The sequence below is a fragment of the Cryptomeria japonica genome, chromosome 3, assembly GCF_030272615.1.
Source record: "Cryptomeria japonica chromosome 3, Sugi_1.0, whole genome shotgun sequence".
Taxonomy (NCBI): Eukaryota; Viridiplantae; Streptophyta; class Pinopsida; order Cupressales; family Cupressaceae; genus Cryptomeria; species Cryptomeria japonica.
Window position 1 is genome coordinate 335,299,266 of NC_081407.1, and position 144,179 is coordinate 335,443,444.

The 144,179-nt window shown below is 35.9% G+C and overlaps 2 protein-coding genes across 3 annotated transcripts; both read left to right on the forward strand.

Moving 5' to 3' along the window:
* Window positions 1-49,198: 49,198 nt before the first annotated feature.
* Window positions 49,199-101,983, forward strand: LOC131067211 (uncharacterized). The gene is made up of 3 exons (XM_058002159.2): window positions 49,199-49,407; window positions 49,493-49,630; window positions 101,440-101,983. Exons 1-3 carry the CDS (start codon window positions 49,285-49,287, stop codon window positions 101,629-101,631), a joined length of 453 nt encoding a protein of 150 aa, XP_057858142.2. The 5' UTR covers window positions 49,199-49,284; the 3' UTR covers window positions 101,632-101,983.
* A 36,189-nt stretch (window positions 101,984-138,172) lies between these two features.
* On the forward strand, window positions 138,173-143,467 carry LOC131067210 (B3 domain-containing transcription factor ABI3). 2 transcript variants are annotated; one of them, XM_058002157.2, is made up of 7 exons: window positions 138,173-139,015; window positions 139,154-140,790; window positions 140,922-141,026; window positions 141,141-141,241; window positions 141,368-141,414; window positions 142,475-142,551; window positions 142,696-143,467. In XM_058002157.2, exons 2-7 carry the CDS (start codon window positions 139,159-139,161, stop codon window positions 143,161-143,163), a joined length of 2,430 nt encoding a protein of 809 aa, XP_057858140.2. In that variant the 5' UTR covers window positions 138,173-139,015; window positions 139,154-139,158; the 3' UTR covers window positions 143,164-143,467. The 2 variants fall into 2 exon arrangements, with proteins under 2 accessions (XP_057858140.2, XP_057858141.2); XM_058002158.2 differs by having other exon boundaries at window positions 138,178-139,015; window positions 140,934-141,026.
* Window positions 143,468-144,179: the final 712 nt, after the last annotated feature.

The following is a 144,179-nucleotide window of genomic DNA, read 5'->3' on the forward strand; positions in this document are numbered from 1 at the left end:
CCAAGAAGAAGAAAGAGGATCCATCTAAAACATGAAATGGAGCAAATACAAAAGAACAACTGGAGCACTAGTGAAACTAAATCCTCACAATCCAACATAAGCATCCCATGGTCTAACATGAATATTAGGTACTCTAAAAGGCATAAACAACCAGATATGACTCCCACAAAAGTACTCCAAGCAAAAACAACATGAACTGCACACTAGTGAACATAAGGGACGAGTGTCATCACATAGCTTGGTATGGTTACCCTGGCATGCCTCCATAGGTCCCGGCCCCATCCACTAGGTTACCCTGGCAACCTCTCCTGAACCTTCGGTCCCATCCAAGTCTCATGTGGACCCAACACATCCTTTTGTGAGGACAAGGTTGTTGGTTTGTCATTCCAGTCCTTCTCACTGCATCCTGAGTCTGTACTAGCACTCACCCCATGTGTGAGGCACAATTATCTTACTTAGTGTTTTCATCTACTAAACTCCCTAATAATCTATTAAGTTATCACTTATTTAGACACACTTTCGATGGGTTACCCTACTACCACTTTGGGCACAGCCCCCACTCGAAAACCACACTCCTGTATGACACTTAACCACAATCAAACAAACTCCCAAAACCAAGGTATACACAAGGACTAGTATATGGAGTTCAAGCAATAGAAAACCACTTGGACAAACAAGCCCTTGCACACAGATAACCAATTGATGATTTTCTGACTAGAGACATGACCAATTACGAATCAACCACATGACAACAACAAGTATTCAAGATCAATGACATGACTAGTTACAAATCAGCCACATGACAACAACAAGTACTCAAGATCAATGACATGACTAGTTACAAATCAGCCACATGACAATATCCAACACTCGCAATCAAGGACTTGCCATTTTTGAAATCAAATGCGAATACAGAAAATTAAAAACACATTAACATTAATCTATATTGACAATCATTTTTCCATATCGTTAAAAATACAAATCGATCAAAGTTTTCTAATTGATCTAAATTGATTACAATTTGTCCACCTCGTTAAGATACATGTCGCCCACGGTTTTTAATTCAACTATAGTTCAACTTACACCATAAAATAAATATAAATACTTCACAATGAATTTCAACCCAAAATCTCATTAATACAATTATATGTATATACAATACATATAAAAATATAATTTAATTTATATATTAATTAACTAAAATCAATATTCATTTTTCAAAATAAAATAATCCATTTCCATTTTTTTTTAACATAACTTATCTATTCTAATTTATCCAAATCACATATATTTTCGAATATATGAAAATATAATGTCGTGGGGAAGCCTTGGCTCCCTAGTCATGGGGTTGTGGGGTCCATGGCTCCCCAAATACATTTTAATATTTTATTTTATTTTAATTTCTTAAAACAATTCCTCCAAATTCTTGTGTGGGGAATTTTCTAGAAAATACAATGATATATATATATATATTAAATAATGAAAAAAACACCCCAACCAAACAAGATAAACTCAAAATTGACAGAGAAATTGAAGGAGCATGCAAATTTGGATTTTGAAAATAACTAGTGTGCCCCAAATACACAAATTGGCAAAATTTTCCCAGCATAACCCCCATGTTGGGCAAAATTGAACAAATTTTTAAACTCTAAACTCTTAAAAACAAACTAATTTATCAATTTAAAACCCAAATTTGAAGGCATCCACATGAAATTTTTAACAAAAATCCTCTGAGCCTAGCCACACCCATTTTCAATTTTGAAATCAATTTGAGCAAACCAGAAATTGATTTGGAAATGGGAAATGAAATCGAGGGATAAATTTGAAATCTCGTTGCTACTCTTCCTTATTACACAAATCTAAAAAGATTTTTCAAACAAAACAAACATAGATTTCTTCCAAAACAAATCAATAAATTTCTTTTAAAAAAAGGAAATTAACAAGAATCCTACCTCCATATGCAATCTTGGAAGTAACTTGAAGAAGAGCCCCCCTACAACTAAAGAATTTCTTCCCCAAAACCAAAATGCCCCAAAATTTCTCCATGCCCAGTAAACAACTCCCCCAAAAATTATGAAGAAAATAGGTTAAAACAATTTTTGACCTAAAATCCATTTTTAGGGTAAAATTATTTTTAACCAATTAAAATTCATTTCTAATTAAAATAAAAAAATGCTTCTCTCCCTCATTTAATTTCTCAATTAAATTAGAAACTAACATTTCTATTTCAAAATGTCAAATGAGGGTAATAGATTTTAATTTTTTCAAATTTCTAATTAACCTTTTTACAAAAATGCATATACATAGCTAATTTTCACAATTTCTATTAAAAAATGCATATACTTATTTAATTCACAATTTAAAAATGCAATAAATCAAATTTGATAGTAAAACGAATTAAACAGTTGATTTATTGATTAATCACATAAAGGGGGGCCTATTTAATTTAATCTATTTTATTTGTGAATGTGTAATAAACATATTTAACTAATTAAACACTTTTATATTTAATAATCACTTTTGCCAAATGCATGACACGCAATTCAAGGAAACCAAATAACTCATGACCCGCATACCAAATTAAAAAAAAAAAAAGGAATTTAACTGACGGACAAGTGACAATGCTCACTTGAGCATGACAAGGGTAAAATGTAGGGTCTTATGACCATCTCAACCACTTCCATCGGGCCAATAAGGCACGCTCAGACCTGTAAAGCTAGGTGGAGATGATACCCCATACCTACACGGTACTTGTACCTGCAATTTCTTGCAACAACAAACCACACATGCATATATATACAAGCACAATAGACACACCGGTGAAGGAGAATCGTGATGTTCCCTATCTCACCAAAATGAGTGAAGGAAAACCATCTCCTCACACCCCATACACTCACAAACATGAAACATGTATATAACGCAATCGCACACACAAAATAAATGTGTCAGTCCATGTCAGTATTCCAATATAATAACATTTAACCATCATAAGGAAGTAATGCGTAACAACATACATTGAAGCATAACACATCATAAAGTATTGTCTAAATAGAATATTCCAATATAATGTACCCACTAACATCCATTGGAATAGTCAACTAAAGTCAAACTAGGTTTAAAAGAGTTTGATCAGGGCAGGGGTACTACATCCTCCCCCCCAGGTACTGACTTACTCTGAGAAGTCGTAAAGCTAGGATGGAAAACATGTAGCACACATTAGCCCTGAAACTTATTTAACAAATATCAAATTGTACATATACATCTTTTCTCAGATAAATGAAATATTATTACTAATTCCTTTACGAATGCAATTATCCATTGGTAAGATACATCCAAATTTTCACATTAATTGAGGTAAACAACAAATTATAGCATTCATCTACTAACTATTACTAGAAAAACATGCCATCATGTTCAATTTATTTTACTGTTCCATCCTTTTCCTAATATGTTATCGCATAGAAATAGCTTCAAAATTCAAATTCTATAACCATGTTAACATTCATGAAATAAGAGAAACATATATAACACAATTTGCTTACACTTGCCAGGCATATTAAAACCTTTCTAATGTCTATGCCCCATAACATAGTGATAATTTACACATTTGACTTCATGTTTAACACATAAATATCCATCCACCTTACTGGAAAGTACAATTTACAAGGCCACATGTGAGCATGTCTAATTCTCAGTCATAGATAACATGCACAATCAGCATCTCTATGCTTGATCTCAGAACAAAATACATAATCATATATATCCAAGATCTCCATATCTCACATCTCACTCAAGGGCTTGATGGTGCTAGGGCACGCACATAGCAGTGATACCTTTCATACAAGACCCTCGTGACCATCCCTTGTTGAATGAGGTGGTTAGCCTCCAAGAGATAGTCACCACACATAAGTAGGCAATGGACTCTAGTTGCATCACAACCTCACATACCCCCATCCTCAAGGTTCCCTATGTCTACTTCCTCGTATACACTCAACCAAGACCGTATCATACGTCCTTGGAGAGGAATTCACATTACAACACAAGACCAACATACGAAAACAATAAAGATAAACCAGTTTAGCCACCTAGATACGAATGAAAAAAGATAATAAATCACCAATTCCAATAGTAAGGCAAGAAATATCCGAAATTGCAACACTAAATCAAGTATGCAAAAGATCAGAAGATCGTGGCTAAACCTTCAAAGTCAAAATAGAATAAATTGTTGGTCTACATATGAAATTAAATAAGAATATCATAATTGCACATAACATCACTATGTGACTAGAATCTAGCCACCAACGAGGAAGGAGAGAACAATCATCTAGCTATTGCAATAGCTCATCATGTGGTGCGGCCTAGTCATAAATCCACATGGCATGGCTGTGTGCACCTCGGCATCACCCCGCATCACATCGTCACGTGGCATGGCCCTACCCTAACAAAACCTGTAGGTTGCATGGCAATGTCTACTACATCTTGCATCATGTCTCAGTACGGCATGGCCATACTCCAAGCGGAGAAGGCATGCAATGGACGTATCATGCATGGTAGTGTACCTCGCCAAAAAAGAATGCGCAAGTCACACCCCGCATAGCAACGTACCTCTCAAGATACTCTTCGCAAGCCAGAGGTATACATGGCTAGGGTCCATCCACATGTCTACCAATGCCTGCCAACTAGAAACTCATATGGAAATAACATACCTTTCATGAAGACAAGGCAAAAGATCCTCCAAGATATACCATCACTATGCTCAAGAACTATCATCAATATGCTCAGGAATAGTGGGGATAAGGTTGGCACAAATATAAACCATATAAGTTGGTTCATCAAAAGGAAAAGTATTGAGTACACCTTAATATAGTTTCGTTATATATCTATATTTTTCCTCAAATCAGAGAAGCTAAAGTCACTTCACGCCGCCAATATTCGTACGTCGATCATTCTATTCGAGGAATGGTGACTTCTGATACTACCCCTTCACATACTGAATTATCAACAACTTGTGGGTTGGCACTCAATAGGGTAACAAATATGCAACAACTCATAAACAGTATGGTATCCCCATACCCATAAATAAACATACCCTCCATGGTTGATTTCTTCTCTATACCATGGGAACACAAAACAAGCACTAGTTTCTCACAATACACAACATAAGCACTAGTACTGGTTTATTCAGATTTATAGGCAGTACTTTACAGCAACTCTATCATCTACTCAAGGAAAGTCTCCATTACGTTTCCCACATGAATAACTGAATAGAATTTATTTCTAGAAACAAGTACTCCAATACTTTATAATTCCCATAACACTAATCAACCATTCTCAGAAGTATTTCAGCAATATCCAAGGAATTTCCATCAAATAATAACATAGCATACATTTATTCTCTGTACTAGATCTCTCAAATTAGCACATTCTTACAATTCAAATAAATTAAGGAAGTAGCATCATTTCTATATCTTTTACTAATTTCACTCAGCATTCATATTCACATTACTAACCATGCAAATTGTATTCACGAAGCTTAAGACTTCCATCTTTTAACATGAAGCCAAAATAAAATTTCTTCATATGCCTTATACACATTCTATTTAAATCAATGCATTCTTTAGTAGCATTTCTAAGAATATTATAACTAGGTAGAGAGTGAAGAGAGAAGAGTTTGATAGTCAACCCATTTCATACACATACACATAAATCAACAAGATCACACAAGAATGCTTAAATTTTGCTCTATATGCCTATCATGTTTATTGTACAGTTTTCATTTCACTGTCATTTTTAAAAGAATGCCAATCGACCTATCATCACATTTTCAAATACCATGGATGCAACTGAATGTCCTAATTTTCAACAATGGAATCAAGATAGACAATCTTTTCTTTTATGCAAGACCTCTTGCGACACACTCACTACTCCTAATTAATACAAAATACATCATTATCTACATCCTTTTTTCTTTTTTTTGAAACTCAAAGTATGGAAAGAAGGTGGAAGAGGAGCTATCAACTAAATAATACATAGTTATGCATGCACATCAAACATGGTTTTCATTTGCACCTTCTACTCATACTAAGTCAATTATATAAATCCAAAAGCAAGTGCAAAATTGCATTGTTCAAATAGGTCATCATTTGAGTCGGTTTTACGAAACACATAATGAAATCTTTATTGAAAACACATCAATACACTCCTAGCCACTATAACATGATCCCATTTACACGTCTTATTACAAACAAGTCAGTTTCATATATCAATTGCTCGTACATTATCGTACAGTGCCTAAGATAGAAATTAATTATGTCACTCCTACAATACACATGGTGAATTCCTTTATGAAAACCTTACAATTTCCTCCCAATATCCATCATGATCATTATAACCCATAGCCTTCTTATTGTCTAAATGCACAGTAGAATCATTAGGCTCACACAAGGATTCATGAAGTCACAACCATTCATTCGCAATCAGAAACATACATAAGTGATAAATACACATATAACAAATACTTTAATTTCTAGAGAGAAAGAGGAGGAAGGATGATATACATTCAATTCACTACATCATATGTGCTCAACATCTACCATCCAAGGCATTCCAGATCACAACACTAAGCCATATCATAATCATAATATAAGCATATTTCATACTTTTAGATTCAAGACACGTACTATCTAACCCAATGGATTATGCTAAGGAATACAACAATCAATTAGGGAGGTACATACGAATCTCTCTATAATAAGAGTAATCATAGACCAAGATATCTAATAAGCAATCAAAGCACATATAATCACTCAAACCTCAAGAAGGTGAAAGCAAGGTGTGAACTCACATGTTACACACCATTAAGGTTTTCAAAAAGAGTAAGCAAAGAGAACAAAGCACGAGTCCTCCAGATCTTCAAGATCCTATGCCTCAATCATATGCATACGATAGGAGGACCAACATACAACGTGAATGTTGGAAATTGACACTTTATTGGTTGGTTTCACTATGTTGTCATTGATGGCAACATAATTTTGTGTTTTGGCTTCATGTTTTGATTCTATGGTGTACCGGCAAGCACTTCACAGATACTACACTGGCACCAGCACCGACAAGGCAAATGGATTTCTTTGATCACGGGCAATGCAGACCGACATGGTATAGTAAAGGTTATTGGTATTGGAGGCCGACATATCTTAGATCTAGCATCAGCAATTGATTTTAATGTTTATGCATTTTTGTTATCTGGCCGAGATGTAGTTTGATATTATATATATCTTTGTAAGCTGACATAAGGCATAAAAGTTGTATAGGGTATACAGGTCAGTTTGATAGATCATTTTTGTATGTGAGAATAAGAGACATATATGGATATGTGAATGTAATTTGATGCGAGATTTATTAGAGAGATCATGTATGTGAGGAAATTATTGTAAGGGTTATTTCGGTAAAGGGTTTAGACTAGAACAAACAGAGCTTAAACTGGAACTGTATTCTGGCATAGAAGATGCTATCTTAGCAGTTCACACTTCTCTGGATTGTTGTCTGGAATTTTATGTAGTCAGTGAGACTTCTATTGTGTTTGAGTAGTGTGCTCTAGGCTGTAAGCCTTCCTACAAGTGTAGGCCCTTCATATTTTGTAATATTTCTTCATATGACCAATGGATTGATATTGTGGGTCACAAATCCCACCATGGTTTTTCCTCTTTGAGGTTTTCCATGTATAAATTTGTGTGGTATGATTCTCATTTATGTGATTGGCTTATTGGTTTCTTTACTTCTTTCAATTTTGTTTATACCTGTTGGTGTATGCATGTTTTGTTAAAGCTTCTAGTATAACATTGATTCACCCCCCCTCCCCCCCCCCCTCAGTGTTACTGGTTTCCAATAGTGAAGACTATACGCCTCACACCAACTAAGGGCACAAGGTACACCAAGGATCCCAGTGTTTGCAAACCTGGCTCTAATAACAAATGTAATGCCCCACCAGGAAACCCTGAAGGGATTAAACTAAAACACAAGAATAGAGTGTAAATATTTATTTTTAAAAATTAAAATAGTGTAATGATACATTAAGTTAACATTAAGTTCAGATTACACAACGGAAGACTTAACTAACACCTAAAGGGTTTCCCAATGTGGTTACTTGGTTTACCACTAACTCAACTTAAGTTAATTAATCCAATTAAGTTGATTAAACTTAATAACATAATCATACTTAATCAATGGTTAAATTTATTCAATAGACAACATGTTTAAGTTCATTCATGCAATTTAACCATACATTACATCCAATCTTAAATTAAAACATATGTCATACATTTAATTTCCATACATACTTTGTTTGCATTATAAGATGATAAATACATTGCATTTCACTAAACCTACGTTCATCATGATCCATATTACTGCATTTAATAACTTCATGCATGCATTTAAGATTAATATCATCTAATCTACATTATACATTTTAACCATAATGTCATTCATACAACCAAATAAAAAGAAAAGCAAATGAACACATACACCACACAACACCAAATTGATATCAGAGTTCACCCTTAATGGGCTACATCTTCAGGTTTTCTTCAACTGCAAGACCCCTCTAATAAATAATAGGGTGAAGAATAAATAAGGTTCACATCAATTGCATTCTGCCATCAAGGTATAGAGAAACAAATATTGCATATGACCACATTGGTCCAAGAGATACAAGAATGATCCAAGAAGAAGAAAGAGGATCCATCTAAAACATGAAATGGAGCAAATACAAAAGAACAGCTAGAGCACCATCGAAACTAAATCCTCACAATCCAACATAAGCATCTCATGGTCTAACATGAATATCAGGTACTCTCAAAGGCATAAACAACCAGATATGACTACCACAAAAGTACTCCAAGTGACAACAACATGAACTACACACTAGTGTCAGGGATGGTGCTATGGTTTAGGATTCTTGAGTTTAGACTTTTTTTGTCATTTAAAATATGTTATATACTTTCAATCATTTGTTTTATATTTTTTTTTTTATAATTTTATTTCCATCATAATAGTTGTTTACTTTCAGCATTGGGAATAATAGACATTGCTCAAGACTAGTATCAACTTATTTACTAACAAGTGCAAGAAGACAACCCATACGCTCGGCATTTCCATTGCATGTGCTGGTAGAGAGACTCAAGAGGAAGGTTTCTTCCCTCCACACTAGATGGAGAGGAGATTTTGGCTTCAAGTAGGGACTTAGTAAACTCACTAGAACCAACTCAAGGAGCAAAAGATCCACTCAGTGCACCTATAAATCCAACATCTTCTGATGACATACAACCATAAGAAGAACCTACTCAAGAGCATGCATAAGAAGTACTAGTAGAAATTGTTAAAGCATAAGTAGAAAATCCTAAAGTGCCTATTACCTTTGAATTTCCTATAACTAACCAAGAAAGACCAATACCATTAAATAATATACCTCCATTTGCTCTCTTAGTTAAATATATGGTTTAATCAATAAAGATCCTGATACATTTTTGTTTGAATGTACTATGCAAAAGTTATGTTTATGCTGCTAATGCTTATAGAATTAATCTGTTTCTAGCAACTTTGAAGGATTCTACACTAAGGTAGTTTATGGGTTTAGGTAGAAACGCAATCACTAGCTAGGCTCCAATGAAAGAGAATTTCTTGCAAAAGTATCAGAACTATCGTAGAGGTGGAGATATTAGGAAGGAGTACATCTTTACTAGGATGTCCCAGAGAGAATACGAACCTCTTGAAGACTACATGGAAATGTTCCAGTTCTGTCTAGAAATAAATCCTGGTAAAATGGACTTCCTTTGGAGTCCCTCAAGTTGGTCTTCCTAAGGGGAATTAATGAAGACTGCATAGATGCATTGAACCTAATGGAAGGAGGTGAAATTACCCAGGCAACCTTTAATGACATTTTTGAACTTCTTGGGAATTACTTTAGGTCTACTTTGAGAAAGAACAAAAGTCTTACGCTACTTCCCACCACTAAGGTCCATCTACTGGTGTCTCGAGAATGGAATTGAGAAACCTTCTTTTTGACATAAAGGAAGATATGATTAGTCACTTGGCTACCCAACTAGACAATGTTCACATAAAAAAGAAACAAGAAGAGGTAGAAGCTACTCTCGCATAGTACTTTCCTCATTATAGACATAAGAGGTCAAAATGTAAATGCAAAAAGATTGTTGCTCTAAAGAGAAACCAATTTGTATAGAGTTACATACACTAGAGGATGAAGATAGACAAGTCTTTTGCATTTCTCAAAGCATCCCATGGAATAAAACACAAGGTATTCCACCAAACCCCATTGTCATATAATCCTTCATTTCTTAGAGTTACTTAAAATGTTGCAAATTAGAATTAACAACATTGAAATGCTATGTCAAACCAATAATGGCAATAATGAATGAAAATGGATGCCACAACAAGGATCGTGGTCACCTCAATCAATATTCAAGCTATAATTAGTGGAAAAATCCTTACAACCCATGGTCTCAACCATAACATGGAAACCAAAAATGGCAACAGTCCAATGCTTTCTATCGGCAACAACAACAACCTTTATAGCCAACTATTATTGCAACGTTTATGGCTAATGCACTTCCTTAATATCCAACTATTATTCCCAATCAAAAGACATTTGCCTCTACCTAACCATGAGCACCATAATTTCCTGCTCAACCTGCACAAAATCCTAACAATAAGCCTATCCAACAAGCTTATTCTAACGAGGCAACACAATATTCAACCTATACAGTTGAAATCAGTGATGTCCATCTCCATTCAAGTAAGACTCTTACTTGTCCTACATCTTTCCAGATCACAAAATTATCTAATAATCAGCCAATAGTAGATTTCACTAGCAATGAAGCATTTGAACAATTTCCACCAATTGTTGAAATTTTAAACAAGGAACTACAATTTCCAAAGAGATTATTTACACAAAAATATCACCCAAAGCCCAAGTTTGACCGTTTAGGTCAACTAAAGAATGTGTGTGTGATGATATCTCTCATTCAAGTCATCAAGGATGTTCTTATTTACACCAAGATTATCAGAGAACAATGTCTCAAACACCTTAGAAGAAAGAGAAAGGACCCCTAAATTGTCCATGTCACTGGACAACTTGTTGATATCAAATGGGAACCTTAGTAGTTCCCAAATATTTAGACCTAGGTAGTCTTGTGGTGGATGTCAACATCAATAGGACTCTTATTAAAAACACGTTCATAGAACTCGATGCAATAATCAATGTCATGACAAAGGAGACAATGGTTGAACTATAGCTAGTTAACAACAGGATAACATTGATAGTGCTTCAGTTGCCAAATAGACCCACTATAAAAACATAAGGAGTAATTGAATATTTGGTGATAACTATAGACACATGGGAGTACCTTGCTAATTTTATAGTCAAGGACGGTTTGGGAGACTATTGATTGATCCTTGGAAGGACATGGCTGGTAAATATTGACACTTTCATTAGCTACAGGTCAGGAAATATGATGATCTCTAATGGAGATCTAACAAATAAATTGGTACTCTATCCTCTAGCTTAGCCTCATTCTGATTTAGAACAATCCATTTGGCCTAACCTAGAGGAAGTTGAACAATACCCCTTCTAGACTATGATGATAATAGAAAGAACCCTTTTGATGGAAGTATGGGATGAGGACGTTGTTCTTGCTCACATCATGCATAACTCCTATGGTATGGACCCACAACAAGAGGATTTTGTATCCTATTTAACTTGTCCACTTCATAGTCTAAAAGCTAGAGAAGATCCATCCACCTCACATATGTTTTATGATGTTCTACCTCATGATTGCAGTCTTAATATTTTTGAAGTAGATATTGCCTCAATCATGACAAGTAGTAGTCCCATAGAAGTATCTCTAGGTAAGACACTTAAATATCAACAACAAATTGACAATGACACAACATGCTAACTTGGTGTAGATGGTGCAAGCCCATACTTTACGATTTGCATGGAATTATTATGATATGAAGGGAATTGATTAAAGCTTATTCATGCATAGAATATATCAATGAGGGCTATAGACCAGTGATCCAGCCACACAAATGAATGAATCTAACACTTAAAGATATAGTGAAGTCTGAACTACAAAATCTTCTTGATGCATGATTTATATACCCTATATCATATAATAAAATGATGTCACCCTCGTGATTGTGCCAAAGAAATGAGGTGAGTGGATGAGTGTGTGTAGACTATGGAGAACTAAATGTAGCCACAAGGAAATACCACTTTTCATTGCCTTTTATTGATCAAGTTAGCTGACAAAAGGTATTTCTCCTTTCCAGACAGGCTTAGTGGATACAACCAGATCAAAATAGTCCTTGAAGACCAAGACAAGACCACCTTCACATGTCCATGGGGTTCATATGCCTATTTAGTGCTTCCCTTTGGATTATTCAATGCACCAACTACATTTCATAGAGATGTCTTGAGCATCTTCTTAGACTTTGTTCATGATACCATGGAGATCTATATGGTTAATTTTATAACCTATGGTGATAATTATGAGGAAGAATTAGAAAATCTAGAAAAGGTGCTTCAAATATGTCAAGACAACAACCTCTCTCTCAATCATGAGAAGTACTTTATGATGATGGAAGAGGGAGTTGTTCTTGGGAATTTTGTCTCACACAATGGAATCCAAGTAATCTAGAAAAATTACAATCATCTCAGAACTTCCAGTGCCACAAAAATAAAGAGATGTTAGAAGCTTTCTTAGACATGTTGGATATTATAGATCCTTCATTAAGAATTTCAATAAAATTGTTGCACCTCTATTCACATTGCTTACAAAAGAGGTAGAATTTGATTGGACTGTAAGTTGCCAACAAGCCTTTAAAAGAATCAAGTTTGTCCTCATAGAAGCACTGGTACTCAAAGAACCTAAGTGGACTTTGCCTTTTCACATACACATTGATGCCTTTGACTTTGCAATTAGAGTAATGCTAGGTCTAAAGGAATAATCTTGAATATGCAATTTACAATATTAGCAAAAATTTGCAAGGTGTTGAGGTAAATGATACAATTATAGAGAAAGAGACGCTTGTTGTTATTTATGCCATAAATAAATTCAAACACTATATCACCGGATACCTTGTTTTCATTCACATTGATCATGCAACAATACACCTTTTCATGAATAAACCAATGGTAAGTGGATGACGTCATATGGATTTTCTTGTTACAAGAGTTTGACATCACTATTATTGATAGTTATGGAAAGGCTAATGTGGTAGTAGATTTTCTTTCTAGATTAACAGCCTCAAAAAATTACTCAATGGTGGATAACTCTTCTCCATATGAACATCTCTTTTCCTTGTCAGTATATACCCCATGGTATATTGATATTGCTATCTGCCTAGTTGCAAGTCAAACACCTCTACATTTTTCACTTAGAGATGATGAGATATTGGTGTATCACAACTCTTCCCATTCTTGGATAGTTGGGTACCTATTTTATACAAGGCCTAGCAATGTTATGTGTAAATGCCTTATAGATGATGAGATATTTTATGTCCTCAAAGCACGCCATGAAAAACCATGTGGAGGCTATTTTGCAGCTAAGAGGATAATTATCAAAATACTCAGTGCAATCCATTATTGTCTTAACAATGCATAGAGATGTTGTCCAACACACAACGATATGTGATTGCTATTAAAGAATGGGTAGACCTACAATAAGTGATAAAATACCACTCCAACCCCATTTAGTACTTGCACCATTTGACAAGTGGGGGATAGATTTTTTGCACCAATTGAACCTACATTTGATAACAAAGTTTACATCCAAGTCTACACTGATTACCTAACTAAATGGGTGGAAGTCAAGGCCTTGAGGACTCCCAAAGATACAAAAGTTGCTCAATTTTTATATAATGAGATATATACCAAGTATGGCATCCTTCATTAAATAGTAATTGATCAATATCCATAGTTTACTTCTAATTTGATAGCACAATTGGTCAAACAATTTGAAATTAGACATAAGAGATCCACCCCCTATCATCCATAATCAAATGCCCAGGTAGAAGTTACCAATAGATAATTGGAGGGAATTCTAACTAAAATTGTTCAAGTACATGGTAAATATTGGGTTTTCATACTACCTAAAAATAGTTTGGGCATATAGAACTACATGAAAGACAACCATAGGGTTCATACCCAAGAGCTTATCTATGGGAAGAAGGTAGTCCTCCCAATTGAGTTTGAATATGACATTGAGAACAACAATGGGGTTGTTGGCAATTTGGAGGAATTGATTATGTGTTGCATTGATGTTTGTCATTGATGCCAACACTAGCTTTTTTGGTTGTCTATCGGGTTCCGGTAGAGCGGCTGGACTATGATGATGATCATGAGATTTGTCTCTAGTATGTTCCGATTGGTGGAATTGGTTTGGTTCGGTCATTCATGTTATTCAGATACATGTCACATTCAGTTGGTTCGGGATTTGGTGATCTGGAAGCTATCATATGTTCTAGTAAGCCTTTTGGTTACCAGTAAGGGTTCTATCGGCAAAGCTTCATTGAAGATCTTTTGATGGATTCGATAAGTGGTGTTGGTGCGGCTTCTAGAAGATTTTCGGGATGCTGAAGGTTATCATGTTCGTGTTCCATTTGATCGGTGGTGTTGCATTTGGTTTATGGTGACCTGGTTTGGGTCCAGACTTAATGCTATTATGTTAGGTTATCGACTAGTTTATGTAACATGCTGGTGGATGCTCCCGATGCGTTATTGGCTAGATTTAATGTTTTTTCGGTCTTAGGCCGACTTGGATTATCATTGGTTTGCGGGTTTATGTAATGAATTTATTGTATTATCTTTTAGGTGGCTGACCTAATTGTTTAGGTCCTGGGTTGGTATAAATATGATGTAAGATCTTTTTGTAGATCATGGCGTGTGGTCATGGTTATGGGATTATCTGTGTGCGAATAAAGTTGTAATCATATGCAGAGGTTTTGGTTGATCATAAGTGATCGTTGGGTTTGTTTAAGAGGTTTAAGACCTCTAGCATTGAGCTTAACCAGAAATGTACTCAAGCATAGGAGATGTTATTCTTGCAGTTCATTCTTATTTCCTGATTGTAGTCTAAATATCTTTTGTAGTCAGTGAGGCTCCTTTGTGATGAGCAATGCACTCTAGGTTGTTGGCCTTCCTGCATGTGCAGGCCCCTTATTGTAATCACATACTTATTGCAAAAGTATCATCTGACTGTGGGTAGGCTTCCCACCATGGTTTTTCCCTTTACTAGGTTTTCCACATACAAATCTTGGTGTTATATATTGTGGATGCATGGTATTTGGTTTATGATTTATGTTTGTGCTTAATTGATATATCTATTATTCTGGTATTTGTTTTATGCATTCCAGTAAAAGGTTTTGCATGCTTAAAGTTTTATAATTTGTTAACAACTGATTCACCCCCCCTCTCAGTTGTTCATCGATTATCCTAACATGGGTTAGATTTGAATCTTGGCCAAGCTCAAAAGGATCAGTTGCATTAATTCAGTGCACTTGCTGAGATGCAAATGGAAGCTATGCAACATACTAAGATTATCCAGAAGCATTTATTTTTAAGAGTAAATGGCATGATTAATACACTAAGACAAAAGAGTTTAAGGAGGGGGGATGGGCATTGTTATATGACTCTTAGTACACAGAACACAAGAGAAAACTTAAAAAACATTGGTTGAGGCCTTGTGAAATTCAACAAGTGTTTCTTAATGAAGTTGTTTAGCTCACCACCATTGACCTAGTATGTTTCAAGTTGATGGTCAATAGATACGAACTAAAATTATAGAAAAAGCCTCTCAATAAAGATGAGTTTTTACTCTATCTATACCACCAATTCACACCACCATATTTATCTACTCCACCCACCTCTCCATTGCATCACACTCCATCTACCTCATCTGATACAATCATTCCATAATCACCAATAACATAAGAGTATCATATAGTGACTACAAATGAGCCATCTTGTTCACCTGCAATGATTACATCTAAATAAGTTGTCAACTCAAATCACATGCTCAGACTACACATATATTTCTTTCAATTCTTTTTCTTTTATTTAGTAACATTCCAAGCCATATTGTCGGGATTTGAATATTAGTATGCATGCAATCACTCCAACTTTTTATGTAGTTTACATTCTTCTCTAGTTACACACAGCTATACCAACCATCATCCTGCATGCAATCATTATCTCATTTGCATACGTACGACGATGCTTTATCTTTCAATTTACATACGTTAGTCCTCTGCCACCAAATTCAAATTCTTCCACATGGTACCATCACGTTCTTTTTCTTTAAATCATCATTCTGATTGTCGACATATCTGTCTTTTCAATCACATCAATCAAATCAACCGCATTTCACTTGCCTTGTATATCTTCCACGCTGCTTTTCGCCAACTCACCACGTATGTTTTCAATCATTTGAAGGACATTATACATGTATGATTCACATTACATTTCATGTATGACAACATTGATTTTATAATCAAATTGACAATTCACACGTGTGTATTTATATTTAAATGTCATTGTATACTACTAAATCTCAGTTCCTATCGACTATACCATGTTTCCCTTGACTTTAGATTGGGGACAAATTAATATCTTATGTTGGGCCTGGGATGTCATCATGATTATTATTTTTGTTTGGGTATCGTCTTGATTATTTTTGTTTGGGTAGTTGACATGATTGTTTCTCCTTGTAATTTATCAAAATAATTTTTGTGATTATTTTGTGAAGTCTGGTAGTACTCGAAAGTCTATACCTTGTTCTATTAGAGTAAATTTGTTTTCATCTTATTGTCATAAAAATTACCCATACAATATTGAATCGGAGAAATTTGAGTTGATTAGAGCATTTGAAGTTGATAGAAGAGATTATAGAACCAGGTGACTTGAGGATTTAAAGAGGAAATTGACCTAAAAGGAGTGGAAAATAGCAATTTAAGTATGTCAAAAAAAAGAAAAGGAATAGCTCAATTATAGTAGCAACCTGATGAAAAACAAAGCAAGGATTGAGTGAAAAGGTAGAATGGATGGTGACCCTGTCAAGAGAGAGTCCACATAGCATACCATGTTTCTCACAAATGCAAATTCTTTGTTGTTATTTAAAAGGGAAGGTTGGGTACATTATTGCTTGTGGTTGATAGAGTATAATGATGAGATGACAAAATAATTTGGAGCAAACTTTCGTAAGAATGAAGCCATTATCAAGGGACTAAGGGTTGATGAATCAAAGGTCACCATTTTAGAAGTGATTGGTCTTCCATGGACCACAGAAGAATTCCAACTTCTCCAAATGCAATGTCAATGAGAGAAAAATTTGCCTACCCTCTTGAAACTTTCAATTAAACTTCTCAAGGCACTCAAAAATTTTATTTGCCTCCACCTTAAAGAGAGGTTGCATCTCAAATTATTAGGTAATTTACTTGCAATGGTAGACACTCTTTGATCTATACTGCACATTTTAAGTTAATGAGTCATCATCATTACAATATGTTAGTCAATGTGCCAAATAATTTTCATCACATGTTGACAACAATGGCTATTGAGTATAGATAGAAGATGAAACCCTCTTCCTTGTCCCATCATTGTCTAATTGTTCTTCTAGTAAAAAGGAGTTTTTCTTCACAATTTCCAAATGTTAGCTAACAAGAATTTAAAGAATGGGACAATATTTATACTAGGCTTTTAAGAAATGTTCTAGGAAATGTAAATGATAAGGATGAAGGGTCTAGTAGAATTGAGGGAGAAGAAGAACAAATAAGAAGTACAAGAAAACCGAAACCCTTGTAGGAGAAACATTAGGAGTTGATGATGGTAGTAAAACATCTCCTACCTTACCTATCTAGAGCCCTAGGGAATATGAGGAGAAAGAATTGGAACATGGAAGTGATAATGATAGTGAACCAGTAGCTTCACCTCTAGCATCAATAAAGACACGTGCAGACTTTGTTACATCCTCAAAACAAAGCTCTAAATCCTCTACTTCACTTGTGAAGAGAAAAATGAAACAATCTGCCTCCTCTTCAAAAAAAAAATTCAAGAAATAAATGATTGAAGTAAAAAATTGAAAAGCATGTGTCAAAGAGGAAAAGGTCTAAAGAATAATCTAGGAGGGCATCACAAAGAGGGTTAGAAAAAGGAAAACCTAAAGAAAAACTTGAAACCCCAAAGGCTAAGAAATAATCCCAACATAAAAAGCCCAAATAAAAGGGGATTCATGAGCCATAGAGACTAGAGAGACATTCTAATTGTCTCTTAAAAAAGGGGACTTCATTTAAACAAGAACCTCCCAATCAAGATATTGTATATATTGATATTGATTTAGAGAGAGAATACTTGTTTAGGTATCATGGGACTGCCAAAGAGGATGAAGGGATACCAAAAAAGGAAACCATTAGGGAGAAGGTATAGGGGAGGCAAGAACATTATGATTTTGATCATGAACCTGATGATGATGACCCCTACAATGCAAATAAAAAGTCCACTTAAACAACATGAGATAATATCCCCAATGGAGGACTGTAGTGGCAATAATCAGATTGATGCAGGGCCTAGTATTTTCATTGGTCCAAAACATACCCTAGAAGGAAGGGAAAATTATGAGCTGCAAGCAACTCTTAAAAGGATAAGGGATTTGGAACAACTATTGGTAGAGTGTGTGTGTGTGTGTGTGTGTGTATATATATATATATATATATATATATATATATATATATATATATATATAGAGAGAGAGAGAGAGAGAGAGAGAGAGAGAGAGAGAGAGAGAGAGAGAGAGAGAGAGAGAGAGAGAGAGAGAGAGAGAGAGAGAGAGAGTTAAAAGGCAGAGTGAAAGAGCAAGAGACATGACTGACACTCTAATTTAGCAAGAAGGGGTAGAGTTGGATAAGTTAGCCAATTTGGCTATTGTGGAATTGTAGAAGAAACTTGGGTCCCTTGTTATTAAGGAGAAGGATACACCAACACCACTCACTACACTCACCCTTGGCATTTCTTTATGGAGGGTATTTGAAATTTGAGTGGCATAGAGATCAATGGGAAAAGGAAAGTAGACAATCAAGGATAGTTACAAGGTAGAATTTGAAGCAAAGGAAATAGAGATTAAAATATTGATTTTTAATTTGAAGAAGATGATTGATTTAGCTGATCAATTACGAAGTTTCTAACCCCTTGCTAAAGTGTATGCATTGTACTTATAAGAATTGTTTTTGTGTTTCCAAATTAGCCAATTACTCAACAATGCGCTTATTTATTATTTCACCAATGTCATTTCTCACTACATACTCTAGCGCAACCCTAACATACAAGATCAAATGTGTGAATTCTGCCTCCACAATTTGGCAGTTCCCTACAACACCACTTGGAATCCCTTACTTTATGTGGGGGGGTGTGCAGTTAAAGGCCTTGACATCCTATTTGAGGAATGAGCAAGAACGTGAGGAACTACTTCATCTCTATCAACAAAGAGAAAAGTCACATCCACTAATGATTAGAGCTAAGTGGGATGAGCCAAATAAGATTGTAGTTGAATGGTTCAGGATGACCAATAGGCCAGAGGTTGTAATGAAAATTCATGTATTCAAGGAACAAGATTATTGAAGGTTTCTAACTTTTATGAATGAAACCGCTAAGGAAAAGAACTTGGTACATTTCCAACATAGGTGGGTATATTTATCCCCATAACTCAAATGAAGGGAACCACATTCCCTTTATCATTTTATTGCCTTGGAATTGAGAGCATGTAGGTACATTCAAGCCTCAGAGGATACATTAGAATCTTGGATTCCACTAAGATCCCATCCTCCTCTCCTTCTCTACCCAATACCACATTAGATAGGAAAATAGGTGCTTGATGTGATAAGAGAAAGGGAATGTTGGGAGCAGATCATAAAAGACAAAGGATTTTTGTAATGTCCTACCCTCTCTAGGACACTAAATATTTAAACAATATAGGAAGAACACCTGCTTATTCTTTGATTAGATTAACAATACTATATGTCTTTTGAACCAGAACTAGACAAAAGTTGTAGAAGGTGTGTTTTTTGTTTTGAAGAGTCCCACTTAGTTATGGTTTTGCAACATAAATAGAACAAATAACCAACTGAAATCAAATTGTATACAAGTAACTGAACTACTGATTTTTTTGATTCTTGAAAGATTTACAACATATAGGCACTGTTGAAAAGGATGGCCAACTTGTAGTCTGAGCCTTATAAGAATTCAATTAAGCATACCCAATTTTTTAGAATCATTATAGGTTGTGGGTGAAGGTGTCCAAGAGCTTGTTGATGACCACAGGGGCTTCACTTAGTGAACCTGGGTTATAGCACATGTGTTCATGGCATACTAAAGAATCCTCATATTTTCAAAAAATATTGCCCTAAACTCCTTTTTTCTCACCCCCTCCCAATACACATCCCGAATTAAAAGACCTCCTATTTTCACCAAATATTGTATTTTTTCATAGACAGAATTAAAAACCCCCCTATTTTCACCGATAGGCAATATATTGCACCCTCATTTTTGATATTAAACCCCCCAATATGAATGCACGTGATATAATATTGCCTAGCTAGTGCAACCCCCTTGTTGATGACCAACTTGGAACTGAGTTAGAAGCCAACCAAGTCACTCAAAAAATGATTTGCAATAGCTCCTTCGATGATGACTTCCTACTCTTTTGATGTTCCCTTGTTTTGTTACGAGTATTTCACTAGTTCACACTAAATAAAATATGTGTTTTCCCTCTTACTATTTTGAAATTACTCTCAAATGGTAAGACCAGCCAAGAAATTGGTTACTCAAAAAATTGATAATAAATCATTTGAAACTCCAAAACCCTAACACTAAAAGCTCTTAAAACTTTCTTCTTGGACAACTTATTCTTTTCCAACTTGAGCATTGCAGATTTGACCTCTTAAACCCTTCAAAATGCTTAGGTAGGGGTTAGCTAAGAAAGAATGCAGGTCACTCAAAAATTCATCCAAACACCTTCAAAAAATTTGAGTTTTTTGTTGTTGCATACTACAGACCCTCTTCTTTGCAACTCTAACACACCATGTGCAGATTGGAACTCTTTGGATTCTTAGTTTGTCAAGAAAGGGAGCAGATGGTAGCAATCACCTCACTCGTATTTTCTATAACAACAACAAAAACTATCCAAAGATGATTCCAAATTAATATAAACTTACTCAAATCTGTTGTTCATGATTTGAATTGATGACCCAATCTTGAATATGCAAGACTCATTCTCTCCTACTCTCTAAAAAAGCTAAAGTATAGGTCGACCTCTCAAGCAAGCAACTCCTTCAAGTTGCAACCAGCAAAAAGTCTTCTCAAACTGATTTCTTTATAGCCCAACTGAGATCCCTGAAGTAGAATCTCCTTTCACACTCTTAGTTAGTCTCTCATAGTTGCAAGTGTGTTTGCTAATGGAGGTTTTCATCTCCACAAGTAGCTCTAACCCTTAGGGTAAAGCCATGCTCCTCTTAGGAGACAAGAAAGAAAAATAATCCAAAATAATAACTTAGCTTGCAAGTTTACCTTTTTATTAATCTCCAACGCTATGCCCTAATTAGGTTTGAAACCCTACCACGTCAATTAGATTTAATGATTTAAATATTGATTACTTATTCTACATAGTAATTCTTACCAAATTTTACTACAACTAAGTTTGGTGGCCTATTGCAGGCCTTATACATTGTAGAGGAAGAAAGGTACACAATTTTTTTTTATAAAATCTTCATTTTTGCACATTGTTATATCAAGATTCAATTTTATTTCATTCATGCAAATACTTTCCAAGAAACAACAACAGAAGATTGCATAGAAATAGCTTTTTATTTACAAAAAATGTATAAGGTATCCCACACAAGTCATGGGAATAGCTGACAAAGCTATAGACATACATTCTCACACTGTTACACAGCTAAACTATATAAACAAATGAAAGAATGAGAATGACAATAGGGTGACCCGTCATTGCCTGGAATGATGAGCATGAGCTTGAAGGAGTGGTTTTATCTTCATCTACTTGTCCATCTTTGGTTTCTTCCACTCCCATCCCATCAGTACTTGCAAGAGATTTGAAAAAATATGCTAGAGCAATGAGGATAACCGTACTTTCACACTCAAACTCATAAGAATACATAGTCTACTTGCATAAAAATATCAAAATATATGTATACAACTGTCAGGATATCAGATTCGGAAGCAAAGGAATCAACATAGAGAAGGTGCCATGAGATAACAACAAGTATCATGTTTTATCTAACTTGTTTGTTCACTATTCAGGTATAGGACAAATTTCCATCTCATAATATCAAGTATGTGGAGAAAAATAGGCTCCCACAAGGGTTGAGCTCAGCATACAAGTCATCACTCACAGGGTAAAACTAATCAGCTTCCAGACATGGGGTACAATCACATCCATAGTCCCATATATTGTCACCAATGATAGTAACAAGTCCCATCCAGTAGCAGTACATAAAACAATCAACGTGATGGTATCCAATGAAAAACAACAAATTAGAGCCATCGCATGAATGATGATCTATCAGGAGCGTGTATAATTTACAAAGATAATTGATCACAATACCAATCACATACTTAGTGCCAACATAGATTAAATCCTAATCAACGGTATAGTCAGAACAGTGAGGTCAATGCAACAACAATGCAGTCAAACGATGTATCATCACAGTAAAAGGAGGTCACCTAGTGTCATTGAACAAAGCACAAGGATATCTTATACGGTTATGGAGCATTCAAAGATCACCAATCATGAAAACTATCCCAGTTATGAAGGGTATAAACCATAGTTAAGATTCATTAGTAATAGCCCACAAGCCTCACAGTTACAATCAAAAGACCTGTAGTACAAGTTTCAAGCCTTATTGCAGCTAATTATAAATCTAGGGCAGTCCAAGCAAGGATAAGTGGCTAAAAGACAGTAAATGTTGGAATAATAGTGAAAGACAAGGGTTAAAGAGTAACCAAATAACAGTCATTATGCCTCAAGTCTGAGACAAATGAGCTATGAGGATATCAGAACACCCTTATGATAGTCAATGTCCTTATAAGCTTAGAAAATAGTAAAACTTTATGAATATTCAAAATCTAGGATAAAAAAACTTATAGGTGCAGTCACAACATCTCTTTGTTGATCAAAGACCAAAAGGATCTCATATCCACTATACTGTTAAGTTAAATAGGTCGATGATTGCAATCATTCCATGAAACATTGAATGGAGGGTATGACTGAGAAAAGACAGTCATAAGTATGAACAAATACAAAGCATTTACTTAATTCAAAAGGTTGCTCACCCATGAGAGAGAGGATAAGTTAAATGGTCCTTGTGTTAGAAGAAAGGAAAATGTCAAAATAGTGATATATCACAGTCATCACACAACTTGAAGACCTAATGCAATCTTTCCAAGTGACAGTGAATGAGCACAAAACAGTCCTTATGATCCTTCACACTATCAACATGCAGAACTTACTCCTCTTCAAAGCTAGAATTCAATAAATATACATTCATGGGAGTAGTGATTTTCATTAAGGACAGGCCAATAAGAAAGACAACAAATGCTACATGAAAATTTTATTGATCAAACATTTAGCATAGAAAAAACACTTTAGACATTAGCATATAAAGACCTTGATTCAACCATGGCTAAATACAAAGCTTGATTGCTATATCACCAAGCAACAGGGGTAAGTCTCGAGAGAAATGATAATATATCATGATCTACATTTATGATGCCCAAGAACATAGTATAATGACCAAAAGATACAAAACAAAGATATCCATGAGAATGGTATATACTTTTAGCAGATCTGGGACCAAAAGGAATAATAAAATCTTCTAATAGTTCACAATGTGGACAATACACCGTCAACAATCTTAAAGTTCTCAGAAATAACAATAATCCTTCACGAGAATGCATCATAGTTGAGTAATAATTCATGACATCAAGTCATGAACAACATTCTTTCTTAAGAATACATAATCATATTAGTAGAAATAAACCCAAAGACCATAAAGAAAGTATGAAGATTGTAGTGGCAATATAACATAGAGTCTACCATAACACCATATGCAATCATAGTCTCCATATACTAGGCTAATGGCATAATTTTTGAAATAACGATCTATCTAGGACAGTGAGAGCAATATTTGTAGCTACAAAGATCCATGGTTAAGTCATAGCAGATCATGGTAATGAACAACAATTCATGAATCAATGGGGACTTCACCAACTAAACAATGATAGTGCAACTCAATACACGTAGCAGCCATGGTTAAGACAACAAGATACAAGTTATGAATTTGATAGTGATCTTATACCACAAGACTAGAGCCTATCTTTCAAGGGTTGAAGATCACAATTATCTTGAAATGAATATAGCATCCCATTAATGGTATAGTGACCAACTCCAGCCTTGGAATCACAGGTAATTAATCATGGAAGATCATTAGCAACCAAGAAAAAGTGGTATGAGGATATATTTTTGGATCTCCTATCAAGCCAGAGACATATTGAAAATAGTCATAGCTAATGATGATCATCAAATAACCAATAGTGCAGCACACAGTGAATTATTGCAGCAGAGACTCTTCATGTACTCACTGAGTCAGCGGTCACCAATGAGAGACCAATGATGCATGAACATAAATAGTGAATGTTAGTGCACGGGTTAATAAAATAGAAAATCCAATCATATATCACATAGATGTAGTGATTGAATAACCAAATCAGGCTTATAGCAATATAGAAATAATTGTCACAGTCTCAAAGCATTCTAAACACAACAAGAAATCCATGTAGCAAAGGAACCGTTCACAATCTTTTCTATCGAAAAATCACAGTGAGGTCAGTCTTTAATAACAACACAATATCTAAAGAACATGTCAATGATAACAGGGTAGTCATTCATAATCAATCAGTAGAACAAATGCAGTTTCAAAGTCAAAGACAGTTATGGCATCCACCAAAGATTGGGTATAAGGGCAAAAAAAAAAAAGCCATTGTTATCTTTCCACAACCTACAATATAAGCCCATACAGCTAGGAATGTATCATGGTAGACTTTGTTGTATGAAACCATGGGTTTGTGATAGCATATAAATGAAAGGGAAATATTTCAGTCTGAAGTCTTCACTGAAAGTTCAGAAATCTAATTGAAAAGATCAGTACAGAAGTGACAGGAGCATCAAAGTGAAAGGATAGTTCTAAACTATCATACACATTATCGGGCAAGGGACAGGTTCAATGAATTGTAATAATAGCAATGATCTTACTTTCACATAGAACTTCATGTTAAAACAATGGCCAATATCCAAATACAAATAATCGGGTTACAATTAAAATAAAGAGCTGACAACCTAGTAGATACAATGACTTATTATTATGGACAAGTAATTTTTCATAGATTACAATGAGTCTCCACAAAAGCATGGAGCCAAGGCAATATAGAAAAGCATGAGAAAGGAAAAAAGTATCTTAATGACAATCATAGGAATCTCTAAGGTCTTCTAAAAATCATTAGATAGACATATCACAGTAAGGAGAAGAAATTTTCCTCATGAGTAAAAGGCTTGAAAATAGGGAGCTTCAATCAAACAAAACCTAAAGAGTCAAGTGTGTAAGACAGGGGTATGGAAGTTTTGAACCAAAAATGGTTTTAAGTTAACCATAGCAATGAATGTTTGCCAAGAAAAAAATAGTCTAAAGAGAGAAAAAGCAATTGGGTTCATGAGAACAAAGAATACGTTAATGGAGATATAGTCTTTTAGTCAACAAATAAAGTATTCTACATCACAGTCAGGATATAACACAGTGAATGAGCTTTATTACTTTCAGAATAAGAGATAGTGACAAGTCAAAAAGAGCAATATATCATGAGAGAAGTAGAGAAATAAAAGACTGCAAAGTCCAAAAGACGTATGAACCCTACTCATGGCCATGATTTTTGAAGCCATCAATTAAGATCCTTTGTACAATAAACCACATATATAGTTAAAATGTAGCCCGAGCTCATGCAAGTAAGAGGGCACATGTATAAAGATTTCAAGGAAGAATAACCCTTGAATAATACAGATATCATGCATCTACAGTCACAGAAAGTGCATGTATGGAGGATTTTGAATGAAAACCCTAAAATACATGCATGTAAAAAGCAGATATTCTACAATATTTTCTCATCCAAAGGGATAAACGACACAATAGAAGGAAGATGAAGGCACATACCACACAAATGCAAGGGCTCAGTCAAAATCTCACTAAAAAGGTTGAGAGTCCTAGTTTCAAGCTTAAGATAACCCAACATAAATGCTTGCATGGCAGTCGTAGAAGCTTCACAGTGAAGCCAAAAATGATGGAATGGGAAGATTTTAGGGTTTGATATCCTTTTACCTCGGTTACCCTATTTTTCATTTTGGGTAATTTATTTATTTATTTTTACAAAGTGTTGCATTTAAAATGATGCTCAAGGGTCATGACTTGTTTGTCATAAGACCTAGGTAAATATGCATTGTAGGCCCATAATGTATTAGGGCAACGAGCCTTTCAAGCTCCCCATTTTTCAAAAGGATTATAATTAATATATTCTAATTAAAAGTTTATTATCTAAAACTTTAATTAGAATATATTGTTATAATATTAAAAGGTATTTGTAATTTATTATAGTTTTACTAAAAGATTTATAAAACTATATTAAATTATAAAAAGTAATAAAAAAGAAAAAAATTATCTTGACATTTAAATAAAAGAAATTGTTTTATTTAAATATTAAAATAAAATTATTTCAAAGTAAAGGGAGCAGGACATGCAGAATTTTTCAGGCAGAAGTAGTGCTTTTTCGAATGGTTATTTTTAGCAAAGGTGACAGTTCGATTTTCAACAGAGGATATGTTTTTAATGCAGTTTCAGCTGAGGGCCTATTATTCAACATCAGGAGCTATTTTTGGCAGAGTTACACATGAGTTTTGCACACTTTTTTGGGCAAAACCTCCCAAGACTTTTTCTCATGCAAATTTTTATACTAGGGTTTATTGAAGGAAAGTTTTTATATGCCATGTTTAGCTCACTATATTTAGAAGCTGGATATCTATATATTAATTTCTCCTCCTTCGTTTTTCCCTTTGGTTCTTTCTTTTTTGCTTACATATAGCAAAAAAGCATTGTAGCTCGACATTTTATCAATTTTTTATTTTGTAATAGAGTGTTTTTTAGTGTGCAATATAGAGTTTTAGTTTCCTTGTCAATTATTCTTGTTTTCTTCATTATCAAGTGAATGGTTTGACAAAGTTATTATGATTCTTCAGAATCCTTTGCTCCATCTCATTTATGCTTTGCAGAAATAGGAAGATTTCATTGTAAATTCAGGTTGTGGGTTGTGTTCATCTAGTTTTCAATTCTTGCATGTTGTGAAAAAAACATTTTTCTTTCATGCATAATTGGATAACTTTGAGCCTTCACATGAAATATTTATGCATTTCATGATCTTATTTGATTTATGAGATAAATTAGTTCTTTATTGCAACTAGTTATATTTTTTGGACAACAAGTAGAACTGCATCATTATTTGGTGTATCACCTCCATTAGGGTAAGTTTTCATTACATGCAAGATCTTTATCCCTTTTCCCACACAAAAAAAAAATTGTAGGAGATTCATCAGAAGGGAAGCAGACGTATGATCTAGAGATTCATATTCACTTTGAGCAACCCACAAGCTCGAAGGTGTTTCCATGTTTCACAAGATTATTGGGTTTTATACTTAGCATCACAGGTGCAATCCTTCATGAAAACAGTTTTTGGCATGCCCAGTGGGACACGTTTGAGCTGTTACAGCTCAAAAAAGTTCTATTTTTGTTGTTTTGGTATTGACAATAGTATTACAGTCTTTTGAGGTTTTATTTTTAGTACCTGGCGACTCTATTTTATGGTTTTTATGTGTAGAATAGGTCTTCACAACTTATGAGAAAAATATAGACAAGGCAAAGTGTGGACCCGATTAAGCATACTAAGTTACCACCATCACAAAGGAAGCCTAGAACAACAAATAAGGCAACGAATTCATTAGTTGGAATTCTACCCAACCTTCTAAATTCCCATCCTCTGTCTAATTCTCCTAATTCTCAACCTAATTTTGCAATCCGTACAAACCCTCTATTTGCAATATTTGCACCTGAAATACCCATTATCCATAATCCACCAATAAATCCTCCATTCAATCCACTGGTTAATCCTCCAATAAACCCACCAGTAAATCCAATGGTTGTAAGAGCACATGCTTTTGTATCATTTGATGGGGGCAACCCATTAAATTTGACCCAGCATAATGATATACCAGTAGTAGCTCTAAAAATTTTGCTTATCTTCAATGGTGAGGATCAGACCATGCCTATTGAACACATTAGGGATGTTGCATCTCTCTATGTTGTTCACCATATAACACGAGAACATGGCAATAAGGCTTTTAGCGACATCATTCAAAGGAAAAGTGCTTCAATGGTTCAGAGGTCTACAGGTCAATTCTGTCAAATCATGGGATGATCTAGGAGAGAAATTGACCAAATAGCTTTCAGAAAAGTCAAATTATCTTTCTTTGGTTGAACAGATAGCGACCATTAAAAGATCTCCACAAGAGCAAATGACTGATTTCAATTACCGTTTTCAGAGAACCTGGAGCATAATACCAACAATGGTATGACCTTCTGTTGATCATGCATTTTTTATATTATCTAAGAGCTTTAAACAATGATATTGTTGTTATGATTCAGTCTATGGGGGAGTAACTTTACCTGCAACATATGATATTGTCATTTCAACAAAAAATGACCTTATACAAGTTAGTAAAATTGCTCCTAGGCCTCATATGCATATTTTCCCTGATATTCGGCCATTAATGCCTTAACAAGCACCCCCTATAGTTGCATTACCCATTATACCAGCATTAGGATTTTAAACTTTTTCTCATTACAATGTTGTTACAGCAAATTTAGAACTGTAAGAGCTAAAGGGTACCCAAGAAAAGATGGAAAAATTATTGTAGACTATCAACAAATATTTAGTGAGCCTTAAGAATCAACAAGGTCAAAATTACAGACCTTACCAAGCCCAATATCAACCTAATAAACCTAATTACCAAGTTGATCCTCAAAATCAGAGGAGGAATTATAACAATAGGCCAAACAAGCAGTATAATCAAAACACTACCAACAATTCAAAAGAAATTGTGCCTATTCAGACCAACTTGGCACAAGATTGGTGTTTTTCGTGCCAACAACCCATAATCAAGCATCCTGCTTGAATGCAATGCATGCGCAATCACAAGCTTTTATGGTATAGAATAACTCTAAGTCTTTTCAGGATGCAGGTTTTATTCAGGAACCGGAAGGTCCCGAAGTTGCTCTAATGAATTGGTAGGGTAAAGAATATTGTGCAGTTAATCAACCATAAGTGCATAATCGACCTTATACACCTATTGCTACAAATACAAGGCCAAAAAAGCATGCTATTGACATAGGATAACAAGTTACAAATCATCTACAACAAGCTGGAAATGATCAATAACAAGCTGGTAAATGTCAACAGCAAGGCGATAAGTCAAAACAACAAGCTTCTACAAGCCAACAACCTAGTAGGGTACCTCTACTTGTCCAAAATGTGCAGATTTTGCCAAGAGGACAACCTGCAACAGAAAGCACACTTTCAGCCTAAACCAGCACAAGCAGAGCCTATTGTTCCAAAAGTATAGCAAAAGGTTAGTGATCCAACTTTTAATATTTTTCAATCTATGAAGAAGACCATTGTTTCTATGTCTATGCTAGATGCTTTGCGCATTCCTGGTCAAAAAAAATTGTTGCAAGAAGCCCTGGCTAACATTTCCTTGACCAACGAGCCTCAGAAAGATCATCCTAAAGTTGTACTAACCAATGATACTCAGGATAGGAGTAATTAGTCAGCCCAAACAAAGAAGCCTCCTCCTTTTTCTGTGACCTTAATAGTTGGCCAACACCTAGTCCATAATTGCATAATAGATTCAGGAGCCAGCAGTTCAGTAATGCCTAAACAGCTAGCTGACAAGCTTGGTTTGACATATGAACCCATTTCTAGGGGAGTTGTCTAGGTAGATGGAACAGGTGTAAAATCAATTGAAGTTATTAAAGACCTTGGTGTGACCTTTCATTCCTATCCCAACTTCGTAATCCCACAGAATATCTACATAATTGATCTACCACCATATTTTGCTATCTACTTATCTAGGGATTTTACAACTAAGTTGGGAGGTTACCTTTCCTATGATTGGTCTCACATGTTCTTTAGAACCAGACATGACACTAAGGTGATCGTAAAATCAAAGCCTTTGGCCAATGACCATCTAGAAAAATTCACACCAAGCCCCATAAATGCATATCTTCTTGCTTGAAATCATGAAGAAGTACCTGTTGTCCAAGATCCAGACACACCTATTGAGGGCATACCTGATGTGATCTTAGATGAGTGGGAATCACAAAATAATGAAGAAGATCCTTTCAACAATATGGATGAGGTGGGACTTGGTGTTTACATGATTCATGAGGAAGGTATTGTTGTTCCTAACCTTGAAAAGGATGACAACCAGGAGGACCAGTAGTTTAAAGAACAGAAAAAACAGGTTTGGCAACTCTATTCCGATGGTTCAAGAGGTAAACTAGGTTCAAAAGGTGGTGTTATGCTTGTTTCACCTGAAGGTATGAAATATTACACTTCTTTCAGGTTTTATTTTAGCTATGCAAATAATACAACAAAGTATGAATCACTAGCACATGGTTTAGAATGGGCTAGAAAGAAAAATATTAAGTGCTTGCAAGTTTTTGGTGATAGTGAGTTAGTGATGAACCAAGTTAGAAACATCCATGTCACCAAAAATGATATTTTAAATATGTATAAGCATTGAATCTGGGATTTCATAGAAGATTTTGATGCTTTTAACTTGATGTCCATACCTAGAAATCAGAACAAGGAAGCAGATAGACTAGTTGCCTTGGGTGCTCAATTTGATATTCCAAAAGAGCTAGAAAATATTGATAGAAAATAGTATATTAAGGTTGTTGTAAGGCCCTCAGTTTCAAATAACAGTGTTAATTGGCAAGTTTTTGAATCTAATGGACAAATTGCCAACTTTCTAATTGAGGAAGTTGGATTTTCTGTCGAAAATTAGCGTAAATTCAATGAATAGTATGAAAAACATATTCTTCAATTGAAAACTAACAATCTTCCCAAGGGTTTGGTAACCCTTGCATCAATTTTAAATACAGATGATCGGGTCAGAAAGGACAAAAACAACATGTTCATGAAGGAAGAATATTATGAGCCTATTGAAATCTTCAAAGACCTGCTAAAAATAGGCAAGGTATATACCCCTGAAGAACAACATGTTTTGTATTACTTTGTCAAGAATTCAATGATATTTTTGCATGAAAGTATGAAGACTTAAAAGGATTTGATTCTCATTTAGCACAACATACTATAGAATTGTTTGACAATGCAAAACCAGTGAGGCAGAAACAAAGGCCTTTGAATCCTAAACTTGAACATCTTATGAAGACTGAATTAAACAAATTGATCCAAGGAAACATAATATTTCCCATAAAACACACATCTTGGGTGTCCAATCTAGTTCCTATTAGGAAGAAGAATGGTGAACTCGGGTTATGTGTTGATTTTAGAGACCTTAACAGAGCTTCCTTAAAGGATCATTATCCGTTGCCCTCAATGCAACAAATTTTGTAGGTTATTTCAGGTTCAAAAAGGTTTTCACTGCTTGATGGCTATTTAGGATATAACCAAATTCTGGTCAAAGAGAAAGATCAGTACAAAATAACATTTACCACCAAGTGGGGTACAATGGCTTACAATAAAATGTCCTTTGGATTATCTAATGCAGGGGTAGCATTCCAGAGGGCAATGGACATGGCCTTTCAAGGCTTTATTAACAAGTTTGTTTTGGTTTATTTAGATGATGTCACTATATTCTCTAAGAAAGCTAATGAACATCTTGATCATCTCAAGCAGATATTTGAGAGATGCGGGGAGTATGGAGTACCATTGAATCCAAAAAAGAGTTTTTTTGTAATCCATAAAGGGAATTTGTTGGGTTACATTGTTTCAAAACATGGGATTACAATAGACCCAGAAAGGATCACAACCAAACTTTCTTTGCCATTACCTGCACACAAGAAGGGTCTTCATAGTTTCATAGGTAGGATTAACTTCATCAGAAGGTTTATTCCTAATATTGTAGCATTAATGCAGCCACTTACAAACATGCTCAAGAAGAACATACCTTTTCAGTGGATGGTAAAAATAACTTTGAAGAGATAAAAACAAGCACTTTCAGCAGCCCCTACTCTCATTAATCCTAATTTTTAGAATGATTTCATTTTGTATGCTTTTGGGATGAGGATACCATTTCTACTATGTTGTGCCAACAAAAATGATGAAGGCTTAGAACAACCTATTGCATTCTTTTGTCAGATTTTGCATGACTATGAAACTAGATATTCATTTATAGAGAAGCATGTGTTGGCTGTGATAAGAAGCCTTAAAAAATTTAGGCATATGCTCTATAACAATAAAATCCAATTGATGGTTTCCCATCCAATAGTGAAAGACTTCTTGCTCAACAGAGATATAAATGATAAAAGAGTAGGTTGGATCATCAAAGTAATGAAGTATGACATCTCCATAAAAGTTACAAAGATGGTTAGAGGCAAAGGTTTGTGCGAATAGCTAGCTGGAAGTGTAGAAAACAACAAGGAAGAGGAACAACAAGTTGAAACAATGCTAAATAATGATGAAGAACCTATTGTCCTAGTCATACCAACAACTTGGAATCAACAAATTGCTCATTATTTACAAATAGGTGATTGTTTAGAAGGATTGGACAGGTCAAAAAGAAGGTATTCCAGTCTACAAGTCATTTCTTATGTATTAATTGATGGCATTTTATTCAAAAAATATTATAATAATGTTTTACTAAGGTACATAGAACCACAACAAATTGATAGAGTTCTGCAAGAATTTCATGAAGGACCTTCAAGAGGTCACTTTGCAACTAGAACAATAGCTCTGAAAAATTATGAGAGCTAGTTATTAGTGTTAAGATTTGTTTAATTATTCTCACTCATGGGTGAGAAAGTGTGAAAAGTGTTTATTGTTTGCAGGCAAACAAAGGCTTGCAACCTTGCCTTTGCAACCAATTTAGGTTGAACAACCTTTTGCAAAGTGGGGTCTTGATTTTATTGGACCTATTAATCCACCTTCTAGTACAGGTCATAAGTGGATTCTTACATCAACTGATTATTTCACAAAGTGGACAGAAGCAGTACCATTGAGAGAAGCAAATGGAACTTTTATCTCGAACTTCTATCAAGACTTAATATCTAGGTTTGTTACTCCAGACTCAATCATTTCCGATTATGCTTTATCTTTCATTGGTCTAAGAGTTTCAGATTGGTCAATAAAACATAATATATATTTGAATACTTCATCCAATTATTACCTTTAGGGCAATGGACAGGCTAAATCAACTAATAAGAATTTGATCAACATCATTAAAAAGACCATTGTTGAGAACCAAAGAAATTGGCATGAAAAGCTCAAGTTAGCCTTTGGGTTGACAAAATTACACCAAAAACATCAACAGGTAACTCACCTTATGTTTTAACTTATGACAAAGAGGCCAATCTACCTATCTCAGTTGAATTGCCAACTCTAAACTATATTAAGGAGCTAGAGTTACTTGAGGAGTAGTCAATGCAGATTAGGCTTCCACAACTCATAGAGTTAGAAGAAACACGAAAAGAAGCATTTAAAAAGTTGGAAATTTACCATGCTCGGATGAAAAGGACATTTGACAAAAAAAACACTCTCGGGAGTATTCAATGAAGGTGATCTTATTTTTAAGTGGGATGAATTAAAAAATAGACTTGGTAGACATACCAAATTTGATGCTATGTGGAATGGCCCACATATTATCACATAATGCAAGCAGAATAATGCATTCCAACTTTCAAAGTTGGATGGAGAGGTGTTGCCAACCCCTGTCAATGGGATTCACCTCAAGTTGTGCTATTAGGTACTAAATGTTTGCATATGTACATATTAGAATAGTTGTGTTCAATTTTGCTTTCAGTTTCTTTTAAGTCTTCAATAAGTGCTCCTGGCAGTTTGTTGTTTTTAGTTTCCAGATTTCAGTTTTCTAGTTTAGATTCAAGTTTTCAGTTCAGTTTCAGTTTTCCAATAAGTGCTTTCCACACAATGCAAATTTAGATTTCAGTTTCCTATTTTTAGTTTTATGGGTGTTTGGTTTTTAGAATTTAGCAAGTTTCAGTTCCATAAGTGCCTTTGGCACATTGTTGTTTTTAGTTTTTCAGTCTTGTTTCAGTTTTCAAATAAGTGTTGATGCACAGTTTGCAGGCCCGATTGTAGGCAGATCCAAAGTAGCTCAGTTTTTAGTTTTGTTTTGTTTGTTTTTCAAATGCTACTTAGTTGCAGTTTTCAGAAGTAATAAAGAGGGTAGATTTGACTCAATGCCCAATGGATATGCTAGGCTACTGGTTTTTATTTGTTTAGCAGGCAAACACCCCTGAGAGGTTGCCAAAAATGTTACCAAATTTTACTACAGCTAAATTTGGTGGCCTATTGCAGGCCTTATACATTGCAGAGGAAGAAAGGTACACAATTGGCTTTTACAAAATCTTCATTCTTGCACATTGTTATATTAGGATTGAAGTTTATTTCATTCATGCAAATACTTTCCAAGAAACAACAACAAAAGATTGCATAGAAATACATTTTTATTTACAAAAAATGTATAAGGTATCCCACACAAGCCATGGGAATAGTTGACTAAGCTATAGACATACATTCTCATGCAGTTACACAACTAAACTATATAAACAAATGAAAGAATAAGAATGACCATAGGGTGACCCAACATTGCCTGGAATGATGAGCCTGAGCTTGAAGGAGTGGTTGGATCTTCATCTACTTGTCCATCTTTGGTTTCTCTTGCTCCCATCCCATCAGTACATACAAAATATTTGGAAAAATATGTTAGATCAATACGATAACTGTACTTTCACACTCAAACTCATTAGATTACATAGTCTACCTGCAATAAGAATATCAAAATATATGTCTACAACTGTCAGGATATCAGATTCAGAAGCAAAGGAATCAACGTAGAGAAGGTGCCATGAGATAACAACAAGTATCATGTTTTATCTAACTTGTTTATTCATTGTACATGTATAGGACATATTTTGATCTCATAATATCAAGTATGTGGAGAAAAATAGGCTCCCACAAGGGCTGATTTCAGCATACAAATCATCACTCACAAGGTGACACTAATCAATTGCCAAACATGGGGTACAATCACATCCATAGTTCCAAATATTGTCACTCATGACAATAACAACGACCATCCAGTAACAGTACATACAACAATAAATGTGATGGTATCCAATGAAAAATAACAAATTAGAGCCAACACATGAATGTTGATCTATCAAGAACATGTATAATAAAGAGACAATTGATCACAATACTAATCACATACTTAGTGCCAACACATATTATAGCCTAATCAACGGTATAGTCAGAATAGTGAGGTCAATACAACAACAATGCAGTCAAATGACGTATCATCACAGTAAAAGGAGGTCACATGGTGTCATTGAACAAAGCACAAGGATATCTTATAGGGTTATGGAACATTCAAAGATCACCAATCATGAAGACTATCCTTGTTATGAATGGTATAAACCATAGTTAAAATTCATTAGTAATAGCCCTCAAGCCTCACAGTTACATTCAAAAGGCATGCAGTACAAGTTTCAAGCCTTGTTGCAACTAATCATAAATATAGGGCAGTCCAAGCAAGGATAGGTGGTTAAAAGACAATAAATGTTGCAATAATAGTGAAAGACATGGGTTAAAGAGTAACCAAATAACAGTCATTATGCCTCAGGTTTAAGACAAATGAGACATGATGATATCAGAACACCCTTATGATAGTCAATGCCCTTATAAGCTTAGAAAATAGTAAAACTTTCTGAATATTCAAAATCTAGGATAAAAAAACTTATAGGTGCAGTCACAACATCTCTTTGTTGATGAAGGACCAAAAGGATCTCATATCCACTGTACTACTAACTTAAATAGGTCGATGATTGCACTCATTCCATGAAACATTGAATGGAGGGTATGACTGAGAAAAGATGGTCATAAGTATGAATAAATACAAAGCATTTACTCAATTCAAAAGGTTGCTCACCCATGAGAGAGAGGATAAGTTGAATGGTCCTTGTGTTAGAAGAAAGGAAAAGTTCAAAATAGTGATATATCACAGTCATCACACAACTTGAAGACCCAATGTAATCTTGCTAAGTTACAGTGAATGAGCACAAAACAGTCCTTGCGATCCTTCACACTGTCAAAATGCAACACTTACTTCAAAGCCAAAATTCAATTAATATACATTCAAGGGAGCGGTGATTTTCATTAAGGACATACCAATAAGAAAGACAGTAAATGCTACATAAACAATTTATCGATCTAACAGTGAGCATAGAAAAAACACTTTATACAACAACACATAAATACCTTGATATAACCATGACTAAATACAAAGCTTGACTGTTATATCACCAAGCAACATGTGTAAGTCTCAAGAGAAATGACAATATATCATGATCTACATTTATGATGCCCAAGAACATAGTATAATGACCAAAGGATACAAAACAAAGATATGCATGAGAATGGTATATACTTTTAGTAGATCTGAGACCAAAAGGAATAAGAAAATCTTCTAACAATTCACAATGTGGACAATACACAGTCAATAGTCTTAAAGTTCTCAAAAGTAAAAGTAATCATCCACGAGAATGCATCATAGTTGAGTAAGAATTCATGAAATCAAGTCATTAACAACATTCTTTCTTAAGAATTCATAATCATATCAGTAGCAAAAAACTCAAAGACCATAAAGAAAGTATGATTATTGTAGTGGCAACATAACATAGAGTCCACCATAACACCATATGCAATCACAGTCTCCATATACTAGGCTAATAGCATAGTTTTTGTAGTCAAGGTCTATCTAGGACAGTGAGAGCAATATTTGTAGGTACATAGATCCATGGTTAATTCATAGTATATCATGGTAATGAATATCAATTCATGAATCAATGGGGACTTCACCAACTAAACGGTGATAGTGTAGCTCAATACACATATCAGCCATGGTTAAGACAATAAGATACAAGATATGAATTTGACAGTGATCTTATACCATGAGATAAGAGCCTATCTTTCAAGGGTTGAAGATCACAGTTATCTTGAAATGAATATAGTAGCTCATTATTGGTGTAGTGACCAACTCCAACCTTGGAATCACAAGTAATTAATCATGGAAGATCATTAGCAGCCAATAAAAAGTGGTATGAGGATACAATTTTGGATCTCCTATCAAGCCAAAGGCATATTGAAAATAGTCACAGCTAATGATGATCATCAAATAAGCAATAGTGCAACACACAGTGAAATATTGCAACATAGACTCTTCATGTACTCACTGAGTCAACAGTCACCAATGAGAGACCAATGATGCATGAACATAAACAATGAATGCTAGTGCACAGGTTGATAAAAGAGAAAATCCAATCATATATCACACAGATGTAGTGATTAAATAACCAAAATCAGACTTACAATAGTATAGAAATGACTGTCACAGTCTCAAAGCATTCTAAACACAATGAGCAATCCATGTAGCAAAGGAACCATTCACAACCTTTTATATCAAAAAAATCACAGTGATATCAGTCTTTAATAACAACACAATATCTAAAGAACAGGTCAATGATAACAGGGTAGTAATTCATAATCAACCAGTAGAACAAATGCAGTTTCAGAGTCAAAGACAGTCATGGCATCCACCAAAGATTGGGTATAAGAGAAAAAGAAATAAGCCATTATTATCTTTCCACAACCTACAATATAAGCCCATACAGTTAGGAATATATCATGATAGACTTTGTTGTATGAAACCATAGGTTTGTGAAAGCATATAAATGAAAGGGAAATATTTCAGTTTGAAGTATTCACTGTTAAAGGGCATTCACTGAAAGTTCAGAAACCTGATTGAAAAGACCAGTACAAAAGTGACATGAGCATCAAAGTGAAAGGATAGTTCTAAAATATCATACACATTACCAGGCAAGGGACAGGTTTAATGAATAGCAATAATAGCAGTGATCTTACTTTCACATAGAACTTCTTGTTAAAATAGTGACCAATATCCAAATATAGACAATAGGGTTACAGTTAAAACATAGAGCTGACAACCCAGTAGATACGATGACTTATGTGTTAGGGTTTCAAGTAGATCCGAAGCAAATATGAACTAACAATTATATGCATATTTAAATACAAAAGATAAAGAAATAAAACGGGACATAGATAACACAGAGATTTAACGTGGTTCACCCAGAATGGGTTATGTCCACCATACACAGTCGTCCAATCTTTCTTATTATCCAACAAAAACAGTTGATCAACCTTACAATGCCTTAAGCATTCCAGCCGCTTATAACATGCATTTTTATTTTACATTCTTCTTTTCCTTTCGTTTTCGTTCCAATAAAAGAAAATTTGGATAAATTTTGACAAAGTAAGTTTTCTTTTATTGGCCAGAATGCAACAAATCTATGGATCTATTTATATAGTTAGTGGACCCCGGCAAGGATACGTGCTAAGTGTACAGTACTTTGCTGATCAGTTGCCACATTTCAACAATCTCCCACTTGGAGACTGATCAGGCTCCACACCGAACAATCTCCCACTTGGAGACTGATACTACATGACACCACTGTACATGCAACATCCGCTAGATAAAACACTAGGACTTGATTGGTATAAATTCCATAATTATCAATCAAGAAGACCAACAGAAATTGACGAAGAAATCAACTTCTCCTGTGGAACTGCTTTCGTGAACATATCGGTAGGATTCTCACTTGTGTGAATCTTCTCAAGCCGTAACTGACCCTCCTCCAAAACAGTCCGGATGAAGTGGTACCTGAGCTGAATGTGCTTTGTCCTTGAATGAAAAGCACAATTCTTCGCAAGATGAATGGCACTCTGGCTATCAGTATACAATGGGTGATCCTCCTGTGTCTGACCCAATTTCTCCAGAAAACATTGTAACCAAATCATCTCCTTGCTGGCTTCTGTAGCAGCAACATACTCAGCTTTAGTAACAACCTTTTGCAGCCTAGAAATCCAACTAACTACAGTTCCCCCTATAGTAAAAACATACCCTATAGTGCTCCTTCGTGAATCAATATCACCTGCCAGATCAGAGTCAACAAATCCACTCAAAGCAGCATTAGATCCTTTGAAACATAATGCCTTCGTAGTGGTTCCTTTCAAATACCTAAGGATCCATTTCACAACATTCCAATGTTCCATACCTGGATTACTCATAAACCTGCTCACAACTCCCACTGCATGTGCAATATCTGGCCTTGTGCATACCATTGCATACATCAGACTGCCAACAGCTGATGAATATGGGATGTTAGACATTTTCTTTACTTCTTCTTGTGCCTTTGGGCACATCTCCTTAGTCAATTTGAAATGAATAGCTAAAGGTGTACTAACTGCTTTTGCATCATGCATGTTAAATCTTTTCAACACCTTCTTTATATATTCACTTTGGGACAAATTCAAGGTTCTATTTTTTCTGTCCCGTGTAATCCTCATACCCAGAATTTGCTTAGCTGCACCCAAATCCTTCATAGAAAATGACCTGGCTAATTTCTGTTTAAGATCATTTATGTGTTCCATGTTAGAACCAACAACAAGCATGTCATCAACATAAAGCAACAGGATAATATAATTGTCATTATCCAATCTCTTAAAATATACACAATGATCAGAATGACATCTATGATAACCGTGTTCAACCATGAAATTATCAAATTTTAAATACCATTGTCGGGGTGCTTGCTTTAGGCCATACAAACTTTTCTTCAACCTGCACACCAAGTTCTCCTTACCTTTAACGTCATATCCCTGTGGTTGCAACATGTAAATTTCCTCCTCCAAATCTCCATGGAGAAAAACTGTTTTCACATCTAATTGTTCAAGATGTAAATCATCTGTAGCCATAAGACTAAGTACAGTTCTAATTGAAGTCATTTTTACAACTGGAGAAAATATTTCATCATAATCTATACCCTTTTTCTGTGCAAAACCTTTTACCACAAGTCTGGCCTTATATCTTTTCTGACCTCCTTCCTCCTCCTTTAGTCGATAAACCCATTTGTTAGGAAAGGCTATTTTTTCTGCAGGTAAAGGGACTAAGTCCCAAGTCTTATTTTTCATCAAGGTGTCCATCTCCTCTTTCATGCCTAGTTCCCACTGTTGTTTGGCATCCACCTGCATTGCTTCTTCATGTTCTTCTGGTTTACCAGAATCCATTAATAATATAGAATACAAAGAAGGAGAAAATCTTTCAGAGGGTCTACTTGACCTCGTAGAATGTCTAACACTTGCAGGAGTTTGTGAGACATTCTGTCGTTGCTGAGCATCAGGTACCTGTGGCATTTCATTTTCAGGAATCTCATCCAACACCACATATTCTTGCTTGTCCTGTTCATGCTTCTTTTCCTGCATATGTTCTTTATACATAACCTTCTCATTGAATATAACATCTCTACTTCTAGTTATTTTCTTATTTTCAAAATCCCATAACCGATAGCCATATTCATCTATCCCATATCCAATGAAGGTACATTTCTGAGATTTAGCATCAAGCTTGGTTCTGTTTTCTTTATCAACATGGACAAAAGCTTCACAACCAAAGGTTTTCAGAAAAGAATAATTTACCTTTTTACCAGTCCATGCCTCCTCTGGAATACCACCATCCAAAGGGGTTTAAGGTCCTCTATTTATCAAATAGACAACAGTATGTATAACATTTGCCCAAAAATGTAAGGGCAATCCAGCATGCAATCTCATCTCCTCTCGCATTCCATGATAGTCCTATTCATTCTCTCTGACACACCATTTTCCTGTGGAGTTCTTGGAACTGTCTTCTGCTTTCTAATCCCATTTAAGGAGTAGTAATCTTCAAATACTTTGCTGCATTACTCACCTCCATTATCCGATCTGAGACACTTCAACTTTTTTCCTATCTCATTCTCAACCAAAGCTTTCCATTTCTTAAAAGTTTCAAAAACATCTGATTTTTGTTTTAGGAAATATACCCATGTTTTTCTGGTTGAGTCATCAATAAAAATAACATAATAACAAGAGCCACCAAGAGATGATACCTGAGTCGGTCCACATACATCTGAATGCACAAGCTCTAACTTCTCACTCTTCTTCTCTTTCCCAACCTTGAGAAATCTGACTCTTTTCTGTTTACCATAAACACAGTTTTCACAGAACTCTAAATCAATCTTTTTTAGTCCTGGCAATAGATTTTTGGAGTGAAGGATTTTCATCCCTTTCTCACTCATGTGCCCAAGCCTATGGTGCCACATTATCAAATCTGTTCTTGCAACATCTATTGTTGTTGTCCCTGTAGTAACTTTATTTGTAGCAGCTAGGGTAGAGTAAGTGTTACCAGTACACAGATATAATGTGCCTACCTTCGCACCTTTAGCTACTACTAATGATCCTTTAGTGACCTTCCACATACTATCTGAGAAGGTAACTCTGCAACCTTCACTACCTAGTTGCCCTGCAGAAATTAAATTTCTTCTTAAATTAGGAACATGTCTTACCTCCTGCAGAAACTAGTCATTTCCATTTTGCAACTTGATCTTTATCTTTCCTTTTCCAACAATTTGACAGGGCTCATCATCACCCAAAAATACCTGTCCAAAATCACCTTGAACATAATCTAGAAAATATTTTCTATGGGGTGTAGCATGAAATGAAGCCCCAGAATCTATTACCCAGGAATCATTAACATTATCCAAACATAAGATTAAAGCATCTTGTAAAGTATTACTTGCAATATTAGCTTCCTTACTGTCATTTTTATTTTTGTCTCCTTCTTTGTTTTTCCCAGACCAACAGTCTTTCTTTAGATGACCAGGCTTTCCGTAGTACCAGCAATCATTCTTTCCTCTAGATTGAGAGTGTCATTTCTTTGACTTCCCTCGTGACTTCTCATTCCCAGGGCCTTTTCCTCTTTCCTTTTATCTTCCTCTGTTCTCCACATTCAAAACACTACCCGATGATGTTGGAGTCTTGCCTGTGCTTTTCCTTCATATTTCCTCGCTTAGGATAACACCAACAATATCATCAAATACCAAAGTATTTTTACCAGAGACAGAGTTACTTACAGCCATAACCAAGCTATTCCAGCTTTCTGGCAAAAAACATAAAATCAAGAGAGCCCTAACCTCTTCTGCAAAGGTAATTTTTACCAAAGACAATTGACTGGTAATTGTATTAAATTCATTTAAGTGCTCCGTTATAGATCCTCCCTCACTCATTTTCAAATTAAACAAACGCTTCATAAGAAATACTTTATTCGAAGCCGAGGGTTTCTCATACAACTTAGCCAATGTTGCCATCAAATCTACAACCATTTTTGCTTCTGTTATATTGAATGCTACAAACGGCGCAAGGCACAATCGAATGGATCCCAGTGCCTTTCTATCTAAAATGTCCCACTCTTCATCTGACATTGTGGTCACTTTCTTTGCCTTTCCTTCCAATCGCCGCCACAAATCCTTTTGATACAGGTAATCCTCCATCTGCATTTTTCATAACTGATAATTCTGGCCGTTAAAATTTTCGACCTTAAATTTGGAATCCTCCATTGCTCCCACTCAAATCTGAGAGTCTTGCCAATTTACAGAATACCTCGCTCTGATACCAATTGTTAGGGTTTCAAGCAGATCCGAAGCAAATATGAACTAACAATTATATGCAGATTTAAATACAAAAGATAAAGAAATAAAACAGGACACAGATAACACAGAGATTTAACGTGGTTCACCCAAAATGGGTTACGTCCACCATACACAGTCGTCCAATCTTTCTTATTATCCAACAAAAATAGTACATCAACCTTTCAATGCCTTAAGCATCCCAGCCGCTTATAACATGCATTTTTAGGGCAAAAACAAAGTTGGCCTTTTTAGGGGTTTATTACAATGTTGGTTTTCATTAAAAAAATACCCGAAATTTTTTTTCTCGGGGGCTCCCGCCCCTGGACCTCGGCAAGGATACATGCCGAGTGTACAGTACTTTGTTGATCAATCACCACATTTCAACATTATGATTATGTACAAGTAATCTTTCATAGACTACAATGAGTGTCCACAAAAGCATGGAGCCAAGGAAATACAAAAAAGAATGAGAAAGGAATAGAGTATTCCTAATGACAGTGATAGGAATCTCTAAGGTCTTCTAAAAATTGTTAGACAAACATATCACAATAAGGAGAAGACATTTTCCTCATGAGTAAAAGGCTTGAAAATAGGGAGCTTCCATCAAACAAAACATAAAGAGTCAAGTGTGTAAGACAGGGGTATGAAAGTTTTGAACCAAAAATGGTGTTTTAAGTTTAACATAGCAACGATTTTTTGCCAAGAAAACAACAGTCTAAAGAGAGAAAAAGCTCTTGGGTTCATGAGAAAAAAGAATACGTTAATGAACATATAGTCTTTCAGTCAACAAATAAAGTACTCTACATCACAGTTAGGATATAACACAGTGAATGGGCATTATTCCTGTCAGAATAAGAGATAGTGACAAGTGAAAAAGAACAGTATATCATGAGAGAAGTAGAGAAATCAAAGACTACAAAGTCCAAAAGACGTATGAACCCTACTCATGGCCATGATTTTTGAAGCCACAATACGCAATTAAGATCCTCTGTACAGTAAACCACATATATAGTAAAAATATAGTCCGAGCTCATGCAAGTAAGAGGGAACATGTATAAAGATTTCAAGGAAGAATAACCCTTGAATAATACAGATATCACGCATCTACAGTCACAAAAAGTGCATTTATGGAGGATTTCAAATGTAAACCCTAGAATATATGTATGTAAAAAGCAGATATTCTAAAATATTTTCTCTTCCAAAGGGATAAATGACACAATAGAAAGAAGATGAAGGCACATACCACACAAATGCAAGGGCACAGTCAAAATCTTAGTAAAAAGGTTGAGAGTCCTAGTTTCAAGCCCCAAATAACCCAATAGAAATGCTTGCTTGTCGGTCGTAGAAGATTCATAGTGTAGCCAAAAATGATGGAATGAGAAGATTTTAGGGTTTGATATCCTTTTACCTCACTTACCCTGTTTTTCATTTTGGGTAATTCATTTATTTATTTTGACAAAGTGGTTCATGTAAAATGATGCCCAAGGGTCATGACTTGTATGTCATAAGACCTAGGTAAATATGCATTGTATGCCCATAATGTATTAGGGCAATGAGCCTTTCGAGCTCCCCTTTTTTGGAAAGGATTATAATCAATATATTCTAATGAAGAGTTTATTATCTAAAAATTTAATTAGAATAAAGATATTTGTAATTTATTATAGTTTTATTACAAGATTTATAAAACTATATTAAATTATAAAAAATAATAATTTTATCTTGAATATTAAAATAAAATTATTTGAAAGTAAAGGGAGCAGGTCATGCAAAATTTTTCAAGTAGAAGTAGTGCTTTTTTAGATGGCTATTTTTAGCAGAGGTGACAGTTTTATTTTCAACAGAGGGTATCTTTTTCATGTAGTTTCATTTAAGGGCCTATTTTTAGCATCGGGAGCTATTTTTGGTAGAGTTACACATACATTTTGCACACTTTTTTGGGCAAATCTGCCCTAGGCTTTTTCTCATGCAAATTTTCATACTAGGGTTTATTGAAGGAGAATTTTTACATGCTATGTTTAGCTCACTATGTTTAGGAGCTGGATATCTATATGTTCTTTTCTCCTGCTTCATTTTTCTCTCTGGTTCTTTCTTTTTTGTTTACACATACCAAAAAAAAGCATTGTAGCTCAACATTTTATCAGTTTTTCAGTTTGTAATAGAGATTATTTTTCAGTGTGCAATATAGAGTTTCAGTTTCCTTGTCAATTATTATTGTTTTCTTCATTGTCAGGTGAATGATTTGACAAAGTTATCTCAATTCTTCATAATCCTTTGCTAAAATAGGAAGATTTCATTGTAAATTCAGGTTGTGGGTTGTGTTCATTTGGTTTTTAATTCTTGCATGTTGTGAAAAAATCACTTTTATTTCATGTAGAATTGGATAACTTTGAGCCTTCACATGAAATGTTTATGAATTTCATGATCTTATTTGATTTGTGAGATAAATTAGTTCTTTTATTGCAGCTAGTTATATTTTTTGGACAACAAGTAGAACTACATCATTATTTGGTGTATCACCTCCATTAGGATAGGTTTTCATTACATGCAAGCTCTTTATCCCTTTTCCCACAAAAAGCAAATCAAGTAGGAGATTCATCAGAAAGGAAGCCAACCTATAATCCAGAGATTCACCTTCACTTTGAGCAACCCACAAGCTCAAAGGTGTTTCTATGTTTCACAGGATTGCTGGGTTTTATACTTAGCATCACAGGTGCAATCCTTTGTGACAATAGTAATATCCCATTCAGGAGCTCTCACTTTGGGTTATATGCCTTTTCACTTAAACCAACTTTTTGTCTCTCTCTTCCCATTTCACTCTTTCTCTAGAAATAAGAACTTAGGAAAGGTGAAAACTAAAATATAAATGTGTTTTAAGTGTCACAAAGGGAAAATTATGAAGTTCTATGCATCAACTTTAATATCTCTTTTAATTTGATCTTTTCTCTCTGCTCATGGATACTTGGCAAGGAAGCACCTCACTCTCTCTAGACGCATGTATGCCTTTGAAGGAGACATTCTAGGGTTTAATGTAGTTTTAAACTGGCAACTTGGAGAAAATAATATTGTCGACTAAATCCATCATTGTTTAATCTAAAGTGCCCTATGAAATAGGAGAAAATCGCAAGTCCAATGTCCTTTGTCCATCCTTACCAGCCTACGAGGACTTTGTCAATAGACTGATCCTAATTTGTTGATGTTGGCTAAGAAGGGGAAATTAAACTTTTATTTTAAATAACTCTCAAGATTCATTGAGTCTATAGATTATAGGCTAGATGTCTTAGGATTTAATCTTAGGATCTAGTTTGCTTTAGGACAAGTAAAGGGCAAAGTTGGGGGGTGTGATTAGTCTTGGGATTGTCCTAATTCTACTTATTTCTTGCTACTTTTATTAGACTTGTTGTATGTTTTAACTATCTCCTAAATCACATTATCATATAGGTTATGGTATATACATGATATGTTAATATACAAATATGCTATGTGTTTTTATAATTGATATTTTGCCAATATGTTGTAGATGATGATTTCTGTGGATTAATGCTTGTTGAAGGGACTAACATGCATCTTGAAGGGACTACAAACAACTTTTAGCTTGAGAATATCACTGTTCACCTGCACCCAAAGGAGGTTCACCTTGCTTCGGTTTGTGTGGAAGCTATCAAAGGATTATAAGGAGAAGTGTGATCATGTTGATTTTGTGTTGACGTTGTCTACCTGACAAACATGGAGATAATTTATAACATTATGGAGAATGATGTGGTTGTGCCTCATCAACTCATTTTAATGTACCTATGCACGTTCCTATTTTTGTGTTACTATTGAATAAAAGAGTTTGTCCCATGTACTAGGACTCTTGTTAGATATAGTCAGTTATAGCTTCCTTATTGAATACGTCAACCTCAAAAGTAGGGAGGAACAACATCTATTCTAGAGTTAGATCGAAGAAGTTAATACTCCACTCTCTCAAATTGTTTAAAAATGAGAGTTATGTTCAAATTACTTCTTCCTTTTCTTTGCCATATATACTATTATCTGAATTATTTAATAGTTAATCATTATGAATGTTGTAGACTAGATTCTCTGAATATCCACATGAAGATCTTTGTCATTTTCATGAACATATGAATATGAATGAGTAGTGCTTGTTATCTTCCGAGTTAGTATACTATTTTATGAAGATTGCATTTTTCAAGTAAGGGCCACTTGAGATAGTGTAACTCTCCCTTTCCTTCTTTCTTTCTGTTAGATTAGTTTCATTTATGTATGAATTAGATAGATTATTGTTATTCTCTTAATTATCATTCGTATGAGTTCTATTAATATAATCATTTAGTTAAAATACTAGTTGCAACTGAGTTAGAACAATGTTACCCATAGCTAATGCCAAGTCACTCTTCAAGTAACTTGCAACAATTGATGTGTGATATGATTTCCATTTCTAGCATTGTTATGCTTTTCTTAGTTAGTATTTCCTTCATGCAATGATACAAGGCTTAAGAACCCTTTGTTGCACATATAGTGCTAGCATCATCCTAGAAGTTACGTCCCTGGTTGATAATTAAATGAGCCTCTACTTAGGGCTTTAGGTTACCTTGTTGGGCACTCTGATAGGGTTGAGTGCATGACATATTGTGCCAACCTTATGTATATAACGGAGACTAGTCACAAATCTCAAAAAATCATGTAGGTTCGATAAATGACACATAAAGGGGCATTAGTATGAGCCCAAATGAGCCTCTCAAAGTTCTAAAAATTGAGATTAACAACACATTCTCTGAGTAATAGAAAATAGGAAGAAATCCATACAACATTCTACAAAATAAACTATACTATTAGAGAGCACAAAAAATATGCATATGTGAAAAAAAATCACTCGAAAAAGCCTCTGCATGACTAGGAAACAACCTCTCGAAGTTGAGGTCAAAACTAAAGTAGCTTAACAAAGAAGGGGTGCAAATTTGGGGAAAAATGATGATGTCGGCAGGTTGACTGGGCATTGCTGATTTGGGTAGGCACTTATGTTGCATGTTGATTGGGAAAGGAAGGAATATTCCTACAATCGAAGGTACACGATGCAAACAAGCATAGGGATGACATCATCCCTACGTAGGAGTACTTGCACAAAAAGCTAAAAAACAAGTTTTTTTTTTTAAACTGCAAACATATTTTTTGTTTTTTTCTCCCACACAAGTTGAGGTGTAGGTATAGATGCCATGCACTTGTATGGATCCGTACGACCCCTCCATGGATGCCCCCAAAAACACCAAAAAATGCCTATCACCAAAACACAAAGTGTTATATATATAAATTCACATGTGAACCCTCCTGAGCTCAATTGTAACGTTCATTTTGCTCCAGGACACACCATTTGACGCCTTATGCTCATGACCCTCACAAAATCAAAAGCAAAAGGGAGGGATTTTGCAAGTTTGCTCTGATATCATGTTGGAAACAACCAAGATCACTTGCAAAACTAAAAACTCTCTACAAACAAGCAATATACCAAATGAGAAAATATCATAAACAATTGTCATAGGATGTACAAAAGGTGCCTTGTATACAAAGGCAACCAAGAAGAGGTGAGAAGGTATGAGTGAAACTCTCACTACCCCTCCAAATATGCAATAAGTGTAGGACATTATGAACAAGTGTTGAGACACTTGGTGAATCTACATGAGGTGAGACAAAAGTCTAGCTAACCTCTAAGTGAGTTTAAGCATAGTGTGAATAGGACTCAAATAAGTAGGCTAAAAACAAACTAGTTAGATAAGACCACTTTTCGCTCAATCAAGAACTCACTCTCATTAATTTTAGTATGAAACAAGAAGGCGGAGAATGCTAAAAAAAGAATGAAAATAAAGGATTTGAATTTTTTGCACCACTAAGACATGAAATCAGAAAAAACACTTCATTTTAGAGTCTGATGTCTTCATTTTAGAATGTGATGTCTTCATAAATATTAGGAACAAACATATAGTCTATTAAATAAGAAGATTGTTGAAAAGTTGAAAGAGCTCGTCCTCATGTTGAATAGAAAAATAATTGAAATGAAAAAAAAAAAATTGTCCCATAAACTATTTTTAATTTCTTGAAAATTAAATGTTTTTTCCGTTCTATATTTTCAAATAAACTCTCCGTCAAAATTAAACCCTAGCTTGCATGTTAGTTTTCAACTCACAGTGGACAGGAAGAAAGTAAGGACAGGGAACACACAAAATGAGTTATTCCCCAGAAGAGAGGTTTCTCGCCGAAAGAGTAAAGAGATCAGTTGATCAAGTACAGAAAGCAGTCGAACAGCAACTCTCAGGAGTCCAGGATCATGTCAACTTCAATCTTCAGGTACACCCATTTCATTTAATTTATTTATTCATTCAAATTCAGAGTCATGTCATCCTCTCTTTCTTGAATACTTTTATAAATGCAGAAAGCCTACTTCAAGTGCGCTTATGACTGCTTCGACAGGCAGAGAAATCAACAGGAAATAAGTAACTGTGTAGAATACTGCAGTGTCCCAGTTGTTCAGGCCAATAATGCCATTGAAGAGGAGATGTCAAGGTTTCAGGTAAGCCAAACACAACCTTCGTAATTTCTTTTTTCATTCTTTTTAACATGTAAATGAGGTTTAGCTAGTTAATATTTTTCATGGGCACGAGATTTAGCGTGTGAGAAAATGGGAGTGTCGTAAGGTTGGCAGTGGCAGTCATAGGGCACTATAAAAAATTACCATATCGAATATGTAGTAGAACATGTTAAACTGTATATCTATCTTGGTTAATTGCTTTTCATTATCCTAAGACAAAGACCAAACTGTACATCTATCTTGGCTAGTTGCTCTTCATTCTCCTAAGACAAAGACCAATTGGGCCGGACAAACCCTCTTATTGGGCACTCAGAAGTGAGACAATTGGGCTTTTGATGACCCCTTGTGCGGTCACTGGGACAATCCAGGTGGGAAAGTGGTTCACATTCCCCATTGGATATCTTTTGCAGAATCCTAGTTTCCAACTTAGGTGGCTAATAAATTCATGTTTGAATTTGATCCTTGAACCCCACCAGCTCATAATTAAAATTACGAGCTACAGGCATATTTTAATTTGTTTAGAAATAACATGGATAATTGTGACTTTGGACTTATTGAGTGGTGACTCACCGGAATTTGTGGAGTCATATGGGTTTTTGATCATTCGACGGACACGAGGGTGTTAGCGTCTTCAATTTTTATTATCTTTATTTCTTCATGTTTTATAATTTTATTTTGGGCATTCTACGAATTTTATGATTTTGTAGGTTTGAAGCAACCAAATTGAGGTTTATGGATAGCTTGCACCTCATTTTTATTTTTCTACACTTGTGCCATTTAACTTAGTGTTCTTGTGCTGATAGGCAATTTAGGATAATGAGAACAAGACATGAATCTTTTAAGCGACAAGCAGTAAATAAATATGTAATTAATGTGCTACGGATGTGACAATTCTACTGGGTGGCGTCTACCATTCATCTCCCCCTTAATAACAATAGAGCACACAATCCTCACTCATGTCTACCTTAACTCCTCCATCTGCGAGTTAATCTCCTGATAATGGCTTCCCAAGGACAATTGTTTAATGTTTGTTATCTTTGGGGGTGCTTATGCGGGGTTTTCAATTGCTTTGTTCCTGAACATCTCCTTGTATAAGGAGAATGAGCAACAAGGAGTGCATTGCTGTTGGGAAAGGAAAATTTGCCAATTTCATCCTCTGTTTTCCGTGCATGTGTGCTAAAAATTCAGTAATATAATACCTTCCTTCCTAATAAGATTGGAAGATCTTTCTTTCTCTACACTAGCAATTTGTTGATTCATTGGCTTCACAAATGATTGAGGTTTAACAAACATGTGTTCACAAGAAAGACTACTTAGACTCTGCTTCCATTGTGGCCAACATTCAGCCTCTTCTTCAAGAGTTGTTTTTACAAATTCTCATCCCTTATTCACTAATGTGGAGGAGGAGTTGTGGTTTTCTGTAGCTTCCTTTAAGACCAGTATCCATATGACAAGTGTTATGAACCCACACCGCCTTTTGTTTGTAGGTAAGATTTATTAGTTGCAAGCCCCTTTGCATTAGCATTCAATTTTTTTTATGGCATGTAAAAGGGTTTGCAGCAGTATTACCACTTCCTACCCTACATCCTCCAACGACACCACTCTTGCTCCTTGCTTCATTTGTTTGTATGCTTAGTGTTTTGGTTCACTGTTGATTTTCAAAGTGCTACTGTGCATCTTGATTTGAGGTTTTGTTTTAAACTGTTTACTTATACTGTGCAGTGAAAACTAAACAAAGGCGATGGGAGTCAGTGGATGGACTTGAAGGGAAATGATTTAATGAATAGAAACGAATCTTGCATCAAACACTCTGGCAGCATGTCAAATAAATTTCCTAGAACTGAAATAAGGTTGTTGTCCATTCTTCTATCTTAATTTCTGCTTAAAATTCCTGATGCCCCATGTTTTTCTTGATCTTTTCTCCATTGGTGGCTGCGTTGAGGAATCTGCTCACAATGAGAAATTAAAGGGTTTCAATTTTAAGCTCTATTCGTGGGAGGCATTGTGGAATTTGACATATTTTTTTCTCAACTATAAATATTTATTTCTGGCGAGTACAGGGGACACTTTACAGGATCCGATCTCCATGGGGGTTGTTTGGTTGTCCCTCCATTGAAACCTCATAGGAGGCATTGCATGATGTCCCTGCCCGTGTGGGGTCACCCCAGGGACATCCTTCTAGTGTTCTACATGTTTTAGGGATGGCCTGGCATATCCCTACCTTGTCCTCCAATCTTAGGAAGGGGGGGGAATGTTGGGGGTGGGGGGATATCTATTCTTCCGATAGGGTATGCATGCGCAAGTTACACAGATCTAATATAGTCCATATTTTATTAATATTTTCAGTCTCCAAGCATCTTACATTCCACACATCCTAAATTGGGTTCTATTATAATGTATCAATACCATGAGTAGTTTGAGGTCTGCTTGGGATGGTCCAGTAGTGTTTCTTGTATCTCTTCATTGCCAGTCAGTATATGATCAGCCAGTCTCTCTACTTTTGTCTTGAAATATTTGCTGTAGTTATGCAATTTTTTTTTTGATCGGTTCTATTTATGCATATTTTAGTTTAAAACAAAAGTGAGCAATTTGGAGATGCCTTATCCTCTGATGCTATTACTTTCTTATAATTTATTAGTGGCATCCTTTGATATTATTACATGGCTGTACTTTGGTAGTCCCATTCTTTGATATTATTAAATTCCTGTACTTTATTAGTCTCAATGTTCTTTTCATCATTTGTGGATGTTGATGTAATGTTTTTGTTTCCTTTTTCTTTTTCCCTTTCCTTGAAGCATTTTTAATTGGTATTATGGCTTTCTACTCTTTGTTGTATCTCTTCATTTGTTGTTGTGGACCAAACCATTGCTATTTTCACTATCATTGAATCTTTTCACTACCCTCTAGTAATATCATATCTTAAACCTTCACATTCCCTCTCTGTTTTGGTTTGTTTTTCACTTTTATAACTTGCTGCTGGATTTTTGCCCTCGGGCTCACTTATGCCTTGCACTTTTGTTTGATTGCACAAGCTATAAGCAGGCTAACATTCTTTGCGTGTTTTTAAGAATGCGAAAGTTGTACTATAGGCAAAATGATAAGCAGTTGTACTATAGTTGCATCTTTTTTAACTTCTTTAAGCATTCATATTTTTATGTTAGCTTCAGTCATATTCTTGACTATTTATTATACCTTGGAGTGTAACTCTGCTTTCAAAGAATATTAGTAGGTGATCTCTTTTTAGAGTTAGAGTTTTAGATCTTATAAAATTGTAGTCAAAACTCATTATTAAATTTAACTCATTTTAATTAAAATGATTTGATTCAACATTTTATCAACTGTTTACCAAATTGTTTCCAAGTTTGTTTGTTTTCATAGCTGAATTGTTCCTGAGTGAGTCTAAGTAACCTTTTCTATTTCCTCTTTATTCTTGCAGAAACTACTATCATGTTTTGTTCATTACTACCTTCCGTCTTCATCGACATTTCACTTATCTTCTTAACGTCCTTGCAAAACGAATTCTTTCAAACTATTTTCTCATTCTCTTTTGACATCATTTTTTTCAAGTATGGGATTGCCACATCTTTTAATCAAATCACACATCTTTATAGGATTATTTCCTCCTATCACATTACACAAAATCATGAGTTGTTGAAAGCTTGTTATCTTAGCAAGAATGGTTGGGCACTAAAAGAGGTATGGGAAAAATAATGGTGATGGATGGTTACGTGAAAGTAGTTTTTTGTTCACATTTTATAAGTGTACACTTTGTTGGTTCTCAAAAATGCTTCATGCGTTTATAGAGAAGACACTCTGAGATTTAAACGTAGGGAACAAGTTGGTCTAGGCAATTAAGCGAGTTTCATGATCAAACTATTGATGGATGAGGTCATTTGACAAGAGCAGAATACTCTTCTACACTTCTGGTTTTGCTAGCCAAGGAGGGTGTTTCTTTGATATATTGCAAGACAATTAAAGAGAAATGAAAATAATATTGTCACACAGCTTAGCCATACCTTGCATATAAGTATACCCCAAAGATTGTCACTAAATATGCATTACCTTGGCTTACTGATCCTTTCCATTATGGACATCTGAACAACAAAGTAAAACCAGGTTGGTATGCAACTACTGATGCAAAACCAAATTGATATTCCCAAATGTAATGTCATTTTTTTCTACTGTTAGACAGTTCAGATAACCGGAAGACAACTGAGAAGGGAGGGGGGGTGAATCAGTTGTCATAGATTACAAGAACATTCAACAATTAAAACTTTAATACCAGAACCCAAAACATTAATACCAGAATAGCAGTTAATCAATTAAGCATAAACAGTAATCACAGAATAAAAGCCATCGACATAACACCAAGATTTATACGTGGAAAACCCAATAAAGGGAAAAACCACGGTGGGAAGCCTTCCCACAGTCAAATAATACTTCTGCAGTAAGTATGTGAATTACAATGAAGGGGCCTACACTTGCAGGAAGGCCAACAGCCTAGAGCGCACTGGCTCATCACAAAAGTAGTCTCACTGACTACACATAAATCTAGACTACAATCCGAAGAAGTGTTGAACTACAAAAGATAGCATCTCCTATGGCTGAGTACAGTTTCGATTAAGCTCAATACAGGAGGACTAAATCCTCTTACATAAACCCAATTCGATCTTCAATGATAGACCAGCTCCTCTGCCTGAATGATATTACATTATTCGCACATTACATTCCTTGACCATGACCTATTACATTAACCATGATGATCTACAATGAGATCTTACATCTATTTATACAGACCCTAGACCATAAACAATCAGGTCGGCCACCAGACAATAAAGCAATTATATAATTACAAACCATGTCGGCCTTAGACCAAACAAATAATATCAACACATAAGATATCCCAGAAATACATCAATAGGTTCTATCCACACGTTTCATCAAAGCCGGTCCATAACCTAGATCAACCGGGACCAAGTATAGGTCCATACGCCACAACAATGATCTCCAACCGCCAAGTCTTGAACCATGATCACCAACAACATCCTGAAACTCCACCAGAAGGTGCACTAACACCATTTATGCAATTCATCAAAGATCTCCATCAAAAGCTCTGCCAGTGAAACCCTCGCTGGAACCAGAAACCAAGCTTCTAAGCAAGCAGGATAGCATCCGATCTCCAGACCAAAACCAACTGACCAAATATGAGTACAAGTATCATGAACAAGCCAATTCCATCACTAGACTATACCGGAGTCTACCGGATCATGCCGGATCCAAGTTACCCAGAAACTGCTCAACTTACCGGGACCAGAAGGGTGCCAGTAAAGCATCCAAACAGCTAGTGTTGACATCAATGACAAAACATCAATGCAACACGTAATCAATTCCACCAAATGGCCAACATCTACTTCATGTGTAACCTGTGAAAACCCAAAACATGCATAAAGCTTGCTCAAATATTTGGTAGAGGTGAATGTTTTTGAACTCATGCAGATTGATAGAGACATAACTTATAATAATTTACAAAGTATAGAGGATATATTTGTCATAAAGCACAATCAGCTGGCAAAAGAGGATTGACGTCTTAATCAATTTGGTGCTGGAGTCAAGACCTAAAGAAATGGACAAGCACATCTTTGTAAATCCAAGTGTAAGAACCAAATATTAATTTATTCATAATAGATAATCAAATCTGCACTTAAGTTCCCATCAATCTATTTACATTTTCACTTAAAATGCAATTCATCACATGACAAATTATCCTTAATGATCCATAGGTGACTAAACAATTCTGTATTGCTATACATGTTTTTTTAACATCTACTCCAACAAAAAACTAATTAGAAATAATTGCAAAACAACAAATGTGGTCCCAAAGATGAATCTCTCATCTCCTAAAATTTCTTATTAGATATGGAGACTTTTACACCATGGAGATGATAACCACTTGCAAACACCTTCTACAGATTTACAAACTGAATCACATTAGACTTTATGTTTGAGCAACAGAGTTTGATACTGGAGAAGACGAAGATGAAAGGACACATACACAAATTAAGATGCCTTATCCAAGAGGAAAAATAAAATGCATACCAAATAATTTTTCCCAAATTGGCCACACAGATGACCCATGTTCACATCTCTACCACCACACGTTCTATACCAACAAGAATAAAATCTGTTACTCGCAGGCTGTTCTACTCATTTCAGAATGACATAAATATTGTTTGCATTTGGGCTCCAAAAGAAAAATACAAACTTTTATTTTCCCTCAAAAACATATCCAGCAACCAAAATGGATAAGTAAACTGTAATTTGCATGGGCAAATATTAGGCTCCAATGTTTACTTTTGACATTTATAAAATATGTTTAATTTGGGCAATAAATATTCAATTTAGTCCTCTGAGTCTTGGACCTATAAGCTGTCTTTAAGCAAACCGATGTCTTTGGAGCTGCCACATAATAAAATACACTATCACAAACAACACGTTAGGCACCCATGGATACTTCTTAACGAATAAGGATACTTTTATCTAGGTCCCCAACAGCATTTGAATAATATTTAAGAGCCACATAAGTCGTATGTTCCCAAAAGAATTTTTGATGGTTGCTTGACAAAGCATTACTCTCCTTACACTTATGTGAGCTCTTCTTAATTTAGAATTAAATACCTACATGGACCCACCACTCTTCTGACCTTACTCCAAGTAGCACTTGAAACAAATCAATGGCCCAGATGAACTTAGGAAGATCTGAAGGTTAGGCAGAGGCAACTAAAATAATCCATAAATTTATAGAATTGAGTCATTTTGGACCATGCAGACACAGAAGGATAGAAGGTTATAATTTCCCTTATGGACAAATGTCATCACCATGGATTGCCACATTTCATGGAACCATCAATAGCCATTTTAATATTATTTTCTATCCTCATCCATGAAACATGAACCTTCATGTAGATTTCAGGGAAATGTTTCTGGTAGCAGAATATCTGTCTGATGTTGACAAAGAGGACCTAGCATTTAAAATGGAACCGAGATAAATATTAGATGAGACAGTTCCTTTTAGTGTACCTAAGCTCATTGGAAATATGAAAAATGAGCTAAATTCCAATTATCTGCATTTTCAATTAATTTGGGACATTACAGTTACGATGTCCCATATCAACAACATGCATCACATAATTGATAGTGATACTTGATTCAGTAATGTTGGTTGCTATAGTAATTTCTGTACGACCCTATAGAGATTTCTAAAATAGATGGCATTGATTCTCCCTGGTCATGGAACCATGCTTAATTCTACTGGAATGTCTATACTGCCGAGATGACTCAATGACTTGAGGTGGCTATGTGATCTGTGGATCTCCACGTTGCTAGGTAACAAAACAAGCACCACCCTTCTTACCCCTAAATGTATTGCATTTGATTAAAGTGGATTGTTTCCTCTTCAGCCTTGTACCCTGAGATCTGTCCAATTTGCAATTCTTGAGAAGCTTGGCCAGTAAAGAAAAATATGAGAGCTTCAATCAAAACTTACAATGCTCTAGTCCAATGAGGTTAATTTATGAAGAGTTGTTTGACTTTAATGGCTTGCAGATGACATGCTGTAATTATCTTGGCTATCCCCAACGCCTTCAAGAGCTTTATGAGGAACTCAAGCATTGAAGCTTGCTGCATGTGCAAATCTTGTTAAAGCTATATGTACATCTTTGACAATGTTTAGAACCACTGGAACGATAGTTATTAAAATGGGCCAAACTTCTCCAAGCTTTGAATGAAGAGATTGGAATATTGCTTGGCCCTATCTTGGAAAAACTTCCAGCTTTTGCTTTCCTTCTTTGTTGATGAAACCAATTATTGCATTTAATAGAAGTCAACATAGGCTCTAGAGGAATAAGTAAAAGGATGACCTTGTTTTGAAGATCATTTTGTGAGTGAGGGTTGGTAATTAGCCCCGCCAACTCTTACATCATGTGGATTACGACTCTATCTGATGCCATTCTAGTAGGGATACCACCAGAGTTACAATACTCCTATCTACATTCCTCTGAGTTGAATGCTTCTCTTCCTATTTCCTCTTGTAGGGCAACTACTCCTCCTCACCTGCAACTCTCTCATAGGCTCCTCCAGCTTGAATATTGTCTTCTTCTTATCCTCTGATGTGCTCCTATGGCTTGAATGCCTTACCTTCTAACTCCTCCAATAGGGCAACCTCCTTCAATGAGCTCTTGCCTTAAATGCTATGCTACAAAGCTCCTCGAGTTTGAACACTATACTACCAATATCCTCTTGCAAGGCAATTACTTCTTCTATCTCCTTACTTTGTTCCTCCAACATGCATCACTAACATCACCAGTATAACTATCTCTATTGATCAACTGAAGTGGAACTACTGCTTCAACATGCCTACCACAACTAAGATGTTATTTGGGGAGATTTGAAACTTGGTCTTCAACATGAGATCCAAGTGGTCCGACAAAGAGAAAAAAGATGACCATGTTAAGTTCAAATATTAAATTACCATGTTATGCTGTTGTTTTTTTGACCAACCCATACATGTTGTATACACCTTTTGCCCCTACTGTTATTGCCAAAATCTTTTCAAGCATCAATCCAATCTTAGTTAGAGTAGAATTGTTCCTTGTCACATGATAAAATGCAGATAGCTCCTTGATGCAGGAGCATTCAGGGTGCAAGGACAATCTTGCATCAACCAAAAAAAGTTTTTTCCTTTGTTAGTTTCCTTCCTTGTTTTGCTTGTAGGAGTTGTTGATCAATTTTCGAAGATTTCCAATCAGTTCATGGTTGAGTGATGACATCATCTTGAAGAAGGTCAAATGGGTGCTCACATTGCAAATTTGGTCAAGATCCAAGCAAAATTGAGGAAGTTATTTCAATTGTGGGACTTTTGCTTGCGATGAGATGTTGTGGGACTTTTGCTTGTGATGAGATGTTGCTAAACTTTTGCCTGCTACAGTATGTATCTTATTTACCCTTGAATTCCACAGGTGTCCGTCTTCCTGATTTTTCCGCTAAAATGACAAAAGATGCTAGAAAATGACAAAAAGATGGTTATAATGGCCTGGGAAGTGGATCAAGGGTGCCAATAAGTGCCTGACACGTGTCATATTATGCTAGAATGCGGGGTGGTTGTGTCAAATTCTCTATGCTTGCTATTTAAGTGGATTTCTATTCATTTATTGAGAGAATCTTTTCGGATAGTTGAATTAGAGAAAATTATTGAAAGGCTTAAGGAGCTGTCTGGTTCAAGTGCTTGAATGTTGAAGGCTTGAATGCGAGGGCATGCATGTATATTGAGCTGAAATGCATTGTAATGTCTTGTACTTCTGCTGTAATGAGTTTTGTTGTTAATTAATAAAGAAATACTTCAATATTGTATTGGAGCTGTCTGGTTTGATTGCATGTATGTTGTAAAGCTTGAGCACCAAGGCATGTGTAAGGGCATGTTAGAATTTAAAGCTGTAATTTCTTTGTATCATTTTTTTCTCTTGCTGTAATATACCTGGTTGTAAATTAATAGAGTTATTTTTGCTGGTTGTTTGAATTTTCATATTGATGTTTGGTTCAATAATTTGTCAAAACCCCTGAACCTAGGACTACATTACTCCTCGTTTGCTTTAACTACCAAGTCCCGATGCGTGAAAGTGTAGCTTGAAGCTCACTAGAAGTGGATTTTGAATTCATAGATACAAGATGCAAAATGTTTGTAGCAGTGAATATGCTAGTAGTAACCTCTTCCATGTTCTGTTCTAGATGCCATTTACGATCTACATCGTAGAAATTTCATCTGGTGCCCTCTCATCAACTTATGTATATCTAAACTGCCATGCGGGCCTGTTTTCCTCATCTCTTGATCCACAGAAGTGAACCACGCAATGCCAAATGTCCATTGTCTACCATACTGTCATCTTCTCCACAATTCTAATTAATAAAATTTACATTGAAAGGATATGATCGAATCATGGCTTATTCCAAGGAGCGTAGAGTGCACATACCTTACATTCATTGCCCAATCGCTCGGATACATTGATGAATCATTAATTGTGGAAGATCTATAAATTTGGTAGATGCAGCCAAACCCATCTATAGATTTATAAATGCCAACCACTTCATGCCCCATGCCTACTTGGGAATGATTCCACCTTCTTCATTGAGGAAATTGAATATGTTCATGTTTTAAAGAATAAAATCAAACTAGAAGGTGCACATTCATTTCAAAGAACATGGAATGCCTACCATCATCCTTGAAAAAGGGGTTTCAAGCCACCTCAAATTTTAAAAAAGCACATGCCATGTTATTGTATGAAAGAGCCCACCACTAATATTTTTTATATTTCTTATGAGTGAATATGAAAAGGGTGGAACTTCTCATATTACAATTAAAATTTTTTGCCTCCATTTTATAGTACAATAATGTTCTCACCTATTGCAACATATAAAGTAACACACCCTTCAAATTAGTAAGGAAGCCTCTCTAATGTGTCATTTGATACGCTTAACTTATCGGTCAGTTGGCTTTCATGACGATTTTTCTGGGTGACGGATTCATTTCTCTCATTCTTGAATTTTGGAGAAAGGAAAGAAACTATACTTGTTGATCCATATATATTCTGAAATGGTGAGCAGGCTAAAGCACATTGACACGACATATTACCATTCAATAGAACCCAGGAGTGGAAAACATGGAGAATGCAGTACGGGACAAATACAAAGGGGCAAAACATTGGGTACACAACGTATTCAGCTTAGCCAAGACCCAAAACTGAATTCGGACCACAAGAAAGATGATGATGAACAAATGCACAATTTATTTTTTGTAGCAGGGATCAGTAATGCAACATTAATCTAGGGAAATTTTTAAAATCGTGGATGTGGAACGATGCAACTACACCCAACACTAGAAATTAAAGCAAAATTTCAACAGGGCACAAACTGTGCCAACACACTTGTTGTAATATGAGTAACATACGATATTTCATATAGGGTAGAAAATCAATGCATCAACAAATGAAATTGATTGCACTATCTTTAGCGATGTTGGTTAGTTTCTTTACTTTGACGTCTAGGGACTGGTTCAACAATTTTGCATTATGTAATTTATTTTTGATATAATGTACAATTAATGATTGTATACATCTACAAACTTGATGATTTTGGGAAAATTATTGCACTGTTTGTGGTCTGAGAGGCTTACATTTCACTCTATTTTTGTGGGAGTAATTCAATAGATATTGCATTATGTATCTAATCTATGATTCATTACATGCATAATAAGATGACAACGTTTAGAACTTGGATAAATGTGGGATATAGTTTAACCGCTTGAGTTATCCTTCATTATTAATTGTTGTGCAATTTATTTATTTTTAATTAAAGTGACAAATTATTGCAGTCTGGTGTTTTGAACTTGTGTCACTTGCAAATTTTGTTTCTATATTAGTAGAGTAATGCCCTTGCCCAACATTTGCATTTTAAAGCTTAAACAAGTACAAAAATTCTAGACATGTTGGCAAAGTATTGTATTTCGCATGAATGCTGCCTATCAAGATTATCTCAACATGCATGGATAATTCAAAATTGCAAGGTTTACCCTAAATTTTTGCTCACAAGGATGAGGACTGCATGTTTAGGTAGACCACCTAAAATTGCAGTGGGCTGCTCTGCAACATTGTGAATGGTTGATTGACTAATTTAAAGGGACAAACTGAGTTGTTTGGATGATTTATGTGTATGCTTGCATCTTTGTTTAAATGCATCAATACATAAGACTAAGTTGACAATTTTGGTAAGGGTATGTGTTTGGATTTCGGCTGTCAGTATGACAATTTTTTTTCTCAGTAACAAGTATGGCTGTATATATATATAAAATATATACACTACGCAGAATTAAAATATGGTGCTTCTTGATACTAAAATCATACACTATACAAAATTGAAAGAACAGTTGATATTTGATAGTATGATACTTGAGAGTGACACAGGTAATTGATAATTTAATTATTAATTTTGATCATATATGTCAAGTCATTGCGAAATGTGAAAGTAGTAAATGCTAAATTAGGAAATACAATAAAACATTAGTATCTTGGTGTTCGACAGAAGCATCTAGATCCAAGTCATCACTTGGTTCAACTTAATTTGATTCACTAGCAACAACAATGCCACTCCCATGAGCTACATTGTGTGTAAGAGTCATGCCATCACCTAAAGTGACTTTGGCAAGCTCTACAACTGATGCATCCACGTTGGCACACTCGAGAGTTATATCCCGATTCTTGATTGCTCCTTGCTTGTGGTCAACTTCCTCATGTGATATAAGGCACAAATTTTAATGGTTGTCAGTTGATCAGATCATTTGCTTTTTTGCAGCCAATCGATTATGTTTAAATTTTTAATTGAGTGGATAAAGAAGTATGTGCTCTGATGCTGTTTAGCCGAAGAACTTGCTACTTGTTGAAATTAGAGTTACAATTTAAAAATGTACAAGAATGGTAAGAATGTTAAAAAAAAAATCTTTCTTGTGATAGAATTTTGACTACAAGAGGCTAAAGGAACACATAACTTTGCCAATAGAGGTGCCACCATGTATGAGCATCTGTCTTGTATTTGACTTGAAGATTGCAAATACTATAATCTCATGATGAGATGAACTTGCCTAACTTCCTAATGTTATCCACCACTTCTGTATCTGATGCTTCCTTGGACCTCTTAGCAATGTCATCATCTCTATGTGGTGCCATTCTCCCATGCAAAGAAAGTATCTCTATGTTGTAATATTTGGGAGATAATGCATGCGAGGAGATGCAAAGGTGTGGTCATCTTGTTCCAGCAACCAAGAATGTTTTTTTCCACCCTTAGGAACAAAATTTCTTTGGGATCATTCTCCTTTGCTATTATGACCTTTATTTTTTCATACATGGTATCATGCCATCATAGATTTTTCCCAATCACAATCGATTTATATATCAAACCTAATCATACTCTTGATGGGATCGATGAAACTCAAGGCATGGTACACATGAACTCTTCAATCTCATCTAGGATCAATGATTTGACATTTTGGGCTTTCTCTAAATTTGACTGCCTTCACACACTCCATTGGTTGCTAATGACCATCGTGCTCAACACCTTTCACACCTTTGTAAGTTGGTTTCAAAATGATTGTGTGATGCAAATTGAGTTACAACAAACTAATATTGTGTAAAAGAATAAGTTGATAACAAATTAAAATTTAAACAGGTAAATGCCATAAATTAAATTTAAAATAAATATTAAAGTTTTATAAATTTATCTTCAACAACACCAAATTGGAAAAAGTCATAAAGATGCCTCGTGACATGTGATGGTTTGTCACAAACATTTGAATCTCCTTACCTCTGTATATTGCTTTTCTCCCCACGTGATCTAATTGCCAATCTTTTGCATCACCAGGTTAAGGGAGTGTGTGGTGTATGGTATCCAAAAAATGTTTTTTTACCATTCCTCAACCAAAGCACTTGTTGCCTTACAATTTTTTGCATTGTTTGTTATGACTTGAACAATGTTTTAAGTATCTATCGTCTCTATGGATTTAAGGAAATGAAATCTGCATCTTTCACTTGCCTTTAACTTTAATAATCAACCACCTTCAAAAACATGGTGTCCAAGGGACACTGCAATGGCATTTATTGAAGGTTGGTTTTGGAAATCTTTACTTCAATAAAAAATGATGGATAGTCCTATTCTAAGCCATGAATCCTTGATTGGTTTTCGTGATGTCTCAACAATTTTTTTTTGTTTGCCAATAAGGGGGTGCACACCTCATACTTAGGACTTTTGTAACTAGAGGGTATTTGCCCCATTGCCATCACCATATCCTATGAATATAGTGATCTCACCTAGAAAAAGGAAATCAGTGTAAATGCAATGTGCAACGTATTCATTTGTGTTGCCTCTCATCTCATTTTGAAATACCTTATCCAATGGGCCTCTTTTGTAGGAAGAAAGAGAGATTTTCTTGGATAGACAACATCTCTGAGAAAGGTTGTAGGGCAGCTACTATTGAAGGAAACCTTGTACATTGCCTCTTTGATCCGCCCTTTGCTAAATGATGAAATCTCTCATTTAGAACATCTACTTCATGTTCTTTAGCGTTTTTTGATAACCCTTTCTTAGTTGGCCCTTGACAAACTTTGATTCCACAGCTGGTCATGGCATATAAGTGAGTTTTCACTCACCTATACAAGCTCTTATATTGGATGTTGCATTGACTACAACTCCAAAGAAAAGCCCCGACTTGTAGAAGTTGTTGAATCATCATAACATGCTTCTATAGAGGAGATGCTTGATCATATTTGAGCTATATATTTGACTCAAGGGCCATTCAACTTGAACTAGTAGTTGTTCTGAATAGATTGTTGTCATAAGAAAAACCTATAAAAAAGTGAAAATGTAATTGTAGAGTATGTAATTTAAATTAAAAAAATATATAACCCCACAATATGTATAAAAGTAATAAAATTATTAACAAAGGATGGACCAATTGAATGGTGAGTGAGTTCAAAATTGCTTGAAGATGGCGAACGATGGTTTGGTTTTCTTGCGTGGGCTAGGGCTTTTGTAGCCTCACGCGGGCTGTTGTTTCTTCTCCGCTGAGTGTGGTGTGCGTGATGTGGGTGTCTACTTTGCTGTGTAGGCTAGCGTTCATTTTGCTGGATTGTGCTTGTGCTGAGGTGTGCTACTACTACGCTTCTGTTGGGGGGGTGGCTTGTTGTTTTCCTGGGGTGAGGGGCTTTGTGTAGTGCGGTGTGGGGTTCTTTTTTCTGTCGTGAGGGGGCGCGGTTAAGCTGTGGGGGTGTGCAGATCATCGTGGCCGTTTGTTGTAGGTATGGAGGAGCCTTGAACTTTCAATAGCTTAGTGGTTGCTAGTGTTGTGCCGCCCCATAGTTCTTCTTCGGGTGTGCATGCAACGTCATCAGACTCTTTTTATGTGGATGAGGGTTCTGTTGTGACGTTTTCACACATCGCCCCATTGCAAATGGGGACCCATGTCTTTTGCTTTTTAGGGTTTGTTTTCTAGGTCTTTTAGGGTTTTGTCAGTTGGCCTTTGCATTTTGAGTGTTGTTGGGGAGATCATGGATAGCAGGTCCTGCTTGAGGAATGTCCTGATCCTAAAATTTGACTAAGTCTGGAAACTGAAAAACCTCCAAAAACTAGATTTTGCAATATAATTCCTGGAGGTCTGAAACCACTCTCAAACATCCTGAAAGTATATATGGAATATAACACTTATACTTAAATGTTATATTCCATAAAAATTATCTTGTCGGAGAGTTCGAAAAGTCAAATTTCGCTCCTGTCCTTCACTGAGGATCCAGAGCGCATAGCGCTCCTGTCCCTCTCAGGAGGACCAAGGCAAAAGCGCTCCTGTCCCTCTCCAAGGGACCAGGGCGAAAAGACTTATTTGAGCCATTCCTGGCCTTGTTTGGTCAAATTGAAACATCAAAGGCATAGTGAAGGACGAAATGAACATGATAAAGCATCCAGACTTGATCAAAAACGATGAAATGATGAAGTTTTTGCCTAGAAGGTCAAAAGTGCTCCTGTCCCTCACTGAAGGACCAGAGCGCTTTTCTTTATATACACATTTTTAGACCTTTCTTGGACTTGAACTTTTATTCATAGCGTGAAACAAGGTGAAATCTTCCCTAGCAAGGACATTTCGTGATGAAAGGTGACGCATTTTGGCCTAAATGACAAAAAGTGCTCCTGTCCCTCACTGAAGAACCAGAGCTTGAATTTCAAAATTGCACTACCTTTGCAAGATTAAAGTGATTTTACGATTTGAAGAGGTCAAGGGAAGCATGTTTTGTCCATTGAATATAATTTAAGCGGTTCACAAAGGAGTAAATCAACCCAAATGACAAAAAGTGCTCCCGTCCCTCACTGAAGGACCATGGCACTTTTTCAAGTTTCTCCTCTTTGTTTGATATTTTATGGCAAAACTTGACTTGGATGGGAAGGACGAATGATGTTTTATGCCTTAGACGCAATTGAGAGGTTTAAAGAACAAAGAAGTATGCCAAGATGTAAAAAGTGCTCCCATCCCTCACCAAGGGACCAGAGCGATTTTCCAAAAAGTGCTCCTGTCCCTCTCCAAGGGTCCAGAGCGATTTTCCAAGAAAGTGTAAATCTCTTGCAAAGACAAGGCAAGTTTGTGATTGAAATGAATGGAAGAGGACATGATTAGCCCATTGAAGATAATTTGGGAAGCTAGCAAAGGACGGATAAGCTTGAAGTTGAAAAAGTGCTCCTGTCCCTCACTGAAGGACCAGAGCGCTTAACATGTTATCTAGCCTTTCTCACCAATTTTGGACAAATTGAGGCCAAGGCGCAAGTTTGAAGAAGTGTTTAAAATGCCTTGAAGTGGAATTGAGATGCGAGAGTTGCAAATTTTGACGACAACTGGCAAAAGTGCTCCCATCCCTCACCAAGGAACCAGGGCGCAATTTCCAAATATGACCATTTACCTTGCATTTTGAAATGATATTTTTATTACCAAGGCTCAAGATGGAGTGAAATGTGATATTCTACACCTGGAGGATAATTTGAAGTTGATATGATCAAGAATTCATGCAATGGACTCAAAAGTGCTCCCGTCCCTCACTGAAGGACCAGGGCGCTTTTTATGAAACAACAAATTCCCTCCGAGATTATGCTAAGGCAAAGTTGTGTGAGATGGGAAAGATCTTCTAAAGCATGGTGAACAAAGGTTTGACTTCAAAAAATTGAGAATCCTAGCCTAAAAATGAAAAAGTGCTCCTGTCCCTCTCCAAGGGACCAGAGCGAAGTCATTGGCATTCATTATTTTTTGCCATATCCCAACGTTGATATCCTCCAAATCGCATTAGATGCCAAATTGCTAACTTTGGAATATTTGAAAAAATTAATTAAATTGGCATTTAATAAATTAATTTTGGGCCTCAAAAAATCGAATTTCTATTATAAAGGCATTTAAAATTAATTTTTGTGAAATTAAAATTAAAAGTTGAGCACACAAGGCATTATTTTGCCTTTATTTGACAAGTCGGCCTACTCCTTTTTGCAATTTTATTTATTATTTCACCTTTTATTTGCAAGGTCGGCCTCATGGGTAAGTGGAAGGTGAGCGCTCTATATATTGGAGGTGTTTTTTTTCACAATTCAAATCATTCAATCATCCTTTCAAGTGCGAATTTGGAGAGCTAATTGAAGGTGCGAAATCTAGCTAGAGTGGAGCGAATTTCTGCTAAGTGTGGAGACTAAGGGGGGCGAAATTCATTTTGAAGGCTATTGGAGAGGCGATTTTCTTGCTAGTTTGGAGGATAATTTCCAAATTTTTTGAAGACATTTGAAGGCGAATTTCCAGATCTTGAGGAGGCAAGTGGAATTTGTTCTTTTCCAAGCTAGAGGAGGCGTAATTCATCCAAGGGAGGACTATAATCTAAGCTTGTCCATCAAAATCCTGTTTTCTTCCTTCATTTTTTTCAAGGTTTTGTACTTAAATACTCAAAGGAGGAGGTATGAAGAATCGTTTTTTAAGTTCTTATTCAAGACTTATTGTGATCCCATTGCAATTTTGTAAAGTCTAAGTCTTGAAGATCCAAATTCCATTCATTATTAATTTGAAAATGTGTAATTCTTGATTTATCATAACTTTTTTCAAATTATTATCATAAGTTTTACCTTTGAAAGGTCTTAAATTTCATGCTTTGAGGTTTGATGCTCAAAAGACTAACTTTAATATTTTGTGTAGGCATCAAATGGAGATCCCGGAGTTGTAAAATCAAGCCAGATCAAGGACGGTCTCCTCCAAGAAGATCAAGCAAGGAGAAAGGCGACTTCCTCCAGTCTAGCATCGACAGGGACGACCTTCTTCGATCCAGCATCATCAGGATAAGGGCGACCTCTTCCAATCCAGCATTCCAAGGCGAGGTACATCATCATCCTGCAAATCAAGGACACAAGAAGTCAGAGCAAAGGGTTCGTTGAAGAAGTAGATAGTTCCTGAAGAATTAATTAAGGCTAACTTCTCAACGTTACTAAATTGAGTATCAACCAAGTGTCGAATGAGGTGGCATCCTAGTCATCACTCCTCTAGTCGGATTGGTCCACCTCAACAATGTCTAGATTCAATGTACCTAACTCATAGAAGGTAGCACAAACTTCAATGTACCTACCCTAGCTATCCATTGGTCGAATTTTCTAGAGAGGACATGTGTCCAAGCAATACAATTATTTCATTGGTCAAGCATTAAATGTTATGTAATGGTTGTAACAAACCCTAATTAGGGTTTTCATTATTGAATCTTGGTCATTGATCTCAAATTGATCTTAGCCATCGAATTGTATTGTGGGCACTATATAAGCCCCGACTCTTCATTTTGTAAAGGGAATAGTTGGAAGCAGTTAGAAGATAGATAGAGAGTAGTTAGAAGGTGATTAGCTAGTTGATAGAATAGCAATTAGAGTAGAGAGAGAAGGCAAAGATTGTTGCCAAGATGTTGTTGTAAAAGACTTGTAACTTCATTGAAGAAATGGTGAAATTTATGGGTCGATTCGACAATTTGCATGGTCTCTATACTTCTCGTATTTGATTTCATGTTATTAGATGAGTGGAAGAAATGTGCTTGATTGATGGTGGAATTCGTATATCCATACTACTAGCAGTTTGTTGATTGCAGACTTGCCTTGTGTAGTCAACTGGAATCATTCAGCTTAAGCTTAACTTCAATTGTCGCTTCTTCATTGATATGCATCAACCTGATGGTGTCTATGCCTGCAGTGATGATTTGAACATCATAAAGCTTTCCTTCGAAGATCGCACTAACCTTGTGGAGATGGTCCTAGGATGTCAAAACAAGACTTAGTTAGAATTTCATCAAAGATCAATCATTGCTCCTACATTCCTTAGTATTAGGATTAGATTCTTTCCTCGCCCTCATCTTTTTTCCTTTTTTTTTTTTTTTTCCAAATCAAAGCTAGTAAGAGCCTGTGTTCCAGCAATATTCAAAGCAAATCAGAAGTTCAGTCATCAAGTGTAAGTCCCCTTGTGATTCCAACAAATCACATCATACCACAGAGAGCTTATCCACACGTAGAGACCCTACATACAAGAACCTTGAAGTCATCCCGATTGAACCTTTTCGCGAGATCTTCCGCATTCAGAGGCTTTATTCAAGAGAGGATAAGGTACCCTTGGGTATTTTATTTTGTGTTTGATAGTGTACAAAATACACGTCAACAGGTTCCAAGTTTAAGAAAGTGAATGGTTGTTTGCCAAGGAGTTAGGATCGTTTGGTCATTCCTCTCGAATCGGTTATGGAAGATGTTGCTTATTGGAGCAAACATGCTCTGATCTGTAAATTTCTTGGCATTCGTATTTCTTTGTTGGTGTTGGAAGCCTAGATTCGTCGCTCTTGGCAGGTTGAAGGCGATATGGAGATTATGTTGGCTGTGAACAGTTATTTCATGGTTGTTTTTTCCTGCATGTCTGATCGGAATCGTGTTTTTGAGGGAGGACCCTACTTTAACAATCATGTGGGCTTGTTCATTAAACCTTGGCATGTGGGTTTCAATTTGGCGGAAGAATTGCCTTCGAGGGTTCCCGTCTGGGTTTGCTTGTTGCGGCTTCCCTTGGAGTTTTGGAGGGAGGATATTTTTCAATGGATTGCTGCTTTGCTAGGAAAGCCGGCTGCGATAGCTCAACATACCCTTAAGAAAAAGGTTATTTCTTGTGCTTGTATTTGTGTTGAGATTGATTTAAATAATTCGTTGCTGCATTGTTTGGGAATTTGTTTAGGCTCTTCATCATGGGTCCAACAATTAGATTATGAATCTCTTCCTTTTCGGTGCTGAATTTGCCATGAGTATGGACACCTTCAACGTTAGTGTCCTAGGTTTAATAAGGCAGTTGGGGGTTCTCCTTCTTCCTTGGCTCGGAAGGGGGATAATGGGGACAAAGGAAAAGCTCTTGTGAAAGATGGTGGCCTTGATAAGGATGGTTTTACACTTGCTAAGCCCCGTGCTAAGGGAAGGGGTCAAAATAGGTACTATAGGGATAGCTAGAATGATGAGGGCTTCCACAGGTTTGAGGTGTTGGACACTTTAGTCTTGGAGGAAGGGATTCCAGTGGATGTTTCTTTTGGGGCTACTTGTATGGATGTATTGCAGGAGTAGGGAAATACTATTATGGGTCTTGTTGATGTGCAATAGTATGGGGTGTCTCCTGATTTGGGTGATCCAAGTGGCCATGTAGAGTTGCAAGATGATATCATCTTGGCAGATTTGGCTAGGAGGTGTTAGCATTTGGCAAGGGAAGAGGGTCTTCTCAGGCTCTGGGTTTGCAACAAAGGCTCCTTAAGAAGGTTTCTTTTGATAATTCTTCAAAAGCTGGCCGCAAAATGGACCAAGAGAAGATTAAGTTAGTTGGGGAATTGTTGGTGGAATATGGGTCTGTTAAGCCCATTGTGGCTTATTTTTCTCCATCTCTTTCATGATTTTTCTCTCTTGGAATGTTAGGGGGTTGAATAGTATCCCTCGTCAAAAGGCTATTCATGATTTGGTTGCAATTCACTCTCCGAATATATTCTGTGTTCAAGAGACTAAGCTTTCAGTTGACTCCATGCTTCAATGTGCCTCTAGTATTTGGCGATTTGGTCAATGTTAGTGCATTGGTTCTATGGGTTTCTCTGGAGGTCTGGCTCTCTTTTCGGACTTGAGAAAGATTGTTCCACTCTAGTGGATCTTTAGGCACTCTGCTCTTTTGATGGTTGCCTCTAGTTTGGAATTTGGAGAGATTATTTTGGTTACTCATGTCTATGCCCCAATTGATTTCCATGGCAAAGATTTGCTTTGGTCTCATATTCGGTATGTTATAAAGTGTGCTCCTTTCCTTCCATGGGTTTTAGCTTGTGATTTCAATTCTTTGTTAAGTTTGGAGGAGAAAAAGGGGGGGGCTGGCTCGGTTGGTCCTTCCTCTAATCTTTTTCGTGAGAACATGGACTTCTTGAACTTAATTGATACTAAGCCATTTATTGGGATCTTCATATGGAATAATCATCGGTGTGGAGATGAAGCTATCTTTGAACAATTGGATAGGTTTCTTGTTTCTTGTTTTTGGGTTGGGGGTAGCTTGAATACTACTTTTGAAATTCTTGATTGGAGGGGCTTTGATCATTGGCTTATCAACTTTTCATCTGCCTTTGTTTTATTTCCTAGAATCCTCCTTTCAAGTTCTAGCTTATGTGGTTTTGTGACTCTTCCCTTCATGACTTAATGGCTTAGTGGTGGAGAGATGGTGGGCCTCCCTATGGTATTGCTATGTTTTCCTTTGTTAAGAAATTGTAGTTTGTCAAATGTCAGCTTAAGAGATGGAATAGGTTGTGCTATGGTAACCTTCATGCTATGAAGAGGAGTGCTCAAGCTTGTTTGGATGTAATCACTCGCCAAATTCGAGATTCGGGTTTCTTAGAGGATTTGGGCAAGGCAAAGTCTCAAGCTGTGAGGGATTTGGAGGAGTGGGAGCTCCATGAGGAGATTTTTTGGAAGCAAAAGGCCCAGATTGATTGGCTTCAGGAGGGTGATAGGAATACTGCCTTTTTTCATAATTTGGTGCAAGATTGTCGGAATAGGGGTTATATCTCCTCTTTGGTGAATTCTAAAGGCGTTCAATTGTCATCTCTACAAGCTTTGTCTCGTGAGGCTTCTCAGTACTATTCTATTCTCTTTTCTAAGGACTCACCTTTTGCTGAGGCTGAAGAGAATATGGTCCTTGCTTGTATCCCTTCTTTAGTCACCAATGTGATGAATGAGTCCATGCATCTGATTTCTTTGTTTGAGTTGGAAGAGGTTGTTTTTGGATGCGTAAGGTTAAAGCCCCAGGTCGAGATGGGTTTCCTGTTGAATTTTCCCAAGAATTTTGGGATATTGTTAATTTGGATTTGTTGGATATGGTCCGAGAATCTTATGGTAGCAAACAAATGCTTCAGGCCTTGAATTCTACTTTCCTTGTTCTTATTGCCAAAAAGGACGGTGCTAACCGATTGGATTTTTTTAGGCTCATTGCTCTGTGTAATGTGGTCTACAAAATTATTACTAAATTGATTGTTGAGACACTTAAGATTCGGCTCCCGAATTTGATCTCAGACGAGTAGGGGGGTTTTGTGGTAGGTAGACAAATTTTAGATGGGGTGGTGATTTCTTTTGAAGCCATTCATTCTATGGCGGTGTCTAAGGAGAAATCTATGTTCATCAAATTGGATATGGTTAAAGCTTATGATAGAGTTAAGTGGTGCTTCTTGGAAAAAATTCTCATTGCTTTTGGTTTTAGTCAGGAATAGGTCAATTAGATGATGAGTTGTGTTAATTCTTCCTTCTTTGTTATTATCAATGGTGAACCGTTTGCGTTATTCAGAGCTTCTAGGGGTTTTTGCCAGGGGGATCCTCTTCTTCCTATTTGTTTATTCTTATGGGGGAAGGCTTGGGCAGATTTATTAAGTCTTAGGTTTCTCATGGCTTGATTCAGGGTTGGAGTTGGGGTCATGGGTTGCCCACGCTATCTCATCTTCAGTTTGTGGATGATACCTCTCTTATGGGGGTTGCTCGTCTTTGGGAAGCTGAATCTTTCAAACAGACTTTAGATATTTATTTGGCTGCTTTGGGTCAGAAAGTCAATGAGTATAAATCTTCTACCTATTTTTTTAATACTCCTGAGGCTATTCACAGAAGGATTGCCAATAGTTTGAGGTTTCAGATTGGCTCTCTACCCTTGGTCTACTTGGGTATTCCTCTTTCTATTGGAAGGCTTCTTAGACTGTTTTGGTAGGAGTTGTTGTATCTATTGCGTCGAAAGGTTAATCACTGGATTCATAGATGGTTATGTATTGCTGCTAGGGTGACTCTTCTCCAATCCGTGATCCAAGCTCTTCCTATCTATAGGTGTGTTGTTCTGTCAGCCCTTGTGTATTTTCTTAAGGAATTCGTCCCCCTCTCACACCAATTCCTTTGGAGTGGTAATTTGCATACTTGTAAAAGGATGTCTTGTTAAGTGGGAATTTGTGTGTAAGCCAAAGAAGGAGGGGGGTCCTGGTCTTCGTTCTGCTATCTTGAATGGGCAAGCTCTTGTTACCAAACTATATTGGCGTTGGTGTACCTGTCAGCATCGGAGTTGGGCTTGCATTATCATGCATAAGTATCTTAGAGGAGTTAACATTCTGGATGTTCCTCGTTATTGTTTGGAAGGAAAGGGATCTCTGATTTGGCATACTTTGACAATTGGGGCTCCGCTAGTTAAGAAAGGTTTATTTTGGATATTTAATAAAGGCTCTGAAGCTCTCTTTTGGTTGGATTCTTGGGATGGCAATCCTCCTATCCTTTCTATGTATTTGCGCCTCCAACCTCTTTGTGATACTCTTTCTGCCACGGGTTGGGATAAGGTAGAGCATTATAAGACTGTTCAAAATTTAGGGCTTGTTGATGGTTATGTTTGGAAGGATCCCCTTGAATGGCCACCTGGTGGATTTGAGGGAGATTTCAAGGAGTTGGCTCAGATTCTTGCTTTATAGGAGTGTAACTCCTTGGCAGGGATGATGTTTTGGCATGGGGAAGAGATTTTTCTGGTAAGTACTCTGTTGTTGCTGGTTACTTGGAACTTATTTGACAATTTTTTGCAGGGATGGAAGTTCCTTGGTGAAATATGTGTGGAGTAAATTTTCTTGGCCTAAATGTAATTTTTTCATGTGGTTGGTTGTCCAAAATTATTGTCTTATCTGGGAGAATTTGTGTAAATTGGATTTCCAAGGCTCGTCTATGTGTGTTTTATGCTACAATAGTGAGGAATGTGTTTCTCACCTCTTCTTTTAGTGCTCCTTCTCTAGGGCAATTGGCACTTTTGGTGGGAACTTTGCAACTAGGCCTGTTGGCATGTGTCATCTCTTGCTGAATTGTGGCTCGCCTAGGTAAACCTCCTGTCAAGACTTCTTTTCTCTAGGTTGTTTGGGCTATTGGATCCTCTTTCATTATTTGGCATATTTGGTTGGAAAGAAATTATCGGATTTTTCAAGATGCTAGGATAGCTGTTCAACATTTGTGGTGGAGAATTATTCATTCTCTTTGTGAAACTGTCTTGGCGAAGTGTGACTTTGATGGGGGTGTGGATCTTGGGGATGTGGGTATATGTAATCGGTTAAATATTTGTCTTCAGGGTGGTGTTCCTTCTCCTGGGGGGCAACATGCTTGGTAGATCATGAGAAATAGATGTTGTCATCCTTTGCGGAAGATTAATAGGGAGGGTCATTGGTCCTCTCCTCAGGAAGTTTTGAAACTTAACACTGATGGTTCATCTTGGGGGAATCCTGACCATGCTAGTATTGGTGGGGTTGATTGCGATAGTTTTGGAGATATTCAATTTATTTTCTCAATTTATAAGGGTTTCATACCAATAATTTAATGGAGGCTCTTGTTAATTTGTATGCGGTGGAGCGTAGTTGTGTTCTTGGCTGGAAACAAATTATTTGTGAATCTGATTCTCAGGTGGTGGTGACTTTGCTAAATGAGCGACGATTAGACGAGGTTAGCTAGCACTTGGCTGTGGTGATTAGGCAGATTCTTTGGCTTTGTAGCTCCTTGGAATCAGTTATTTTTAGTCACATTTCGAGGGAGTGGAATGTAGTAGCTAAATGTTGATCATTGGCAGGGTTGAAATATAGTGGATAAGGGGCAACTATCTCTGGATATGTCTTAGTTGTTGGACCACTTAGTGGATACTGACAGACTAAGTTGTGTAATTTTTCTCTGCTGGGCGTGTGGCCCTTTTTGCTTTGTATCTCTTTCTTTGATCTAATAAATTATTACCCCTCTTTTAGTTCAATAAAATTATTAACAATAGCAAAAAGAACATTTAAAATGTTTTTCTAAAAATATAAAAAATTATTATTAAAAAATCTAAAAAACTATTATTTTTTTTTAAATTTGAAAAAAGTTGTTAAAAACTTGAAAAATTCTTGCAAAATACATACCTTCGATCAATAAACATCTATATTCCATGGAGTTTCCTGGACGGGGAGGACAAGGGATGTTGGCATGTTTCCGGTACGGGGGCACTTTTGGGTCATTTTCGGGGGGATGGCGATTGTTAAAACAATAGGGGGATTTTTACAAATATAGAAAAATTTGAAATATGCATATTATAACAATGGTAAAGCATTCATCGTAGACATTAATTCATTGCATTAGATTTGAATTGATATTTCACAAGAGAATTGACAAATATTTTACCAAAATTCAAATGCTTTGATTCATCATCGCCAACAAACATATGTCGTAAACATCCTTAATAGACATAAATATAAACATCCATAACTATGAATGACATAAATTGTAAATAGAAAACATAGAAGACCATAATCAGCCGTCAATAATAATGTCAAGATAAACTACGAAAATATATCGTTGTCCATATTCAGCACATGGTAGGTCTAAGACTAAGAGTCTAAATCAAGATCAAAGCTCGAGTCTCTATCCGAGTCACTATCAATATGAGTGTTTGCCTCCTTAACCAATGGAACCCCAAGCAATCTTGGAGGTGTCTCCTCCTCAACCTGCATAGCATCTTCGAGATTGACATCCCAACGTAAGGTTGGAGTTTGACGATCCTGTAGCCACAATGCACTGTGAACAACCACTAACTTCTTTGATCATCTAGAGGTAAGGGTGTTCCTTTTGATTGATTGGATGAAGCTATATGTGCACCAATTCCTCTCTGGAATAGAGGAACTAGCAACCTGTGAGATAAGATGAACGACAAGTACTCTCAGAGATTGTGCATCCCTACCATGCCACGTCCACCATCCAGTAGGGTCAACTTGAGCTAATGTAGCTCTATCCGACCTTGCCTTAGGTCTGCCAAAATTTGAACCATGAAGATTGACAAATGCAAGCCACTATGTGCGGAGTTTGATAGAATCACCTTCATTATATGTTTTTGCAAGGGCCTCATAGAAGCCATCTTTCACCTCTTCATCAGTAGATGAAAGCACTTTCCCATGTTTCAGTGGATACCATTTGGGATTATGAGCATTGGCTGCCATGTGAACCAAGTTGTTAATGATGTTCCACCCTCCTGTCACAATGGGCCTAAGATTCTCCTCATAAAAGCCCAAAGTGAGGTCCCGTTGGTGTACGTTTTATCATCTACCAAACATTAGAATAAGATACCCAAAGGTATTCTATCCTCTCCTGAAAAATCACTACTGATTCCAAGGTCTATATGTGCGAACGAGCGACTTTAGTGGGATAGCTACTTGGGTAGTGTATGCTGAAAATCTCAAGGGGGACTTACGTTTACAAATGTCTTTCAAGCTTCTGGACTTGGATTAAATTTATCAATTTCAGGCTCTCTCTTTTTTGGAATTTTTCGGGATTTAGACTTTCAAAAAGGGAAAAAGGGGATAGGGTTAAAGAAAACTGATCTAAACCTACGAATTTCGGAGAAGGTATTAACTGGGTGTTCTCGGGAAACCGCACTTTGCTTCGCCACTCTAAGGACAACTACACAAAGCGGGTGCAATTTTCAATGGGTTGTGCTTATGATCGAAGTTTTGGCATACAGGGGATAGACTGAGACTAACTTTGCACAGTGAAATGGAAATCATTCATTCACCAAAAGTATGAGTGGAGATACACAATTACTTAATACTTATCAAATCCTTCATTCAACTCTAACAACTTTGAAAGCAAATCTAAATTAACTTCTAATTAATGTGTTGAGGAAATTGAAACCATGCTAATCACTCAAATAACAAAGATTACAAAGCCTTAAGAGAAAGCACACATGCAATGCATTATTTGAAAAAATGACCTTCACACAACAATATATCAAAAACCTCACACTCTCCAAATGAGAGGAGGTAGCCTTATATAGTTTTCTAGAAAACAATGAACGACCGATGTGATGTCCCCTACTAGGCTTGGACATTTTTTTAAACCATAATCAATCTTTTTCAATATACTTATGACTCAAGCCAAAATATTAGGTGACATTTCTACCTTAACATGAATCCGAACAGTGATATTCCACTACTCTATCAATTAACTATTCACAAATAAATTTTCCATCTATCATACATTCATAATTCTGAATGCAAGTGTCAAACCAATTGTAATGTCCCCTACATGAAAACATCTCCTTACCCAACTTCCTAAACACAGACAGTAGTGACATATAAACATATTCTCCTTACCGTTTATTATCTTATGAACTCTTTCTAATTCACAATCTAATACTGTTATTTGTCTGATTAAGACATTATGTATATATGCATGTATATAACCTTATATATATATATATATATATATATCTGATTTGCATATATACACATAAATAAATAAATTAACTAAATAATATAATCCATTATTGATATATTTGCTAATTAGTAATTACCTATAATATACATTATTGATATTGCCACTGCTTAAGACATTAGTTGTTAATATATTCAATGGCTGGTAAAAGGGCAGACAGATTCTGACGCATAACAGATCTGGTCTGCCACTGTTATGAAATTAATTATTACTAGTATACAGATTACAATCTATGTTAATATTATTATTAAATTCTGCATATAAACATTATCGGGTTTCATGGGCTTCGTATAATAAGAATACTTACTAAACACATCCCCCATGCATGCCACCCAGAACAGGGATGTTACTGCCTGTAACTTAATAACAGTCTGATCTGATCTGATCGATGCTGCCAGAAGATTTATATATTTTTTTTCCTTATTTTTTCCCATCGTATCCTCTTTTAATGGTCTGTCTTTCAATATCTTCTATTATATATTTTCTCCTATCCCCCTCCCATACTCTATTCAATCTTTATTTATATCTTTAAATCTCCAAGAGTCGTATCCTTTTGGATGAACACTTCATTACATGTCTTTTAATTATTAATCGTTGCTTCTCACTTGACTAAAGTCCCATCGTACTTTGTTATGTGCTTTGTTTCTTAACCGCATTGTTCTCATGAATCACATCCTTTAGTATCAATTAGTTCCCTTGATCGCTGGCTTAGTTTGTTTAATAATAATTGCTTACTTGTCTTTGTTTATTACTACCAATCGCTGCTCCTCCTAATTGGAAATCGATCATTCTTTAATAATCGTATCATCATGAACACCACCTTGTACATAACCAATCGTATTATTATTGAAAGATTAACTGATTGCCTTGTGTTGTAGTTGAGTTGCTTGCATAATTATTGTATGTGCTATATAACTGCTGGCTGCCTTTGTATTTGCCTTAGCATCGTTCTCCAGGATGTCGGTATTTATGTGCATTACCAATGTTGTTCTTCCTTTATTTATTGGATCATAATTTATATATTATAATTTATGATATATAAATTATGTTTATAATATATATTAATTTATTTTTTATTTGAATATTTCAAAAATATTATTAATAATAAATACTAATAAATATTAATTAAATAATAATAAATAAATTTCAAATAATCATTTGTCGATAATTATTATATTAATTAATAACAATCTATTTAGGATATATATAATGATCAAGGAGGGGACATGACAACCGAGATCAAACAGTTATCAAGTGCTTAGATTGAAAGCTACAAACCCTAATTAGGGTTTCTCAAAATTCTATCAATTCAGACAAACAAAAGAGTGACATGTGGCACAACTGCAATTGTCATTGAGGTGAGTGTCTAGTTTCACTTTTTGCAGATTCAGTGTATCTGGACACAATGAGTCGAACCTCTTCCATAGTGACACTTGGCAAGTTACTAATCTGGAAGTCGACGATGTCCACATCATCAGTACACGTGGTGAGGATGCGCTCCCACTCAACTGCCTGGGCAAGAAAGTTTTCGTTAATGAGGAGAAAACTCGCAATTCTTGAGAGATCCCCTTTATCAATTATCTGCGGGACTTTGAAAAAGCTCGATTGAATTCTGGCTCTCAGGTTCTCTGCCTGCAGGTGTTTTTCTCGCATGCCCTCCCTTTGCCAAATTTTTGATGCCACATGAAACACTTTACTAAAAATTTCTCTAACATTCTTCTCAATCTCAAAACACTTAGTCTTAGATTTCTTCATGACCTCCATCCTGGTGACCAAAGCACAATACCGAGTGTTAAAATCATACTTATCCCCAAGTTGGATGACACCTGCATCTATCAAGTCTTGCTTTGACATACCTCAAATAATTCTCAATTGTGGAAGTATTTCATCTTGGATTTCCTCAATATCCTCCCAATTTGCAGCCAAGTCTTGAATTCTGCTAACTAATGAAGAAGCCAACTCATGTGTTGATACCAAATTTTCCACAAGTATGTCAACCCGTGCCGAAGCATCTGAGGTCCATTCCTTAACTTGCCCGAATGTGCCCTTCATGTCCTCATAATCTTTCATCGACTCTTGCGGAAGAGGCTGCGGAGGGGTAACTGGTATCTCATGATTAAGTGGCTTAGTTAGATGGAGAACATATCTTCTCCATTGCTGATTCTCTTCCTCAACCTTAATTCTTTTCTCCTTTTCCTTGGCTAGTCTTGCCTTTAGGGCGTTGCAAGAATCATCAAATATTGGATCCCTTGAGCCTGAGTAGGCTTACCCAAGTCTACTGTAGTGATCTTGTAATCTTTTGGAGCAACATCACTCTGTGTCTTTCCTTCCTTCGGTACAACTATTTGAACCGTTCTGAACCCTGCACTATCCTTCTGAATCAAAGAGAATTTTTTAGTTGGCTTAGGTGGTTTAATCACAACTGGTTCTTTCACCTTTGCTTGTATTCTCTTTTGAGTGGGTCTCATTAGGAACCTTAGCTCTTATCCTTTGTCTCAACCAACCAGGAATGGTTGATTGCTCCTCAGTATTTTTATCAAATCCACCATCTATTTCTCCAGTCCCAGTAACTATACCATCAAGAAAAACCGCTGGAGGCTCAACTTGTTCCTTGGCTGGATTTTGGACAGCCTCTCTCATTATCTCTTCAACCGAAGGAGAAGGCACTCTTACTTCATTATCCTCCATATCTGTGTCCATTTCTTGTTCTTCAATTGTATTCTGGTTAGGCACAACAGATGCGGCACTCAAGATTGAATGACCTTCATTTGATTCGCGTCTTTCCCCAATAATTTTCTTTTCCTTGGCCTTTCCAGAATTTCCAGCAGATTCTTTTCTCTTCTGAGACCCAACACTTTCTTGATTCCGAGCATTGCCTAAAGAGATACCATGGTTGGAAGACATAGAGTCATCCATTCCCAACAAATCATAAGTCAAGGCAACACCTTTGGACTTTAGCTGCTTTGTCTTCTCAGATGTCCACCACTTAGAGTATTCGACCACTGTCTTCATAAAGTCAGCCAAATCTGATCTTTCCCCATCTGCCCAATCAATCAAGGCAAGTGGCTCATTTCATATCTTCTCAAAACTTGGTTGTTCAAGTTCAGGACTGTCTTCCACTTGATCAACGACCCTGAATACTTCTGTTGCTCTTACCATGCCTAGGGAATTCTTGACCAAAATCTTCTTCTGATTTCGAAACTATCGGCTGCATTAGCCCAATAATCCTCTAAATCAGTTCCGTGTTCGAATACAATTCCTTCTACCCTTTTCATCTTACGGAATGGATCAAAGTTCCTTCTTGCCTTGTATTGGTAGAAGAGGTACCATGGCAACTCTTTTTCAGCAATGGTAGCAACTTGTGTTGATGGACATGTCTCCAATCCATTTCCAATAGTGAGAGAAGATGTTCCTGCCTTATTCTGCTTCTCTCTCTGAACCGTCATGAAGCTCTCCAGTTGCCTCACAACTTCTAGCAGCACAATTCAGTTGGTGGGATAAATTGGGAGCTTGTAGGGAGATCCAAAAAATCCTTGAATTCTGATATAGGTAAATTTTGGGTTTTGGATATACCAATACACAAATCTGCTTATGAGGTCTTTTGACTCTTGAGAGAGTCGCTGATGTAATCCACCTTGCAGTGTTCGCGTGATATGCATCAGAAATGCATCATTCACCTTTTTGAAATGTAATTTTTCTTCCATATGCAGTTGGGGGTAACAATCGTAAACATGGAACTGGTTCTCCTTGTTTCCCACCTCTCCTTTGCAGGTGAGGCCTCTGTATCTATAAGTTCTAGCAAGGGAATAGAACAAATATGAACTCATGTAGAAGATTTTATCTCCCTCCAAATTTTTCAGTTGGCTGTCCAAGTTGTTGCTTATTAATTGAGCCCAGTCAATCATCTTGACTCCATTCATTATCTCATTAATGAAGTAATACATCCAAGGCTCAAATGGAGCTCCTTAGGGATTACCCATTACTTGGTTCAATAAGACAATCACGTCTCCAATATCTTCTTTAAAATATGCCCTCACCAAATTCTTCTTTGATAGCTTAGAGGCGTCCTTTCTTGGTTTGTTCAGCCATGAATGATTGATGGTGGCCTCGTACTCCTCCTTGTGGTCTTGATACATTTGATTGGCCTCATCCTTGGTCACATATATAGCATTATGATATTCTGGAATTCGGAAGGCTTCCCTTATGGCTACATCACTTTTATTAGCCAACATTCTTTTGTCTGGTGCTATAACATCTTTACTGTCAGGGTTATAGTGCCTAGCACACTCAACTACCAACTCCGTGCACTGCATAGTAGGGAGAAAGCCAACAGTATGTACGATGCCACTCTTCATCATCTTACGCGCGATCACAGTAGGCACAAGGTTGTCCAAGCCGAACATCCTTTTCTTAAACTCCTTTAGATTGATATGTTTGAGGTTGGTATCATTGACATTCTTCCATTTTGAGTTCATCCTTGATTCAGGAGGAGCATCCTTGTCTACTTGAAACTTCATCGCAACTGAAATCTGCGAAAACACATGAAGCCTAAGTTAGAAATTCTGATTTAGTCAACCACTTAGTTATTTTGACCTTAGTCATTCAAAACCTCAAATTTTATTGGATTAAAATCAGAATTGAGTATTCCATTTTTTTAAACTTAGTCAGCAACCTTTGACTTATTTTGACCTCCATTATGAGCAGGGCATACTTTGTTGAGTTTGTCTCATCATTAATCACCTTGGGCAGACTTTTGAGTGTTGCTCCCACAAGTTGAAGGGTGGACTTTTTGCCTTATGCACTTGGCCTTCAAACCTTCCTCAAGGCGGACTTTGTTAGCCTTATGCACCATTTGCTTACTTCTTATCTCACCTTAGGGTGGACTTTGTGAAACTTGAAAAACCTTAACCTTTCATTGCAAGGCGGACTTTGTTGATGCATGATCTTATGAGGGCGGACTTTTTGCTTCCTCCAAACACTTAGAAACTTTCATTAATTTTGTCAAGGCAGACTTTTTGAAGTTAAGCACCCTTACTCATTACCTTGGGCAGACTTTTCATATTCACACACCACTTGTCATCTCCTTAGGCGGACTTTGTTGAGTTATCAAAGATAGGTGGACTTTTTGAGTCTCCTTCAAGGCAAGGTAAGGGCGGACTTTCTTGGGCGGACTTTGAGAACGACATGACCATGCTCCTTTCACCCTTAGGTGAACTTTCTTTCAATGCACTTCATATGTCTTCCTCCTAGGGTGGACTTTTTGAGTCTCCTTTTCATCATGGGTGGACTTCTTAATCTTTCATGCTCCAAGGCTATCAAGAGTAGGGCGGACTTTTTGTGTGTCTCCATCATGGGCGGACCTTTTAGGAACCATGGATGGCAGACTTTGTTGACCTCCTTGCACCATCTCTATTATCCATAGGGTCGACTTTTGTCTCTCCTCCATGGCGGACTTTGGAAGATTTGAAAAACCATGGAGGGTGGACTTTTGAGACTTCCTTGCACCTTCTCCATCATGGGGCAGACTTTTTGGATTTCCTGTCATTTATTCACCACCAAACATGATTAGCCACACTTAGGGAAACCAAAGTTGCATGGACACGAATACGGTATCCGATACGGATACAGCTATTTTTTAAGACCCCCAATATGGATACGGCTGGACACGTCATTCATAAAAAAACACATACACATATTTAACACAATTTTCTAAGTTATTCGAGGAGATTTTCATTACTTGAAAAGCAATATAGACACATAATTGCTACATAAATAATGATAAGTAGATTTAACATTTTACAATATGCAAAAATAGAAGAGTTGCATTGGAAGATAACCCCAAAAATGGGTCACTGAAATAGAAGAACATTTCATTTGTCTTTCTCATTTGGTGTAGGTTTTGTTAATACCATTTTTTTTTAAATGCACTAATGAAGTTTTTTAAAATTAAATTTAGGAAGATTTACGTCAATTTTGTTTAAAAATCAAATCACATTAGTATTTAGCATGGTTGGAAATCAAGTATTTTTGGGCATGCGTGGGTACAATATTCGACGTGTATCTGGGTTGTATTGGATACATATCCTTTTCAGAAACGGGTACGGATACAGGGAAACGCGTTCCCGGGGAGGGACAAAGTAGTTTCCGGCAACTCTGAGGGAAACACTTGGAAAACTTCAAAATCTGATAACTTTTTTAATTTTAGCCAGATTAACATGATATTTGAAATCCATACTCAGGTAACCCATCTGAAGTGCCATGACCCCTAAAATGGAGGAACTTAGCTTTTTGGGTCAAAACTTGAAAGTTTTCGATTGTGATCGATGCAGGTCAGTGGTGCTGGTGCAAACCCTAGGTCCCTACTCTGAAAAAACAAAAAACAGACATTTCTAAAAAATAGGGAAAACTTTCTAAAAATAGCCATCCCGGGGATCGAGCTAAAAAATGCCAAAAACAAAACTTCCTAAAAAATACGAAAAAGCAAAAAAAAGAAAACTTTCCAAAAATAGAAAGTTGTCCAAATTTGCTCAAATCAATTGTGTTCTTCATCCTTCGGTGTTTCTGGGCACTTTGACGTTGTCTAGACTCTATTATCACTTGGTTTGCAAAAACTGACTTTCAATCCTTAAGACTCAAGCCTTTCAAAACTTGACAGAATTGAGCAAAACTGAAGTGAAAGGCTATAGGACACTAACAAAAACCCTAGAAAGCATAAAGGAGAGGGTCCCCATTCTCAATGGGGTGATGTGTGAAAAAGGTCACAACAGGTCCCTTCTATGGATAACTTGCTTGATTTGCCCAAGCATGCTATCAAAAGTCTCATAAATCTCTACAAGATTAGGAAAGTTAGTATCAACATATCTAATCAGTCCCACAATAGGCTCAATGAAGTAGCAAATATATTTGCAAGTGCAAACAAGTTAGAAAAATATATATGCAAGTGCAAACAAGTTACAAGTTAAAATTATATTAATCAATAATCATTAAATTATTAAATGAACATTTTGAAATTTAAATAATAAAATTAGCAATCCCAATTTTCTTACCTCATTGTGGAGCACCAGTTATCATCAAAGTTTTTTTGCTTCACACCACTGCCCTCTAGTGTGCTTGCCTCATGCCATGTAACCCACTCTGCATTGACCACCATGGATTGTAGAGCCTCCAGGACCTCAAACATCCTCTCTAACCAAATAAAGTAGATGGCATATCTAGTCTCCATGGGCTTAGGAATTCTTTCCTCAAAAATGTCCCAAACAATGCAAATGAAGTGTGATGGTTGCAAATGAACATGTGCACATCTCTAGCTTCTAAACACCATTGCCTTCACCCAATCAATTTCCCAATGTCCTTCAAGTCATACTGTGCTTATAAGCACTCTCCACCATCAATCCAGCTAGCTTACGCACATGGGTTGAATCGGTCACTACTTGGACAACATTAGAGGTTCCAACCTCTTCTATGGCCTCTCTCAAAATCTGAAATTTTAAGGCTGCATCCTTCCTTTTCCCTGAACAATCTATAGCTCTAAGAAAATAAGAGCTTGTAGTGCTAGTGACAAGAAGATTGATGAGTGGCAGACGTTTGATATTGGCCCACCCATCTATAATTATGGAGCATCCATCCCTCATCCATGTTTCTCTTGTATCCTCCATCAAAATAGTCACCTTGAAGTACTCTTTATCAAGAAGGGTGGTGCGTAGCTAAGTTTCTCCAGGTGGGAATAACGAGGGACCAGCAACTATGACATCCTTGATCATTTGTTTATAATATGGTGAATGTGAGACATGGAATGGTATAGATGAGCATAAAGAAACTTAGCAATAGAGGCTTCAGCCTTCTCTTGTGCTTATATGTTAAACAAATCAGAAACATTAGTTTCTCTCTTAGTCTTCTTTGCCTTTCCTCTACTAGAAGTGGCACCCTCTCCCCCATGAGAAGTATCATCCATTGACACACTAGGCCGCAAATTGAAACTCTCCATTGAAGTCCCTTTACTTAATGCTTCCCCCTCAATATGCAATCTAGTTGCCTCAGTTTTTTGAACTTGAATTATTTTTTTGCAACCTTTCACCCATTGACCATTTAACCACAAAAGATGGGAGTAGACCCTAGTATAGATGCCCCTATATTGTTTGTGGCATAGATGACACTCCCATACTCTACTATCCCCTGAATGTTTTTTTCTTATCTTTGTCAACTTTTGTAGCAAATTCTAATAAGGGGTTTTTGGGGTTGAATGGGCATTTTACAAAAACTTTGAGGATTTGGGAAGGACATTCAAATGGGTTTGTGGTTGTACTTGGTGCCCCCTTCTACATTCATAGTTCCTGAAGTCCGCCCAATGGCTGCCCCACTTCTAGTTCTTTGAGTTTCTTCAATTGCAACTTCAATCATTCTTGCTATCACTACTCTCACTACCACTCTCATAGCTGCTCATGATTTTGTTTGTATGAGAATGTCAAATAGAGCTGCAAGTTCAAAAATAAACAAAATAAACCCACAATGCCCTCTCTTTTTGTTCAAAAACTTGAAAAAATCCTAAACAAATTATAAAAACAAATGCAAAATGAAAAACATACCTCTAGTGGAGTAGATTTGATGGCCTAAGCTCCTCTTTCACCTGCTGTTCACTCCTTAACCAGCTGCTTCTCTTCTAGCTGCTCTTCTCCTACTTTGGAAATGTCAAAATGAGTGTCTTTTTCTTCCTTTTGTTTGTTTTATGCATTAGATTAGGGTTTCTCATATTTTAATGTTTATTTGGGGTCTTGGTGGGGCTAGCTGGACCTTATTTCAAATTAAAAATGTGTTTTTTTAGTTGTTATTTTGGGTGTTCAAAAAATCTGGGTTGTAGGGGACGACCAGAAGTCCCTGGGATGGTCGGGGAACACCTAGGTGGACGACTTGATGCGGAGCGAAAACGAGCTCCTGCCTTTTACGATTCAAACTCAAACAAATACGCCAACATGAGCCAAAATAGAGGCTCTGTTTTCAAACCTAGAATGTAACACAACTAGAAACAAATTTATTCAGTGAAATTTCAAAACAAAACAAGTACAAGTACAGTCTCTCTGCAACAATAATATTATTGATTTATCTAATCTGTAACAAAATAGTCACATTCATTGGCCCATCAATGGTATCTCCTCTCTCTGTTTAATTTCTCATCTCTCCACAAATTTCATTTGCTTACCACACATTTACTGCACTTTCCATATATCTTGTCCTCCTCGGATTCTCCATTAGTCATTCTTTATTTTCATCACTCACTATATCTTCTTACCACCCAAGCTGTAAAATTCAGCTCCTCTGAGCAATGGTTCCTCTCTTTATTACCCTCTTTGTTTAGGGCCCCCAAAATTACAGCTATTGCTCTCTCTTAACTTCCTCCTACTACACGAACCCCCCCCTCCCCCTTCTATCTTCACACAACTCCCTTTTAAATGATCCCCTTCTCCCTCTTAACCACTACGCAGCTCTTACGCATACCCCAATTTTATTTGGCTATTCCACAAACAGTCAATACCCTGCCAACATTTATTGCCTCTTAAACTTTCATTGATTGTTATTCTTCCTATTCTCTAATAGCCGTTTCTAACTTAACTTGCTCTCCCTTCACTTAATACTTGGCATTTGAAATGCTACGCTCCAAAAGTATTGGTGCTGCTAATGCTGCTTGTAATGCTTGATAGCTGCATTTGTGAGGTATAACAATTATGTGGCAGGTCTATGCTTCCATATTTGGATATATTCTGACATAGCATTTTAAATATTATACCTACAAAATTTCCCACTTCATCATGCGTTGGTGGAAGTCTAGACAGTATTTCAAAGCTCCCATTTTGGCATGGACTGGCTGGATGCTCTTGCATCAGATGCACTCAAAAGAAAGTTTGTGAGTGTAGGCTCACAAAAGTGGAGTTGAGTGATAGAATCACCCTTTGAGATTGTGAACAATTTGTAGCGAACTCCATCAGTGACAATCGCAGATGAAACTATTTCTTTTTTCCTCTTCTTCCAACATCTTGCTGGAACAACTGTCACCCTCCTCCCACAACTTTGCTTAATATTCTTCACTCCTTTTGTGGATTGGCATCCACCATGCGTAGTCCTTCGCCGATGGCTCTCCTCTCTTCTTCTCCTTAATGTGATCCAACTTACCATCAACTAATCTCCTCCACCAAATATCCTCTCCACTCTTCCCCTCTCATGGATTTCAATCCACCACAAATCGACCACCTACACCAAGTTTCACCTGCAAAATCTTTCACAACTCCCACAAACAAATATGCATTGTCTTTATTCCACTTTGTCACTACACAATCCTCTTTTGCACTCACTTCAGAATACAGATCCATCTCAAATTCTTTATAATAAAAATTTACCTCCTCATCATGCTTTTCAAATTTGACTTTATCAAAGTTATCAACTACTGCACTTATTTCCTTTGTCTCCTTACTCTCTCATTTACATCAAAGAACACATAAAAATCTGATATTACTCTACCTTTTGTTGCAACCTTTGTCCCACCTGAAATCAGCTCTTCCCATTCTCTATCAACTTCTTTAATATTTTCCTTCTCAACCTCTTCTTGGTTAGCTTTAGCAAAACCAACGGATTCCTCTTTTACTGTAATATCTTTCTTCTTCTCAAGTTCACCTTCCAAGAAGCTATTGATTCTTCTAATCTCCTCTTTCAAGATCACATCCCTATCTTCGTTAATTTGGTCATCAAACAAGGGACCCTTGAAGTGCATCATCTTAGCTTCCACATCTTGAGTATCTTCTTGGCTTGTCACAAAAACTATTGTGTTTTCTATACGTTTACCTTTTTTAGGAATTTCTTCAATCACACTTTCACCTTCAAACCTATGACCAACTATGATGTCATTATCGCTCTCTGCTGCACTGCTCAAATCCACAACACTTGTTGTTACCTCTTCAAGATAACTCTCACTTTCCTCTTCAGGTTCGTCAATATCTTCGTATTCATCCTCTTCTTCTTTTTCGATGTCACATACATGACACTCCTTTGCATATTCTTTCTTTCCTGCAACCAAAACATCATTAAAATAATAAAATCACCATCACCTCTTTTATGATGAAGGGCTCTTCTCCTTTCCAACTCTTCTTCTATTTCTTTCATCCGTTTCTTCAACTCTATCATTCCAACCCTTCTCTCTCTCTCTCTCTCTCTTGCTCTCTCGCACACACACGCGCATACACACATTTTCTAAATTCTCTCTCTAATTTTTAAGTCTAGGAATCCTTAGAATCCATCTAATGACAAAAGTCGTCTTTCTCTTTCTCTTTTCCATTCTCAAAGTCTCCCAAAGCCACATCACAAACCTTCAAACCCTCAGTTTTGCACATGTAAACTGCCTCACATTTGGCGATCTGTTTACACCCACAGGGGCTTCAACTCTTTAAATCCTCTAAAAGAAAATTTCTTGCAAGTTGCATGTACACACGCAACAAATCTCTCACACAATCCAACCCTCAAGTCCTGGTGCAAACTGCCTCACTCCGACGAATCTGTCTGCATGCTTAGAATCTTTCGACTCTGATACCACTGATGCAGAGTTAAAACGAGCTCCTGCCTTTTATGATTCAAACTCAAACAAAAACACCAATAGGAGCCAAAATAGAGGCTCTTTGTTTTCAAACCTAGAATGTAACACAACTAGAAACAAATTTATTCAATCAAATTTCAAAACAAAACAACAAATACAAGCAGAGTCTCTCTGCAACAATAATATTATTTATCTCAAGGAAGCAATAATCGTTTGGGGAATTAATCGGCAGAACAAAAGTATATGATTTATTGAAAAAATCGGGAAAAAATCAAGTTTACAAAAAAATGTAAAAAATTGCAGAAAACAATCAAAACCTACTTATTTTTTAATATTTTAGGGCATTTCCATAGCATAGAGATATTGTAGGCAAATAAAATAGACACTTCATCAACACATGAATTGTAGAAAATAGATTTACGTTGTTTATATTCATATTGCTGATTATGTTGCACAAAACAGACCACAACATAAATAATATCTGGATGGTGATAGATATCAAAATGTCTATTACAATATAGTTTGTGATTTTGTACAAAGTCAACCTGTAAACTAAGTACAAAATTCCAAAAAATCAACTGTAGGCAATGACATGCTAGAGTGCAGGAGGCCTTGATGATGAAGCTCCCGAGTGAGAGCTTGTCCTAGCCTGTTCAATCCATTCAGGATCCAAGTTGGCTTCCCTCATGAGATCAAAATCTTTAGTCTCAAACGGAGGATCATGATGATGATTATGATCATCAGCAACAATCAACTTAGACTTTGGATCTATCTCATTGAGGTCAATTGGTGAGTCTCCCTCAATAGTTCTTGATTTTGCCCATGTAGAAATTAGTTTTTGCCTTACAAGTGAGAAACACAATGAATAGTGAATACAATTTCAATTGCTGCAACTATATATTAATATTTTCACCTTGAGCTTTCTTTATCTTCAAGCAGAGGTTGTGGTGAACAAATACCAAGTCATTCATCCGTTGTTGTGATAGGCGGTTGCGTTTCTTGGAATGTATGTGTTAAAAAACACTCCAATTATGCTCACAAGCTGATGAGCTGCATGGTTGGCTCAAAATGCGCACTGCCATCCACCTTAAATTTGGTATTTCGTCTCCAAAAGAAACCCACCATTGAGCTGAAAAACACATTATATGGAGATGATATTGTAAGATTAAGAATATCTTAAAATATTAACAAACTTAATGAGCATGTTGGCAAAATAAAGGGATTGTCAAAAGTTTATAGAGTCTACCTGGTTGGATGGTCTTCCTACTTTGCAAGGCAGTCCTAGAAGAGAGAAAACCCTTAGCCTGCTTGTACACTTCCAACTCTATCGTAGCTGCATCAAATTTTTTCATGTTAGGAAACATTTTGTCCATGCACTTGAAGAAGCCTTGCTTGATCTCAGCATCAATATCCATGAATGGAGTCTTATAGAATAACAAAGGATTGAGCAAGTATCTCGCAACAAGGAGAGGAGTGTGCATCCGTCCATCCCATCTCCTATCAATTATGTCCCACAACGGCATATACCTATCCCTATTATTTTCCAGCTTACTTCTGATCACCTCGTTGGCCCTATCCATGGCCTCATCCACATATCCCATGGGGGGTTTTTGTTGATTGTAACTAGGTAGGATGCGGATTCCAATTGCCTTGAGGCAACATTGGAATCCGCCAAGGGCTGGGCCCTTCTCTCCCCTCTCATACGCCACACTAAAAGGAAACGTATTCCCCCTAATAGAGCCGACCCTATAACTAAAAGACACATGCCACTCTAAGGGAAACATGTTCCCTCTAATAGGGCCGACCCTATAAACCAAAAGTCATAAAATAAATAAAAGGGATCAGCTCCAAGCCGACCTCAAATAGGTCCTCTTGACTCATATAAATGAACAACCACTTGACCTCATTTATACAATTATATCTTTTTCTCTCATCATGCGAATTAGCTCTCAAGTTGAAGCGAAAATAGTCAGGTGTTCGCTGTGCATGAATGTGAACTATATCTGCTGCTAGTAGGTGTGAATATCTATAGTGAAAGGTGCAAACTGCTGTCAAGAGTAAGGTGTCTAAAGTGTAGATCAGGTTACTGGTTAATGAAGACAAAAGTGCAGATCAAGTTACTGGTTAATGAAGACAAAAGTACAGATCTGAGGTGCAGACCTGATACTGTTTAGTCATCTACATCAGCTCTAAAGCGTGGCTACTTCAGACCTCCTAAAGAGATAATTGTTGTAATTAGAATATTGTATAATTCATAATCAGATTTGAGGATCTCTTCTTGCTGGGTTTTTCCTCCTAGGAGGTTTTCTTAGGGTAATATTGTCTTGTCTCATTTTTCATTTGTTTGTTGTTTACTTTTTGTCATTCACGAAGTTGAAAACCCTAACAACAAACATCTATTTTCTGAGTTTATTGTTAATCTGAAAGTAAAACCAACATGGTATCGGAGCTCTAGGTTATATATATATATATATATATATATATATATATATATATATATTAACTTTCAGATTTCAGTAGTCTTTTATTTCCAGTTTGCTGTTTCATTTTCAGTCAGGACAATGATAGTGCTGAAAGTTGAAGATAGGCTCGAAGGGGGCACTTAACTTTGCTGCTTGGAAGGTTCGCATCCTACTTGCTCTTGAGGAAGATGATCTCCTTCAGTTTGTACAAGACAAAGAGCTGATTGTGCTCACAGATCAAGAAGAACTAAAGCAGTTTAAAAGGAATGCCCTCAAAGCCAAAAAGCTCATCATTGACTCAGTCAGAGATCACCTTGTCACCTCTATCTCCAAATTCACTACAACCAGAGAGATATTCAAGCATCTAGAAGGTATTTATGAGATCAATAACCTTAGTAGAGCAATTGCATTAAGACAACAATTACTTCACATTAAAATGGCAAAAGAAGATTCAATTATGTCTTACTGCATGAAGATCTTTGAACTAAAGGATCAACTAGGTTCAACTGGTCATAATATAGAGGACAAGGACATTGTCATGATCTCATTGAATGGTCTCCCAGATTCATGGGATTCCTTCATTCAATCCATAAGTGGGAGATCTGAATTCCCAACCTTTGATCGTCTTCGGAATGATTGTCTTCATGAGGAATCTTGCCTTGCCACAAGAGGAAAACTCAAGAGTCCTCAAGTGGATGATCAACATATGTTTGCAACTCAATGCAAGAAAGGTGATAATTGGAAGAAGAATAATCCTAAGAGGAATAGAGAATTCAGACCTCCCAACTCTTAGAATTATTGGAAGAAGCCAAAAGATCTCTTTCGTGTTCGATGTTTTAGATGTGACAAATATGGTCACTATGCTAAAGAATGTCAGAATGAACCCTCAGAACAAAATGAAGACTTCTTATTCATTTCTGCCTTGTCAAGCAGCATACCCGCAGATAGTAACACATGGCTGATTGACAGTGGTGCTTCCAGACAGATCACAGGCTATCGTGAGCATCTTTCGGACTTAGTAGAAAATGATACCAGTCTACATGTGGTAATTGGTGATGGTGCTCGATATTCTGTAAGAGGTTCTGACACTACCTCTTTAAATTTAAATTTTGGTATTTCACTTCACCTTAGTGATATCTTATTTGTTCCTGGAATTAAAAGAACCTTAATTTCTATTTCCGCTCTAGAAGATAAAGGTTATCAAGTACCATTTTCCGAGGGTAAAGTACTTGCTTGGCCTAATAAATCTAGTTTAAAATCTGCTCATGTTATTGGAAATAGATATGATAGTTTGTATAAGCTCTCCACTAACCCCGTTCAAGCCCTTATTAATGAGACCCCTGAATTCTGTGAGCTATGGCATCGAAGGCTTGGACACTTACACTTTCAAGCTCTTTCTTCTTTCGGAAGGATAGTTAAAGGTATGCCTAAACTCAGTCAATTTCATGATGATAGTTGTAAAGGTTGTGCTATGAGTAAAAATGTTAGAAGTTCTTTTCATAAAAGTGAAAGTAGAGCTAAAGAAAAATTAGAACTTGTTCATTCTGATTTATGTGGACCTATGTCCGTAGCTTCTCTTAGTGGATGTCTCTACTATGTAATCTTCATAGATGATTTCTGTAGGAAAACTTGGATTTATTTCTTAAAGACTAAAAAATCTGATGAAGTCTTAAATAGATTTAAAGAATTTAAGCCATTGGCTGAAAACATTTTTGGTAAAAGAATTAAATGTTTAAAGTTTGACAATGGAGGTGAGTATACCTTTGGCAGTTTTTATGACTTCTGTGTTGAGTCAGAAATTAAGAGGGAGTTCTATGTTCCCTTCAACCCTCAGCAAAATGGAGTTGCTGAAAGAAAGAATAAGACTATTGTTGAGGCTGCAAAGGCTATGATCCATGATCAAGACTTGCAGACTTTTCTTTGGGCTGAAGCTTCTAGAACAACAGTCTATATTCAAAATAGATGTTCCCACCGTGTTTTAAAGAATATGACTCCTGAAGAAGCCTTCTCAAGATCCAAACCTGACATCAGCCACTTGAGAATTTTTGGAAGTCTTGTATATGTTTATGTGCCTAAAGAAAAGTGAACTAAATTGGAACCTTTCGGAAAGAAAGGGATGCTAGTTGGATACAGTGAATCTTCCAAAGCCTTCAGGATTTACATTCTAGATCAAAGGTATGTTGAGGTAAGTAGGGATGTTATGTTTGAAGAAGATATTGCTTTTAAGAAATCAAAAGGCTCACTTGTTGTTGATGAGGTTAATAATAATCAAGATATGCATATTGATACTAACCTTGAGATTCAAAGGGAGTCTGTTGAGCCTCCACCTCAAGAAGAGCACGATGACTCACCTGAGCCCATGAATCCCATTGATATACCTAGTGACATTGTTGTTAGCAAAAAGAGGCCACTTTGGGTGAGAAACACCATTCAAGAAGCTGAAAGATTTGCAGCTCCCAATGGCACTTTCAGAGAAAGCAAGAGACCTCAAGTATTCTCCAACTATGTTGCATTGATGAGCAATCTCATTGAGTTTGAGCCATGCAATGTTGAAGAAGCCTTGAACCATCATGCCTGGAAGCTTGCTATGGATGAAGAATATCAGTCAATCATCAAGAATGATGTTTGGGGCATAGTGCCTAGACCCAAAGGTAAATCTGTTGTTTTTTCTAAATGGTTAGTTGAAATTAAACATAATGCTGATGGTAGTATTGAAAAATAGAAAGTTAGATTTGTAGCTCTTGGTTTTTCTCAAAAGGAAGATATAGATTATGACTAAACATTTGCTTTTGTTGCTAGATATACTTCTATTAGAACTATAATAGCTATTGCTGCAGCTAGAGATTGGAAGCTACATCAAATGGATGTTAAGACTGCCTTCCTTAATGGTGTCATTGAGGAAGAAGTCTATATTGAACAACCTGAGGGTTATGAGATTCATGAAAGAGATACTCATGTGTGCAGATTGAAGAAAGCTCTATATGGCCTCAAACAGGCCCCTCGTGCTTGGTATGAAAGAATTGATAAATACTTGTTAAGTTTAGGATTTTGTAAAAATGATGCTGATTCTAACATTTACTTCAAAACATCCAATGATGAAATGCTTATTCTGGTTCTATATGTGGATGATTTATTTCTTACTGGTAAATATGAGCTTATCATTAGATGCAAGAAAGAATTAGCTTCAGAATTTGAAATGAAAGATTTAGGTCTAATGCATTATTTTTTAGGACTAGAAGTATGGCAAGGATCTAACGAAATTTTCTTAAGTCAAGGAAAGTATTCTATTGATATCTTGAAAAGATTTAGAATGATGGATTGTAAACCCATGTCTACTCCTATGTAATCTAACTTAAAGAAGTTGAGTGTTTCTGCAGTTAATTGTGATTTTGTAGATCCATTTGAGTACATACAATTGATTGGATCCCTGATGTATCTAGTTAACACTAGTCTAGATATATGCTATGTAGTGAATGCTCTCAACGAGTTCATGAGCATGCCTAAACATGTTCATCTTGTTGCAGCCAAACACATCCTAAGATACTTGCGAGGCACAGTTGGTTATGGCCTAAAGTATCCACTTAACACTTCAATAACCTTGGAAGGTTACTCAGATGTAGATTGGGCAGCAAGTGTCAAGGACAACAGTGATCTCTTGGGTTTGCAGAAAATAGTCCTCAATAGCGCTAAGTACAACTGAAGCTGAGTACATTGTAGCAAGTGTTGCTTCTAGAGAAGCGGTGTGGCTTTGTAAGCTCCTTGCTGGGTTGTTTGGACAACATTGGGAATCTACAGTTATTCATTGTGATAATCAGAGTTGTATAAAGATGTCTATCAATCTGGTGTTTCATGACAGGTCAAAACATGTGGAGAGTCATTATCACTTCATTCAAGATATGGTGCAAAGAGGTGCCATTCAGCTGAAGTATGTCAGTATTGATGATCAGCTAGCAGATATTCTTACCAAGCCCCTGTCGAGAGTGAAGTTTGTGTACTTCGGAGACAGACTTGGTATTGTGGAAAATGAAACATTAGTTGAAAAGGAGTCTCAACCTCAGTGATACATTGTGTTGTATCAACCACTCTCTGTGGGCAATGCAAGGTGGTATTCTTCTCAAGGAGAAGAGCAAATGCAACCATCCTCTGTGGGTAATGTAAGATGGTAGAAAAGATCCTCTCCACCCTCTGCGGACAATGTAAGGTGGATCCATTCTATGCTTGTGTGCAAGATGGAAGACTATGTTATGTAATTCCAATCTATGCTTGTGTGCAAGATGGAAGACTACAACATTTTGATTATGTAATCGATTCTTTGCTTGTGTGCAAGATGGAAGATTATGATATTCTGATTATGTAATTATTTCCTCTCTAGTTAAGAGGGAGTGTTGATTGTAACTAGGTAGGATGCGGGTTCCAATTGCCTTGAGACAACATTGGAATCCGCCAAGGGCTGGGCCCTTCTCTCCCCTCTCACACGCCACACTAAAGGGAAACGTGTTCCCCCTAATAGGGCTGACCCTATAACTAAAAGACACACGCTACTCTAAGGGAAACATGTTCCCTCTAATAGGGCAGACCCTATAAACCAAAAGTCATAAAATAAATAAAAGGGATCAGCTCCAAGCCGACCTCAAATAGGTCCTCTTGACTCATATAAATGAACAACCACTTGACCTCATTTATACAATTATATTTTTTTCTCTCATCATGCGAATTAGCTCTCAAGTTGAAGCAAAAATAGTCAGGTGTCTGCTGTGCATGAATGTGAACTACATATGCTGCCCTTAGGTGTGAATATCTACAGTGAAAGGTGCAACATGCTGTCAACAATAAGGCGTCTAAAGTTTTGACCAGGTTACTGGTTAATGAAGACAAAAGTGCAGATCTGAGGTGGTAGACCTGATACTGTTTAGTCATCTACATCAGCTCTAAAGTGTGGCTACTTCAGACCTCCTAAAGAGATAAGTGTTGTAATCAGAATATTGTATAATTCATGATCAGATCTGAGGATCTCTTCTTGCTGGGTTTTACCTCCTAGGAGGTTTTCCCAGGGTAATATTGTCTTGTCTCATTTTCATTTGTTTGTTGTTTGCTTTCTGTCATTCACTAAGTTGAAAACCCTAACAACAAACATCTATTTTCTGAGTTTATTGTTAATCTGAAAGTAAAACCAACAGTTTTTCCCCATCCACTAGTTTCTATTTCATGGTTCTCATGAGGACTTCCACTGTGGTAACCACGTCTCTCATCATGATGGACTACTATGTTTTCTCCTTTAATGCAACTATGAACCCACTACCTTGGCTTTCCCTTTGGACAATACATCTTATCATGTAATACCATGTCATAGGAGTCATGGCCTCATACACGTCATAAAGGGTTTTTCCCCATCCACATCTTAAAAATAAAAATAAAAATGAAAAGATGGCCTCATACACATATCCCATCATGTAATACTATGTCATGTAATACCATGTCATGGCCTCATACACATATACCATGTCATGGCCTCATACACATCCCATGGGTGGTTTTGTTTATTTCCATTTGTTTATTGTTAACAAAGGGTGGATTGGATGTTTTTAAAATAAAAATGGCACTTTTGGCCTGTGGGTTCCCCTGAGCACAGCCTTGCCATCTTGGGTACCTTTTGGGTACGTCTACCCATAGGATAACAAGGTGACAGGGCTGCACCCTATTTACCCCATCTACAGAGTGGTGCCTTCTCAGAGCCAGAACCAGTTCAGTCTAGTGACAGTAGGGAAATGGGAAGAACTTGGCTACTTAGCTTCAAGATAATGTGCTATACTAATTGTGAAGTCCAATTATATTTTTATTTTCATCAAAATTTTATGATTCATTTCATGCTTTTATAATATTTTTGTTTTGATTATTTTTTGAGAAGCTTCATCACTTGATTCACATGCAGAAGGGGGTCAGAAGCGATATGCTTTTGTTTGTTAAAGATTTTAACAGATTTAAGGAATTGTTATCTCCAGTGCGCTACAAGAGAGTTTATGATAGTCTTAAAAGCTGTAAAAATAACTAGACACTGAAATAGCCTGACTTCTTGGCAAGGGTGGGTTGGAGTTGTTTGAACTAGGTGTCTTTTAAGCCAAATACCAATTTGATTGGAAATAAAAGGAAAATTCCTTCTAAAGTTCATGATGCATTGTATCCAGCCATTTCTTGTTAGCATTTCCTCACGAGTTCTCCCTACTTACCTGATTGTTCTTAGACTAAGAATCACACAAATGCCACGCTGCTTCAGATTTTAACCTGTGCCTCCCATAGTTTGATGAGATGAAGACATGGATTGATGGCTGAAAAGGATAATTTTGATACAAAATGTTGATAGCTCATGCACAGGGAACTGACTAGCAGCTGGTTGGAAAGACTTAAACATTTTTGAGAGACTAGTTATGAAGGTTGTAAGTCTGTCTGCTTAGACAATGGACTCTTAATGCGTTGCATCATGAGAAAAGGCCAACTGTGAAACTGAATCTCTTAACAACAATAGAAACTCGCAATTAAGTTGGCTGAGTTAGAATATTGACAGACGTAGGGAGAGACTGAAGATGAAATATTAGTGGGCTGTCATTGCATATTAAGGACAAGTTAAAGTATTGTTACAAGCATATGATCACACAATTAAAGTAGTTGAGTTAGGAATTAACCAAATGCGTAGGAAGAGGCCAAAGCTTGAGCACACTTGTTGCAACAATTCTTCTTGAGCCAGGATATTAAGGATGTTTGGTTCAACAAGATGTTTCTGCCAATTGAACAAGTTGAAATAAAAAGCAAACGGAGGCTTCACTTGGCATTTGTAATGGATGAAGCAAACAATATGGCAAACCAGAGGAAAAGGTGAGCCAATATCACATATTGATAAATTGGACATTGTAAGGAAATGTGGAAATCACTAATACCAAAAACTTCAAAATTAAGTTTTGATACCAAATGAAATATGGTACATTTCTCACTTTTAATCCTAGGATGACAGATGTCATATTGATATCTGTTATGTCCCCACCAATGGCACTAGATCAAACAGTAAACAAATCATAATTAAAAGCTTGAATTTGTCTTACAATATGTAAGACTTCATACTTTCCCCTTGATCGTTAATTACGGTGCTAGCAACGATGAAATTAAAGGTTTATGTTATGACAGCGAGTTTACTAAGAGGAAATGCAGAGGGTGTTTGTTTAAAATAAACAACAATTAATAGACTCTCGCTGATGTCATTTGATTCAAGGGAAAAGAAAAGTCAATATTCGAAGATGAATTAACTAGCAAGGATTATTCATATAGAAGCAGCGATCGCCAATGATCAGTTTTTAAAGCAATGTATTAAGCCCGGTTCTTATCATGCTGGCCGATTCAGAATTCAATTCGTATTAATATAAATAGCCAAGATAATTAAGTACGATGTGCTAAGGGAAGCGAAGTATATTCTATCAAAGAAACATATCCTTAAGAAGATGCGATTTGATTATAGCTATTAATGATTTTCTAAGATGTGCGATTTAGAGAAGATTTGCAAGTGAAGGAATACAATTAACAAATAAGACGCGTCTCTTCAGTTAAGTGTCTATTCAAAAGGATATGATCCTTAGACGTAAAGATATATAGAGATTGGAACATGGGATGGAATATATAGGTATGGTTCATGAAGAGCATAAAAGGGGCACAGCCTGAAGGAAAGAAAGACGGGAAGATAATTATATATATTGGAACAGATATAGCGTGCATTAGATCAGATAAGGAGTGATATAATAAGTATGTTGTGGAAGAGGAAGATCTAACGTACATACACCAGCCAATGTGTATATAAATTATAAAGATAATAAATCATTCAAAGACAGATTTACAAAGGGGATACATATGATGGGGAACCACCGATCAGAATACATCATAATAGTATTAAGCTACGGCGGTAGCATCCTTGACCTTGATGGTATGCGTGGGGATATATTTTTACTATATGAAATCCGATAATGTTTCCATGCAGAGGTTAATATTAATGAAAATATTAACATAGAGTGCAATATATTTAATATGGATATCAAGACAGTAGCAGACCAGATCTGACATGCATCAGATCTGTCTGCCAATACCACCCCCTAAACACATTACTAATTAGGATTGTTTTAAGTGGTAATAGTATTAGTAATAATATAAAAAGATACTAGGAAATCTATAAATAAATGGTAATACTATTTTATATATATATATATATATATATACTTAAATCAGAATAAGAGTAATATAATGATTGTAAATATAGATATTGATAATAATAGATATTAATATAATAGTTATGGTTACATAAGACTTTTAGAAATTAGTCTGTAATATCACGTAATAATTCATACAAATAATAATTAATAAATGCGTAAAGGATTTATATGAATCAGAATAAGATTGAGTATTTAATAATGGTAAGTTAGCAAGTACTTGATAGATTAAAGAAAGATCAAATATCACAGATTTGACTCGTGTAAGATAGACTTGACTCTTGATCAAGCTAGTATAAGTCATTAGTATTTTGAAAATAGATTAATTATTGTTAAAACTATACCAAACCCGAGCAGGGGACATTACAATATCACCAATTTGAATTGCAGCATTCTGGCATAGTAACAACTAACACCACTAAAAAAATAATAAGAATGGAAGTTAAAATAGAACAACTAAGAGAGAGAGAGAGAGAGAGAGAGAGATCAGCACTCTTTATCAAGGAGGAAACTATGCAAGATATGACTTTCTTTAGTAGCAGTGTGCAAATGCTGTTGCAATCCTCGAGACTGATCCGAGAACAAATGAGATCACCTTCAAAACATACCAATGTATTCTTAATTTCTTAGCAACAAAACAATTGCAATTTGATATTAGGCTCTGAGCTTTCACATGAGATCAGTACTCTTTATAATGGAGGAAACTATGCAAGATATGCCTTTCTTTAGTAGAAGTGTGCAACTGCTATGGCAATCCTCAAGAGACTGATCCAAGAACAAATGAGATCCATATGCCCCACTCCATGCTCCTTAGGATCTTTTCAACAAGCAATTTAATCCTCTAGGTGTATGCACCAAGTTTCACTCACAAAGAGTATGCACAAGGTGATGATCAACCAAAAGATGGTGTCTAACCTCCATTCTAAGCCTTCTATTTATAGGCAAGAGAGCAACAACATGGAAAAACTTATTTAGTTATTTAGCCACCTTTGATCAATGCACCCAAGCACATCTATGAGGTGGGTGCCCAAGTTTGACTGTAGAATCAAGAGTCATTACAACCCCCAAGGCAACCGAAATACTCTTTCCAATTTAAGTGCCAAAGATTATGTCTCATGTGGCCTCACAGTAAATTGCTTTTTACAAGATCTACTAATTAGATGCATTTCTCCAATGTTCCTTCCACATTAAATGCATTTGCTCATTTGCCTTCCACAATAAATCATGATTCTATTAAGCCATTACTCACTGAACCATGGCACTCATGCATTTCTCCAATTTGCCACCCACATTAAATGCATTTCCAATGTTTCAACAACCCTATAGGAAAAATATTGCACCCCAAAGTGTGGCATCTCATTTTGAGATGGAACAGAATTTTACCAAATATTCATACGTTGAAGATGCGCATCACCTTTCCTAATACACATCTCGTCATTATTGTCATGGTCCCAAAGTGGCACTTTACAATATACGGGCAGAGTTACATGGCTGCATTAGAGTGGAATAACTATAGACCAATGCTGTACATGTAGATGAAAGCATCGAAGTGGATGAACATTGGATGGAGTTAGCTGAAGCCTTTCGAGTAAAACTCAGGGAATAAAACAAGTAGCTCATAGGAGGAGCTGCCTAAATAATTATGGCTTTGGTGGCACCAGTTAATTTTGAATCTGAACAATTTGATATTAAAAATTAATTATAATAATATGAAAAATTATTATTGGATTGGAACACTGTGAAGAGCTGGGTCTGGGAATATGTAACGATACAATGAGAGGATAAGTTGAAATTAGAGTGGAGAGGATCAAGATAGAAAGGGAGAGTTGGGGATAAATCAACAAGTTAGCACTTAAAGTAGCAAGGATAATATTACGAGGAGAAAGACAATGACAGAGATTAAAATTAACGAAATAGATAATGAGACTAAATACAAGACTATTGACAAGACTGCTCATTAGTCTTCAAGGCTTTCGTAACAATTGTTTGCTGAATAAGAAACAAGCCAAAATTTCTCTTATCAATTATGTAACCAGCGGTGCATTTTTATGCAAAACATTTATTTGTAATGCTACTAACTTATTTCTTAATTTTTTTGTCCCATGATTTCAGGAGCGGTTGCGGCGGTCTTTGATGGTTTGTCAAGATAGATTAGAGGCAACCAAATTCATTAATCAAAAGGATGTTTCACACACCAAAGAATTTGAATCATGTGTAGACCAGACAATTAAGGAGCAGATTCAATTATTACCTCATGTTGTTGATCGATTAAAGTTGGTACTGTCCAAGAGCGGAAACCTATAATCTCACTTTGCTTGTAATAAGGCTATGTTTAAACAAACCTTAATTCTTACGAGAAATTTATACAGATGCCTTAAAAGGAGTTAATCACCATTTTTTGGAAGCATGCAAAATGTCATCTAAATTTACCCTGATATTCAACATGTATAAGTCCTCCATTGCCAGCTGCTCATGAAAAGCAAGATAATGCACATGGATTAAGTGTACTTTGTATCGTATTGCAATAATGCCATTCACCATACCTTACTGTCTTGCTTAGGGCAAGTGATTTGATCATTTATTCTTCAATTGAACTAGACATCGTTGGTTCTCTTGTCATTTTGTTCTCATTAATTTTTTCATTTAGTACATATTTTTTTGTTGTCTCCCAACTAGTTTTATCACGCTTCTAATTTGCCTATTGAACAACAGTTCCTGTAAGGCTGTATGCATCCAATACTTCCCGATTCTTCAAAATTTCAATTGTCTTTTAAATTCTATTTTGAAATTTGCATATTAAGGTTTTACCGAAAAATCAATGAATTGAATGATGTAATATTATGTAATGTTCAATTGGGTTTTACTTTCTTGTCAGAAATGTGCATTCTGTATTGTTCGATCTGCTTTGTTGATAATATGTAAAATTTCTTCCCAGTCAGGCGTATTTCTCCCGAATCGCATGCCATTAACATGTTGTATAAAAAACTGCAAGCCTTTTCAGTGATAAGAGCAACCATGTAATTTGCTGTTGGGCGTGTTAATATGCTTGCTTACGATGATTGCAGTAGTTGTAAGCTCGTTTGGCAGTTATGAATTAGTTGATAGGTGGGAGGTAGTTAAATTTTAAATTCAATTGATGAATTTAAAAAAAAATTAATGTTGTGTCAAGATCTTGCTGGTGTTTTGGTCATTTGGATTGCCTCTGGAATTGAGGTATGACATGTGAAATGAATTATTAGCAGACGTATTTAATATCATTGTTGATTGACGTTATTTTTAGTTATGTTATCTGTGAAGGAGGTAAATACATACACCTTAAAACTAGTTATGAAATAATTTTTAGCCCTCTAGAAAGATCATTTATTAATTTATTACTACAAATCACGATACAAAATACAAAGGATTCTAATAATAGAAAATTATAGAGCATAACACAATTTTCTTAGTACTAGCAATAGAGAAAGAGTGAAAATTGGAACTGACATTGTAGATTTTGGAAAACATACTTCAATATAATTATCATAGTACTTTATTACTATAAATCAAGATACAAAATATAAAAGATTCTAATAATTGAGAATTATAGAGCATATAACACTTTTCTTAATACTAGCAATAGAGAAAGAGTGAAAATTGGAACTGACATTGTAGATTTTGGAAAACATACTTCAATATAATTATCATAGTACAAGAAGTTAATGTTATTTTTCACCATTTTAAAATTTTATAAGAAAATGTCGTCCAATAAAATGTCAAATGATTTTGCACTTCCTCTTTTTTGTCATCATAATCGACTCTTTGATTGTGTCTATTACTTCATAGAGATAACCTTTTGAGATTTTCTCTTCTTCATCCAAAAGCATATAACCTTGAACAAAAACTTTCGTCACCTAAAAATTTGAAAATAAAAAATTTAAATCAATAGAAATTTGAAAATAGTAACAAACAAACAAATTCTTTCTAAAACTTAAATTTGTTATTTATCTTATCTCTCTTCCACTCATACGGAGTGCTTCAGTGAACACTATCTTCATGACTATTCCTCTTTTAGCCTTTTAGAATGTGGAGAGTCCAATCACACATTGCTCACAAATATCTACTCGAGAAAAGGCATCACCCCTACAAAGCTTTGTAATGTGATAAGGATTTTACCAAATTATGTCACCTTTTATAGCACAAGTTCTTTTCTTTTGGTGTGTTCTCTCATCAAACTAAACTCAATTATGATTGTAAATAAAGTTTGTAATGTATCTTACTTCTTTAACCACTTTTTTGATCCATCTAATCCTTTCCAATATTGTTTAATACTAAATCTAGGCAATAGCAAGCATAAGGGCTCAAAACAATGGTGGGATACCTCCTTTGAATTAGTCTTTCTACAATTCATTTTTTTTGACAACTTGGACAATGTTTTCCATGCTAACCTCCGAATCACCTCATTAAATGAATCACACTAATTACATTCTCAACTTCATGTGGGACATTTATAAGCTTCAAGAATACCAATTTGTGACTTAGGGCCACTAAATTCTTTAGTAATCTTATCTTAGCCCTCAATCGACACATCTAATAAATGTTGTAACTCTTTGTTTTTGATATTCTCTTTTGATTTTCTATTTTGGGCCATGTATTTTTATGGCTTCTTTAAGAATGGGTCATTAAAATCATATGAAGTTGGTGCCTTAAACTTTGTGCTAACAACAATTAAAGCATTTGCAAATGCATCCTAATATGGCTTGCTCACTACATTAAATGGTATAGTATTATTGTAGAAAAGATTGTGGCTGGCCTCATTGTCTAATGGTGCTTCTCTTGGCTCCAATTAGTGCATTCAAAAGCAATTTTCATGTCTTGAATGTTGTGAGAAATGACCAAATTAGTTGGGGGGATTTGGACAATTTAAATTTCCTTATTGCAAGTGGAGGAATGTTGAATACACAAGCTAAGAAAATAATCTTTGATGAATTAGGGGTAGTTGTGAAATTTGTCACTACTACACCTGCTTCCCTTGTTCTCTTCTTTATTTTTTAAAAAAATTCATAATCTAAAAGAAGGGCAATGATTTCTTTTTTCATTTTCTTATTGAATTTGGCTACATAATTGAACATATTGCCTAGAAATTTATGCAAGGTGATATTCCAAATGATTGCTAACTCCTCTTATATCAAACTCACAATATTTTTAAGTTAATGTGTAGGATGCTTTACGTTAATGGCATATGTTGCATAATGTAGATTCTAGACAATAAATTGTTTTTTGCATTATGACAAGAAAGAGAAAAAGAATAAAAACAAAATAAATAAGTTTCCAAGTGTATTCTAACTATCAATAAATACTTCAAATTTACACTTTGGATTAGTTGATAACCAATTTACACCATTGCGATTATAATCATTGAAGATGAAAACAAAAAACATTAAAAAGTAGGGTTTTATAAAACTTTTTGATTTTTTGGTGGTCGAGTTGCAAGCAAAAACTCAAGTTACTAGGAAAAAATTAAGTTTTTTTTTCTATGTTGAACTTTGCATGCTAGCCAATTATCAGTTAATTAGCCTGAAAGAAACTTGTTAAGTTCTAGAACCATGGGTTGTAATTTAATTTGCAAAGAAGTGAAAACTCATATTAGTGTTAAAAATATTCGTGAAGAAGTGAAAATGCATTATTATTGTTTTATATTAGTTAACTATGCTTTGAAGGGTTTGCCTTCTCTTTGTCCTCATGCTTATTTGCAAAAGGTGAAAAATGTTGCATATATAAAAAGTGTTAGGTAATTGTTTTTGATATTAATAAGTAGCAAAACAAGGGTGCCGACCCTGTATACAGACTAATCGTAGGTAGTATAAAAATAAAGACAACAAATGAATGGTGCAGGAGGGGAGACCACTGTTAAATACAAAGGCCGGACAAACCTTCAAGAACACACTAGTAGAAAGCTAGGATTCCAACTCAAGGGTGGGAATAAACAACCACAACTCGACTTGGGAGATTTTGGGGGTGGAAGAATTACCTTCATGCCTACGACAAACAACAGTAATTAGGAATTCATTAAGAATTGATGCCTAGGTTCCAAATACCAAAATGACTTTCAACCAGAGGACAATGGCTTTGGATTCACTAATAGGGTTGTGATTGAAATTGTTTTAGTTGAAATTACTCTAAAATTTCTATACTTCATTAGTTTATGTCATTTGAAGATTCAAAACAACATATATGTTACCTTCAAGTGCTTCAAATAAGAATACCGAACTAATGTTATCCATCTTTTTTCTATAAAAGTGTGACACATAATCAAACTTTCACCCTCAAAATGATTAAACCAAATTTAACATAATTTCAATTATTTCTATAAAACATATTCTACTATATCAAGATTTACTTATGATTTTGCTATTAGAAAATGTCAAATATTCCCTCTAATAAACCTACATTTGTAAATGAAAGTTGACACATAATATTAGATCACATGCTTTGAGTTTTCATGGCTTACTAAATTATTGGTTTGCAATCACACTTCTCACTCAAATTAAACATTTATTGGGACTTCTAGAGATGTCCCAACAAATTATTAGGGTCTTAAGATTCCCCAAAGTGCTTAAGGCTACACATCTAATAGGTTTAGATGTTTAGAATTAGTTATGCTAGGTACAAACTCATTATGTTTAATATGTATCTGTAGCTAAAGGTTGACATGTGGTATTAGATCCTAAGCTTTGATTTTTACTAGCTTACTAGATTATTGGTTTGCAATCATAGTTCTCACTCAAATTAAACAATATTTGGGACTTCTTGAGACATCCCTAGCTAAACATTCTTTAAGAAGGTTAACAAATCTAATAAGTTTCATGATTAAAATTAGTTATGTTAGGTAAAAGTTCATTGGGTTCACCTGAAGTAATTAAAAAATCTAGGCCTCAATTGTTCTATAAAATCCAACTTTATTTCTAGATATAAACATAGGAGTAATGACCTTACCAAAATTGCCACTTTTGGTTGGTTGCTTACTTCCTGCCTCAAACTCTCTAACTCTACTCCTATGGATCTCCCTAGCCAAACTGTCATTGTTACAAAGTTTTAAGGCAAGTCCCTAGTGGGTGAATTGCACCTTGGGGCATGCTTTGCCTCCTTTGAAGTGAACCAAATAATACTACTTTGGAGGAAGTTGAACAAGACAACATCATTTATAATAAAGGATATAAGATTGCTTGTAGTAAATGTGAAGGTTTGGAGACTAAAACCAAGAGCTTGGAGGACAATTTTCACCTGCACCACAACATCATGAGATGGTTCAATAATGAAAATGGAAGACAAAAGAAAAAATCTATCAAAATGTCTATGTAACATCTAAGATGCACGTATGACTGTATTTATTAATTAGTTGAAACTCCACCCTTAATAATTAAACAAAAGGACCCTGAAATTGATATTCACATAAAATATGTGGAAGAGGAATGCAAAAATATAAAACTTCAGCCTCATGCTCACTGATATCATGAACCTCAAGAAGAGAATGGAGTAGATGGAGAGAATGCATGCGAGCTAATCATCTTTTTGAAGAATGTTATGTAGATTATTAGAATCACGATAAAGAGCTTTGTAATAAGCATCACCATGTTACATGATTATATGTTTAAGAGGATCAATTAGATGGTTGTTGAGGGACTCAGTAAAAAGATTTTAGTCCAAGACAAACGATCTTCCTAAATATTGTTATGTAGAGTAGCAAAATCACAATAACGAGCTCTGCAATAAGCATCGCCATGTTACATGATTGTATGTTTAAGAGGAAAAATCAGATGGTTGGTGAGGGACTAAGTAAAAAGAATCCAGTCCAAGACAAATGACTTTGAAAAAGATATGATCAACGTGGAAAGCGAAGTAATAGAAGAACAATTAGGTTTTTTCTTGGATGAAAGAAAGAAAGAAAGATTCTTTTATAGTCCACACACTCCTTGCAAGAGACACCTAACTGTGTCCCTTGTGAGATTTGAAATTGTGACCTCTCTTTCAAGAGCACAAATTCTCCACCACTAGGCCTACTCAAGCTCTATTACTTTGGACTTTATGACTTCAATAATTTTTTTTAGACTTTATGACTTCTAGCGAGTCTTCCTCACTACATTTATGTTGTCTCTATTAAATTTTGTAACTGGGTTTTATTGTAGGTTTTCACTTCTCAAGAAATGTTCAGAACATCTTATACTATTTTAAGTTCTAAAAGTATAGACTCTTTAAATAAAAAACTCCCTTTTATTTTTAATGTAAAAAACATAAGATCAATAAAAAATAAATGAAGCTTTCAGATTGGATGATTCAAAATATAACTCATGACGCTTCAAAAAATATCTAAATACGAAAAAAATGTATAAAAAATAATAATGTCTTAGTAAATTTTAAAAACTAGATAGCCGTTTCCTAAGATTTTAAATTTCAGATTTTCTTTATTAATTCTTGTCTTATAAACTCGAACTCAAAGTATATAGGTGTTAGATTTCCTTTATTAAATCCTAATTTCATAGCTTAGGTCTAGGGATGACCAAAATTAATATCTCATTATCCAATTCTAAAAAAAAAATCAAATGTAAGGGCAAAAATAAAGCTTGATACAAAGTAATTTTAATCCAGAAATGGTTCGAAGTCTAAAATAGTTTAAATACGTAGAATTAAGGTACATAACGTATTTAGATGCAAAGTAATTATGAAAACTTTGTTCAAATGAGGTTTGCATAGGGAGCATATAGGCTAAGGAAAATCCAAGCATACAATGAATTAAATTTCACAGTATTTTAAATTAAAAAAAAAATAGATTTAACTCATTTAATTCAACTTTAGTTTAAGATAATAAGTTGAGTCAAGGTGAATAGTCTGAATTGGCTTAGAAATCCTTTGAAGTCAAAATAGTGAAAATATAGGAATAGTTTTTCTAAAGGATATGTTTGGATGAGGTATTTTGATAATCTACACTTAAAATGTGGGTGGAATTCAAATTTTAATAAGTCAAGGTATAATAAAAGTATATGTGGATATAATCAGATAAACTAGCAGTCACATCTTGGTGTGCAATGGGTATGTCGAAGAGATGGGGAAGGTCAATTAGGGAATATTTTGGTGTATTTGTTGCATATATGTGTAGTACATGTGGTCAATTGGTAGACCATTTAGAAAATGATGTTGCTTGTGCAACAAAGGTCCCAATGGCTGGTGTGGCCTCCTCAGGCCCTATGGATCCTCCTCCACCTCTTTCTATTAGTGTGGCCCCCTCTGGATCCATGAAACCTTCTTTGTTGCTCCTGTTCTATTCTAGCCTTTTGTAGAGGTTTTGTTGCCTAGTCAACTTTCTAATCCTGGTGCTAATAGTCTCACTATGGGGTTCCCCCATCTTGGCCCCCCTTGTGATGATGTTCCAAATGATAGTATTGCTTGAATTGTTGTTCATCAATGGAGGAAAGATCGTTCTTCCTCCTCTTCCTAAACTCTTCCTTGGGACGTTGTGGTTGATTTCCTATACACCTTTGATGTGGGCTACTAGGTATTCTTCTAGTGTGTTGTTTGTGGTCTGTTTTGGCCTTTGTTGTCAAAGGTTTATTCTTGACCAGTTGTTTGCGACCCTTTTGACTTGTCTTTGTATAGGGCTAACAACCTTGTTTTGCTACTTTTAATATAAAAAGCAAAGGTCTCAATGGGATGTGACATATTTAAATCAACACATCCACTTAGAAAGATCCAAATGTGACTGAAAAAAAACCTTTGAATCAAGAAGATAATTAGGTTCTATTACTAATAGGATCATGTTGTATTTGCATTAGGAAGAGATAGTGGTGCAATCATGGTTATGAGAGATGTCAATGAGATCCAACAAAAGTAAACACAACAAAAGCAAGACAAGATGATGGAGGCAATGTAGAACTGAATGAATTAGATCATGAAACTGATTACAAATGATCGATAACATCCGGGCTGCAAGATTCGGCTCACTAGCTTGCTACATACATACTCAATTACATAATTGGTCAACTTCGGACCTCTAAATATCAAGATATATCTCCTATATTCTTTGGAATGGAATATGATGCTAAATTACATTGATTTATGTGCTCAAGAGATATCCTTGTCGGCCCAAGTGGGATCAAATGCCAAAGGACAAGATAAAACGTGTAAAACCACCAAGTCGGCCACCGCCAAAGAAAATCCTTTGGAAAATCCAAAGGAAGAAGTGTGGATCAGAGGGAAGGTCGGCCACACGCCAAGGAACATTGGAATAAACAAACTAAAGCTCCACAAGCTACGAAAAGGATCCGCAAGATTCACCAATAGCAATAGGTCCAAGAGGCTCCTGTGTTCTAAGCTAGAAAACTATCTCAGAATCTGAAAGCGATAACTTGCCAGAAAAAGATCCAAAAATTCTGCAGTTTAAGAATAAGGAAGAAAACCATGATTACAAGCAAAATCCAGCTCCGCAAGATCGGTGAGCAAATACATGGAAATGTAGAAAGAAATGCTAAAACTGCAAAATAGAGAACAAACTGAAAATAAATGTTTTTGGTTGATGCAAGATTGCCAAGAATCGGGGATGCTCCTACATTAGACAGAGAGAAAGAGAGAGATAGAGGGTGGAAGAGAAAGATAGAGGGGTGAGGAGATAGAGATAGAGGATATAGATAGAGATGAATTTGAAGATGGAGAGGAATATGGAGAGAAGAGGGAGAGATAAAGAGAGAGGAGAGATAGGTAGGTAGAGAGAATGAGAGAGGGAGAGATAAAAAATAAAGATAGAGATAGGAAGTAATATATAGAGAACACGATAGAGATAGAGAGAGATGAAAGTAGAAATATGGAGAGATAGAGACAGGCAAAGAGATATAGGCATAGAGGTCTAGGAAGAGGGGGAGGAGAGAGAGGGGGGAGAGAGATAAATGGATAAAGAGAGGGAGATATTTCTAGAGATAGAGAGGGAGAGAGGAAGATGGAGGGAAATAGATACAAAGCTAGAGAAAGCAATAAGAGATATAAATATAGAGAGATATGGAGATAGATAGGGAGTGATAAAAAGGAAGAGATAAAAAGATATAGAGGGAAAGGAAGAGGTAGAGATAGTTATTTTATTAGTATATTCATATTTATAGACATAGAAAGATTATTTTGATATAATCTTAAGTAATTAAATTATAGAAACATCATCAATAGGCCCTTGGTCTATTGGTGAAGTTGAATGGCTCCAAATGAGCCCACTAGGGATCAAGTCGTGATGAGTGCAAGGCTCTAACATCATAAGGGATGAGGTTGGGGTTGTGCCCAAGGCAAATTTGGTGGAATGGATTTCCCTCAGTCCTTGGCTCTTAGCCAAAGAGGTTTTAGGCTATAGGCTTGTGCCCTTGTATAAAGTGGCAAAAAATCTGCGAAGGCCCTTGTTGGGTTGGTGTTCTCACGATCTTTGTGCCCTTGCTGGGCTGCTGTGCTAACAATTGCTCACAGGGCCAGACCTCCATAAAAAATAATTTATAGACACATTATAAAATTGAATGTAAAAGCAACAAATAGATATTTAAAAAGAATAATTTTGTTACTATATTGATATTTATAGATATGGAATAATAGTTATGACATAATCTTTATTTATTTAAAGTAATTAAATTATATAAACATCATGGAATTGAAAATTGAATGTAAAGACAACAAATAGATATTTAATCTTCACTACAAAAAAGATATCACCTATAAGCTGGAGGTGTTCCAAAATCTTATGTCTGGGGGTGATTATTCACAACCTCTTCACGAGGAGGAAGAAGTCTGGAGGAAGAAATGGAAGGATGTCCTAGGAAAAGAGGAGATTTATTGGAAATAGAGATCAAGGTTGCAATGGCTCAAGGAAGGAGATAGAAATTCAACTTTTTTTCACAAATTAGCTTGCAGGCATAAGAAAAGGAATACCATTAGAGGCTATTGAATGAGAGGAACCAAGAAATTACTGAGGAGTCCCTTATCAAGGAGCTAGCTATGAATCACTACAAAAGCGCCTTTAGAGAAGACTATGGTGGTGACGCTCCAACTTTGGAAGATCAACTTTTAAACTGCATCCCATTGTCTATCAGTCCAGTTGATAATGACCAAATTTTGGCCTCGATCTCTAATGAGGAAGTGTGAGAGGCTATGTTCTCTATGGGTTCCTACAGAGCCCCTGGCGCAGATGGATTCCCCCTGCCTTTTTTCAATAATTATGGGACCTTTTAGCTTACAATGTTACTAGAGTGATAAGAGACTCTTTCCGTACTGGTAAGCTTCTAAAGAAACTCAATAATACTTTCATTGCTCTGATTCCTAAAATTCAAGAGCCTAAAGGGATGGGTGAATTTAGACCTATTAGCCTTTGTAATGCCATATATAAAATACTCTCCAAAGTCCTTGTTAATAGGATAAAGCCTTTCGTAAACGGGATCATCAACCTTGTTAGGCAATGTGTGGAAATAGTGAAATTTTTTGTTATGGTCAATGGTGTCCCAAAGGGATTTTTTGGTGTAGAAAAGAGTATTAGGCAAGGTGATCACCTCTCACCTTACCTATTCATTATGCTAGCTGAGGTCTTGAGTAGGAATTTTATTAAGCTGGTTCAGGACAAAAGAATTCAGGGAGTTAAGGCTGCCTCTACCTTGCCCCCTTTGATTTTACAATAGTTTGTGGATGACACTATCTTGTTTGAAAGGGCCTCAATGGTTGAAGCTAGAGAATAGAAGGCCTTTCTTAGGAACTATGCTACTGTGTTAGGGCAACATATCAATTACCAAAAAAGAAATATTTACTTCTTTAATATCACCATGGATCTCCAAAATAAAATTAAACGAATTATGGGCTGCTAGAGTGCTGTTCTACCTAGCACTTACCTAGGTCTCCCAGTCATCGTTAAAGAGAGAGGTTACCCCGGTCATTTGGAACTCTATTCTAGAGAGAATGCAAAAGAAGTTGGTAGGATGGAAGGGTAAATTACTAAGTAATGCTGGAAAAATGCAACTCCTTGCTGCTTCCTTGGAAGGGATTCCCGTGTACTTCCTATCTATATTTAAAATCATGGAAGACATGGCTGAGAAAATGAAAATAATCAAAAGAACCTTCCTCTAGACTGGTCTTGAAGATAAAAAGAGATTGGAACTAGTAAATTAGACACATTTTGTAAAATGCAACATCAAGGAGGGCTGGGTATTCAAAAACTGATTGTCCTCAACAAAGCTCTGATACAAAATAGGGTGGAAGTTAACTTTAGGAAATTATGATTGTTGTAACATTATGAAGGCTAAGTATCTCAACTCTGAAAATTTATATAGAGTCCTCTCATTAATGGACTTCCCCGTTGGCTCTTTGATTTGGAACAACATTCTAAAATGCAAAATTTACCATTTTTGGATGGTCTAAAATGGAGAATTGGTAATGGGAGTAATATCAAATTTTGGGAGGATGTTTAGGCTGGGGATAATACCTTGGCATCTAATCTAAATCTTAGAGATTTACATGCTTATTGTAAGAGATACTTTGGTCCCATGGTGAAGGACTACATATCCCCTCAGAGAAAATGGAAAGACCTTTCACTATGTTATCAAAACCACCCCCATCTTATTCAAAAGGCTACTAAGCTCCATAGAGAAATTGACACGATTAAATCCCCCAGTTTTGTAGGGATGATAGATTTATTTGGAAAAAGGATAACAAAGGGGAATTCTCAACTAAATCTGCTTACAATGTGTTGTTGAAGAGTAACTTGTCACCTGGGTGTTGGCGAAAGGTTTGGAATCCCGAAATCCCTAAAATTAACTTCTTCTGGGGGACGACCATGCATGGTGAATCCCCACTCAAGAAAATCTTGTTAAAAGAGGATTCCAAATCCCCAATCAGTGTGCCCTGTGTCAACAAGAAGAAGAAACCATCTCACATATAATGCTCAGTTGTCAATTTGTTGAAGAAGTTTAGCTGAAAGTTATAGAAAAACTTGAAGTTTCTTGGGTCAGAAGTAGTGATCTTTTGAACATCTCATAGAGGAATGGAAGCATCCCTCCCATAACCCATTGATTCAGAAACTTTGGAGACAAATCCTCCCACATGTTTGCCTGAGCCTATGGAAGGAAAGGAACAATAGAATCTTTAGAGACATTGAAAACTCAGTGGAGATGGTTTTTAGAACCATATGCAAAATGCTTTTAGAGAATTTATCGGTTACTACTTGGAAATGTCCAAGCTACCCCCGACTCCCTATGATTACAAAGTGGACAAAAATTGGGGATTGTCTAAAGACTATGCTAAATTTGACAATTCAAAAAGGCTTGCTAGGAAGAACACTACCTGGAATCCCCCTAACCCTGGATGGTATAAATTAAATTTTGATGGGGGTACAAGACAAGAGAAGGCAATTGGAGGTGGAGTTATCAGAGGGGCTGAGGGGCAATTGATTGCTACTTTCTCAGGTAACCTCAATGGACTTACCAATAACCAGGTGGAGTGCATGGGCCTTTATAGGGGGATCAAATTTGCCCTCTTTATGAACATTAAAACTCTGGCTATTGAGGGTGATTCTAAGATGGTCATTGATGCTGCCAAAGGACAAATCAAAATGAATTGATCCATGGATGCTATAATGGAGGATATTAGCAAGCTCCTCATAAATATGGATCTATTCACAATTACTCATACTTATAGGGAGGGTAATAGAGGTGCATATTTAATGGTGGCAATTGGATTGCATATTGATGGTATCGGATGTTGGAGACAATGGGATTCCATCCCTCAACAGGTAAGAAGAATCCTTAAGGAGGAAAGAAAGACAAATAAATTGGGAAATGCAAATCAAAATTAACTAGTATTGGTACTCCCCGTTAGGCTTGCTTTTATTCCTTAACAGGGACTATGAGAGAATGGACATGCTAACCCAATGGTAGGATTTGACTAGGGTAGGAGATAATTCAAATCACATGACTGGACAAGAGGAAGTCGATAGGTGGAAAGATGACGAGGCAAAGATCCTAGGTGGTAAAATGATGTGGCCCATGTTGTGCAAAAATCACTGTAGGGAAAGACACACTAATATGATGGGATGGCATCATCCTAAGGACAAAGCTAAGGGTTTGATAAGATACTCAATCAATAGGAAGATTTGGCAAGATTGTGTGATTAGTGCTTCTCTTATTTTACCGATGGGAATGGCTTATTGACACGTGTGGAGTCTAATTACAAGAAAAGGGAAAATTAATGACATGCATAACAATGATGCCCTTGATTATTTCATTGTTTTTACATGCCTCTCAGAGGGTTATTTTTCCTATCAAACTAATAGTGCAAATATTGAACTTTTGAAGTGCGCTAAGAACACTGTTGTAGAGAGTGACAAAATGGGAGGAGATAGAGTCAGAACAAAACCTAATAAACACAACTAATTAAAAAAATTCCTACTATTTGGCATATTTGCAAGGAATGATGTGTGGCCTAGTATATTGAAGGCATGAATGGATACAATGAAAATCTATCCATTCAATTCACCTCCTCATGGGTTGATCGTAGGGTCACGGTGGGAGGGATTACGTTTGATATTAATGAGGAGGTGATAGCAAAGGCAATAGGTCTCCCTACTATGGGAAAAAAATGGAATAAAATGAGCAGATTAGTGGACAATGAAAGCCTCAATCAATTTTTTAGGGAGAATGAAAGCCTTGTCAAACTTTATGGTGTTTTCAAGAGGGAATAATTACCAGAGCCCTGGGAATAGGTATGCCTTATGGTAATGAAATATTTTGCGCTTGAGGGTAGATTCAAAGTTTTTTATTTCTATCATATGCCCTTACTCAATCATTTCCACAATCACACTCTAGTTTCCTTTCCATTTTTCCTTTTACACTCTTTGGAGAATTTCATTATGGAGGTCGTGGAAGGAGTTAAAACCCGAGGTAGAAAGATCATCCCCTTACACCAAGTCTTAATTGTCCATCTTTACCATTTTCATTTGGCCCTCTACTCACTGAGACCAATTGTGGTTTAGGTCACCCCCAATTCGCCTCCCCCCTCTCTTAGCTTACTTGACACCCTGGGCCCTAGTTAGAAAAAAATGCATTAAGAAACCAAAGCTTAGGTCCTACCAAAGCTCTTTGGAAACCCCTACCCATAAAGCCACGAAGTCAAATTTCGTGGAAGGAAAGAGTAAGACTCCTCCACCAAACAATAAAGGGAAAACCATGGCCAAGAGAGATAAACTCACTATTCATGAAGTGGGTTATGAGGATGAAGCAGTCAAACAAATTGGCACTTCCAGGAGGTCTAATAGGCTTGCCTCTTGGCCTGTTACAAAGGGGAAGAAAAAAGACACTAAAGATTTGGGGTTTGAGGAGGAGGAAGAGAACGAGAGAAAGGAGATGGACAATAAGAGTAAAATGGTGCTATCGAAGGAGAAAGTGGAAAAAGGAAGGGAGGACTCAGAGACTGCTAATAGCTTGATCCATGTGTCTGAATCTAGTAAAGATGGACTCATTGACCTTACCCAAGATATGATGCCAGATGTGGTGGAGGAGATTGCAAGGGATTCACTAGGGACCCATACAAATAATCAGTTCGGAACCTATTTGAAATGTACTAAATTGGAAGTGGAGTTGAAAAAAACTAATGGGAGTTTGGTCGAGATGGAAAGAAAAATGGTTAGCATCTCCAAGTTTAGCCTGAGGCTGATGCATATCTCGACCACCACCTTGTGCCTTCTACAATATGAGATGCTTGGTCGGGACAATAAAGTGGATGGGAATTGTAAGGAATTGTTCAAGTTCCTTACTAAATATTGGTCAAATGTGCAACAACAGGCAGGGTGCAAGAGTGGAAAAGCTCGCTAGGGAGGTGGTCCCTTATGTTTTTTATTTTATTGCTTTAAGCCAGGCTTGGCTAGACTCTAAAGACTTTATTATTATTATGGTTTATTTAAGTACTTTGGTTAAGATTGTTAAGACTATTATTAGCTATGTTAGTATGCTGCGGAAGTGCCATTATGGCTAGTCTCTTTTTGTTTCCTGTAGGTGTTCTTCTGGTTTTGTTTTTGATCTTCGTAGCATGTGATTAATGTGTTGCTACTGGTTATCTAGTTGACTATACGCTCTTTGGGTTGTTGTATTTTGGGGCATTACCCTTGTTTTGTTGCTATTCATAAAAAAAACAAATAGATATTTAAAAAGAAAAAAATTGTTACTATATTGATGTTTATAAATATGGAAAAATATTTTTGACTTAATATTTATTTTAAGTAAATTATAAAAACATCATTGAATTGAGAATAGAATGTAAATATAACAAATAGATATTCTAGGGCCCTCTCCCATTTTATCTAATTAGAACAAGTAGATATTCCAAACATAATTAATCTTGTAAATTACTTTTTTATAAAAAAAAATAATTCTTTTATATTTTTTTTAAAGAAAATAGTTTTGTTATTATATTGAATATGTAAATATGAAAATATTTGTGATGTAATCTTAATTTATTTTAAGAAATTAAACTATGGAAACATAATTATAACAAATAGTTTAATTAAAATGATCATTTAATAAGGCCCGTTAAGGGGCTTAGTTGGGTTCAAACCAACCAAGATAATTCGATTGTTGAATGGGAGAGACCTTTGGAGGGATGGTGGAAAGTGAATTTTGATGGTGCGTCTAAAGGAAACCTAGGACCTTTAAGGGCAGGGGTTATTGTGAGGAATTGGAAGGGTGAAACTTTGGCTATATGTGCTCAGAGGTTGGTTGAAGGTTCAAATAATTTGGTTGAAGCGACAACATCGCTGTTAGCAGTTAGGATGTGTAAGATGTTAGGTGCTAGAAAAGTGCATTTAGAGGGAGATTCTCTAATTATCATTCTGGCATTAATGAAGAAAGGAATTGAGGCATGACACTAATGAGGTTGGATCCACAACATCATCGAAGAGTTGAAGCATTTTGATGATTTCCAATTAAGCCATGTTAAACGTACTGGCAATGTTGAGGCAAATATTCTTTCCAAGTGGGCTCTCACATTTAATGCAACTAGCGATTTTAGATGGGAAGATTTTTGAAGTGTTTTATTTGAGGAGGGAGATGGTGGTGATCTTTAATGTCATAGCGGATAGATTGTATGGATGTCAGAGGAATGTGAGATAAGGGCGGCGTTTGAGTTTGGCGAGGATACTTCTTAATGATGATTTTTAAGTTTTATGAATTGGCATTAATTTCTTTCCCTCCTCGAGGCTTCATTGAGACAATAGCCATAGTTTTTGCAGAGATCTGTGAAGTTATCAGACATTATTTTGAGAGGTTGTGAAGTGAGGAGTGTGGTGAGTATGGAGGCCAATTTCACTCTTTGATGCAGGATACAAATTTACTCGTTCTTCGGGGAGATTACTATGAGTCAGTTGCAAAAGATGTTTAAACCTTGAGAAGAGTTGTTGGCTCAGAGTGCGATAATTATGGTTGGGGGTGCCTTCAGTCTACTCAAATTCAGGCATAAATCAAGGATGAATGTTTTCTCTCTCATCATGGCTTGGGGTTTGGAGCTAGGAGAAACCACTGCAGTGGTAAGGAAGGTTATGTAGACAACAGTCCATGAAGATTTCCTAGTAGGGATGGATTCATTTCTTGATGGGCAGAGCCGGGTGTGGGGTTTGATGCTCATGAGGGATTGGAGGCCAGTGATAATGGTGGTAATGTAGGTTTATTCCCCTTTCTTCGGTGGGCTAGGGGAATGTGTGAATTTCATCACAAGCTCCTAGGAGGCTAGAAGGGGCTAGGATGCTTTGAAGATGTTTGCAGAAATTAAAGAGCTATAGGAAATCATTGCATAGGACAAGGCAGAGACCGAGCATGGTCAAAGACGAGTGCTACGTCCTAGACCGACGAGGGCGAGGGAGAACAAAGATGCTAGGGTGGCGAGGTATAAACGTCAACGAAAAGTCCAATGAGTTGGTGCTTTCTATTTTTTGGTGGTGACCTGTCCTTTTTGGATTGGCGTCTTATTAGACATGGTTTAGCTAGTTTTTTGATGTAATTAGGCTGGTTGGTGGGGTAGCCTTGTAGTGGCATTTTTGGTAGGGTTTGATACTTTATGTCGGGTTGGCATATTAGCCTTTTTTTGTGGTTTCAAATACTTGGTTAGACATGTTATGCAAACTCTTTTTTTGAATATTAATAAAATACATTATTACAGAGCAAAAAAAGATCATTTAATAAAATTAAATTCAACTCTATTAAATTAAATCCAAATTACATGTTACTAATGTTCATAGGAATATTAAATGATAAAGCTGATTAAAATCAAAGGGTAATATATTAAGAAGTCTTTTATGCAACAAAAATTTGACATAGTGTAAAATCTACATAATATTTTTTTTGGAAATCACAATGATAACCTCATTGTTTTTGATTAAGGTAAAAATAGGTTTTGAAGGGACCCCTAAAACCTTTACAAAAGGACCTTACAAGATAAAAGAATTAAGCAACCAGGAGGAACAAATCCAAGAAAAGCCAACGAAATAACTAGAGAAAACCAACTAAAGCCCCAAAAAACCAGCAAAATCCGGCCATACCCGACAAAAGAAACTAATTAATATTTTTCAGGGCATTATCCAAGTTATTGCTAATCCCATACAAGTCTTTGATATTTTCCCTAAGATTTGGGATCTCCTTAGCAGACGCAACAACTTCTTTCTTAACACTCGCTCTGGTTCTCTTTCCAACTCCACCCGAAGTAGCTTCACCACTTCCAATCTCGATAGCATCTTCATCCATGTTGAGGTCCACCACCAGTTTGGGAGAATTGGAATTATCAAGGACCTTCGAGATATCCTCAAGGTTTTTTGTGACAACAGACAAGATATTTGGGATAATACCCAATAGGTTTTTCATCGCCACTTTCCCTTCTTCCAACAACTTAATCTAAGCAACCATTTTATTAACTTTCTCCTCCATTTCCTTCTTCCACTACTTCTGATCCCTGTCATCTTCCTTCCTTTTTTCATCCATCTTTTTCCCATTTTTCTCCAGGTTCTTCAATAGTTCATAAGTCCATCTGTCATAACCCAATCTGGCCTCAGTAAGTTTTTTAAGCTTATCCAAGAATAACCCTTCTCCAGTGCTTTCCTTTTCCTCACTCAAACTATCCTTTGCCATATCCTTCTCAGGTTCCTTGTTCTTCTCCCTCTCAGAAATCAAATCTTTTTCCTCATTATCCTTGTCATCCACATCCACCATAGGTTGGCTATTGTCATTTCTAGGGCTAGCACTGTGAATTGGGCTATCATTGTCGGACTCGTTCTCACCTTCTTCATGCTCTGCACCCGTATCCTCATCTTTCCAGCTGTCCTCACCCTCTGACTCATCCGTTTCCATTTCACTGCCCTCTTTTCCAATTTCCTTTGTGTCATTCTTATCTTCACAAGCTTTCATCCCAATGGCACTCTTGCTTTTTTTCCTAGAGGTAGCCTCCTCCTTGCTAGGTTCCCCTTCCTCCAGCATTCTCTTACCTTTCCCTGGAGAAGCGGATAGCCTCTTGTTTTCCAGCATGGCAAGGGTTTTGCAGTGCTCATAAATGAGTAGCAAAAGCCCACAATGGAGTACCGGATTCGAGGGATTCTTGCTGTGTTTATTGAGAGACCTAGAAAGGGACCTGAAGAGATAGTAGGGCAGGGATACCCGTTTCTCATGTCTAAAGTGGTTTAATAACACAAAGTGATAAGTGTGGGCCCTGGAAAAGCGGCCCTCAATAGTTATATATTCCATTATGGCATTCAAAACCCAGCCCCAGATTTTCTTGATGTTGGAGGCTTCGTAATAACCCCCTGTGGCTTTTCCAATTTTATCCCTCTCCTTTTCCTTATGTGGGAATAAATCTACTGCATTATTGGAAACCTTGAGATCTCTAAAGAAATTAAGCCCAGAGTGGGGCATACCTGTCACAGTCGCGATGAGGCCCACGTCCAATTTGAACCTAACACCATAGATTTTAAAGGACCCATTACACCAATTTTTCAGAGGTTTTGGAGACAACGATATTAACCCTACCTTTGTCATAATCAACCAGCTTCTCCATGAAACTAGTAAGGGAACCTTTTTCTAGATTCGCCCAAACTTTCGGCATGCCCTTCCATTTGGATGTATTGTCCGGTTCCTCCCTCCTTAAATCTCCTCCCATATTCAATTTCAGACTTTCACCTCTGTTCTTCTACAAACTCAAAACTTTCTTCCCGTTTTCGCTCAAGATTTTGAAAAAAATGACCCACAAAGTGTGCGAAGTGATATTATATTTGATTGGGATTTTGCCACTTTGCCAGGTAATCATAACCTTTCCATCAAAGCATAAATTACTCATATAAGCTATCATGATTATGCAGTCCTTCTTTCCCCGTAAATCTATCCTTTTTGAGGAGCTGTTTAATACTCATATTAATATCTTCCCCGTGCCAAATTATTTGAGAATCGGAGTCAATGCCTAGGTTCGCTAGACAGTCCGCCACACTATTTTTCTCTCTAAAGGCATGTTAAATGATAATATCTTTAAAACTAGCAATGATTTCTCTAGCTTTAAAAATAATGTTTTCAATAGACCACGATGGCTCGGTTTCCCCCTTCAAACACTTAATGATATTAAGTGAGTCTCCCTCAAGCCATAACTTATCATGATTTAGGTCCTTAGCTATAATAAGAGTGTTCAACGCAGCTGAGGCTTAAACAAAATGACTGGTTTGACTCCCCAAAGGACCAACAACCGCCACTAGGCAACATCCAGCAAAATTCCTGACAATGCCCCCATAATCAGCTTTACCCAGATTCCCCTTAGAAGCCCCATCAAAGTTGGCCTTTGGCCATCCCTGAGGTGGAAAACACCAAACAAGACCGTCTCTGCCCTTCTCCTTACTAGGTTTGGTAGTTGAGAGGTTCCACCTGTCATTTAAGTCTTCTTTAGCAACTGGTCCATCATCAAATACCATTGATGCATTCAAAGATACTCCTGTAAATTTTATCCACCACCACTTCAGGGATGGCACTTTTATCCCTAAAGATCCTGTTATTATGCTCTTTCCAGATATTCCAGATAACATTCGGGAAGATAAGTTTCCAAAGCTCCACTATCTTTGGGTTGGAATTAGGGCATTGCCATTGCTGCCAAGATTCCCCAAGAGAGTTCGGAAAGACCCAACTCAACTTCCGCCTACTTAAAATAATTTTCCAAATTTCTTGGCTGAAGGTACATTGATGGAGGATATGGCAAGCAGACTCTTCTTCCCCGTTACAAAGAGAACACCTGTTAGGAAAAACAAATCCTCGCTTTTGAAGGTTGTCCAAAGTTAATACCTTGTTTTGGATAAAGATCTAAAAAAAAATATTAACTTTAGGAACTAACTTTTTGTTCCAAACTTTAGCCCAAATAGGAGTTTCTTCCACTTTGTTTTGGACAGCCACGACCGAGGACACATAATACTTCCCATCTGGGGTTTCCTTCCATACCAAACTATCCTCTTTGTTGTCTCTAAGAATTTTAGAAGAAAGCACAACCTCGAGAAACTTTAACTCCAGACTCTGCTGGCTAAAATCAATCCATTTCCCATTTCTCTAGTAATCTCTGACCAGACCCCCAAACCTTCTTTTGAACCAATCTTTCGAATCATAAAGGACTGGAATTTCGTCCAGAGGTTTAACCATTATCCATCTGTCTTCCCAAAATCTTATACTTCTACCATTTCCTAGATTCCACATTCTACCAGCTGCAGCCAAACTTTTTGCCGATTGAACTGCATTCCATATTGCAGAACCTTCAACAATAAAAGAATTATCTAAAAATTCTTCCTCAGAGGGTTGCATGTGAAGATATTTGTTTCTCCAGATTAAATTCCACTCTCTTTCCTCCCCTTTCATTCTCCAAATTTCTTTAGCTACTAATGCATTGTTCATAGAACTAATATTCCTTAAGCCCAACCCTCCAGCGGCCTTAGGAGAACATATTTTATTCCAGGCAATAAGGGGAATTCTATTCTTGACTTCCACTCCCGACCAAGGAAACTTTTTTGGGATTCTTTCAATTGCTTCCGCAAACTTTATAGGAATTTTAAACAAACTGAGGGCATAAACAGGCAGGTTTTGGAGAGAAGCTTTGAGGAAAGTAACTTTGCCCGCTTGGCTAAGGACAACCCCTTTCCAACCAGCTAGTTTGGAGTTGAATCTGTCAACCAACTTAATCCAAAAATTATCCATAGGCTTGATACAAAGGGGAGGCCCCAAATAAGATGATAACCTCATTGTTACCATCATTTACAAATACTTTAATCCTTAAAATAAATGCTATTTTTCTAAGATGAAAACCTTCTAATGAATAATTTCAAATAAAATGTGAACAACACACAACCATTAGTGAAAAAACACTTGTGCATATGTACTGTATACTGTGGAACAAGAAAACATTCCTTTCCATAATTTGTGAAAATGGTTTTGAGGATGTAGTCCACATTTGCATGATGAGTAGTAAAAATATAATTGTGTGTAGAATAACCTAGTATTTTGTATGTTTTATAGTGATAGTGAAAATCAATGAGGAAATCATAATATTTTTTAAAGCTGACAAGATGATCAACTATTGTAGCAGCACATATCGGTACACATCACTACTCCACTTACTTTTAAAAATGTTAAACAAAAAAATTAGAGAGGTGAATGCAAAGGGTAGAAATAAATTTGTTGCTGCAAATATGTCTAAAATCATTGTTGTTGTTAGCACAATAGATAAAAAATCAAAATACAAATGAATGGAGTTTAAAAAGCTTGTACATTGTATTCAAAGTAACAAGTTTTATGTATGTACATTCATACATTAACTCCGACCTACAAATGCATTTTAGGAAGCTTGGTGTTTAAAATCCCCTTCCTTCCTAGTGCCATAAACATTTTTCTCTGCACACTTAAACTTGCAAGGTGATGGGTAATTGCATGCAAAGGACTATCAAAAAGTGCCATTTTTATGCCTAATCGGTATAACCAATATCTAATCCCTCATTCCTCATGTGCCTAAGTTGATAAATTGGTGTAGGGGCACTTAACCTTATTTCATGAATATGGTCAAATAATGAATTTTGACGTTTTGAGTCATTTTTGGATGTAATGAGGTCATACTAGACCATTCTTGATGTAATAGGGGTCATTGGTGTTTATAAGGTCATAGGTTACAAAAGTTGTCAAGTTGCAAGACAAGTTGTCAAGAAACTTTTCTTGCAACCAAATTGTCATGGGTGTCTAAGTTTTCATTTGATGTAACAATGCTAATGAAGGCCATTTTTTTATGTTGAAGGGTCAAATATGTAAGTCTTTAGACAAGTTGCACAAAATGTCACAAAGTTGGAAAAGTTGTCATATGGCAAAGTTGTAAAAATACAAAAGATGGAAGGCCAACGATCATGAAGTTCAAAAGTTGGTTGTAATAGTTAAGAAATGATGGAAAAGGATTTACAAGGGCCTTGGATGGTTGAGAAAAGAGTTGACCATGGATATTTTAGATTGAAACCATAATAAAATATGCTTTTCCCTGCATTTTACTAGTAATTTTCCTGTTGCATACCTTTGTATGGGTCCATACTATACTTTTTATGATTCAAAATCTCTTGCAGTTGATAGGGGCATGTACTAAATCCATTTTGGCATTGATTTGAAGAGTTTTCATAAGGATTGAAGGATTTTAGAGGTAAACTACTGATAACATATCAAGAACCTTGATTTTGAGGGCTTGAACATAAAAACCATGTGTAGCATCTCATTCCAATGTTAGAATTTCCTGATGATTGGTGGAATAGGACCTATGAGGATGTATTTTAGTGTTTTTTGATCTGTAGGGGTGTCCAGTGGTGGTTGTGGCCTAAGGGGTGATGCTCTAGTCAAATTTTCAATGAGGTTTAGCTTGAAAATGATGGAACAAATCGTGAGTTTTGCATAAAGTGGATTGACCAATGATGGATAATGGCTTGGAGGACTTAGAAAGACCTATAGAGAGGTGTTTGAAGTGTTGGTTGGAAGTGTAGAGGCTTGGAGGGTGCATTTCAACAAAAGCCTTATTTAATTAGCCTTAAGAAGAACAAATCAAGGGGTTTATGATTTGGGAAGTTTGTGAGAACTTCCCCTACAAAAAGTTGTTGGTTCAAATTCTTTTCTACTTTTTTAAGTCATTATATTATAATTTATAAGTGGAGAGTCAATCCTTCATAGGGTTGATTTGGAAAACAGGGCTAATTAGGCCTAACTGTCAGAAGACAATCACTATCATGAGACACTTGGTTCGAAATAATACCACTTTAAATTTGGATATATTGTGTATGACCCAAAAGGGTATTAAAAAATGTGCTTAGTTTGTGGAGATCTAGGCTCGATCAAAATTTATGACCCGATTTGTCAAACACGAGGGCTACTAGAGTCTAGGTTTGGTTGTGTGGACAATATAGTAGTTGGGATAATTAGAAGTTATAGAGGGAATTTATGGTCTATTCATGTTACATTTACTTTCCCTAGGATGTCTCCAATGTCAGTTCAAAGGTTATGAAGCCTCGACCCAAAGTTGGTGATTAAAGCCCATTGTGGTATAGTGCATTGTGAAGAGAGAATTTGGAAGTTTGAGAAGAGGGATAATGGGGGTTACTATCCTGTTGTTGTGAACTATGTTTACACTATGTTGAGTTGAACCCTACCTCTACATCACAAATTTAATAATGTGATCCTATGCTCTAATCCGCCCTTCTAACATTTATGCACAGTCAAATGTTAGTTATCCATGTTGAAATATCCACCAATGTGTAAGATGAAAAATGAATCTCTTAGATCAGTATAGGCATTAGGTCTTATGAACCAACAATAGACTTCATCTCATTTAAAAATGATTTGATTTGCAAAGCAATTTTAAAAAAAACTCATTTTCCTTATCTATTCATGCGATTTGTAAAGAAAGTTTCTTGCAAGAAGTGCAATTCTTAGAGGAAAAATTCTATATAAATTACAAGATATACGATCGACTCAATGCTTTGCTACTTTTACAAATGAATTTAGAAAAGTGCCTCTTGCATGCAACAAAATGTTTGGAGTTTACAGTTGGTGCATTTTTTGTAATGAATTTTCGATGATTTTAGCACCAATAAAAATAAAGGGCCACAATCAATTTAATCGTCTTGCATCCCTTTCCAATGCAATTGAGTCATTGATTTAAAAAATTAGATTTCTCCACTTCAAATAGCGAACGACTTCAACATAATTAGGGGTTAAAATCTATTGAGTAAAAGGAAGATGAAAGATTAAAGACCTAAAATTTTACAAAAAAATGTTTTTGAAGGATATCTATATGTGAAAACATTACATACTAGCCTTTTTAAATTTTTATGTTAAATACACTGATAGATATCAAATTTTAAAAATAAAATACTAAAAATAGAATTTTAACTTTTAATACTTTCCATGTTTATTTAACCATTCCAAGATTACATTTTCCTACATAACAACTTCACAGTCATATTAAAAATTTTCTTACAAGGTTGATGTTTCTAATCACATGGAAAGGTGTTTTTTAGTGGCACCTGGACACATCTTACTTGTCCAATGCTACCTATTTTATAGCATTCATAGAAGGTGTGCTCTCTATGTTGATCATGATGGCAATACTTTGTGTTAAGGAGTTACCCAAGGAAGAAAAATGGATATGCCAGATTTGGATAGCTCTGCATAGAAACTGTTTAATCTAAACCTAAAAATAGAGGCGATGAGTTAGCAAAAACTTTGTTTAAACTTTGTATGAAAATACTTTCAAGTCTTTGTTTTAAAATTTTGAATTCACATTAGTTTGACATAATTACAAATCACCGTTTTCAGTGAACCTTTGCACACTTCTCTTGTTGCTCTTCCACAACAGTGAACAAATTTGCACTAACTATAAATAGATGGGCTTCATTATTTTCAAATTTATAGATGCTTATATGGTTCTAAATATAATTCTTGTGGTGTTTTGGTGGTTTCGGGACTAGTAAAATTTCAATAAGTTTAGGGTTTCGTTTCATCTTTTAAACTCATTTAAACCTTGAAAACATTGTCTCCTATTTTATTGGACCTATGTTTAGGTAGTTGTAGGTGCTTTTAGCTATGATTTAGGGTCTTTTTCTTATTTGTTTGACTGACCCCTTGTGTAGTGCTTTTTAATCCTACCTGAATAGTCTCTCTTATGTGTGTGCTAAATGTCCTTTTAATCCTGTGTGTTCCTTGCTCATGACCCTTTTCTCCCTTAGGTTAGTAGTAATCATAAGTTTCCATGTGCGTATTAATCTCTTTATATGTAGGGCCCTACTCGTTGGGACTCCCATTGTCATTGGGTGAGTTTTTAAGCTCCACCCACCCAATGATGCGTATTGCTGCGGTCACATGGAGCAGGGTGCTAGAGTCAGTTCATTGAAACTTCCACAACTTGTTGGGTTCTCTTTTAAGCCCTACCGATCCAACAACCTAAGGTGAGTGGCTTTGATTTTATTTTGGGCCTATTCATTAGTGAAAGAAATAATCTTGTTGGAGTCATTTTGGTCCTCCAATGATCCAACGACCTAAGTGCTTGCAGTGAATAGTGGGCCTTTTTGGAATGGTGACACGACATCTTTGTGTCAACAGATTTGAACCTCAGTGGGAATAACTCTATCATTGAAGCCCCTTCAAGGATACATTGACCAAAAATGAATAATAGTTTATGGGCTTAGTTATCGTCTAGATCTTGATGTGTTGCTGGGGCCTATTTTAGGTCCTTAATGACCTAACGAGAAAACAATGGTCAATGGTTCCTTGAATGTTTGCATGGGAACCTGTGTGGGTGATGAGTTGGAAATTGAATGGTCAATTTGTTGGAGCTTCGAGTGTCATTGGAACATCTTTTGGGTTCCAAACCCAAAGACCTCAAAATATTAATTGCTAAGGCATTGGTGGAATATATGTGTATCGTTGGGGTTTTTTTCAAGCCCTAACGACCCAACAAGCTACTTACAAAGGAAAGTCACATTATTGAGAAAATTCAAACTTGGCTGATGGCCATTGATTCTTCTTGATCAACGATGGAGATTTAAACTTGACAACAACCCCATTGGCAAAAATAAATTTTGTATGATCAAGAATTTATGCAAGAAACCAGTTGATTTAAGTAGAAATTTCAAGCCAAATTGAGTGTTAAAGCAAGTGAGAATTATTCAGAGACCTTGAAAAAAGAAGTGGAAAGATAAAAGGTACTTTTTGTGTTGTGAGGTGAATTTCTAAAGATCTTAAAGCCATTTGTTGCACCATTACAGGAGTTGTTACCTCAAAGTTTTCTTTCTTGTTCTCCTAGTTTTATTGCTTTTCTTTAAAATATTAAGGGTGTTTCAAGTTAGGGTTTGTTGTAGAATTTGTGTGCCAGAGTTAAAATCTTAGCTATAATAAGCTTATGAAACCAAGGGTTGGGAAAATAAATTGTAATTCTTTTGTGTTAGATACAATCAATTGCATTCTACTAAGTTCATTTAAAATCCTAGTGTAATGGCTAGTTCATCCCAACCTAAGCCTGAAAGGCAAAAAAGAGATAGGGAAGCTAATCGAGATTTAATTGAGCAGCTGCTTGGTTCAAGCTCAAGACCAAGGCAACCATAGGGTCATAATATATACATAAAGATATTTGAGTATATTCAAAAGGGCCTTGGAGATGCTTGGACCCAAGACCGTGGATACAAGTATTTTAGATACCATTACAAGAGAATGTTTAGGAATAGGCCGGTTTGTAATCCTTTGAGGTTAAACTTAGGGAAGTTGGTTGTGCCTAATGTATTTTCCAATGTTGAATTGATGATGGTCTTAGCCAAAAATTATGTACCAAGAAGGAGGGCTATCCGCAATGCAGTTGGTGAGGAATTCATAGTGATTAGTATGGATTTCATATGTGAAGTCTATGCTTTGGATATAAGTATTGATATGAAGTTTGATTTGGGCACTATAAGAGAAGTATAATATAGACTAGAAATTGACTATAAAGAGAAATGGCTGCCCCATTATAGGCCAAAGTTAAATGAAAAATGGTAATTGTTTTATGAAACTGACCAACCTCCTTTCAATGTAAAGTTGTTTGAGGAGTATTTTGAGGTAATTTAACACTCAATATACAATGTGTTGGGCATTAATGCCTCTGTTAATATGCCAACTATTCCCATGGTTTTAACTTTTGATATCCAAAGTCATGATGCATGAACTTTTGATTATGCTGAGTATCTAGCTAACAAGTTCAACAAAGGTTTATCTTTCATCAAAAGGGATGATACAGTAATAAGTTTCAAGCACTACATAGTTCTCATGCATTTGATATTATACAAAGCATGAGAGAATAACATGTTGAAAGAGTCTTTGGTTTTAAATCCATATGATGAAAATGAAAACTTGCATCACATTCAAATGTGGATAGCAACATGAGATAGTAGATGTGAACAATCTCATTTTCTATTCTTTGAGGAATTATTTGTTAAATAGATTTACATGAAGTTAGGCCACACTTGTGACTATAGGTTGTCCCCCACTATCATGAAATTTTTGAGGCCTTGGGTCCACAAGGATAGAGTTGTGATTGATATAATTGGGGTGGTTTTTATGCTTTTGACTATTGCACCATGATTAGGGTGTATGTATATGAGGGATTTCCAAATTTTTTTTTTAGAATAATACTTGCTAGGTTGCATACTTGGAAATAGTAAGGTAGATGGAAAACTCCGATCAATTGCACCTTAGGGTTCATAATAAGCAATCATCATTTCTTGCCACGCTACAATTTGGTGATTTTAGAATCACAACATTTGAAGGATATTTTCTTTTGGTATAGAAAATTAAATAATACAAATTGCTAGTCAATAAGCTTAGAAGAGGATTTGATCCCGAGCATTTCATTACCAAGGCCATAACTGATAAGTCTTTAGGCCCATATTTCCATAAATATGATTTGCACGATGATTTAATTAGAAATATTGACAAGGAGTATAGAGAGAGAAGGGTTGCCATTTTTAATAAGATTATGGCAAATGAGAGATAGAGGATGATAATAAATCCTTGTTACAAAGAAAATTTTATAGGCCAATAGAATGACATCTAAAATAGAAAGAGTAGAAATGTTGATCCACCATGAATCCAAAATTTTGGTAAATGTGCCACCCTATGTGTAGAGACCACCAAGTGATGCACCAAGGGAGAAAGTTGTTTAACTTATAGTAGTAGAGAGGGTGATGCCAATAAGACATATATCTCCACAACCCACTCTTGAAATGGGATTCTTTGTTGACATTGATGATTTTGATGACGATGAAGAAGAGGAGGAAGATAATTATGAATAAGAAGCCATACAACAATCAAGAATTGGACAATATGACATAAATGTAATAGTGAGTGAGCCATCCGATCAATTGTCTGGTGATGTAAGATAATCACCCAACAAATAATTTATTTCTGATGATAATTTCATTAAGACAACTAAATTTCAAGCTTTCATTTTCGAGTTCAAAGGTAGACAAATCAGAGAGATGATTAAAGATATTAGACCTGATATGCATCACCAAGTATTTAAGGAGCTGTTGGAAAAGGTAGGTAAGTGAATGAAATATATGACTCTAGAAAAGGGTAGAAGATTGATGCAGGAAGTGGGTCTTATGATTTTGCCTGGATGGCATATTAGTTTAGCTGTACTATTTGACAATTTTAGGGCTAATTAGAATATGAAAGTCAAGCTAAGCATATATGCTATAGATAAGATATACACTTGGTTAGGATTTAATACTGATAATAATTATTTGTCTACTTGGGCATTGTATCCACCAAGTAAAAGGCCACTTACAATTGAGGACCTGAGAAAGATCTATGGGCAACTTGTTGTCCATAGGCATGAAGGTATTGACCTAGTAGATGCTTTTGATTTAACCATTAATGAAACAATGTTTACCAAGGCTCCCATTAAATAATTGGTGAGAGAGAATGCACAACTCAAGAGTGAAACTAACCATCTAAGGAATAAGAACATGCAATTCAGGGACAAAATAGGTTCTTCCTTGAGTTCTACCCCATTATCAACAATGCAAACAAAATTAGAATCTGAAAAGAAGTTGATTGAAGTGTCTACAAAGAGAACACATTAGATATGAGAAATATAAAAGTCAAAGGAAAAGGAAAAGAAACTTGTCATATGGAGTTGAAGGCCTCCAAATATGAAATTTTCATAGTATTGGTGAATAAAAGGTTGAAAAAATGATCACACATGTTGACAAATTTGCTCAATATTTGATTCAACTCATAAAGATTTTGGTGATTAGACTAAGATGCATGAAGAGAGAGATTGAATCAAGAATAGAGCCACTTGGTGTTTTAAATGCTTTGATGAGAAATAAGGGTGGTTATGACAATGGAGTATTTGAAAAAATAATTAAAATCACTACTAACAACATGAAAAAGATCAACATGTGGATGAAGAAACATAAGCAATTCCATGATAAGCTAGTTGTTGAACTAAAAAGATATGAATAAAAGAAAGAAACCCCCTTTCCTTCCTTTTTAAGGGATGGCAATGGAGAATTGAAAGAAGAAGAGGAGTAGAAAAGGGAAATTTTACAGATGCTACCATGGGGCACCAATGTGGCTAGTAGTGATGAAGAGAAAGTTGTGGGAAATATAGATGCTTAGTTATGCAAGTTTGAAAAGGAATTTAGCTAAGAAAATCAAGAAATGTAATTATTTTAACATTACCATCATACAAGTAGTCATCCTTCTCAAAATCATTTGATCAAAAATTGAACAAGTGTTCCATGGGAGGAAAAAAAGAAAAAGGAGGCTTTGAGGGATGAAGTGAGAATGAAAGATAAATCTAGGACATCTGTAATTAACTTTATTTAAGAGGTCTCAGGGGAGAAGATATGCTATACAAGTATAATAGATATAAAATGAACAAAAATGGTAATTTAGTAGGAGAAATAATAATAAAAAATAATAGGCTTAGGAAAATTATCAAGAAAGGAAATGAACTATATAGAAATAGAAACTAAAGAGGGATTTTTTAAAAGAGAAAGAGGTGGAGGAAGTAGTACATAATGATTATATGAAGGGGAATTCAGGTTTAGAGTGAAGGGAAATACGTTTGTGTATAGGAGAAAATTGAGGGAGGTGTTATGTTTTGGTGGAGTACTAGTGTGTAAGATTCGTGGGAAGGCAACTCCCATTCAGTCTGAGGCCCCTCTAGATGAGGATGGAAGGCCTTTGGTTCGACACCAAATTCCAAAGAAATTGACGAAGGTGGTGGAGCGTGGGTCTCTGTGTGGTAGCAAGCCAGGAATGGTGCCAGGTGGAGGGAGCGTGACGCAGGAGGTAGGACCCAGCAAGGGTATCCCCAATTTTTCAAGAGAAGAGGCATTGGGGTGGTTTAGTAGATAGGTTCCATGGGTTGTTCGGGGCCTCTTTGGTGGTTTTTGTGTATGTAAGTGGCTTTTTTGTGGTTGTTGGCCATGGTGGGATGGTATCTTGTCGGGTTCCTTGATGTAGTAGGGGCGTGACTCCATAGTGTCACAAAATGTCTATCTGCTCTTCGGTTGTAAAACTTTTCTATTTTAAGCAATATATTATATAATATTATTGATAAAAAAAAAGAGAGATGGAAGGGTAGAAAGAAAATTAATTGCATTATTTTTAGGAGGAGGAGGTTATGTGGCTTTACGAAGGTATTTATATGTTGGTTTTTGTGATCGAAAATGGTTAGATTTGAAAAATGATTGGATGTCATTTGTTGTGGTTTTGAAATTTTCACTCACAAATATGAACTTATTTAACAGATTCACTTTGTGTATACATAAAGAAATTGTGTTCTCTTAGATTCCTATAATTTGTTCACATCACTATTAGGAATTGTGTCTACAAACAAGGATAGTATTGATGGACATCTTTCAGATTTTTAATAATTAAGGATATTTTCTATTTTCAGACCATTACATTTTGAATTCGATGGTTTTGGAACAAAGATATAAAAGACATAAACAACCATGTAATGTGTCCTAAATTTTCACTATATAAAGATGTTGATATAAGCTAATGACTCAATATCTAACGAAATTGCGTGTAATTGAAAATAATCTAATTGTTAACGAATCTTCTCTTACTCTCTTGGATGCTCAAAAATAAATTAGAATGTCTTTTTATACAAATATTTACCATACAAATTAATACATTTCATGTTCAAACCCAATTAATAATTAATAATAAGTGAATTGGTTTCAATTCATTTTGAATTTTAAATTTTAAAATTTAGAGATTAAATCCAAATTATAGAAATGAACTCACTCATACAAATTTAACTAAGGAAAAAATATACAACTAAAAATTAAGAATAATGATTTTTCACTTATACACTAATAATTAAATTAAGAACCCAATCTAAATGAATCCAAAATGATAAAAAAATAAATAAAGTTTTTATTTTTCAACCTTTCACTATTACAAAATATATTGTGACTTTACTATTCTAATTTTATAAAATATAAAACTAGATTTAAGGCAATGTTTCAATGTGAATCTATATATTTAAACAAGGAAAGAAAAAGATGCATGTAAAATAGAATTTAAACCACCTTAGTAAGCACAGTGTCTAGAGATTACTAGCACACAATCACACGACTATAACTAGGTGTTTCTCCTATTTGTATGTATGTATGTTTCCTATGTGTATGAGAAATAACTTGATGTACACTTAAATAAAAGAAACTAAATTATTGTGTTTATCTTTTTGTATGGCATCATCTTGTACATCTGGGATGAATGTTTATGTAGGCTTCTAAGACACATTTTTATTCCTCTCTCTTGAATATGTTTGAAAAGTGTTCATTATGATTAATGTATAGTTACCTCTTTAATAATTAAAGTTAAGTTTCTTAATTGAAGGAAAGTAAGATTATGGCTGTAGTAATGGTTGTTACCATTGTAGTTCTTTAGAATTTTAGAAACTATTTAATGAATCTAGTTATGTTGTGATAAATATTAATTCTTTATTTTTAATATTTTCTATGAAGAAAAAAATATGTATGCATGAAAAATATATATGCATGTAAAATCTATGGATGTATGAATGAAGTGTTGCATATATGCATGAAAACAATGCCTACATGTATGAAAATAACACATGCATTAGAAATTCATGCACGCAAACAAATAATGCATGCATACAAAAGGATTATGATTAGGAGGAAGGATTAGGATTAGGAGGAAGAAGAGGAGAATGAACATATAAGATTTATAAATATGCAAAGTGAAATTTTATTTATTTATGTTTTATTATTTTTTCAGTCAAAATGAATTTAAATACAAATCTAATATGTTTGGAATATTTTATACAAATTTTAAAAGGCATACACTCTTTTTCTTTAAAACATCTTTCTATTCTTTCTTCATTTAATTTATTGTCCTTTTTATATTGAGTATATATGCAAACCCTTATTTTTTTTAAAAAAAATTTAGCATCTCTTTGTTTGCAAAATATGTTCCAAAAATCATTTTAATAAATGTTTTTTCTTTAAAAAAATTCCAAAATGTGAGGACAAATGTTTTTATTCTTTCTCCAAATATTCTATATTGCAAAAAATCTCAAAAAATGCAAATAAAATTTTATTGGTTCACATTTTTTAAGGTCAACATTAGGACCTTCAAATGAAGGTGTTAATATTTTAATATTTTTTGGATTGGATATGTGACCTTTGAAAAAATGTATTTTTATTTAAGGATCCTTGGATACCTTTGTTTGAAGGTCCTTCAAAAGAATGACCTTCCTACTCTATTTCTAAGGTTTTACTCAAAATTTGATGTTTCAAATATTTGGTTGGACCAACAAATATGATCAACATGGCAAGATAATTTATAAGATAATAGCCTCATAGGAAGAATACCAAAAATTATAATAGATTTTTTCATTGAGCATCAAATTTTCTATTTCATACAAGTACAAAAATAATAAGATCCCTATTTTTTTTTGAATTGATGTCATTGATTCAACAATTTTTTTTTAATCTGGATACATACAAAAAAAGTTATGTAATATAGAATAAACATATGTTTAAATCACAGTTAAACTCACTTAAAAATTAGTTAAAAAAATATGCATTCTAGATATTGGTGTTATGCATCTATGTTTAAGAATTTATAATTTTATCATTTCTGTAAAATATAGTTAACCATAAAAAAGTTATTGAAATTTACATTAAAAAATTCACAAATCATTTTTAAATTAAAAAGTATATTTAAAATTGACTAATTATTGTGAGTGACAAAAGGTGAAAATCTGATTAAAAATCAATGTCCCTCTTTGATAAAAAAAATAGAACATATTATTTTGAAATTAGCTAGATTGTAATAGATTTTACTCTTTTTTTTTTTTTGATGAAAGTCCAGACTTGCGAGCATGATAGCCTAGCAAGAACCAAAATTATGTTCGGATCATAGATGAAAGAGGGGACATATGTAATTATTTATATGCTCGTTGATGACTTTAAAATACCATATAGGTATTTTATATGGGGTTACATGACATAGTCTTGAGCATGAGAACTACCAATCAACTAGTCCACTTATGGGAATCTGGGCCCCATTTAGGAATGTGAAATATCATAGGGAACATTTGAATGCATGTTGGCTTTAATGAGGCAAGTATTTCTTTCATGTAACTCTTTCACTCATTATGAGAATTTTGAAATATGGAACATGGTTTCTATTGTGGTTTTGAATACAATTATGGTATTTTTCAAACCAAAATTTAATAAATTAAAGGCTTGCGGTTGTTAATGTAGAAGGTCAAGCAAGGCTACTCTATTAGAATGTTACTAAAATTAAAATTGTACAAGGATGAGGATTTTATAATCTTTTGTTCTTCATTTTAATATGTAATATGGTTGCATGTTTGAGATGTGATGGTTTTTTAGGTCAAGAATATTCGAATGTTGAATTACAAGTTAAAAATGAGTGTTAGAGATGGGTATTGATATTCATATTGAAAATAGTTATTTACAATGTAAATATTTATTTTTTAAATAATACAAGGGTTTCATGATGCTTTAGGGTGGGTTTTTATAGAGAAGGTTCCCTTAAATATATTGTGTCCCTTCTCTATGGTGGATGCTTCTTATTCTTATTTTATTGTTTTCTTTCATTCTTTTTCAATTGAAAACATGAATTTTACAAGTCATTATGTTGCCAAATTTTTGTAAGATTAGATAACTAAGTACAATTTATTTTTAGGATTAATGATGGAAATAAACTCCATTTCTCAACATTTGACATACTTTCCTTCACAAACACTTCCTTATGCATATCTCTCTTTCTAATATCTTTCTATCCTTATATTCTCTTTCTTTTCTTTGACTAATTTTCTTTTTGCTTCTCTTTCTTTCTCTTCTTGATTTATCTTTCTATCTCCTCTAAAACCATCTCTATTTTTATGGTGAATATTTATCTTTATTGTTATATCACATTTTATCATTTTGATGTCTCATCATTATCTTCCTCTCTTCAAGATCATCCAGCTTTCCTTATATCACCGCTAGATGCCTAGCCTCCTAGAAGGATAAGTCATGATATGTGCTACCATGTTACATGATTGAATTGCTAGTTTTATCTTTTAATATTTCTTAGATAAAACTTTGTTTGTATTGCAAGTTTTATCTTTTAATATTTATTAGCTAAACTTTGTTTGCAATATTTCTTAGATAAACTTTGTTTGCATCATTGCAAAAACTCCCCCTTGATAGGAACCTATCCTTTAAATATAAACAACTATATTTTGAGGAGCACCACTAAATTTATTTCAATAAATTAGTTCATTAATTGATTAATAGTGTTAATGTTTGGTCTAGTGGCCTAAATAATTTAGCGATACATTTATTTTTTTGATATTATTTATTAATTAAAATCAAATTATGTAAATTTATATTCTAGAATTTTGTAAAATTTTATACTGAAGTTGGTAAACAATACTTAGTACTAATGGATTTGGCTTGGACCTATCTTAAATTTAAATTCAAAAGATTAAAGGTCAATTTTGAACTACAACTATAAATATAACTTCAAAAAAAAGGAAAAATTTAACTTAGGACTAATTCTTCACCACTTATGCACTAATAACTACATTAAGAAAAACAAGATCAATTTGAATTCAAAATGAAATGAGAAATGAGATATTTGTTTGGCAAGATTTATAAATTTGACTATGTAATTTTTTTTATCATCAATATTCAGATCTTACTCCATGATCTATCATCAAAATGAGATAAATAAATAAAAAATTAAAAATCTTACCAAACTGATATTATGAACTGTGAAAGTTTCATGCTTTAAAAATATATATTTTTTTCAATTCCTACATAACCATATCTTATTGTTCTCGTACCATAAAATATAAAGAGTTAATGCAACAATTCTGTTTGAATCTATACATTTAAAATCAAAAATTGAAAAAGATTTCTAAATTTAACCATGCAATTAGTTTATAATTAATTTGTCACCATACTCCATGATCCACCATTATCAGAATGAAATAAATTAAAAAAAAATTAAAAAAATGTGAACTCTCTTCTTTCTGGTAATAGATCATAAAATTTGATTGGGAATGTTGAAAAAATAAATTCAATTAAAAAAATATAACTTAAATACTATAAAATGCCAGAATAGATTTTAAATTTAAGATAATGTTTCTGTGTAAATCTATATATTTTAAAACCAAAAAATGAGAAAGATGCAGTAAATTGAAGCTTAACCGCCTTAGGAGGCGTAGCATCTAGATCTTTCCAGTTCTCAACTGTAAGTGAGCATGAGCGTTTGCGCAAAATTGCCAGCTATCATTTGGATGAGTCTTTGTTCATAAATTCAAAGAGATTGGTGAAAGCTTGCTCTGCAAGTTTGGCGTCTGTTTGGATAGATATGAAATGAAGTCAATTCGTAAAGGGTTTTAAAAGGAGCCTTCTCCTCCAAGATTTCAACTTATCCTTGATAAAAAACCACGTCACAGGTGAGTCGCCGATCGATATAATATGCTCTTTATTTGAATAAAGAAATACTATACAATTACATCCTGACATTTGACTGGTTAATGGCTGCAATTTCCTTTAAAGAAATATGAGACAGTCAAAGTAAACCCTGGATCTGATAAAGGTGGCAAGCCTGGCCAATGAAACGAATAGCAGATTGCCAAGCTTGCGGCAGTTAATCCAAGAAAGCATCACGCCACGTAAAGGTCGAAAATTTACTGGAGAAGAGCAGAGGTGAAATTATGGTTTGTATAATATTTTGGTTTGTTGGCACTTGAGAATTGAAAATATGCCAGATTTAGTCATAAATTTGGAGGTAGTGCCCTAGTGTGGTCGCTTTTTCAAGCCATGATGCAACATTTACACAAATTTGGCAGCAAGATGTCACAGATGGATCATTGAACGACTGTAAAGATGATCTTGTCCTCGAATTTGGTGCAAATCAGGAAGAGAGGTGCTTAGGTTTTGATATTTAGGGCGATAAAGAGATCAGGATGGAGATTAGGGTTTTGATGGGGAATATAAGAGCAAAGGCAAGAGGTCTTCCCATGTGCCAACAATGGCGGACGCGCCACGTATGAGAGCGCGCCGTTTCGCCAACAAATCCAGACAAAACGGTGAAGTTGCCGTTAAACGCCACCATTCACTCCCTTACGGATGGCACCAAATTTCTCCTCACCTGGCGCGCTCAGCTCTTCTCGATTCTCGCAGACTGTTTTTTTATATTACTTTTTACTTTTCTCAAACATGTCTGCCGAATTTATCTCCGGTTTACTCACTTCCCCTTAGTTTATGGGGGAACCCTGAAATGACCGGTTGCGAGGGTTGCATTTGATCCTTTTTTGTCCTTTTTGCCTGCTTTCCGCCCATCGAAATCCGGGCCCGTGCGGTAGTCTTCCGCCTTGTTCAGGTGGAGTGACGGAGACTGTTACATTCCCTTTTTCCGGGCGTATATACATTGTGTATATGTCGACACCAGGAGTGGTTTAAATACAGGCTAGGTTATGGGGTTTGAAGTCTACGGCAAGTATACGAGTTTTGGGGGATTGTCCAGTCAAAAGAGAGACGATTTGCGGATGGCACCGCGGCTCGTGGGTAGCTGCTAATTTATTATGTGGAGAAAAAAACACACTTATTTTGACTCGCTTCTGAATACAAGTTTCCTGTGAAGCTACCGATGCAAAAAAAAATCCCGTTCTCCAAGACTTGTGAATAGTAGTGTACTGTATATATACATATATAGTGTACTGTGTATATATGTTGGAGATCCACAGTTTTCATCCTACCACCACGGTATCTATATAAACAAGGAATAGGAGGCTAGGGTGTTCATTTTGTAACTGGCAGATGAAGCTCTCCATTATCATTTGCAATTAGCCTTTTGAGCTTTCTGTTTTCTCCGGGAAATCTATGGTCGCCGTTCTTTTCTTGTGCGTATAATCGAGTGGCATGGCGTGAGGAGATTTTTAAGGGTGAGGATTTTGGGCGGTGACAGGAGGACAAAAGAGCGGTCGATGTTTGAGAAAATGGGGCCGGTTAATGCTTGATGCTGGAGCTTCTGAGTGGAGGTGGAGCTTTCAGATACTAGTTTTTTATATATATTTGTTGCGTCCTATATAAGAGGTGAATATTCAGTTGGTTTTTTATGTGGGTTTTCTTCTAGTTGTACTTAAATGCGTTGGTAGTACTGTATTATGAGGACTGGTGCTGTTTTTTTCTTCTTGTTTAGATTTTTTCTTAATAACCCCTGTTATTCTGCAGGAGACATGGACAGTGAGAGTGCTCAAAATGTTGGTGAAGTAGAAAGAGCAGAAGCGAATGGAATCATTGAAGGACAAGATGCAAACAGAAACATTGAAGGAGGTGTTAAAGTGAAAATGGAGGCTGGAGAAATGGATGGAGAGTTAAATGATGAGAGTCCAGAAGAATGCAATGAAATGATTGCCATGAATTCTGAGGATACTGATTTCTTGGGCAAGGCGGAGGATTTGATTCCTCCAAGCCCAGGAGGTGCCGAATGGACAGACTATGAATGCACATCTGCAGATGATATGCTGGATGCTGCAAGGATTTTTGACTGTGTTAATCTCCCCAACTTGAGTGAGTTGCAGTATAATCTAGAGCCTCCTGCACCTCTACCACCTGCTGCTGCTGCTGCCCCGGCTTCTTCATCGTTGGGTTCATCTACTTCCTCGTCTTCTGCTTCTGTATCATCTCCTTCTTCATCATCTTGGCTTAATACAAGCAATATGAAAAGCGAGGAAGCCATGGAGAGACATTACCATTCTTCAAGCACGCCTTCCATAGACCAAGATTCTGCCACCTCTACATCCTATCAGAACTTCATGGTTATACCATTCGAGCAGCCTGCAGACAGTCACAACAACAACATTTGTAAAGAGTATTCATACTCAGATCTAGACCATGCAGACAAAATTGATGTTTTGGAGGAGCTACAGAACTTGGATTTACTGGACGGATCCGATATGTGGGATCCCTTTTCTGCAGGAGCCCTGGACGGATTCGTCCCAGCAGATAACAATATTCCATCCGAAGAGCTACCCATGGTGTTTTTCGAGTGGTTAAAGTCCAACAAGGACTCCATTTCTCCTGAGGATCTGAGAAGCATAAAGCTCAAGAGATCCACCATCGAACTCGCAGCTAAGCAATTGGGTGGTGGGAAAAAAGCCATGCTACATCTCCTCAAGCTCATTCTCGCATGGGTGCAGAACAATCACCTACAGAGAAAAAGAAAGCTGTCCCAGCAGCACCAGAAGTTCAATGGATGCAGGCCATCGTATTTCGTTGATCAGTACAATCAATGCTACAATGGCGGCGGTGTAATGGATCATGGGTTCGAACCACAAAGCTGCTATGCCCAAGTTGCTATACCGACAGACCCCTCCATGTTTGCTGCACTGAATAATAATACCTTCAATCCTCCTCCTGCTCCTTCCATGGATACAATTCATCACCCTGCAAAATACAGGCGGGTTCCTCTTGAAGGATGTGGTGGTTTTACCAGCTCTCATGAGTGCCAACCCATGTTTCAGCCTCTTGATGGCGGCGCTCCATGGCCAAACATGAATTGCATGCTCCAGAACCAGCTTCCCTATGAAAACTACCGCTTTCCACCTCCTACATCACAATCCCAGGTAGATTACATGAATTACCGCTCTAGTACTCCTGCAGTCTCAACGAAAGAGGCCAGAAAGAATAGAATGGCTCGTCAAAGGCGTTCCATGGCTCACCACCATCACCATCACCACCAAAACCGCCATTGGTCGGCCTCAACGTCGCCACTGTCACGCCAATCTTCGGAGCAAGTCAATATCAACCTCATGCAATATCAACAGCAACGCCAGACATATCTGCAAACAGATCGTCGTCAGATCAATGTAAATGCAATTAACTCTTACTGCTTTTAGTGCAATCGATCTTACATTTATAGAGCAGTTAAATTTGGCTGCATCCGATAAACTGTATATAAATAATCTTAATGTGTCTACATACGTTGTGATCTATTAAGGTTGGCATGCAGGGTTGGAAGCCAGAAAAGAACTTGAAGTTTTTGCTGCAGAAAGTTCTCAAGCAGAGCGACGTGGGCAACTTAGGAAGGATCGTGCTACCTAAGGTCTAATACAATGCTTAGCTTTGGTTCATAAAAAATGCACAATTTTTTGATAGATTAGGGCTGAGGCTGATGCTCATGATTTTGTTTTTTTGTTCTTCTCTATAATGTGCGTAGAAGGAAGCAGAAACGCATCTTCCTGAGCTGGAGGCAAGAGATGGAATCTCCATTGCAATGGAAGACATTGTAACGTCTCATGTATGGAATATGCGTTACAGGTGAATTTGGTTGCACTTCGATCTTGGCTTGATTCGTTACTTTCTTTGTAATGCATGTTATACGTTAATATATTGTCACTCCAAGAAAAATCTGTAACTTTATACTATTTGTTACATTATTAGCAGGTTTTGGCCCAACAATAAGAGCAGGATGTATCTGCTCGAAAATACTGGTATGAACTCCTCATTCATGTCTGATGAAAATTCTCTATTGAGAGTTACTATTAAAGCAAAGCATTCAGTTAAGATTGGAATGAGATATTTCTAGGAATACAGTTTAAATTAGCTTTTCTGTGAATCTACATTTTAGTCATTAAAATGTGCAAATGGCAAAGGTGGTATTTTGGAGTGTTTTGAGCTACAATTTGCTCAGTGATGATAATGGCGTCATTGTGCTTTGTTTGGGCTAAAATCTGCATATAGACGATAATGGTCATATTGTAGTTTATCTAAATCAAAACTTTTGTATCTATAATAAATGGCGATCTTGTTACGTCTTCAAGCTAAAATGTTGTATTTTTGATCGGTCAGAATAAATTTTTCTTATGGTTGATTATATGATATTATGGTTTAGTTTAGCTCAAATTTCCGTATGATTGGTCATGGTGGTATTCTGGTTTGTGTAATATCAAGTCTGCAGATAAGTGATAATGGTGTCTTATGATTTATTTAAGACGAAATTTGCAAATGCATGATAATAGTACTACTGGGTTAGTTGGAGTTAACCTTCACATATGTGATTTACAAGGTGGTGTCTTTGGTTTGTTTGAGCCAACTTTGCATATGGATGACAAGGGTGGTATTCCAGTCAGTTATATGGTTGAATTGTGCTTTGTTAAGAGGTCAGATTTGCATAGGGATGGGAATGATGAAATTTTGTTAGTTCATAAATATTGATCTAAATGGACGCATAAATAGATTGTTCGAAGTAAATTTGTTATAAGTAAAGATTATGGTAATACTAGAATTTGCAGAAGGATGATAATTTGTGGCATTTTCATTTTCTTTAAACTAAAATTTGCCTGGAGTATGGTAATGGTGGGATTGCACTTTGTGTAAAGCTAGGACTTTGCAAATGGATTATAATGGCCCATGGTGATTTTCTTAAGCTAAATTCTGCATCGATAAAGGTGGTGGCTGTTCGTTCAAGCTGAAATTCATAGGAATGATAAATAATAATTATACTGTATGTCAAATTTAGAATGAATGATAATGGTTGCATTGTGGGCACAGGCGACTTTGTAAGATCTAATGGCCTGCAAGAGGGCGACTTCATCGTACTATACTCTGATACCAAAACTGGAAAATATGTAAATCTTCCTCGCTCTTATCTACTGGACATTTCTTCTAATTCTTTTCACACTGGTTTCAGACTAGTACTGGTTTTTAATGAACTGGAACATTTGGTTCTCTAAAATTAGGCAATGATCCTGTGTGTTGTATGTATGCAACAGATGATCCGTGGTGTAAAAGTGCCCAGATCAGACACATCTGCTTCTGCACCTGCAGCAACAAAGTGCACAAACGGTTCTTCTTCTCTACCAGATGGAGGAGATGCGAAACAGTTTTTAAAAATGGGAAAAAGTTATCTGGCTTCCACAAGTCAGTCTGTTGCAGTAACTTTTGCAGATTCCGTGGCTGACGCATCCTCTTCATCTGTATCTGATGCAACTGTGCATTCGTGCCCTGAGGCAGATCCATTTCTAAGAGACATGGTCACTCATTCCTTCCCCACAAAAGGAACTAGTAATTCACAACATGATCATCCAGGATCAGCCTCCACCAATTTAGAGAGCCTCTCTAGTCTTGAAAGCGGGGATCTTACAATAGAAGAAATTCTAGACTTGGTGGACTCGCCAGATTTGGTGGCTGAACCAGCCAAAAGTGATTCTTCTGATGATATTGCAGAAAGCAAGGATTAAAGTAACTGGGAACAAAATTTTTCTAATGGATTTGCACGAGTTCTTCCTCTACAGACTTGGATAACCATAAAAATTAGTACTTATGTTACAAGATGCTAAAGTTGGTAACTACTATCCTAAGTTTGTTCATGAGTATATGGAGAGCTTTGGCAATATCACTCGTTGGGTTTGTTTTTGTAGATGTTGTGCAGACTAGTAGGTCGACTCACTATCTATTTTCTATGTTTCTCAATTCTCCACCATGGAGATTTGTAATTTTTATCTTGATTTTATGATAATTCCTCACGCTCCGTAATATTTGATATGCGTGTATCCTTTGTGGCCATTGATTTTCTCACAGTAGCCAGTTCTTTAATAAGTGGGTTTCATTGAAAATTGGATTGCACAAGAAGTTTGTGAAACGTAATCATGGCAGACATTTAGTTTTGAGCACATGGAATCTTTAAAGTAATTTTGCAGTTATAATACTCGTGCCGAGGAGACGAATCCTCCGGAACTAGAGCAATTTATGAGCATTGAACAAGCATGCCATCTTTACACGTTGTGCCTATTTGAACTAGGTCTCTCAAAGTCTAGAACATTTTCATCATTAAACCATTTGATGAAGAAGTCTCAATAGTTAACAATTATTCTTTAGCAGATAAGAAAAATTGTATTATACAATTTCTAAGGTCTTAAGCCTAAATAGTAGAGATTTTCTTATGCATTTGAATTACTCTCTCGTCCATGAAAATTAGTTTATAAACTATAATCTGTTTGGAGAAAACTGTGCAAGCAGTTTTTTAATATTTGTGTTTGGTAGTTGTCATCGCATTTTCACAGTCCATGTAGTATGATTATAAGATTGTTTCTGGAATCAATTGTACATGATATTTTGGTAGTTGTCATTGCAGTTGTCATTGCATTTTCACAGTCCATGTAGTATGATTATAAGATTGTTTCTGGAATCAATTGTACATGATTTTGTATTGATATTTTGAATCACTATCATCAACTACAATATTTATACATATTTT

Bases quoted from the DNA above. Each gene is read 5' to 3' on its own strand.
- LOC131067211 (XM_058002159.2), top strand. From the start codon at position 49,285: ATGAGTTATTCCCCAGAAGAGAGGTTTCTCGCCGAAAGAGTAAAGAGA. The intron at 49,408-49,492 runs GTACACCCATTT...TTATAAATGCAG, and splicing joins ATGTCAACTTCAATCTTCAG to AAAGCCTACTTCAAGTGCGC. The intron at 49,631-101,439 runs GTAAGCCAAACA...CCATGATTTCAG, and splicing joins AGGAGATGTCAAGGTTTCAG to GAGCGGTTGCGGCGGTCTTT.
- LOC131067210 (XM_058002157.2), top strand. From the start codon at position 139,159: ATGGACAGTGAGAGTGCTCAAAATGTTGGTGAAGTAGAAAGAGCAGAA. The intron at 140,791-140,921 runs GTAAATGCAATT...TGATCTATTAAG, and splicing joins CAGATCGTCGTCAGATCAAT to GTTGGCATGCAGGGTTGGAA. The intron at 141,415-142,474 runs GTATGAACTCCT...TTGTGGGCACAG, and splicing joins GTATCTGCTCGAAAATACTG to GCGACTTTGTAAGATCTAAT.